The sequence below is a fragment of the Moschus berezovskii genome, chromosome 2, assembly GCF_049115385.1.
Source record: "Moschus berezovskii isolate FMDL1 chromosome 2, NW_MosBer_1.0, whole genome shotgun sequence".
Classification (NCBI taxonomy): domain Eukaryota; kingdom Metazoa; phylum Chordata; class Mammalia; order Artiodactyla; family Moschidae; genus Moschus; species Moschus berezovskii.
Genome location: NC_142461.1, coordinates 8,214,125 through 8,355,233, shown reverse-complemented (window position 1 = coordinate 8,355,233; position 141,109 = coordinate 8,214,125). Strand labels below are relative to the sequence as shown.

Genomic DNA, 141,109 nt, shown 5'->3' with positions numbered 1-141,109 from the left:
ACCAACCTAGAAACCATATTAAAAAGCAGAGACATTACTTTATCAACAAAGGTCTGTTTTGCCAAAGCTATGGTTTTTCCAGTAGTCATGTATGGACTATAAAGAAAGCTGAGCACCGAAGAATTGATGCTTTTGAACTGCGGTGTTGGAGAAGACTTGAGAGTTCCTTGGACTGCACAGAGATCCACCCAGGCCATCTTAAAGGAAATCAGTCCTGAATATTCATTGCAAGGACTGATGCTGAAGCTGAAACTTCAATCCTTTGGCCTTCTTTGATGAGAAGAACTGACTCACTGGAAAAGACCCTGATGCTGGGAAAGATTGTAGGAGGGAGGAGAAGGGGATAACAGAGGATGAGATGGTTGGATGGCATCACCAACGCGATGGACATGAGTTTGAGTAAACTCCGGGAGCTGGTGATGGACAGGGAGCCCTGGTGTGCTGTGGTCCATGAGGTCGCAAGGAGTCAGACATGACTGAGTGACCGAAGTGAACTGATGGGGCCAGATGCCATGATCTTAGTTTTTTGAATGTTGAGTTTTAAGCCAGCTTCTTCACTCTCCTTTTTCACTTTCATCAAGAGGTTCTTTAGTTCTTCTTCGCTTTCTGCCATAAAGGTGGTGTCATCTGCATATCTGAGGTTATTGATATTTCTCCCTGTAATCTTGATTCCAGCTTGTGCTTCATCCAGCTTGGTATTTCACATACCCTGGTATATATGCAGAGTACATATCTGCATATAAGTTAAATAAGCAAGGTGACAGCATACAGCCTTGACATATTCCTTTCCCAATTTGGAACCGGTCTGTTGTTCCATGTCTGATTCTAACTGTTGCTTCTTGACCTGCATACAGATTTCTCAGGAGGCAAGTAAGGTGGTCTGGTATTCCAATCTCTTAAAGAATTTGGTGACAACTTCTGGAGGAAAATTAAGTAGGGAGGAAAGAAGGAAAGCTTTTTGGGAAGGTGGTGGAATCCCTCGAGATGACTTTTGAGCAGAAAGCTGAAGGAGAGGAGGAAGTGAACTATCGGGATGTCTGAGGGAAGAGTGTTTAAGAAGGGGGAACAGAGAGTGCAAAGGCTCTGAGGCAAGTCTCATTGATCCATCTCGCTCAACTTTGAGTGGTAAACCACCATCGTACCCCTTTCATCCTGGAGTGTGAAGTCAAGGACGTCTGGCTCTACGTGAGTGATCACACCATTGTGGCTATCTGGGTCATCAAGATTTTTTTGCACAGAAAAACTATACAAAAAGGATATTCCTCCTCTCCTTCAGCTTTCTGCTCAAAAGTCATCTCAGGGGATTCCACCTCCCTCCCCAAAAGCTCCCCATCCTTCCTCCCTACTTAGCCTTCCTCCAGAAGTTGTCACCACCTTGCACACAATATATTTTAGTTATATATTATAGTGACTTATTTTGCTCGGTGTCTTTCCCCCTTGTCTGGAATACAAGCTTCACGAGGACAGGGAGCTTTCTCTGCTTTGTTTGCTATTGTGATCCTGACACCTGAAACATAGGAGCACAGAAGATGCTTGATAAATATTTGTTAAGTGAATGAATGAATAATAACTGGCTCATGGGAAGTACTTAAACCACAGCACCCAGCACTGAATACTTAATTGATGATACTTTCTGTCATGGTGATTGTCGTCATCATTAATGGGGGATGCAGCTGAAAGGGGTTGGGTCTGGCCTTTGGGATGGTGGGACACCCGCCTCCTACAGGAGCCTTCAAGTCCACTCTAATCCAAGCTGACTGCACTCGCTCAGATCTGCAGTGGTTATCATGTGGGGAAGTTGAATAAGTCCTAGACTTGGAATCTGCCAGTTTGGGCTTCACTTCCCAGCTCCTCTGTTCTTGGCTGGGAGGCTATGCACACAATTATGTCCTGTCTCTGAGTCCCAGCTTCCTAACAGTCAATGGGGAGAATATGAGTGGCTATCCAATAAGATGATGTGGGCCTCAAAGTGATGGGCCGTCCATGGTGTTGGGTGCACAGCTGGCCACGGCTGTGGTCCCTGGGACTTAGGCACACACATTCTCTGCTCTGTTTTGTGGGCCAGCCTGCTTCATTTGTTGAACTGTAAGTTCCCGGAGGGACCAGAACCTGATCCTCTTTGTCCCTTGCCTTCCCAATAGCCTGAGGTTGAAGTTGAAGCTCCAGTACTTTGGCTACCTCACGCAAAGAGCCAGCACATTGGAAAAGACCCTGATGCTAGGAAAGATTGAGGGCAGGAGGAGAAGGGGGTGACAGAGGATGAGATGGGTGGATAGTGTCACTGACTCAATGGACATGAGTTTGAGCAAACTCCAAGAAATAGTGAAAGACTGGGAAGGCTGGCGAGCTGCAGTCCATGAAGAGTGGTGTCAGAGTCAGACACGATTTAACAACTACTGGCCTGCACCTGTCATGTGGAGATGCATCCCATTGGCTGATGGATTGACACTATCCTGACTGTGCTTTTGGGTACCTGACAGTTACAGCCACCAGGGGGCGCCCTGGCTATGTGCACAAAGGGCTCCCCCGGGCTGGTAACTTTTAACTTCTGCTATTCCCTTCACAGATAAGCAAAGGCTTGGTCCATACCCGAACCTGCCAGCTATTTCTACCATTCTGGTGGAGAAAGAGACCAGGAGACTCGGATTCCCAGCCTGGCTTTGCTGTTCACATGCTGTGTGATCTTGGGGGAAAAAACCTCTCCCTCTTTGGACCTCAGTTTCCTCAGCTGTCAAATTAAGAATACCAGCCATGGTATCCCATTACATTGTGGGACCCAGAGTGTGTCTCAACTTGCTGTTAGTCGATAACTCTGTTCGTGCCGGCCACAAAGTATTTCCTCCTTTTCCTCCTAATTCCTTCTTCCTGATGCCTGGAGCTAGGTCTTGCCTTATTATACATGCTGCCCTCTATTGGCTGGCAAGAGAACTACAGCTTCAGGGACCACCCTCAAGTGTGGTTCAGGGGAAGGGTTGGAGGCCAGTGATTTCCTTAACGAACATTTATTGAACTCCTTCTGCACACCAGGCCTAATGCTAGATCCTGCGAACACAGCAGTGAAAACAGCACGGCCTGTGCCTTCAAAGAGATCACAAGCATTGCAGGGTTTGCACATCTGGGGTTGGGGAGAGAGGGGTTCTTCGGCCTGCTCCTTACTTCTCTGATCTGACACTGGAGTGCAGTGGCTAAGAGCATGGATTCAAATCTGGTGCAATGATGCCTGGGTTAAAATCTTGGCTTTGTCATTTACTAGGCGTCTGACCTTGGACTTCCTCAGTGCCTTTGTTTCCCCATGTACAAAGGAAAATAAAAATACTACTCATTTCATAGAGTTGCTGATAGGGTTGAAGTAGTCATACCTCTAAAGTCCTGAGAACAGTGCCCACTCAGTGCTGGATAGGTGCCAGCTACAATAATAATGAAAACATATTTGTGGAAAGATGAAAGGAACAGCATCCAGTCTTAATTGGATAAGAGCTTGCCTGCATGAGCTATCTCTAAGCAAGTCTCTTATGAGGGTCAGGGCAGTTGAGTGCATCTTGCAGTGGGCATTTTCAGTTCAGAATGGCCCCGCTCACCTTAGAGCATGAGGCCTGAGCTGGGCATCCCAGTTGCCACCAGCAGAGGCAGGGTGACGGCGGAAACGGTGTCTGACGCCATCTGTAAGGGCAATCCCGTGCTGATGGCGATGCTGAGGCGGTGGTGCTGATGGTGGTGCTGACAGCGGCTCTGTTAGCCACACTGAAGATGGGGGCGGCGGTGCTGACGGCGACGGTGATACTGGTGACGCTGGCAGGAGCTCTGGGGCTTGGCACAGGGGACCTGACCTAGCTTTCTCTTCTCCAAATCTCCTCAGTTCAGTCCAGTTCAGTCGGTCAGTCGTGTCCGACTCTGCGACCCCATGAATCACAGCACGCCGGGCCTACCTGTCCATCACCAACTCCCAGAGTCCACCCAGATCCAGGTCCATCATGTCGGTGATGCCATCCAACCATCTCATCCTCTGTCATCCCCTTCTCCTCCTGCCCTCAGTCTTTCCCAGAATCAGGGTCTTTTCAAATGAGTTACCTCTTCGCATCAGGTGGCCAAAGGATTGAAGTTTCAGCTTCAACATCAGTCCCTCCAATGAACACCCAGGATTGATCTCCTTTAGAATGGACTGGTTGGATCTCTTTGCAGTCCAAGGGACTCTCAAGAGTCTTCTCCAACACCACAATTCAAATGCATCGATTCTTCAGCGCTCAGCTTTCTTCACAGTCCAATGCTCACATCCATACATGACCTCAGCCACCCTCAAAGTCCCGGGACAAGGAGATGGGATACAGATCCCCTCAGAACTTCCTGGGGGCTATTTTTGAGCCCAAAAAAAGCAGTCATAATCGAAGCACTAAGTAACCCCCTCAGCCTTCCTGTAAGGGTGGTGAGACAATTCGTGTCTCTCGGCTTCAGGTTCTCCCTGTGAAATGGGAAAGGGGAGGAACGCACACTGATTCTGAAGTTAAAATTTTGCTTTGAAGACTTAATGAAATCTGGACCCACCTCTCGGGAAATGCAGACACACACATGCAACCAAAGCTCCACACACACTGACACACAACCACACACACAAAAGAACCACACATACATTCAACCGCATGCACATAACCACAAGTCTCTGAGCGATCTGGGAGTTTCCAGCTCTTCTCAGGTCCACAGACCCCGGTTCTATCCCCTGGATGGGCTGTTCTCTAACTGTCTGTCAGCCCTGTCATCTAGGACTCCCTGGTCTGAGGCCCTCTCTTCTAAAGCCCAAGCCAGGCCTGGTGGCCTGTGCCAGGTGGCACCAGGGAGGCCTGGTGAGGATGGGCTGCCCCTGTCTGATCCAGCCTGCCCATTCCTCTGGCCCCTACCAGAAAGGCAGCTTGCGCTTGCAGTCCTAGGCGTGTCCTCTTGGCCTATAGGAGAGGAGGAGTTGGTGGGTGGAGCCGCGAGCTGAGGGGTGGGTGTCAGAGGTGATATGTCTCTGGCTACTGATGTAGGCAAAGTGAGTTTTTCACACTCGGCCCCACCAGGAACATGGCCTCCGGTGGTGACTCAGTGGACTCAGGGAAAGAGATTTGCATTTGCCGCTGTTGGTGGTACAGTGGTGAGCATAGCTGCCTTTGAAGCAGTTGACCCAGGTTCGATTCCTGGCCAGTGCAACTTGCATGGGCTTCCCTAATGGCTCAGTGGTAAAGTCTTCCTGCCAATGTAGGAGACGTGGGTTCAATCCCTGGGTCAGGCAGGTACTCTGGAGAAGGAAATAGCAACCCACTCCTGGGGTTTCCTGCCTGGGAAATCCTACGGACATAGAAGCCTGGTGGGCTCTATAGTCCATGGGCTCGGAAGAGTCAGATATCACTTAAGAGACTGAACAACCACCACCAGGCAGCTTTCTGTGGCTCAGAGCGTTCATTAGACTTAGAGCCTCAGGTCGGGGGCAGCAAAGAGAACAACGAGCCATGAGATCTGGGTTCCACTCTGATTCCACCTTGGCTAAAAAGCCATTCATGGTCACAGCCTATTACAGTTTGCAACACATCCCCATGAGAATCGTCATAGGTGAGCCCCACCGGAACCCTGGCAAGTTCAGCTTGCTCCCTCACTGCAAAAAAAGGCTCAGAAAGGCTGATCGACTGGACCAAGGTCCCATCGCACGGGAGGCCTTGAACCCAGTCCTGGCTCCCAATCCAAGGCTCTTTCCAAAACCTCAGAACCCTTGCTATACCTGACTGTAGAAATGGGAGCAACCTCCTTCCCTCTCCAGATAATGGACCCGGGGAGCCCTGGGAGCCTTCTCAGCCCTGAGCTTTTAGGACTGTCCGTTTTCATTCTCTGAGGTAGCAGGTAGGGGGATTATCGCCCCATTTCACAGATGGGGAACAGGTCCAGACGGGGAAGCCACTTGGCCAAGGCCGAGGAAGTGGCAGAGGTGGGACGAGAAACCTGGTCTGCAGACCCCCAGCCACAGAGCCCGGGGCCCCAGGCCGAGCTGAGTTGCTAAGAATAAAGCCGGCTCCCAGAACAGACCAAGAACAGGGACTTTTGGGCCCAGCTGTTTCCCAAGTGTGAGCTCAGGCAGGGCCGGCTTGCTGGGGGGGCGGGGGGTGGGAAGGGGCGACCACTTCCTGCTCGGGCTGGCGCGGTCCCCGTGAGGTGGTCATCAGAGGCCGACCACTTCCCGGTCTGGGCCGCCTTCCCCTTTCTGAGCCTGGGAGGGGATGGGCGGCCCGGCGAGGCGCCCCTTGCGTGCTGCGGCCTGGACGGCGTCTGGCCTCTTTTCATTTCCCCCGCTCGCCGCGTCCCTCTCCACAGCCACCAACGGTCGGAAGTTGCGCAGGGCGGCCTTGCCCCGGCCCTGTATGTGCGGGGCCCTCGGGGGTGCTGTCCATGGAGGGGCTGCTGCGAGGCCTTCTCACTCCCCACTGAGTCTCACCAAGGGGGTTGGCGACCCCGGGTCACACCGCGAGTAAGTGGCAGAACCAGAGTTAGGACTCAGATGGGCCTGCCTCCAAAATCTCCATCCTTTGTCCGTTTAACGTTCCCAGGTAACCCCAGACAGAAGTCTGAGCCCGAAGGGGCTTGGACGTGAAAGGCACTGGAAGGCTCCCACCGGACACTGAGTCCTGAGGGCAGCGAGGGCATCTGTTTCTCCTCCCTGTTCTGTCCCAGAGCCCATCCCACGTGCCTGCTCTGGAGTAGGTCCCGGGGACACACAGAAAGACGAAAGGCAGCCCACAACCTGCTCCCAGCCAACTCCACAGATACGTGAGAGCCCTGGGTTTGGGGACACGGAACCGAGGGAGATGTGGTCCCCTACCCCTTACCCCATCATCCTTATCCAGACACAATGCTCCACATTTTTTGTTTTTAAGTTTTGTTTATTTTTTGGCTGTGCCTCATGGCATGCAGAATCCTAGTTCCCCGACCAGGGATCGAACCCGCGCCCCTCACAGTGGAAGCGCAGAGTCTCAACCACTGCACTGACTGGGAAGTCCCTGAAGACTTTTAAATACGCCTCAAGTCCCATGCAGGCGATCACAACAACCTATATGCATAGTCCTTCTAGCAGGGAAGCCAGAGGCTCATAGAGTCTCAGAGTGTTAAGGAGGCAGCCGACTGTAGGGATCCAGAGCGTGGAGCCAGATCGGGTCCCCTTCCAACCCCAGCACTTCCCAGCTGAGGGTGGCCTTGGGGAAATGACTTCACGCACCAGTTTCCTCACCTGCAAAATGGGAACAAAGCAGCGAAGAAGGCCTTAACTGGCCGCCATCCGATGGATTCTCTGGATTTATAGACGTTCTCCCTTCCTCTGAAAGGCAGACTAGTGAGTGTCATGACGTTCTGAATGTTCCAGGCTGGTGGCTTCTCTCCAATGCCATCAGCTCCTCTGGCTGGCTCAGGAAGGCCCGTCCTTGAATCTGTCCTTGAAGCTGCCAGTTGTGACTGTTAAACCCATGTAACGTGAGAGCGGGACAGAGTTGATGTGTCTCTGAAAACTAAGAAAGGGCCTCAGAAAGATCCAGCAGAGGAGAACTGTCCAAAGAAGAAGAGAAATGCTGAATTAAGTGTGGGCGAGACAATTATAAATTAGGACTTCCCTGGTGGCTCAGGTGGTAAAGTGTCTGCCTGCAGTGCAGGAGACCTGGGTTCCATCCCTGGGTCGGGAAGATCCCCTGGAGAAGGAAACGGTAACCCACCCCAGTACTGTTGCCTGGAAAATCCCATGGACAGAGGAGCCTGGTAGGCTACAGTCTATGGGGTTGCAAAGAGTCGGACATGACTGAGAGACTTCACAAGACAATTATAAAAGATCAGAGAAAACAATTGTTAAAATCCACCAGAAACTTATGTTGAATTAGGTGTAGGTTAAAACTTGGGGGATGTTATTAAAAATCCAGAAGAATTCTGCTTACAGATTGCTTGACAACCATCTCTAAGATATCTCACTCCATTTGAAAGAAACCCAGATGGGGACCATCAACTCTGCTTCACAGGATTGTTTTATGCAAGAAAAACGAGGTAGGACTCTAGCTGGAGGCTTTGGTCTCAAACAACCTTGGCCCTCCTGCAAAAGATCATCTAATAAATACAACGTGCACACATGTTATGTTTAATATAATGTCTATTTATGTATCGTAAGATGTCCTACTTTAAATATTCTCTTTTTTCTAGTAATAGACCACTAGTTTTGCTCTCATTGGATAGGAGATTTCTTCTATTAATAGTACTTACCTCATGGTGCGGATGTGAGGACTGAACGAGGTAACATATGCAAAGCATTTGGTGCAATGCCTGGTACACAGCAAATGTTCTGCAAATATCAGCTATTATAGTTATCTTCAAATCTAGGCCTCCACTTGGCAGATGAGCAAACTGAGGCTCAGGGGACAAGGGAACTTGCACACAGTCACAAAGTAAACGGGTTGCATGCAGATCAAAGCCTACAAATGGATCCTTGAATCCCAATCTGATTCCTGAATTCCCTGGGGCCTCTCCCTAGTCCCGAATCTCAGAGGGCTAATGCTTCCCAGAGGAAGAGCGGAGGGCAGGCGGCAGCCGGCAGGAAGAGCCCAGACAGAAGGTGGGGCTTTGGGCACCTCTCAAGAGCAGGCCCCCCCACCCTGACCTCCCACCACCCACCCCACTCCGGGGGATGCAAGAGTTCTCCCTCTAGTTACATCTACGTTAATTGCTAAGTTTATCATCTCAGTGGCCCCTCTGTGTTCCTTCACAGATCCTGTGTATTTTTATCTCAAAGAGCTTCATTCATGTCTTTAATTATTTGTCTCCTCGGCTGTCTCCACCAGCAGACTGGGAGTCCCCGGGGAGAGGGCACCAGCTCTGATTCATCTCTAACCCCGAGCCCAGCCCAGTGCCTGGCACCAAGGGGCCACTTTACAGATGTTTGCTGAACAGACGATCAACTGAACAAATGTTAAGTAACAGGGCGCCCCGGATCTCTTGCTGACTTCCTGGCTCGGGAAGTAGCAGAGACCTGGAAGACACGGCCTCGGTCTGCTCCCCTCTGGCTCCTTTTTCTCCTCTTCCATCCCTCCAGCCTCCCCTTCCCAGGGAGTCCTGAGAGACATAGGTGGGGTAGGGTAGACGCTGGGAAACCCAGCCCGGGGGGCGAAGCTCTTCTCTTCAGGGATGGACGGGGTGTGGTGTGGGGCTTTGTCTTCTCTGAGTCACCTCCTTGGTGCCGTGGGGCTGACTCAGAAGGAGAGTGAGAAGGAGAACTTTGTCAGTCCTGGTTTCCACGGGTCCTGGGCCCGGCCGGGTGGGAGGAGGGGAGAGGCCTGGCACGGGAAGATGTTAGGATACATGGAGTGGACCTCTGATCTCCTCGGAAGCACCAAAGCCCCACACTCGGCTGCACCTGGAACCGAGGCTTAGAAGAGGCAGCTGGGTGTGATGGAGGGAGGAGTCGGTCCTGTCTTTATCTCCTCCCCTCCCTGAACCTCAGATCCTTCACCTTTAGCTAGAGGCTTAGACCCTGGACTCCTCCAGCCAGCTCCCAGCTGGGGGCCAGAGCTTTCCCCAAAGGCTGCTGGGCCTTCGAGAAAAGACCCACAACCAAGAACCGCCAGAGTCTGTGTTCCGACTACGTGCCGGGAGCTGGAAGATTGTCTGTTTACAGATCTCACCAAGTCCTCACGCCAGGCCCCTGGAGCCCCGTTTTGCAGATGAGGAGACTGAGGCTCACATAGTCAGTGATGCGACTCACGCGGTACCCTGAGCTAAAGGGGGAGCTGGACCCAGGATCTGCTGACCCACCGTTCTTGCCTCCTTGTCTACTACCCCCCGTTTCCCCCCAGCCACCCCACCCCAAGAGGCTCAGACTTGGGAGGCTGGCCACTGGTCCGTGTACCCTCCTGTGTGTAAAGCCAAGTGGCCACCTCACTGGGGAGCCCTCTGGCCATCTGCAGCCACCCAGACCACCTCTCCTCGAAACCCTCAAGCCCCAGTGTGTTAGACAGCTCTGGCTTAGGTATCCTTTTATTGTTTCTCTTTTGACCTCCTGTAGTGAATTTGGAGAATTTGCACATTTACACAGAAAAGAAAAAGGCAACTCATGCTTTATCCTCTTCAATATTAACGTTTGGGTGCACGGTTATTCCAGTATTAATTTTATGCACATGCACCCACACTTTTGTTTTTATGCGAACAGGATCAGTGGTCAACAGACATTTCCTGAACCCCCGCTGAAGGCGAGAGTTGTGCCGTCTTCCTGGTCCCCCTCCGTCTCTTCTTTTTGTCTCGACACGGGGTCCTGCCGGGCAGAGCAGAGCTCCCGTGGCGTTGCGGGTGTGGGAGAAGGAGGGCCCTAGGGGCATGGGGCTCTGCAGCTGAGTGGTTCCGAGCTTGAGCTTCAGTCTTGGTCTCTGGCTGTCGCTCAATGTCTCTGAGCCTTGGCTTCCCCGGAAGCGATCATCACGGCATCTGTCACGACACAGGTATGAGAGCTAAACAGGCAAATGCATGGAAAGCGTTCAGCGCCAAGTCAGCGCTTCTCTGTGGGTGGCGGGGCCTCTGGGCCGGGGGTGTCTCTCTTCCTGATGTCCTGAGGATCCAGATCGTGGGAGATACCTAATGACAATTCAGCGATTAAAATCTTGCCTGTTGGGCTTGAGGTCAGGGCCTGGAAAACCTTTTCACCACCCTGTAGTGTTTCCAGAAAACACAGGATCTGGCCCCAAGCATCTTCCTTCCCGCGGGTTGTGAATGTGGGTGTGATTCTCAACCGAAAACCAAAGCTGACTTCACAACTGAAGACCACCCGTCAGTCTCCCTCTGGGTGACAACCGCGACCCCTCTGGGTTTCACCCCTCCCCACCCCCAGACTCAGGTGGGGCATGCTTCTGTGGGTGACGTGGCGGGATTCAGGTGGGCCTACAGGTGCTCAGAGCACTTGGCAGCTGGCCGGCGCTCATTCAGTGAGCAAATCAGCCGGCTGGAGGGGTGGGTGCCGGGAAGAATTGGGGGGAAATTTTACCCTTTCTACCCAAACTTCAACCCCCAGTGCTCATCACAGAGCCTAGGGGTGCCCGCAGGACCCAGCAGGCTGCAGACCACCTCACGCCTCTGCTCAGAGCCCCTCTGTGACCCCTCCCCGGGCTCATTCCCTCTTAAGTATGCCAGCTGCTCTGTTTCCTGGAGAATTTACCAGGGCACCCCTGAATGTGCTCTGACCCCAAAGGATGGCTGGCTAGTGAAGGTCATTTTGGCATCAGGGAAAGATAATCTAGAGCAGCAGTCCCCAACCTTTTTGGCACCAGGGACCAGTTTCATGGAAGATAGGCTCATGGGGAGGGGGAGGAGGGGACGGTTTCAGAATGATTCAAGCACATTGCGTTTATTATGTACTTTATTTCTATTTTTATCATATCAGCTCCAGCTCAGATCATCAGGCATTTGATCCTGGAGGCTGGGGACCCCTGTGCTAGATATTCTGTTGTAGGCAACCAACTGTTCCACCTGCAGGTAGAGCCCGCCTCGGGGCATGTCAGAGCAACCCGTGTACTCAGCTGTTCCCAGCGCCCCAGGGTCTGGAGGCGCTGACACAGGACAAGCAGTAAGAATGGCGCTGAGGGCTCCGTGTGCCAAGAGTGCTGTGTGGTCCTGGACAGGTGGCTGAGCCGAAGGCCTGCAGGAGGCCCCCCCAACCCCTCGCCCTGTGATGGTCACAGCCATGAGGGCTGGGGGTACAGAGAGGGCAGAGGAAGGGTCCCAGATCAAGGCAGGGGGGCACCCAGAGACAAGCAGTGCGAAGCTGTGTGGACTTAGGAAGTGGTGTTGGCATTAACCAGAGAAAGTGAAGCAAGAGGAAGACAGTAATAATGATGATGATGATGATGATAATTTTCATGTGTTAAGGACAAGTGAGGAACTTTGCTCAGATTATCTCCTCTAATCTTCCCAGTGATCCCTCTTGTATGGCAGGCATCAAAGACAATGGAATCTGGAGTCAGAGAGCTGGGATTCAGATTCTGGCCCACCAAGCCTCATTCCCTCATTGCCCACAAGATTTAAGAAGAGCCCCTACCTTCTGGGTAGTTGGGCATGTCTGTGAGTGATCAGATGGCCCTGTGGCAGAAAGGAGAGGCTCAACTCGTGTGATTATTAGTTCTATGAATGCAGAGGTGGAGGCTCAGAGAGGCCAAGTCACTTGCCCAAGGCCACACAGCAAAGTGGCTGAGCCAAATTTCATCTCAGATCTTTGCGACTCAAAGTCACTCCTTCCTGAAACCTCCTGCCTCAGTGCCTCCTGTGTCTCTTCTGTTTCTTCAGGACAATGAAGTATTCAAATGACATATATTTTAGAGGAGAGAGGAGAGGAAATTGCTGGAAGTCACACAGTGAGTCTGCGGTCTGCCCAAGAATGGACCCTTGGAGGCAGACTCTCACGCCAGCACCTCCACCCACGGCTCTGCAGTACCTGATGGTGGGATGGCTCCCTTTCCGGACCCCTAACCTGCCCTGCCCTCACCTCCCTTGGGGCACAGGAAATGATGGCCACGATCCATTCCAAACCACAGGGGAAATTTTATGTCTGGGCTGGACTAGAATCCGGCCAGAGCCCCAGCTCAGACGTTCCCAGTCATATGCAAAGGGCGGGGGGTATGTAAGCAGGTGGGAGGGGGCATTACACTTCCACTCCTGTCTGACCTTGGGATTTCCCTGGCCTGGTGGCTCTGAATCAGGCGGGCTTCCGAGCTGCGGACAGAGGCCCCTGACCTCACCTGCACGGACCATCTGGAGGTCATGCCCAAGCCAGGCCTTGGTCAGCTCAGCTCCAGCCTCAGATCAGAGGCAGTGCTAGGCAGAGCAGATGGATCTCCCCTGCTGACTCAGCCCAAACTTTCTGTGTGATCTTGGATGAGTCCCTTGTCCCCACTGACCCCAAATCCACTGTCTCAAATCCTCCCTGAACTGCCCTTCAGGAATTCACAGGGAACTTTCTTCTGCCCCTAAAAGACCCAGCCTCCTGAACCCAACACGGAGAGAAGAGCTGGGGTTAATTACCTGTGGCTTCTCCATCGAGCAGGTGCTTCTGGCTTCTCTTCTGTTCGCCCTCTGGGCTGGCGTGAGGCAGTGAGCCCTCCAAGGAGAAATCTTGGCTCTACACACTGCAAAGGGCTGGGAAAGAACTGCAGATGGCTCCTCCTTAGGTGGGTCCAGGGGGCAGCTCTTGGCCCTGCTGTGGCCTAACGGAGCCCTGGCACTAGGCTCTGGCCTGGCCTCTCCAGGCCTTTCCTAGGGGCTGCTTGGGTAGCAGTGGGCAATGCCCAGGGCCCCTGGTGCTGGAAGGACTGAATCTTAAGGCAAAAGTTTGGTTGAAGCTGGACCCAGACCTGAGCAGCCCCAGACAGACCAGAGCTGACCTCTGGGGCCCTCAATAAATCCTTTTTTATTCCCCCTGGTGATAGTGAGGGAACCACGAGTTCAGACACCTGGATTCAGGACTCTGCTCTGGACTGGCCTCCTTGAGGCGGAGGGGAGGAGTGGGCACCTGCCATGAGTCCCTTGCTCTTGATGGGCCACAGCCTTTTTCTCTGTGCCACGGAGAGACCCCCATGATTCTGAAGCCAGGGTGGGGAGTTGGGAATGGATGGAGTGGGGGCCTGAGTTTGAGTCAGTTTGTGCCTTTCTGAGTGAGGTGGGCCTCTGTGGCCTCAGGGAAGACAGCTCTCTGAGTTTCAGCAGCCTGGTGGGCAGGGGCAGGCGGTGGGCACTGGAGGGCACAGTCTTCTGCCCATCTCTGCTGAGCCTAAATGGCCAACTCTCACCTCTCAACTCTCACCTTCAAGCTCGGCCTCCATTTGGGGTAACAGAGCTGCGAAGACCTTGGCGAGAAGCAGCCTGTCCTGGCCACATGCCATCCCCTCCTGCGCCCCCCGTGAGACCCACCAGCTAAGAGAGCTCTGGGGGGTGGTGGAGGCCAGGTGGCTTCAAAGATGCAGGAAACTGAGGCCCAAGCGAGTGAGGCCAGCCTTCCCCAGCCCTCAGGCCCTGTTTCATACTCCCCCTCCCCATCTTTCCTCTCTCCCCCTCCAGGAGCATCTGAGGGATGGCGTGGATCTCACCCAGGTGAAGAGACCTGCGTCTGGGGCTTCGAGTCCTGGTGCCTCCGCTGTCAAGTTTCCAGACTTCCCTGGCCACCCCCTCCCGCATGTTCTCGTCTGGGCTCCGGGCAGGGTGTAAGGGTGAGCGGGGAGAGGGCAGACCCCAATGTCCAGGATGGCCTCGCTCTCCTCCCCACCCCCCTGGCCTGTGCTGGGGCCCAGGCCTCTCTCCCACCGTCCTCCCGCACTCTGCCTGCGGAGTCCCTCCTGGGAGTGCTCCTGGGGCCTCCACGGGCCCAGGCTGCCTCCCACGAGGCTAGCAAGGCAACCAGGAGAACCTGGGAAGGAGACAACAGAGATGCTGGGCGGTGGGCCCCCAAGTCCCCTGCCCCCGCGGGGGTATTCACAGCATTTGATGCCAAAGGGAACGTCTGCGTCTGGGATCAGGGAAGGCTCTTGCTGGCCCTCTGCACCGTTCCTACCTGGTGGGCGGTGGTCATGGCTTCTTCTATGGTTCGTCTTCCTTTCCTCCCCTGCTCCCTGCTGGTGGGGCTGTGCATGATGATCACAGCCGCGCCCCTCCTGGTGGGGCTGCTGTGACGATGCCCCCTTCCATGAGCACAGAGAGGGCCCCTTTGCTGGCACAGCCACTCCTGTGGTCAGATAAGCTGCCCCCCTGGCATGGCTGCTGGGTCTGGGTCTGAGGCCACAGCTTTCTGTGTTCGTGGCAGTACCCAGGGCACCCGCCAGACATCACCAGACTGGAACTGCTGCCCCTTCCACCAAGGCAGTTCAGATCCATCCCTCAGGGGCCCCCAGCCCCCTCCATTTTCCGGGAATCCAAGACTGTGTGCTCCCTTCTGCCCTGGAACTTCTCTCTGTCCCCAACCCTACCTGTGCTGAGCACCATCAGCCCGGGCAACCTCTGGGCCCCCAAGGACAGAGCTGAGCACTCCTCTCTCATGGGACCTCAGCTGCTGCCAGAGTGGGCATACAGGACACCCTCCTTCCCTCTTACTCCCCACGAAGCTCCAGGGTCGTAGTAAGCAAATAGCCAGGGGTTCCAGTTCCACAACTACGGAGGACTGGCCACCTGCTGTCCATGGAAAGTGGTCCTCTGCCTGACCACTCTGGGACCCCCTGTCACCCCTAAACCCTCCCTGAGCAGCAGGTCCCAGGGCCTGCCTTTCCCAGAGGTCACCAAAGGCAAGAGGGGAAGCTCCTGGAAAACTTTCCGAGTGACTGCTGCTCCACATTTCTCCCAGCCTCTGGCTGCCTTGGTGGCACTTATTCAGTCCACAGCCTTGGAAACCTACCATGTGCCAGGTACTGTGCTCGCCTGGGGTTGCAGCCATGAGGGGCCAGACTCATCCCTACCCTGAGGACAGTCACGGTCTGGACAGGGACCCAGGCAGAAAATTGTGCAAACCATGATTTAAGCAATTATGATGAACATGCAGAGTGTGAGGGCATTGTGAGGGCATGTAACAGAGCCAATCCTGGAAGGCTCCAGGAGGAAGTGACCTTCAAGCTCAGGTCTCAAGTTTGAGGAGGATAGGGTCAGGTAAGTAAGTGGTGGTGGTGGGGGGGCAGTGCCCAGGCAGAGGAAAACTGCAAAGGTTCTGAGCAGAAGGGGCATGTTCTTCAAAGCTCCTGGAGTCCAAATCCTTTTTTTTTTTTTTTTTTAACATTTATTGATTTATTTGGCTGTGTCGGGTCTAAGTTGTGGCACACGGGCTCCAGAGTGTACGGGTTGTTCAGTCATTTCTCTACAGCGTGTGAGATCTTAGTTCCCCGACTGGGGATTGAACCCACATCCCCTGCATTGAAAGGCGGATTCTTAACCAGTGGACCACCGGGGAAGTCCCCAGAATCCAACTCTTCAGCAGCCACCAGGTGCCAAGCTCCTGAGACAGGCTGGCCCAGCGTTAACGGCTCAGGTTCTGGGGCCACATCATGTAGGTTTGAATCTCACTTTGCACTTACTAGATGTGAGACAACGCGGAAATAACTCGACTCCCTGTGCCTCAGTTTCTTCCTCTGTAAAACAAGATAATACTATTGACAGTAAAGGACTTCCTGGAGTTGTTGGGAAAATTAAATGCAATCACCCAGGTAACCGAAGCACCCGATAAACATTAGCAATGCTCCCTAACCATAAACCCTGTCCATGGAGCACCTGCTGTGTGTCAGACACCGTGCTCCAGGTTTTGCAGTTAATCTTCCCGCAGGTTGCAAGCTTGGACTCACTGCCCCATTTCAGAGATGAGAAGACTGAGGGCAGAGGCCCGAGCCACTAAGGGGGAGACTGGTTGAGGTTTTGGAGGGCTCGGGGGCAGCTTCTGGGAGGAGGTGGTGGCTGTGATGAGTCTGGAGGATGGGCACCCTCCCAGCCAGGCAGCCCCCCAACCGTAGCTGAGCATTTCAGCCCTTGGGCTTCCTGAGTCTGGTGACAATGGGACAAAGGGGCAGCTCAGGGCACTTCCAGGACCTTCCAGGAGTCCCAGCGAGGGAAGGCCCCACCGGGCCAGGTTCTCAGACCAGAGAGCCTCGAGCGAGCGCCAAACAACAAAAAGGCTTTTCTCACTCGGGATGAGTCACCAGACCGAGAGAGCAGACGCCTGGTCCCCGTGCTGAAGAAGACGAAACCACACATCTGAAGAAGTTTCCCACGGCCACCACTTGCTTTAAATAGCTGCAGAGGAGGGGGGCAGGGAGGTCGGGAGGCAGGGTTCTCCTGCCCTCGGGCCCAGGGCTGGGGTCTTCACCCCTCCACTCCGCGGGACCCTGGCCCAAAGCGCCCCCTCCCACCCCGCACCCCAAGACTGGTGGTTGCTGGGAACTCGAGGGCTCACGGGCACCAGGGGAACCCAGCAGAGGTCCAGAGCTCGTGGTGGGACGGTGGGGTGGTGGTGGTGGGGGAACAGTGGACAGACAGACAGCTGGAGAGACATCCCGCCAGGCAACGGGTGTCGGGGTACAGGCCCGGGAAGGGGGAAGTTGACCTCCCCCTGCACCCCGGTGCAGCCTCCCGGCCCCCAGTCAAGCTTCCTTGCAGGTCACCTGACTCCCCCCTTGCGCTCCAGCTGCCCCCCCGCCGCCCGCCCGGTTCGTGACTGAGCCCCGGGCGGCGTTTCCGGAGGCAGGCCTGGAGCCGGGGCTGCTGACGCACTTGCCGCCCCCCCGAGCCGGGCCGGGTGAGAAGAGCGAGCCCCCCCATCCCCCTTTCCCGTAAGTGAGCTCACCCCCCAGGCCTCGCAGGAATTCTAAGAAGTGGAAACCTCTGCACCTGCTCCTCGCCCACCATCTCGGCCTCCCCACGCTGGGGGAGGGGGGTGGGGGGTCCTTCTTCCTCTCCGGCTAGGCGCTCAGGCCCAGGCTGGGGGCTCAGGGGCAGACCAAGATTTCTCCCCCACTTAGGTTAGGAAGGACGCCGAGATCAGGGTAGCTCAGGGCGCCCCCTTGGCTTGGGCTCGTTTTTCAGAAGATAAAGGGGGGAAATCCAGAGAGGCCTGGGCAGTCCGTCTGAGTCCCTCCCAGACTGGGAGGAACATCTCCTCCTGGTGTTCAGACGGCTCTTGTGGGCCAGCAGTGGCTCAGGAGGAGTCAGCTGTTAGAGACTAGCAGAATCAAGGCCCAGAGAGGGCAGTGACTCAGCCATGGTCACACAGCAGGCCCGTGGAGCCCTCAGCTACACCCCTCTGGGGGCCCACAACCCTGGGCAGCCCACTGATAATACCATCACACATTTATTGCGCATCCTTTGGAGGGACCCAGGATGAACTAAGACGACATCCAGCTAGAATCACAAGCTTAACAACTAGCAGTCAGAGGGGCCTAGGGCCAGGGGTTCTCAGTGCTGGCTTCTCAGCCAGAGCTCTAGGCTTTGCAAAAATACAGATTCTAGGCCTCTAGCCCTGAGACTACGAATCAGCGGATTGGGAACGTGCCCAGGAATCTGCATTTTATAAGATTCCTCTAATTGATCAGATGGCGGAGAGGCTCTGGAACAGATTGCGAGTGGCTTCAGGGCAGGTGTGCCCTGGAGGGTGACTTGCAAGGGTTTCTAATGGGAAGCTCGGGTGAGGCTACAGCCTTCCCCTCCTGCACCAACCTCGCCCTGCACACGGGGTCCACCCCAAGGGATCCCAGAAATGATGCATCACTGAGTCAGGAGCTGAATGAAAGGATGTCGCCCACACCTTCCTCTTGCAGGGAAAAGTGGGGGCCAGTATCTGAGCCCCAAATGTCTGCTCACTCTTGTCCTAATACTCAGGAAGCTTGGTTTTCTCTGGCCTGGTGGCACCTCTCTAGGGAATTTGGAAAGCAACTAGAAGCTCACAGGCTGGACTTCCTGGTGGTTAGGGGCTGGCCTGCCAGCCCATCCCACCCTTGTGCCTGCACTATGTCCAGCCAGGGTCAGGGAGGAGCCCTTGGCCGATCGGAGGGTCTGAGGCAGCTGGAGCCCTCAGGTGAGCAGGAATTGTTTTGGTCCGGCACACGGGGCCCACCTTCTAAGGCCACCGGTCTTCTCAGGGGCTCTGTGTCTTCCTCTGTACAATGGGCGAAATAATTTCTTCCAGCAGGAACAGACGGAGTGGGGAGAGAGTGGCTGGTTGAAAGCCCACAGTGTGGCTAATAGCAGTGGCTGGCTGGGCGGGGGGGCCCCCCTGCAGGCCCAGATGCCCCCCCGAGTGGGGCGTGTCCCGACCGCCTCTCTGGTCTGTATGGAGGTCACGGTGAGGAAGCAGAGGGCCCCTTCAACCTCCCCAAGGCCTTCCTCGGGCAGGCCACACCCCCTCCAGACTTCTATTTCCTTCGGGCAGATACCCCAACTCCACAAGGTCATTGTGAGGATTAAACGAACACAGTCACCTGACCGTGTGAATCGTGATCCTTACTTCAATCGATTTGTTTCTCAGTAGCCTGTGAGTTCCAGAAGTGGGGGCTGGTCTCTGCATCCAGGGCCTGTCACAGCACCTGCAGCATGGTGGCTGACCCGCTTGTGTTGGCAGAGGGAATAACGGGTTAGAGAGAGCTGCCTTCTCTCGGCACGCGTGTGTGTGCCCATGAGTGTGTCCATGTGTGTGGGCCTGCATGCTCACTCCTGTGTGTGGGTTTGAGCCATTGTGGAAATGTGGGTCTGTGCATGGGCCTGTCTGGGTCTAGGTTTTGCATACGGGTCTAGCGTGTGTGTATTTGCATGTATGTCTTAGCCTGTGTGCCTGGAGGCATGGGCCCATGTGTACGAGTGTGCTCAGCCCACAGGTGTCCAGGCCTTCTGTGGTTTGTTCTTTGTGTGGGGGGTGGGGGTGGGTGGGTGCCCCTTACTCTCCTGATCTCACCCTTCCCCTGAGACTCCAAGTAATGAGCCCACCTGGGAGAGCTAGACTATGCAAAACTGAGGCCAGGCCTGGGGAAGCCCCTGGAGAGCGGCCCCTGGGGACCGGCTAGGCCTTCGCGCCCCTCCCCAGCCCCCCTGACAGCCCCCCTCCCGCGCTCCCCACCCCCACCACCCGCATAGAACAAACAGCTTGTCCCCTCCAGAGTCCTGTGAGCCTCCCCTCCCGGGCCTTCACACTGTCAGGAGCCAGGTGCCTAGATTCCCCTGCCTCCCCAGCCCCACCCTGCCTGCTCTCTGCCCCCTGCCTTGATACCATGCCTAGCATCTCTCCCCTTCCTCTGTGAGACCCCCTTTCACTTCTGCACCTCCCTGAGCTGCTGTTGCGAGCTGTACCAGGCACCAGGTATTTGGCACTTTACCAACAGAGAAGTCTGGTGAGCGATGGAAGCTCAGAAAAGTTAAGGAACTTGTCCAGAGTCGCACAGCAAGCACCTGAGCATCGGATATGAACCAGACTCCATATCCAGATGTCTTACCCACTAGGCCACACTGCTGTCACACTTCAAGTCGCCCATAAATGGCCAAGCCTTGCGGGGCTGACCTTGTGAACCTCCCCTCTCCAAAAGGGGCATCAGGGGCTGGGCACCATCTCATACACTCACTGCTAAAGAGATGGAGGCCTCGGACTCAGGAAAGGGCTCATCTTCTCAATGGCAGAACAGTGGTCCATCCCGGGCTCTGGGTCTGAGCCACACTGGGCCTAGAAACTTCTGTGCTCACCCCAGTCAGGCCAACTTGAAGCCCCGCAAGTCTTCACGTTGCCTGGTGGTCCCCACGGAAAGGTCAGAATCCCCTTTAGCAGGGTGATTATTCTTCCTCCAGATCATGCTTCCATTTGGCAAGGGGGTGTGCACTGGAGGAGCCATGTGGCTTCGATTTAAATCTCACCCTGGAAAAACAATGGTTTGGATTAAGGGGAGAAACAGTTGGTGAAAAGTCATGAAAAGAAAGGAGGGCAGAAGCAGGGCCCTTGTAGCAAAAATGAGCCCCAAACTTTTAAACACTCATTCCAGAGGTTTCTCAAAGCCTGCCATCCAGCCATGACCTCCCACGCCAGCACACTCCTGCCCCTTCAGTAGCTGGGCGGGCGACACTGTGTGTGTGGGGGCGGGTGTCCCCCGGCCCCTCTCTCCCCTCTTACAGAGGAGGAAACTGAGGCTCGGAGAGGGTGACAATGGATTCTGGTGGCTTCCATGCAGAGAAGAATAAAGGTGGGGGGAACACGGGGCTCTGGTGCTCCCACTGTGCTGGCAAAGAGCTTGCCCTCTTTAGGCCTTCTTCCCCCGAGAAAGGGATGGAAAGGGCCTCATCACGAGCTGAGTAAAGCCCAGGCAGCCCACACAGAGGCAGCCTGTTCGGCTCTCACCTGTTGACCCTTTCCATTTGCCAGACTCTGAGTCAAAAGCTTCTCACACATCTCCTCCACGAGTCTTCCCAGGACCCCAAAACCCCCATTTCACAGATGAGCAGATTGAGGCTCTGAGAGGGTAAGAAATTGCCTGAGGTTCCCCCCGCCACCCCCAGCTAGGATGTGGTGATTGTGTCTTGAGGCCAGGTCTTTGCGGCCCTGAGGGCTGTTTCTAACCACTGGGCTGTGAGACTGAGGCCAGGAAGTTAAGAGTAGAGGGAGTCAGACTAGGGAAGTGAGAGCTGGGAAAAGTCTGGGAGCAGGCCCACAAGAGCATTTTGTGTCTCCTGAATCACCAACCTTTAGCGTTGGGAAGGCCTCAAAGATTATCTATGCCTCCCTGGGGAATAGTAGGGCGGAGTCGAAATTGAGGCCAAGGAAGACGGGACACATCCAGGGTCACACAGGGGTTGGTGCAGGGCCCAGTTACAACCTCGTCTCCCGAGGGCCAGCCGGTGGCTTTGTGGCGTGTATCCAAGCTGTCCTGAAGACGTGTGGATGGCCTTCACCTTTGGGGATGATGCCCCTGGCCCAGCTGGCCGTCTCACGGGGAGAGCGGCCTATGCTTTTCCAGAACTCACAACTACATCTCTGACATGGCTGCTTGGGGTCAGGATGCTGTGGCTGTGGTTATGGGTCCATCTGAGACCAGGGTCAGAGCATGGTGTGTGGCCAGCCCTGGTGTGTCAGTAATCCAGGCTTGGTCTGTGGCTGGGGTCAAGGCTGAGGAGTCCTAGGCAATGAATACTGGAGTGGGTAGCTGTTCCCTTCTCCAGGGGATCTTCCCAACCCAGGGGTTGAACCCAGGCCTCCCACATTGCAGGCGGATTCTTTACCAGCGGAGCCACCAGGGAAACCCATGAATTGACTCCGGAAGACCAAATGGACTTCAAGCCCTAAAAGAACAGGGTTACTCACTGGAAAAGACTCTGATGCTGGGAGGGATTGGGGGCAGGAGGAGAAGGGGACGACAGAGAACGAGATGGCTGGATGGCATCACCGACTTGATGGACATGAGTTTGGGTAAACTCCGGGAGTTGTGATGGACAGGGAGGCCTGGCGTGCTGTGGTTCATGGGGTCGCAAAGAGTCGGACATGACTGAGCGGCTGAACTGAACTGAACTGAACTGATGGCACAGTGGCAGGAGCTGTGCTGCGCTGAGGTAGCGGTAGGAAGCCGGGCTCTGGAGTCTATAGGGGCAGGAGATGGGGGCTCTCCATCCCATGCTGCTCCCCTTCGCACCCACTGCCGCCTGGCTCCAGTTGTGTGAAGATGGTGGAAGCACCTGGCAACCCCCCTCCCACCCTTTTCCTCTGAGAAGATGCAGCAATCAGGCCGTTCCCTCTCCTGACTTGCCTCCTATCGGACCGGAAGAACCACTGCCCCTCAGTTCTGGGGTTACCTGGGCTCAGAGCCTAATCTTGGCCCCCATGATGGGGACAAGAACCATCTGGAGGCTGGGAGAAGGGCAGTTCTGCTGGACTAGGTGTGGGGATGCTGAGCAATGGATTGTCAAGGGCATTGTTCCAGTTCAGGATGTCCCTGAACTATTCCTGTTACTGGACACTCAAGCCATATGAGGTTGAGCCAAATACCCCCATTTTATGGATGGGTAAGTGGAATGCTCAAGGTCACCAGCTGGCAGGGATGGAGCTGGGTTCATCAGACTGGCCAGCTCTGAGCCTGGGCCATACCCACTCCACACGTGGCCTCACCAGCTCCTTGGATCATCCTGGGCCCCGGGGGGCACCCCCAGCTGAACAGGCCAGGATGAGGCATCACCTGACCTGCCTTCTCAGGATCACAGGAGAAATGGTTTTCCCTGGAGGCGGGGAGAAAACCTCGGCTGATACAATCTGCTAATCTATCCCCCTCAGGTTTTGATGTCTGGAGTCCCCCATACCAAGGCAATGATGATAATAATAAATTGACTGGCACTTCTTGAGGGCTTCGTATGTATGGGGTACTATTCAAAGAAATTCCAAGCATTCACTCAGTTTATCCTTCCAGCAACCCCATGAGGTAGGAACTATTATTAATCCTATTTTTAAAAGTCAGCTTTAGTTTTTAGAACAGTTTCAAATTTACAGAAAAATTGAGAGGCTAGTGCAGAGTTCCCATGTACCCTACACATAAGGTCTGTTTCCCTATTATTAACATCTGACATTCATCTGGTGCCTTTGCTACAATTAACAAATTGATATTATTAATTAATGTCCATACTTTATTCAGATTTCTGTCATTTTTGCCTGCTGTCCTTTTTCTTTTGCAGGATCCCACCTAGGATACCGTATTATATTTAGTTGTACTGTTTCCCGAGGCTTCTCTTGGTTCTGACAGATTTTCAGACTTTCCTCTTTTTTTTTTTTAATGTTCCTGACAGTTTCAAGAAGTTCTGGTCAGGTATTTTGTAGAATGTCCCTCTGTTGGAATTTCTCTAATGTTTCCCTCACGATTAGACTGGCGTTACCGAATCTGGGAAGGAAGGCCATCAGGTAAAGTGCCATTTTCATCACATCATATAAAGGGCACATAGTATCCATATGGCTTATCACTGCTGATGTTGATCTTGATCACTAGCTGAGATAGCATTTGTCAGGTTTCTCTGCCGTAAATTTATTCTCCCCACTCTTAAACCTTTCCCTTTCCATACTCCCCTTGGAAGGAAGTCATTAACCTATTTTACAGTTGCAGAAACGGGCCCAGAGAAGGTAAGTAATTTGCCTCATGTCACACCAAAGGGCAGAGCCAGGATTTGAACCCTTGTAGTTTGGCTCCTGATCCCAATGCTTCCAACTGTACCGACCAGAGTTCTTGGCCTTCTCCAATCAATAAAAATTGACTAGGGGCCAGACAAGAAATGCAGGCAAGGCTTTATCGGGGCCACTGCCACAGCGGGGAACCGAGAACAAACGAGCTCCCTTGTTTGCTCACTTCCCAAGCCTGTTCCTTATACAGGGTAAGGGTAGAAGTGTGTCCAGGGGTCAAACTGGAGGGGTGGCTTAGGTGCTTTGCTCACCCAGTAGGTGGTGTGTGTGCAGGAGGCAAGGTTTTTCTCCCAACACTGTTTTTGCTCCAGGCTCCTCAAAAAGTGTGGCAGTTGGAGTTTTTGGTCTCTTTGTATCCTTTGGATCCAGAATTGGCCCCCACGGTGCATGCACACAGTTATTTTTAGTCCCATGCAGTTTCTTTGAATTTTGTTGCTCCAGGAGAGATGCGTCCAGGTGCAGGCATTGCAGCAAAGGGTCCCAGATCCCAGCCTGTCTCACAACCACTTGCCATAAACTTCCAAGAGCCTAGTGAGTACCGATCCCATGGTTTTAGCAAAGCAGGACAGAGTGGGGCAAAGTGTGGAGACTTGGGGCCACATGGCCTGAGTGTTAGGCTGTATCCTGCCGTTGAGACTCTGAGCAAGTCACCTCACATCACAGGGGCTGACATGTAGGGTCAGTCAACAAACAGGGGCCTTAAAGTCTCAGCTCCAGGCTGCAGATCCAGGCGATGGCACACAGCCAGGACAGGAGAAGCCAGCCTGAGCCTCCAAGCAGCGTCTCACGAGAAGGTACCCCGCCACCCCGTTCTGCGTGGGGACAGTTGGTAGCGCTGGCCTTGACTTTGCCAAAAGGATTGGGATCAGATTCAGGTGTTGCTCACAACCTTTGTCTGCTTATGACGACCACACCCTCTGAAGACAGTGAGAAAACAGTCCCCAAGAACTGAGTAGGAACCACCCTCTCCCCATTTTACAGAGCAGGAAACTGAGGCTTCAGGCTAGGAAGGGACTTGGCCAGCACCATCCAGTGAGGTGCAAGCACGTGCCTGGCCCGAGAGGTGCCTCATGATAACAACAGGCGCTACCTTTGCCTGAGTAAAGCCCCCGCCAAGCCCCCGCCAAGCCCCCGCGTGTCTAGTCTCATCTAATTCTGTCAGGGCCGTCTGACCACCAGCCTCATCTTGTCGGAGGTGCCACTGTTGGAGGTCAGTTTAAGGTGACACTCACTCTTCCAGCAACTGAAAGAGATCACAGTCCAGGTTCGATGCATGAGACAGGGTGCTTCAGGGCCGGTACCCTGGGATGACCCTGAGAGATGGGATGGGGAGGGAGGTGGGAGGAGGATTCAGGATGGGGGACACTTGTACACCCATGGCTGGTTCATGTCAATGTATGGCAAAAACCGCTACAATATTGTAAAGTAATGAGCCTTCGATTAAAACAAATTAATTAATTTAAAAAAAATGAAAGAGGTGAGACTTGAGCCTGGCAGCCAGGCACCAAGCCATGTATCCCCACGGTGCTGTGTCCCCATGTGTCCCCAGCCTCACTCCCAGCGGCCCAGGCCAGGGGACCCCCAGGGTGTGGCAGCCTCATGCCCAGCCCACCTCGTCCCACATCTTTGCAGAAGTCTGGCCCCTCTTGGTTCCACAAGGGACATTGTTCCCTTTACCCTCCAGCCTGTTGCACGAGGGGTAAGAGGAAGACAAAACCACAGACGCAGGCGAAGTGACCCCACACCTGCCACCATTTCCCCTGGTGGATTTTTCCTCTGCCTCTGAATTCAGAGGAACCAGCCAAACAGGAGAAGAAATTAGGCTGGGGGTGAAGCAGTTGTGGCCAGGGGTGGGTGTGGGAGATGGGGGTGGGCAGTACACGATCAACCAACTGCAAGCAGTTCATTTAGCATCAGCCTTGAACAGTGGGCTTCCCTGGTGGCTCAGTGGTAAAGAATCTGCTTGCTAATGCAAGAGACATAGGTTCAGTCCCTGGTCCAGGAAGATCCCACATGCCATGGAGCAACTAAGCCCCATCGCCATAACTACTGAGCCTGTGCTCTAGAGCCTGGGAGCCGCAACTCCTGAACCCATGTGCCTAGAACCCATGCTCCACAACAAAGAAGCCATAGCAATGAGAAGCCAGCACACTGCAACTAGAGAGTAGTCCCTGCTCGCCACAGCTAGAGAAAAGCCCATGCCGCAACGAAGACCAAGCACAGCCAAAAACAAATAGATAAAATTAAAAAAAAAAAAAACAAAAACAGCCTTCAGCAGAGTCAGAATCCTGCTGGGTTGAGGGAAGCCAAAACTCAGTTCTGGAGCCACTGCTTTGCCGTGTGGCCCTGGACAACTGGCTTGGCTTCTCTGCCTTCATTATCCCACCTCTAAAATGAGAAGCTTGGATTCATCAGTGAGGCTCAACTCTGGCTGCACTCAGGGCCCTTTAAAACATACATTTCAGTAAGGTTTTGGGGTAGGCACCTTTTAAACCCACCCCAGGTGATTCAACTGGGCAGGCAGAATGGAGGTTCCACTGCCGGGTTGTGTGTGGGGCCCTCGGGCTCTGACATTACCCACCCACTACCCCACAGCCATCCAAAAAGTAGAACTCCCGTGGTCCCCTTTCCACAGAGAAGAAGCTGAGACACAGAGGGTGGAGTAGGTTTCCCAAAGTCACAGAGCTATGAAGGAACAGAGTCCAGACTGCACACGTGAACAGCTGTGCCTGAAGACCACAGGGGAAGGGACCTGCATAAATTCAAGAGGGCTCTGGATTAAGCACCAGGACTTTCCAGCCTGCTGCCTGGAATCTAACCCCAGCTCTGTCACTTACTGCCTGTGTGACCTAGGGCAACTTACTCAACCTCTCTGTGTGCTTCGGTTTCCCCGTCAATGAAATGGAAATGGAAACTGAACACACAGGGCTTATGGGGGTTGCTGGTGATGCTTCATTTGTACAGCAGCATGGTGCAGAATCAGCCCCATGTAAGCTGTGATCGTTATGATCATCTTACCTGTGCTGATGGGATGCACCCAGCTGTGAGCAGTGGTTACTCTGGGAGTGGGCTGGCAGGATTTCCACCTAGTACTCACCACACTTCAGTAGCATTTTGCTTTTTTTTTTTCTCAATGAGCATTTAACCTCTATTGTGATATACAGCCTTTTTTAAATAAAGAAAACCTTGGGCTGAGCTGAGGTGTGAGTAGGCGTCAAGAGGTCTCTTGTGGCAAGTTGCTTTCTTTAGACAAATAGAAGAGGGGAGCATTTGATTGTACTTCATAGAACCTGAGTCATGGCTCGTGGGTGTGCGAGAGGCCAAGGCATTTCCATCAGCTTGAACAAGAATCGGTTTCACCCCCACCGCATGCTCAGGGCTGCAGGAGGAACACTAGACCGACAGCCCCAAGATCTAGGATTAGCCTGACATTCTGCCATCGCTTGTGATGAAGCCTTTATTTCTTTGCTCAGTATATTCTCCCCAGTGCCTTCTCAGTGCCAGGCCCAGGGGCTTGCCAGTCCTGGCACGAGTCCTGGGGAACAAAATATAGGACAAGGCAGAGGTTGTCATCAGACTTCTGTGACCAGCAGTCCACCAGGGGAGGCCAGCACTATCAGATCACCCCACCAGCAAATGTTTAGTGGCCATCTAATGTGTGCTGGGGGAGAGGCGGGGGACAGGGGCTCTGAGAGCCTCGATGGGGGCCGGCAATGGTCAAGGTGAGGAGGAGATGAAGGATGCATTGCAGGGAGAGAGGACAGCATAAACAAAGTCCAGGTAGAGCAAAGGAACATAGTGAGCCTCAGCGAGGGAAAATGTGCCTAGAGAGAACAGGGCAAAGGGGAGCTTGGTATGAGATAAGAGGGGATGGAGGCAGAACCTGGCCGTACAGGAGGTCATGGTGGGAATCTGGCCTTCATCCCCCAAAGCCACAGGCTATGAAAGGAAACCAGGGAAGAGTCATGAAGGTCTTACCTAGTAAGATTCCCCCAAAGCCTGGGGAGAAGAGATTAGGTGGAGGGTCAGAGTGGACACCTTCCTCTAGCTGCATAGTCATGGGTGCAGAGCAGCATCAGTAAATGGCTTTTCTTCCATAAACTTGTCAACTCATGGAGAAAAAATTTAGACCAGTCATTTTTTATTTAATAGTTTCTTTTCCTGAATACAAAATATGTACTCTATAGTGCAGAACCATGGGGAATGATCAAATATAAAGTGCTACCATGGGAATGAGGGGCTTAGCTTACTTCCTGAGTTTTTCATCAAATGGAGAGCCAGGTGTATAGGATGTGGCTGTGTGTGTGTGCTCAGTCGCTCAGTCCTGTCTGACTCTTTGCAAACCCATGGACTGTAGCCAGCCAGGCTCCTCTGTCCATGGAATTTTCCAGGCAAGAATGCTGGAGTGGGTTGCCATTTCCTCCTCCAGGGGATCTTCCCGACCCAGGGATTGAACCCACACTCTTGCATCTCCTGGGATGGGTTCTTTACCACTGAGCCACGTAGGAAGCCCATAAGGATAAAGAAGAGTTCCTCAACCTGTTCTAGGGGCTGTTAAGCTGCTAAGATTTCTGGGTTCCTGGATGAGTAGCGAGTTCCTCATTCCTGGTAGTATGTAAGCTGTCAGAGTATATGTTTTAAAAAAGAAGTATGACTCTTATTCAAATATAGATTGAACATACATCAAAAGTTTGTTTAACTCGTGAATGAGAAAACCAGTATGGCAGTCATGCTGATTCAAGGGAGAACAAGAGGAAGACAGTTACAGGATACTGTAGAAAGAACATTGGGATAAAATAGCTCAGTTAAATACAAAACTGGTTAATGTCCCAAAGGACCAAAAATCTGTAACCTTTGTGTGTTTCCTACTAGAGAGAAATCTATCAGTTAACGTATAACTTCTAAAGTCATGTCTTTTAGTAGCATGTGCCAATTGGTCAAAGTTTAATCCTCCAGATAATACCCTTGGTGGGTCAGTTATACAGTGCTCCAACATGTCATTGAAAAGACACATTGGTCTCTATTTTCCTGTTTCCAGGTTTCAGATAATTTTTCTTACGAAGCTGTGCAAATGGCCCCAGTGAAAGGCTTCAGGGGTGTTCTGGTGGCAAAGGGTTGGTTGGCATATTAGTTTTTATGATATAAAATATTACCCAAAACTTTGTGGCTTAAAGCAGTCAACTTTTATTATGTTGCAATTTCTATGGGTCAGGAATGGGAGAGCGGCTCAGCTGGCATTTCTGCTTCAGGGTCTCTCATGAGGTTGCAATCATATGTCAGATTGGGCTGCATTGACCTGAAGGCTTGACTGGGGCTGGAAGATCTCCTCCCAAGATGACTCAATCACATGACTGGCAAATTCGTGCAGGCTTTTGGCAGGGCTTCTCATGTGGGTCTCTCCATGGTTGCTTGAGTATCCTCATAATATGGCGGCCAGCTTTGCTCAGTGATCCCAGAGAGTTAAAACAGAAGTTCAGTTCAGTTCATGACTCTTTGCGACCCCATGGATTGTAGCATGCCAGGCCTCCCTGTCCATCACCAACTCCTGGAGTTTACTCAAACTCAAGTCCATTGAGTCGGTGATGCTATCCAATTGTCTCATCCTCTGTTGTCCCCTTCTCCTCCCGCCTTCAATCTTTCCCAGCATCAGGATCTTTTCCAGTGAGTCAGTTCTTCGCATCAGGTGGCCAAAGTATTGGAGTTTCAGCTTTAGCATCAGTCCTTCCAATGATATTCAGGACTGATTTCCTTTAGGATAGATTGGCTGGATCTCCTTGCAGTCCAAGGGACTCTCAAGAGTCTTCTCCAACACCACAGTTCAAAAGCATCAATTCTTCGGCAGCAATGTCTTTTATGAGCAAGGCTCAGCAGTCATACTCCATCATTTCTCCAATAGTCTATTGGCTACACAAGTCATCCCTGCCTAGTGTGGCTGGGGACTTCACAAAGGAGTGAATATCAGAAGGTGAGGATCACTGGGGCCATCTTGGAAACTGTATCCACAGCTGGAAGCCTTTAGGGCTATTTCAGCCAGAGGCTGAGGTTAGTGGGGGTAGCAAGCAGAAGTTACCTTCAGCTGTCCCACTGCCCTTGACACTTCCTATTTGGCTCCTTAAAGATGCTACCCAGCCAAGGTCATGGGGTAGGTGAGTCTGCACCAAAGTCTGTCTTTGCAGTACCTGATGCATCTTCAGAACAAAAACTGCTCTTCCCATCCCAGAATCTCAGCCCAGAACCAAACCTCACTCTGGAAGAGCTAGACTGATCAATCAGTCACACCTTAGTATGAATTAGTAGAAGTAGAAAAAAAGATTTGGGATGGGAGTTGGTGGGAAGCAGAGACAAAGAAAAGTAAGCCAAGCAGGGCACCTGGTGGGATTCCCCAGCAGGGAACAGCCTTTCTGGAGAGGACCAGAGGGGACCATCTTGGGGGGAGCATTAGAAAGGGGATACCTTGGGCAGTGCAAGCATGGGAAGCTTAAGTGGGTCAGTGATTGGGGAACTTGGGATGGGAGCTGGGGCCCACTGCTCAGGGCCATCTGGGGGTTGCTTAGTGCCCAGGTGAGGGCATCAGGAGAGGGAAGGAGGCATACAGGGAGAAAGCGCACAGCAAAGAGAAACTTCCGACCTTGGTGGGCGGACACATGCTGGCAATTAGGACGTGATGGGCTGGCTGCCCGCCGAGGTGTCTGGTTGAGGGGTGGTCCACTGCCCCCTAGTGACCTGCAGTTGGGCCACCCCAGGCCCCTCGGAAAGCTCCCGTGTAGAAGTGGAGCAGGAAGAAGAATCTGTACTCTGCACAGTGGGCTGGCAGGGACCCAGGAAATGGTGACCAACCAAAAGGCTGCATTCCTAGGGGGTCTTCCAGGCATCAGGCCCATCAATACAGGCCCGCCCAAAGCTTCCAAGCGAGGGAGCTGGGACGAAGAGCCCCGAGCCCAGGGTCCAGTCTTGGCCCTGTCCTCGGCTGCATCAAGCTGAGACCTCCGGCAGACTCCTCCCCGTTTGCTACTCAGTTCCCTTCTGTGGGAAAGGATGGGGCACCATGATGGTGGAGCCAGCTCAGGGGGCTACCCCAAGGGTTGGCCTCTTCCCTGGCCAGGCTGGGGGGCTGCCAGGCCTCCTCCTTCCTCTCTTCCCAGGCCGGTCCTCACTGAATAAGGAGGTGGGCAAACAGGAATGGGGACAATGATTCCCAGGGGCCCCATGGCCCGCTGATGCCCAGGATCTGATCGGGGGTGGGCAACTTCTGGGGGAGGTGAGAGGCAAATCCAGCTGGGATTTGAGGTCTGTGAAACTGTCCTAGAGGCGTTTATGCAAGGAAGAAGGGGAAGGAGGCTGCCAGTTTAGGGGGTAATTATTTTGCAAAACTTTACGAAGTTTCGGAAAATCTTGTTTCCCCCTTCATTGAAACCATTGTTTTTCAAGGGAAATTGAATTAGAAGGTGGTGGCTGCTGGAGGGGTCTGGAGAGGGAAGAGTAAGCCACATGTTTTTCTAACTAACTGGGCGTCTGTCCTGTGCCAGCAATTCCAGAAGCTCCTCAACTCTGCATCTAGGACCACCAGGACTGCGGCCAGGGCTGGGAGAGAGGCCCCAGCAGCTCTGGGGACAGTGGCAAGGCTGGCAGTGCCCCTACATCAGTCCCCTTCATCTGGGCTGGGAGGGCAGTGGGCTTGAGCTGAGACGTGGGGTCAAGCCCCTGTTGCTGGGATGGAAGCCTGAGAGAGGCTTTTGCAGAAAGCCAAGTGGCCTTGTACAAGTCTTCTTGTCTCTTCGCAACCAGTAACAGCAATCAGACGGCGAGATAGGACAAAAGCTCTTCAGAAGGTGTAAAGTGCGGCTGTCCTCACTGCAATTAGCATCCCCATCATGACTGTGCTGAGAGATGGTTAACCAGTGCCATCCCTTAGGTCAAGTCCAGAGACTGGCTGGGGTGATTTGGAGTTGAAAGGGAGTTCAGTGAGAGAGTGCAGGGATTGACTGTTGATGCCTGTTACGGACGCAGATGGGGAAGTGACATTACGTGTGTCGGGGATTTGCCTTCTCTAATCCAGCCCAACTCCCTCAATCTTCTGATAAAGAAGCTGAACTCTAAAGAAGCAAAAGGGCGTTTCAAAAGGCGACCCTTGTGGCTTCCCAGGCTTATTGCCACGTGGTCACTCAAAAATCTTCGGTGACTCCTGCTGCCTAAAGAATAAAGTGACTCGCTCTGAGCTGCTTCCAAGCACACTTTCCAAATGTTATTTCCCTCCCCAGGACTGTGTTCCAGCTGAGCGAGACCCTGCAGGACCCCATCTCACCCACCAGCCGGGCTTTGTCTCTGTGGCCCCTGTACCTGTAGCGCCCTTCCCATGTCCCACCGACCAGTTCTCTCTCTCAGCCCAGCCCTCACAGCCCTCCCTCTCTATCTTTCCTCCTGGTCCTGGTCAGACTTTATATTTTACCAATATTCCCGAACGTTCTCTTCACTGCTGAGTTGTCAGCTCCTGAAACCGAGCAGGTTGGCTACAATTTTTTCCTCTCCCCGTTCCTCACACAGGGCCAGGCACACAGACCCTCAGCAAATACTCAGTGAGCAAATGAAATGAATGGCTAACCTCACAGCAGGAGGCGGTGGCCTCCTTACACCGGGCGCTGAACCCTTGACTCCCGGATCTGAGTTCCTGTGGAAATCTGGCTCTCCCATGTCAGCTTTCTCTTGGCTTTCCCAGGCCAGATAAGCTTCTTTTTCCTCCCGCCCTTGCTCCCTCCCACTCACCCACCCATCCTCCTTAGACAGGAGGACCCCATTCAAGGCTGGCCTGATCTAGACTAATGCCTAGAGGTGTGACACTGCCCCTTCCCGCCACTGCCATGAAGAAAATCTGAAGCCCCAACCTGAAACTCCATCATCTCCCCAGGCCCTGGGCTCAGCCCGTCTCTCTCCTCTGATGACCCTTTATCCCTAAGCGTGAAGGAACCCAGTGCAGAGAAAGAGCCCTGATGGGAGAGGCTGAGTCATATGCTCTGACTGCCTGACCTTGGACAAGTCCCTTCCCCTTCCTGGGCCTCACCTGCACAGGAAACCAAAGGACCTTCCAACTCTCCTGTGCTTCCCTGGTGGCTCAGTAGTCAAGAATCTGCCTGCTAGTGCCTGCCACTGCAGGAGACGTGAGTTCGATCCCAGGGTCGGGAAGATCTCCTGGAGGAGGGCATGGCAACCCACTCCAGTAGTCTTGCCTGGAGAATCCCTGGCTGGCTATCATCCATGGGGTTGCAAAGAGCTGGACACGACTGAGCAACTGAATAGCAACAGAACCAGCTCTAACAGATGAGGCCCATTTGTGCCTCTCAGCAAAGTGGGGGGACTGGGATTATGGGAGTGGAGAAGGGACCCCACTCTGTCTTGTCCTGAGAGTCTGGCTTTTTGCCCTGGTCTTTGAGCCCCCTTCTCCAGCGCCCTGTGACTCAGACTCCAGGGAGGCTGTGGCTCACGGGCCCGACTGTCCCAAAGGCCTTCCTGGGCCAAAGTGATGGTGAGCTGGAAACCGGAAGACAGATCCTCTTTCTCTATACATTTGGCAAACCGAAATAACTTATTTGCTGGGAGGTAGGGGTGAGAAGCTGATCGCCGAAGAATTGATGCTTTTGAACTGTGGTGCTGGAGAAGACTCTTGAGAGTCCCTTGGACTGCAAGGAGATCCAACCAGTCCATTTTAAAGGAGATCAATCCTGGGTGTTCATTGGAAGGACTGATGCTAAAGCTGAAACTGCAATACTTTGGCCACCTCATGCGACGAGTTGACTCACTGGAAAAGACTCTGATGCTGGGAAAGGTTGGGGGCGGGAGGAGAAGGGGACAACAGAGAATGAGATGGCTGGATGGCATCACCGACTCAATGGACATGAGTTTGAGTGAACTCCGGGAGTTGGTGATGGACAGGGAGGCCTGGCGTGCTGTGATTCATGGGGTCGCAGAGAGTCGGACACGACTGAGCGACTGAACTGAACTGAACTGAGGGGTGAGGTGGAGAGGGTAGGGAGGTGTGACTTTGATTAGAGACATTAACCTTAGTGTTTTAAGTTTTATATATATATAACTTTTGTAAATTATATATGTAAGTATATATATATATATATATATATACTAATTTACATTGAAAAAATACATTTCTGCCAAGAAAGGGAGGCTCCAGGAGAGAGGGAGGAAGGGGAGGGAGGGGTGAGGGGAGGGGAGAGGATAGCCAGACTCTGACGACTGGGGCATCTCCAAGCACTTTGGAGCCACACGCAGGCGTCCTGACTAGGTACTCAAGCCCTGCTTCACCTCCCAGTCCTCCCCCTCACTCCTCCCCTAGGCTCCAGAAAGTAGGCTCCAGCCTCTGGCCCTTTGCTCCTGTAGTTTCCCCACATAGCCTGTCCTCCCTCCTGGCTCAGCCTTGCTGTTTCTGGGAGATGCAGGACAGGGTGAGAGATTCAGGCTCTGGGCTTTGAAAAGATTAGGTTCCAGCCCTTCCTCTGCCACTTTCCGGCAAGTGATCTCACCTCTCTGAGCCCAATTCCCTATCTGAAAGGGGAAGTAATAGTAATAGCATCCACCAGGTTTGAGATTTCAACACTCTCAAATACTTAGAAGTGGGTCTGGTATGTGTTAAGTGTTTGAGTTGTTAGCTATTAAAAAATGATAAGGTCCATAAATGCCCCGCTGACAGCCTGCCTTTGCTGACTACTCAGCAGGCAGCAGGTTCTCAGCAAATGTCTACCACTGGTGAGGCTCCAGGTGGGGAGAGCAGTGGAAGGGCTGGGCAACATTTCATCAAAGCCCCAGCCCCTTGGCTGGCCTCACCCACAACTGATCCCAGACAATCTTGTACTGTTTGATTTTGGAACCACGTGAGTATGTCACTAATTGCCCCAGTTGCTACTGCTGCATAACAAATTACCCTAAAATGCAATGGCTTAAAGCAGCATTTTTTTTTTTTTCCTTTCGCTCATGAGGTTGTGGTCAGGAAGCGTTTGGCTGGGCATCTCTGGCTTGGGGTCTCTGATGCAGCTGTAGTCAGGTGTGGGCTGGGCTTCATTCATCTGAGGACTTGACGGGGCTGGACATCCAAGCTGGCTCACTCCCATCCAGCTGGCTACCCATGCTGGGTCTCGACTGGGGGCTCAGCCATGCTGGCAACTGGAACACCTACATGTGGCCTAGCATGGTGACCTCAAGATAGTCAGATGTGTTCCACCGAAGCTGACTTCTTAAGCAGCAGGGTCCCAAGAGAAGCAGGAAGAAACTGCATGGCCTTTTACGACCTAACACTGAAGGCTCATCATGTCACTTTCATCAGATTCTGTCGATGGAAGCAGACACAGATCCACCCAGATTCAAGGGGAGGGGGGTATAAAGCCCACCTCTTGATGATACGAGTGTCAAAGAATTTAGGCTACTTTCTAATTTGCCACGCTGAATTTTTTAAATTTAATTTAATTGTTAAAAAATTTAGAAAAAACTTATATCCCCACACTAAACAGAAAACCAGCATCAAAAATAAATGTAAGGAAACTGCAACTGCAAAAGTAATTGCAAACATAAATATAAGGAAAGTAAAAACATTATATTACTCTCCTATTGCTGTTTACTAAATATACCAGCTTAACTCAATCAAAATTTATTATCTCACAGTTCCTGTAGGTCACAGCCCAGGCACAGGTTAGTTGGATTCCCCTGTTCAAGGTGTTGGCAGAAATGGGGCTCAGGCTCCTCTTTCAAACACACTGGTGGTGGCAGAATTCAGTTCGTCGTAGCTGTGGGGCTGTCTGCTTTCTTGCTAGTGGTCAGCCAGGACGGCTCTTAGTTCCTTGCCATGTGGCCTTCCATATGCAGTTCACCAGTGGCTGTTTGCTGTCACCCAGGTCAGCAGAAGTCACTTCTTGGCACTTTACCTTCTTTGAAAGTCTCCTCTGATTAGGCCCACCCAAGATAAACTTCCTTTGATGAGCTCACATGCATAGATTCTGCTCACACTCAAGGAGATGAGAGTACACACGGAATGGATAGGAATCTTGGGGGCCCTCTGAGAAAGCCGTCTACCACAAAGATTCTGAAACTCCAGCTGGATACTACGGTGTGTGGAAACCTCTGACTCTGAGACCCTCTGTCTGGATGGGAGACTGTCAAGAACAAGAGTGTTAAAGACCCCCCAGCACCTGACTGATGGGAATCAGAGGTGCCAATGAGAATAGAAAAGGGCATTCCTGGCTCACTCTGGAGTCAGTGCCCATCAACAAGCACCAGAAACAACTCAGAGACCAGATAGCACTTGGGCCTTTCCAGCGACTGAATTCTGTGACTTTGGGGCTTCCCTCGTGGCTCAGGGGGAAAGAATCTGCCCACGAGTAGAGGAGACTCGAATTCAATCCCTAATCCAGGAGGATCCCACACGCTGCAGGGCAGCTCAGCCCGTGTGCCACAACTATTGAGTCTCTGCTCTAGAGCCTGGGAACCTCAACCCGTGAGCCCACGAGCCACAACTACTGAAGCTCGGTGCCCGGGAGCCTGTGCTCTGCAACAAAAGAAGCCACTGCAGTAGGAAACCTGAGCAATGAAGAGTAGCCCCCGCTTGCTGCCACTGGAGAAAAGCCCACGCAGCAACAAAGACCCAGCACAGCCAAAAATAAAGTGTAAAAAATGATTTAAAAAAAAATTCTGTGACCTTGACCATCAATCTCTGCTCTGTCCTTTGTGGCTACATGACCTTGGGCTGCTCATGGTGAGCCTAGGATTTGAGAATGGGCTCTGTAAACTGTCAAGTGCTGGGCTAGTGCATGGGGATGTTATTCTTCATCCTGCCTCCTGAGCTAAGCCAAGCTGGACTTTGTAACTCCTCTGGGTACCCACACGGGTTGGGCAGACTGGAGTTGGGCTCCCAATCCATCCTCATGGCATTAAATAGCTTTCAGTGTTCCTGGTGCTGGGGGTGGCTTGGAAGGGGTCGGGCTGTGCCATCTCAGGGGTCTGACAAGAGATGCACTTGGGGATCCTCCCTAGGGATAATCATCCTAATTGCTCTCCAAGGCTTGTGTTATAGGGGTGCACCGACCAGTATTTGCTCTTTTCACAGTTATTTCATGTATTTTAGGGTGGAAAGTGTAAGTGTTAGTTGCTCAATCATGTCCGACTCTTTGCCACCCCATGGACTATAGCCTGCCAGGCTCCTCTGTCCATGGAATTCTCCAGACCAGAATACTGGAGTGGGTAGCCATTCCCTTCTCCGGGAGATCTTCCCAACCCAGCGATCAAACCTGGGTCTCCTGCATTGCAGGAAAAGTCTCTACCTAATTAAACCTGTGATTCCACAGACAAGATTTCTTAGGATGAAGTTAAATCTATTAAAGTAAAAACAATGAATATATTTTTTAAAACACACGAAGTAAGGAATATTATGTGCAATATGAGTTTAGAGTAAGAAACGTCTTAAAGTTGTTACTGGAATGACTGAAATTTGGAAAAAAAAAAAGCATGTTTGGGAGGACAGCTCACCACAGAGCGGGGTGTGGCTCTGTTTCTTCCTGAGTCATCAAGCCAAAAGTCAGGGAGTTGAAGTCGGGTCCCTGCCACCAGGCCGAGTTCAGGATGCTCGTCTCTCACAATGGCAGGGGCACCAAAGCAGAGAGCATCTCTGCAGACCGAGCTGCCTGGCTGGACCCGGCAGGAGGGTGGCTCTGCTATGTCCCATCAGGCTAACCGGTGTGTAGTCTGCGGCCTTCCTAACCCGGACCAAAGGGTGACCTGGGCTGAGGCTGCTGCCCATGGGTGCCAACTTCCTGCTGAGGAAGAACCGGAGGGCTCCTGAGTCTGATTTCCGGTGGCCAGGGAGGGGACATGGAGGGAAAGCTTGTGGCCGGGGTGGAGGGGGTCCAGGGAGGGGCGGATGGAAGACAGGCCGGGCAGGGAAAACCCAGGCAGGAAACATGGTCAACCAGCAGGACTTCACCTTGGGGATAGAGAAACCAGCATCAGCGGGGAGTAAATAAACCCACCCTGTCCTGTCTGAGCCTTTGCGGAGAGGCTGGCCTTGTCTCCGCGTGGGCACGGCAGGCAGCGGCCATCGCCGAGTGGAGGGAGGGAGAGCCAGGGCGGATGCTCTGGGATCTTGTGTGGCCGCTTCAAGGAGCCGGAGGACAAGCCCACAGCCCCATCCCGATCCAGGGACCACGAGGGCTCAGAGCCGGGTCTCTGCTGAAAAAACAGGCCTCTGTCTGTTGTTGGGGAGCACTTGCGGGGAAGGGCAGGATGGAAAAGGAAAGCGGAGGGAGTTTGCACCCCAAGCATCCTCAGAGATGTAATAACAGAGTATGACACCCATTGGGCACTGATTGTGTGCAGACCCTTCACAGCGTTAGCTCATGGGTGCCTCCTGACTCCCCAGGGAGAGAGACACTCTCATACCCACTTTACAGATGTGGAAACCGAGGCCCAGAGAAGCGGAAAAACTTGCCCAAGTTTACACCTGAGGAAGCAGGGAAGTGGCCAGGCCCTGCCGATATCACCCTCAAGAGCCAAAGTGCATTTTTACATCGAGAAAACATGTCCTTCCTATGAACGTAACTGACCGAGATGAGCTCACACTCACATAACCGTTCTGTAATCGGCCTTTTCCCTCGGTGTGCTGAGAACCTCTTGACACCTTATGACCTCCATCCTGACGTTTCTCAAGACTGAGAAAACCTAGGTCTGGACTGGTTGGTCCCAGTCCCGGGCTGGGCATGATGGAGGAAGGGGGTGACAGGGAAAGAAGACAAGCAAGCCTCCAGGATGTGCAGACGGTGGAGCCTGGCACCTGGTGGAATGTCTGCAGCGGACACCTGGCCCGTCTGTGCCAGGCCCTGAGCTGGACAGCGGGTGCGGACACAGACCTGATGAGCCCTGAATCTGGGGCACTCTCTCTGGTCGGGACACGAGCGGGGAGTCAAATCCAGGGCAATGAGAAGACAGGCCCGGAGCCCTCAGAGCATCTGACAACTAACCGGCAGGGCAGCGCTCCGCTGTGCGGGCCAGACGATGGCGTGGTGAGCCTGAGGAGGGACAGTTCTCTCAGGAGGGACCTGTCAGAGAGGCTTCACGGAGGAGTGGGACCTGGGCACCTTGGGAGGATGCGCCAGGCCCAGAGCCCAGAAATGATGGTGTGAAGGTCGCAGGAGGAAGGAGTCTGGGAAGCAAACTGAGGCAGTTGGTCACCCTGGAGCAGAGCTACTCGGCGTCAGCACTACCAATCTTTGGGACCAGCTCTTTTTCATTGGGAGGGGCTGTCCTGCACCCTGAGGGACGTTTATAAGCATCCCTGGCTCCTGCCCACTCATTGTGACCCTCTAGCTGTGACAACCGAAAACGTCTCTAGACATTTGCAAACATTTCCCACGAGAAGCACAGTCACCCGGGGCCTGAGAAGCATCACCTCTGAGGGAAAGAGAGGCTGAGAGACGAAGGCACTTCTCCAAGGCCACACAGCAGTAAATAGCAAGTCTAGGGCTGCTTGAATTGCAAACACATGGGCTTTCCATTGGGCCATGTGGCTGCTCCTGGTGTGGGGAATCGGGACCTCTGGACGGGGCCCTTGCTTTGCGTCTCACGTGCTGTGTGTTTCAGACAAGGCACCCCGCAACTCTGGGCCCCAGTTTCCTCATCTCTCAATCTGACAACCTCTGAGGCCCCCAGATGCTCTGATGTTTAGATGCTCTGCCTTCCCAAGGGACCAGGGGAGGGTCAGCTCCGCTGGCATGAGTGGGAAGTGGGGTGAACGGCCAGAGGCGGAGAAGCAGCTGGGGGCAGGGTGGTTAGCGGGAGCTGAGCGTCAGGCCCTGCTGTCTGGGTGTCTGGGTTTGGTCACCCTCGTGTGTCTGTCTGCCCACAGGCATATCTCACTGGGATGTGGGAGGGCTCTTAGCTGCTCACAGTGGGCGTGTTCAAAGAAGAACAGAGGGGATGGAGCAGGGGGAGTGAGAAAACGGGTCTGCAGGGTCGCTCAGCCTTTCGGGAAGCCTAAATTTGTCTTCATAGCTATCACCAACTCTCCTTCCTTTGACTCCTGCCTGCCAGTGCTTTGCGCTTAGTGCTCAAGAAATAGTTGGGCTTTTTTTTTCCTTTATGAATGAATGAATGAACTCCAGCCCATTTCCCACCACAGCCGTGTGGGAACCAGTTCCAGGCACCCTGAGCCCTCCCAGGCCTGTAGTTTAACCATCACCCCCGCCTGGTGAGTTAGCCATCATCAACCAAGGCTCCTGCCTCCCTGTGGTTCTTCTTGGTCTCACCCTCCTCTGCCAGGGCCTGGCACACGCTGAGTGTGTCCCATATAGGGAGGAGATGCTCCCCGCCACGGGGTCAATCTCCAGCTCCCTGGTAGGCAGCACCTAGCGTGTAAGACTGGCAAGGAGGGGCTCGGAGCCCCCCTGCTCCGCACCTCTCCTGCCCCCAACGCTGCGGTTTGCTCACAGAGGAAGCAGCAGCTGGGCCTGAACACGAGGCCTAGAGGCGTGCTTGTTGGGGCCGTGTGGAAAGTTACAGCCGCCACCACTGAGGTCTTTGAAGACCAAACTGTTTGTGTTCCCCACAGCTATTTGTGGCCAAGGCGCCCCCCTCCACCCCACCCCCTACCCCAGCCGTGCTGGCTCAGAGCTGGAGACTGAGCAGAACTCAGAGCGCTGTGGCTAGACCCCAGCCAGCTGGGACCCCAGCCAGACCAGGTCAGGCTACAACCCAGCCCACCTCGCCAGTCTAGCCCAAGCCAGACAAGCCAAGCAACCCAACCTATCTAAGCCAGCCCAGTTCTAGAAACCCAAGTGACCCATCCCATCCCACTAGCTTTACCCAACTAACCTTGCCTGCACCAACCCAAACCAATCACCCAACCAACTAACCCAAGCCAAGTAATGAGCTCAACCCATGTAACCAAGCCTAATTCTGTCAACCAGACCAACTTAAGTAGCCCTGCCCCACCCATATAATCCAGTTTATTCAATGAGTTAGGCCAACTCAATCCACCCATCCCAACTCAAGCAATTCAACTTGTTATGGACTGAATGTTTGTGTCCCCTCTAAATTCACATGTCAATGCCTAAATCCCCAACATGGTGGCATTTGGAGGTGGGGCCTTTGGAGGTAATGCCGTCATGAATGTGGTGCCCTCATGATGGAATTAGTGCCCTTATAAAGGGATGAAGAGACCAGAGCTTTCTCTCTACCTTGTGAGGATATAAAAAGAAAATGCCCACTTGTAAACCAGGAAGAGGGCTTTTGCCAAGAACTTAACTTTGCCGGCACCTTGATCTTAGGCTTCCAGCCTCAGACCTATAAGAAAAAAATGTTTGTTGTTTAAACCATCCAGTCTATGGCAATCTGTTTTAGCAACCACAGCTGAGTAAGACTCTACTCAGTAGCCCAATATAGCTGGCCTAGCTGAATCCAACTAACCAGCCAAATCCAACTAAACCAGCCCAAACCAACCCAACTTACCCAACCCATATGAACTGACCCAAGCAAAACCAAGCCAATAGCCCAGCTCAACTAGCTTAAACCAACTCAATTTACCCATGCCAAGCCACCTCAGGTCTCTCAGTCCCAAGTAATCCAACACAATTCAACTAAATGGCTGTTTCCCCAAACCAGTCCTGCCCAATGAAACCAATCCCACTCTATTAACTGGCCCCATCCAACTAACTCAGTTTATTCCAACTAGGCCCAGATAACCCAGCCTTGCCTAGCCTGACTAGCACACCTAACTCAACTTAATTCAACTAGTCTAGGATAAATCCTCCCAATCCACGTCTTTCCTGTTTAACCAGTCCAGGTCCAAAAAGACTACCCATGCTCTTCCTCCAAAGGGCACCCCAGCCCAGTTCTATCCAACAAGTTGCTATTAAGAAGCTACTCTTTAGGCTTCTCCGGTAGCTCAGTGGTAAGTAATCCACCTGCCAATGCAGGAGACATGGGTTCGATCCCTGATCTGGGAAGATCCCACGTGCTGCGGAGCAGCTAAGTCTGTGCCCCACAACTATTGAGCCCGTGCTCTAGAACCCAAAGTCCCAATAGCCGAGCCCACATGCTACAACTACTGCAGCCTGTGCACCCTAGAGCCCGTGCTCCACAAGCAAAGCCTGCTCGCTGCAGCTAGAGAGGAGCCCCGCTCACCACAATTAGAGAAAAGCCTGCACAGCAATGAAGACCCAGCCCAGCCAAAAATAAATACACAAAGTTATTTTTTTTTAAAAAAAAAAAAGAAGAAGCAACTTTTCTTCAGAATTAAACAAGTCCCTGACGACAGGATGAGAAGAGACTAGGTCCTGTCCTCAGGGCCCTCATGGTCTCCCAGAATTTGGGAGGCAGCCTCTATAACATGGAGGGATCCCCTGTTGTGAGTTCAGTTCAGTTCAGTCGCTCAGTTGTGTCGGACTCTTTGCAACCCCACAAATTGCAGCATGCCAGGCTTCCCTGTCCTTCACCGACTCCCGGAGCTTGCTCAAACTCATGTCCATCGCATCGGTGATGCCATCTAACATCTCATCCTCTCTTGTCCCCCTCTCCTCCTGCCTTTAATCTTTCCCAGCATCAGGGTCTTTTCCAATGAGTCAGTTCTTCGCATCGGGTGGCCAAAGTATTGGAGCTTCGGCATCAGTCCTTCCAGTGAATACTCAGGACTGTTCTCCTTTAGGATGGAGTGGTCAGATCTCCTTGCAGTCCAAGGGACTCTCAAGAGTCTTCTCCAGCACCACAGTTCAGAAGCCCCTGTTGTGAGGCTGCCTCAAATCTGACCCAGACCTGCAACATGGGAGAGGCCATAGCCAGAGCCACGGGGGTTCTGAACACCAGGTACCACGGCCGACACGACCTACGTACGGGTCCTGGAGAACCGGTAGGGTGGACAGAAGGAGAAGGGAGGGAAAGGCAAGAGCAAATGCCCAGAGGTGGGAAAGCCCTATCTGACAAGCGGGATCAGTGTATTATGGCTAGAGAGCCGGGGGAATGGTGGGGAGTGTGAGGGGTGGTGGATGAGAACAGAAGGGAGGGGTGGATAGAGAGCATAGAGCCCCGATCGGACTTCTATGTCTTGCGCAATAAGGAGCCAAGGAGAAGAACAGGGTCTGAGCAGACACATGTTTTTGAGGTCCCCTTCCCGGGGGTCACCTGATGCCCCACCCTCATAGAGAAGCAAAGACCCAGGACGCACTCCCTGACCGCAGGGGAGGCTACACCTTGGGAGACAGGTACAGGCCCCGGGGATGGGGTGGGGTGGGAGGTGGGGGTAAGTATCATGAGGCCTTTTGAAGGGAACTTGTCAGGAGAAGGTAGGAGTGGGGAAAGAAATTGACACTGGGATGGCAGGGGTCAGGCTCTGAAATGGACCAGTTATGGACTGACAAGGACTCCCTGGCTAGCGCCGCGTGCCCAGACACTCGGGGATGTTGTCACCAGCACAGGGAGCACAGAGCTGACCATCCGTACTGATGACTGATGTGAACTTCTCCTTTGGCCCCTGGGAAACTGAGGCCCAGAGACGGACAGAAACTCGCCCAAGGCTACACAGTAGGTCAATGTCAGAGCAAGGGCTAGAACCAGATTGATGATCCCAGCCCAGAGCTGTCAAACACACACCACCAGGCTATTCTTCAGGTTCAAAGTAATGGGCTAGAGTGGAGCAGCAATGAGTTGAAGCACCAAAAAAGTATCAAGGTTATCCCTGAACCTGGAAGGTGTCTCCTGGGCTAAGTCTTTTCCTCCTCACAGGCTGGGGCTTCTCAGCATGCTCTGAAGTCTGGCCACGCCAGCTGACCTCCAAGCAAAGTGTTTCCGAAAGTCAAGGGGAAATATTTCCTGGCTCCAAACCCTCTGCCCTCATCTGCTAGGCTGAGTCCGAGCGATTTCAGATTTGGAGAATAACAGCTGTTTTCCCTGTGCGGATAGGACGGATCAATAGAAATAGCCCAGTCTTTGCCAGGCCAGAGAGGTTTGCATGGCGGGTGGGCAGTGGACCTATACCAACCCAAGACCTTGGAATCCCACCTGCCCCAGCCGTCTGGGGAGAGGCCAGGGATATTAAGGGAGAGAGGCCAGGAAATATATACATACACAACCTGCTGTTTCTGAGTTCCCAGAGACAGGAACAGGCTTTGGGGATGGGAAGAATGGACCACATTGGGCAGGAGGCAGAGAAGTGCTAAGAGCCCAGAAGGTGGAAAGCATGTGGAGCAACTTCTTTGAGAATGAATCTCATTGATAGAGGAAAAGTGAGGCTCAGAGAGGAGCCAAGACCTCAGGGTCATAGGTGAGTGAGGTCAGAGCTGGGATTCCCAGATCTGGGACATGGCCTATTCTGCCTCCTCGAAACCAGAACCAACCAGGAAGCTAGAGAGAGTTCAAGAGCCATTACCCTTGCTCCACAAAGACACATACCCCCTGGCTCAGCACAGGTGCTACAGTGAGTAGTTTAAGCACGAGGATCATGAATCAGACACTTGAGCTCATATCGCAGCTCTCCACAAATTGGCTGCGTGAGCTTTTGGTGACTCAGTTTTCCTACCTGTAAAATGGAAATAATAGCATTTTTCTCAGCTGTGAAGCATTCAGAGCAGCACTGGGAACATAGCCAGGGCTCAGTAAATGTTCGCAGTTTTCTTTCCCAGCACTTGACAATTAATGGTTGAGTGAATAAATGAGGACCTTCTCCAAGATCACAGAGGGAGTCAGCTGCAAAACCAGCACCAGACTTCTGCAGAATGAGTAGAAAAATGCTGAGAAGAGGCAAGGGGAGCACGCCCACACTTGCCTGGGACAGTGCCGGTCACATGACAAGAGCCTGTCCTCTTCCTGAAGTCAGGGTTGGGCTCTCATTGACCCATCTTGGGTCACATGCCCAGCCACAAACCAATCAGGAAATCTCTTTTTGGCCCGGTCTGGGTCACGTGTTGGCCCCAGAGATGGGGGCGTGGCCACCAGAACAGCGGGAACTGGACCTCAGGGGGTGATGTGGCCCAGAGAGGTTACCCACTCACGTCCAGAGCTCGTGGAATCTGAGCAACCAGGAAGAGAAAGAGTAATACCGCCATCATTTCCAAGCACTGCCAACGGGGGTGCGCACACCCAGCCTGTCAGGTGGGGACTGTCATCACCCCATGTAGCAAGTGAGGACACTGGGGCAGCACTGAGTCGTTAAGAGCCTCTGAAGGCTGATGCCTGGGAGGAAAATATATGGCGCTTGTCTTTATCAGGGACCTCCTCAAATTTAACTGAGGAGTGTCACAATGTTCTCCTGTCAAATGGCTGTTCAGTTCAGTTCAGTTCAGTTCAGTTGCTCAGTCGTGTCCGACTCTCCACGACCCCATGAATCACAGCACACCAGGCCTCCCTGTCCATCACCAACTCCCGGAGTTCACTCAAACTCATGTCCATCGAGTCCGTGATGCCATCCAGCCATCTCATTCTCTGTCGTCCCCTTCTCCTCCCGCCCCCAACCTTTCCCAGCATCAGAGTCTTTTCCAGTGAGTCAACTCATCGCATGAGGTGGCCAAAGTATTGCAGTTTCAGCTTTAGCATCAGTCCTTCCAATGAACACCCAGGATCGATCTCCTTTAGAATGGACTGGTTGGATCTCCTTGCAGTCCAAGGGACTCTCAAGAGTCTTCTCCAACACCACAGTTCAAAAGCATCAGTTCTTCGGCGATCAGCTTTCTTCACAGTCCAACTCTCACATCCATACATGACCACGGGAAAAACCATAGCCTTGACTAGACGGACCTTTGTTGGCAAAGTAATGTCTCTGCTTTTTAATATACTGTCTAGGTTGGTCATAACTTTCCTTCCAAGGAGTAAGCGTCTTTTAATTTCATGGCTGCAATCAGCACCTGCAGTGATTTTGGAGCCCCAAAAAATAAAGTCTGACACTGTTTCCACTGTTTCTGCATCTATTTCCCATGAAGTGATGGGACCAGATGCCATGATCTTTGTTTTCTGAATGTTGAGCTTCAAGCCAACCTTTTCACTCTCCTCTTTCACTTTCATCAAGAGGCTTTTGAGTTCCTCTTCACTTTCTGCCATAAGGGTAGTGTCATCTGCATATCTGAGGTTATTGATATTTCTCCTGGCAATCTTGATTCCAGCTTGTGCTTCTTCCAGCCCAGCGTTCCTCATGATGTACTCTGCATATAAGTTAAATAAGCAAAGTGACAATATACAGTCTTAGGAATGTAAAAATCAACAGTAATAATAGCTTGCCTTAATTAAGCACTTACTATATGCTGGACATGGCTTTAAGCATTTTTCATGTATCAACTCGTTTAACCTAGGTAATATTCCTATGTGGTAGGTCCTGTCATAAACTCCCCTTTACAGATTTGGAAATTGAGGTGTGAATAGGTTAAGTAACCTGCCTAAGGTCCTCTAGCCAATTATCAGATGTTTCAAGAGAATTTCAATTAACCATGGTTTTGCCATATACAGGGTGGAGATTTCAGTTAGTATCTATAGAGAACACCTCCCTTCCGCTTCCTCCCCACTGGACAAAATAACGAATGTTACCTCAGCACCACCTACTTGCCAGGCATCTTTCTGGGTATATGACCTCCATTTAGTCTCTCACTGGCAAGAGTCATCCCCATTTTACAGATGAGGACACTGAGGCTTGGAGAGGCAGAGTGTTGTGTGCCCCCAGGTCATACCCACACCAGAAATAGCTGAATAGAGTTTGGACTGGCCAGGGCCCCTTCTTGCTCTCTGGTGAGGATCTTGATAAATGGGGCACAACGCGGTGTGCAGTGGGATGTCCCCTGCCCATCCCGGCTCTCTCCCAGCACATGGCCCATAAATCTGTCTTCCAAAAGTATGGGAGTGGCCTGGGTGCCCCAGGGGCTGCTCTGTCTGAGGCCTGATTCCCGGTGGCCCCATTGGCGTTGGCTCCTCCAGGACCACAGCCTGACCCTTGTTTTGCTCAGAAAGCCCACACATCACTTCACACAGGAAATTCAACCTGGCCTTCTCACGTCCTGTTCTCAAGAACAGGGGAAAAAAACCTGTAAAGTGAGTCTCTGTGTTGTTTTTTCAGCCAACTTTGAAAAGTTTCCTGAGAGGGAGGGAGAGTCAAGAGAAGGAGAGAGAGAGAAAGCTGCAGGTAGAAAGGGGAAGGGAAACGTGTCAGAAGGACCAAGAATCAGAAAGGAAGAGAGATGGAGCAGAGGGGGCTTCTGAGAGGAGCCCACGATGGGAAAGCATCAGATGGCACCAGCAGGTGACAGAGAGAAGCAGAGTAGGCGAAGGGAGCCAGAGGGACTGAGAGCAGCACAGGGGAAATCTGAGCCTGGGAAGGATCCCTACGCCCACCTCCAGGGCCACCCTCAGCGGCACCCCAGCTCCACCAGCCTGTGCTCCCACCTCCCACTCGTTCAGGGAAGTGAAAGGGGGCCTCCTCTGAGGGTAAGACGGACCTTTAGATGTGCACTGGAGCCAGCTGCTGCTGGTTGCTAGGAGCTCGCTGGAGGCAGCTGTGAAACCCTTGGGAATTTCGTAGGTCAGTTGTTGGTAACTTGGAATTGACCTTGGTGGGAGTAGTTACACCATAGAAGTTGGCCAGTGCTACAAATCAAGGCTTGCTTTTTTTTTTTTTGAAAGCCAGAACACAACTGCCTGGAGTCCAGTCCATCCATGTCTCTTAACAGCTGTGTGACTGCGGTCTTGTCACTGTCTAATCCTCTTCTCTTCCTGTGCAATTAGAAGACTGATACCCACCTCCCAGGGCTGTTGGGAAAATAAACTGAGAGTCTGTGGGAAGCACACAGCAGACGCCTAGCTTATGCCCCTTCTTCCCTTGGAGAGCTCGGGACCCTGTTTCTCGTCACGCTCTTCACTTCCCGTTTACGTCTGAGGCGCCCCTGCTAGAGGAAGATGGATTTAAGCCTTCCCATCATTCAGTAGAAAAGTATTCCTCTTCCTGGTAGGGGAGGACACTGGTATGTTTCGGGTCTTGAGTCATTTTAATTCAGTAGGTATGAAGCCACATGCCAGCAAGGGCGTGGGAAGGGAATGGGGAGGCTAGAGAAAAAGATGGAGATGAAGATGTATTTCCTAGAATTACAGAAAGAAGAGATGAGGTGGCATATCCCAAAATGACTGGTGCTCAGAAATCCATGACATGTGGCTTTGAAACATGGAAATCAGGGGAGGCTCCCGAGGAAGGTCACATTTGAGCAGGGCTGTCCTTCCTTCCTCCCTTCACTCCTCATTCCCCCTTTCATCACTTGATTATAATTTATTTGTTCATCATTCGTTATTCAGCCAGCATTTCCTGCCCACCTGCCCAGCTGAGGTGATGTGAGGACACAGGAGAACAAGTCAGGGAGACAGGCCCACAAGTGGCCCACTTCAGTGAGTCGTGGTCCCTTTTGCAGGCTGGCCAGATCGCAACACGTGCAGATGGTCAGGTGGTCATTCCAGGAAGGGGGAATGGCATGAGCAAAGGCCCAGAGGCTGGATTGGGTGGAGCATGCTCAGAAGCAGTGAGGAGCCTGAGTGGCTGGAGAGGTGAGACGGGCCGGAGAGCAGGAAAGAGAAGTCAGGCCCTTGAATGCCTGAGACAGGACCTTTTTGCTTCATAGGGTAGGACCGTTTCCAAGGACTGACAGCCTAAAGCAAGGAGGAGCGGGGAGGAGGGTCCCCAGAGACCCCGGTCTCTAACACCAGCACTGCCTTCCAGATAGCCCTGTTCCACGAGCCAGCCTTCCTCTACAGAGCTAGGCAGTTGCAGTGGACACTGTGTTTGGGGCACCCCCAGCATCTGTCCTGTCTTCCTTTGAAAACACTATCTGGATTTTCTTGGGAGGAACCACCCACCCTCCCTGCTCCCTCCTTGGGGTTCTGCATCATCTGATCACAAGTGAGATAAGGCCGCTTTTCTGCCCCAGATCCTCCAGGGGCTTCCACCACCCTGGAAAGGTGAGATAAAGTCCTCCTAGTGGGCTTCAGGCCCTACGAGCCTGGCCTGTGTACCTTCACACTCCTCTCCCCTCACTCCCCTGCTCCATTCACACTGGTTTCTTCATTTGTCCTGGGAGCACGCCAAGCCTGCTCTCACCTCAGGACCTTTGCATGTGCTGTTCCTCTGCCTGGAATGTTCCTCCTCTGGGCCACGGTGTGGCTCACTCACTCACTCACTTCATGTAGGCCTGTCCTCAGATGTCCCCTCGTCAGAGAGGCCTTTCCTGGCGCCGTGTGACTCTCAGTCCTCTTACCTTGCATGTTGCTTCTTTCTTAGAGCTCCTTGCCGTCTGACATGTTCCATCTTTGTGCTTTGTGGTTTATTGTCTCTCTGACTTCTTCAGGCCTGGCCGGTGAGAGCACTGGATCCAAGTGCATCTAGCCCTTGGTTTAAAGGCGAGCACATGATCCAAACCAGGCCAGTGAGAACCTGTCTTGGGATTTGCCTAGATCTATGGAAAGGAGAAGGAAACGGTAACCCACTCCAGTATTCTTGCCTGGAGAATCCCATGGACGGAGAAGCCTGGTAGGCTACAGTCCACGGGGTCGCATAGAGTCGGACGCAACTGAGCGACGGAACAGAACGGAACGGATGGAAAGGAGAGCTCTTTTCCTGGGACTGCTTAACTGAAGAAATGTAAAATTGTGGTTACTGAAGGCCACAGAAACTAAGAGGAAATGGGTGCCTGAAAATGAGGCCAAGACCGAGGATAGCATTATGGGGAGCTGCAGAAGAAGGAGAGAGACCTTATCCTGATAATGCTGTTTGAGCTTCTGGATCCAGCCATGCCTGAATCCATAGCTTCTTGGAATTTTCAGTTATATGGGCCAATCATTAGACCAGTCTGAGAGAAATTTCCATAGTATGGAACCGTAGAAGTCCTTACCAATTCAGCTCAGTCCTGGCCATCCCACTGTGAGAAGCTTTTATCTACTGAACCACAATCAGAAGAAAGCTTCAGGGATAGCAGGGGTTTCTTGAAACCATATCATTTGAGGAACTGTTGAAGGCAGTGTAGCCTGGTGGCAAAAAAACCACAGGATTTAGAGTCAGAGCAGGCTTCCTACTCTGTCCTGTATCGGTTGGGTGACCTTAAGAAACCCCTTCACATCTCAAGGCTCACAATGGGAGTGCCCACCTCAGGGACAAGGGCAGGAGATAACATGAGTAGTATCCATGGCTGGGCGTCTGGCGAGCAGCTGATAGGAGAGCTGGCTTAGAGGCCTGGAGGCTTTGGTGTGGGTGAGGGGCTAGCACAGTGCTGGACTGGGCAGAGAGGGACAGGGGGTGGAGACAGCGTGAGGGCAGACCTGTGACAACTGAGTGAGCAGACTCCAGCTCAACATAAAAGGGAAGTTTCACCTGGTCAGGACTAGCCAAATGCCATGGGCTGTCTTGATAGGTAATGAATTCCCTGTCACTGGAGGCACGTAACCATTTGCAAATGGTGTAGAACTGGCTCAAGCATTGGGCAGAGGCAGACACTAAAGTCTCCTGAGTTCCATGGAGTGTAGGGAGGCATCATGAGCCAGTTCCCTGGAGATTTCAGTTTCAGCCAAACTGCTTCCCAGGGGACTAGTCAAAGCCTGACTCCACCCCCAAAGCTGTTCAGATGAAACCCTAGGCTTTATCACATCCGTGTGCTTTTTCTTCAAATCTGCAGTTTCCAGTTCAGAGTGATTCCATCCCCTGGATGTACCTCAAGGCAGGGAACAAACAAACATGTAGGCGCCATCCTCAGACCACAGAAAGGAGGGTTACCTGGTCCCCTGGCTGGAGTCTCAGCAGTTGACTCAGGACAAGTCACATGACCTAAGCAGGCCAATGTGTGGCAACCCCAGAACTTTTGCTGGAATTATTTGAAAAGCAGTCCTCCATTTCTACAGTTCGCTAAGCTTAGACAGTAACTTAGAACATAAGGCAGCTTTCTTTGTGCCTCATGAGGAAAGCCTGCTCAAGAATGAAGTCAACACAGAGGAAAATAGAACAGAGAGAGATTCTAAGGAAGAGGTCTGCTCTGCTGAGCCCGGAAGGTCCACAGTTTGCAGAGGGAGACCTGTGGGAGAGCTGATGTGGCAGCTCCAGTCTGGAGGTCTATCTGCTGTCCTCCTCCTCCGGGGAAGTCAGTGTTTTTTTCTCTTAAGGTCATCCACTGATTGGATGCGGCCCACCCACATTAGGGAGGACAGTCTGCTTTACTCAAAGGTTTAAATGTTAACCTCATCTAAAAATACCTTCCCAGCAACATTTAGAGTGGTGCTTGATCAAATATCTAGATACCAGCACCTCGCCAAGTTGGCACACAATATTAACCATCACAGTTGGGTTCCTGTCACTTGTAATAGGGCTTTCCTAGTAGCTCAGCTGGTAAGAATGTGTCTGCAATGCAGGAGACCCTGATTCGATTCCTGGGTTGGGAAGATCCCCTGGAGAAGGGAAAGGCTACCCACTCCAGTATTCTGGCCTAGAGAATTCCATGGACCGTATAGTCCATAGGGTCACAAAGAGTCGGACTTGACTGAATGACTTTCACTTTCACTTGTAATAACCAAGGGAGTTCTGACTAGAAGCAGGGGAATGGACCAGGTGACCTTTCTGTCTTTTTCTGGCTCAGGGATTCCACCTGAAACAGAGGCAATAGAGTGTTTTATAAAGAGCTCTGGATTAAGTGTCAGAGCTGAGCACAAATATCTTTTGTAGTCAGAAAAGACATAAGAAAGAGTAGGTTGAAATGAAAGTCAGTGTGAAAGCGTCTGAATGCTCCTCTCTGCTTTCTCCCAAACTCTATTTGATGGAAGATGTTCCAGCTGGAAAGATAAAGTGTAGAGTAGAAACACCCGGATTGCGCAGTCTCGACGCTGATACTTCCTGGCCGTGTGACTCTGGGGTGCTCCCTAGCCTCTCTGAACCACAGTTTCCTAACACGGAAATGTTGGCAGCAGTACTGACATCACCACTTTATGTAACTTTCAGGAGGTTGATTTTGTGAGTTGTAAGGCTGCATGTCGTAGGTGCCTAATATATGTCAGCAAAACCTGAAAGGGTAGAAAATCCAGTGAATGCCTTCACTGATGCCCATGCCATACACCACACTGTGCCAGACGCTTAGGGGGCAGCAGAAGCAGAAGCTAACATCTTGGCTCCAAGAAGCACAGAAGAACAGAAGCATCAGGTTGGCAGCTGGAAGCTTCCTGTGGGAGGGGCACTAAAGTCGGGTCATGAAGGGTGAGCAGGATTAAGACAGTGGCAGAAGGAAGGGAGGGACTTCCAGGAGGAAAAAATCCCTGTGAACAATGATCTGAATTTTTTAGGTGCAAAGCATACCCTATCCTGGCAGTGCAAGATGCGTAATTAAAAGCAGCAAGAAGGTTACTCGGAAGGCCTCAAACTCTAGGCTGTGGAGTGGGGAGATGTTATGGTGGGCCCCAGGGAGCCATGGGAGATTGTAGAGCAGGAGAGGACCAGGCATTTTGCCTCCCCTGGGGCTGCAATGGAGCTGAGGAATCCACCCCAGCCTGGGCTCCAGGAGTGCGTGGCCTCTGCCCGTGCCCTCCCCAGGTTTCCCAGAGGCCCAGCTGAACAGTGAGAACCACCGAGGGAAGCAGACAGCAGCTGGCTCGTCTGACACCTCGACCACATACAAGACAAGAGGCTTATCTGATGTGCCTTAATGTGCAGAGTTGACAGAGCAGGCAAGGGAAGTGTCTTGATTTCTCTCTTGCTTCTGGTTGCTCTTCTTTGGAAATGTTGCTGTAGGGGCTGGAGTTGGGGACTGGAGTGGGGGTGGGTGTGCGTCCTGGACTGTCATTATCAGGCCACCAGGAGCTGCAGGGCCCAGAATGACACCGAGGCCAGGCCCCTGGTGCCAGTGTAGTCGCTGGCCCTGCGAGGCTGGGACGAGCTTCCTCTGTCTCTCCTGCACCTGAAGTCCCACCGTCTCAGCTGCCACCCTGCTGGCTGAAAGCCTGCTCTGTCTACTCACCAGGACGCAGGGGAGGAAGGTGGCCCTGTGGTCCAGGCCTCAGAGGGAAGGCCTTCGGGTTGTTTTCTGGGAGTGGGTTCTGACGGGGGAAGGAAGGAAAGCATAGAGATGCTAAAGGTTGGGGACAGGACGCATCAGGCAGGGTAAGGGACAGATGGGGACCCTGGGACTTCCGAAGCCCGTCTCTGCCACCTTTGGCCCAGAGCTCCCATGCGGGTCACTCACGCCTCCTATTCCTCCACATCCCGTCCCCACCACACCAGACCTTGCCACGGAGCCCCCAGGTCCCCCAGGCCATGGTTCACCTTAGGGAGTCTCTTTCCACCTCCCACCTGCTCAGAACTTGACTCTTTCCAGAGTGCGCCACCTCTCTGCAGCCCTCCAGGAGAGCCTGCTCCTCCCTCGTTTCCCCACTGTCCAGGCTGCTTCCGGATGCTGCCCCAAAGAGTCCCCGCCTCGCCTCCCGTGGAAGCTCCTGCTCCTCTGGGCCACTCACCTCTTCACTTGTACCCTTGCTACAGTCCCCTGGCCACACCTCTGCCACCCTTCTAGCCCCAGGCCCCCGAAGGCCGTTTTCCTCTTTGCTCCAAGTCTGGAGCAAAGAGTGAATTGATGGATGGATGAAGGAATCGATGTGGCATCTGCTGCCTCCACTGAGCCCCTCACCCGAATGCGCCCCGTCAGACGCCTCCACTGAGCCCCTCACCCGAATGCGCCCCGTCAGACGCCTCCACTGAGCCCCTCACCCGAATGCGCCCCGTCAGACGCCTCCACTGAGCCCCTCACCCGAATGCGCCCCGTCAGACGCCTCCACTGAGCCCCTCACCCGAATGCGCCCCGTCAGATGCCGACCGCAGCCAGGAAATGAAAAGGCGCTCGCTCCTTGGAAGGAAAGTTATAACCAACCTAGACAGCATAGTAAAAAGCAGAGACATTACTTTGCCAACCAAGGTCCATCTGTCAAGGCTATGGTTTTCCCGTGGTCATGTATGGATGTGAGAGTTGGACTGTGAAGAAAGCTGATCGCCGAAGAATTGATGCTTTTGAACTGTGGTGTTGGAGAAGACACTTGAGAGTCCCTTGGACTGCAAGGAGATCCAACCAGTCCATTCTAGAGGAGATCGATCCTGGGTGTTCATTGGAAGGACTGATGCTAAAGCTGAAACTGCAATACTTTGGCCACCTCATGCGATGAGTTGACTCACTGGAAAAGAGTCTGATGCTAGGAGGGATTGGGGGCGGGAGGAGAAGGGGACGACAGAGAATGAGATGGCTGGATGGCATCACGGACTCGATGGACATGAGTTTGAGTGAACTCCGGGAGTTGGTGATGGACAGGGAGGCCTGGCGTGCTGTGATTCATGGGGTCGCAGAGTCGGACACGACTGAGCGACTGAACTGAACTGAACTGAATCACCAACACCTTCCTCCTAACCGAATCCACGGTCACGTCTCAGTTTCCCTCTGCTCCATTCCCTCCCATCCATGACACCTTCCTTCCAGACCCTGGCCTGGACCCCCTCAACCTTCCCAGTCAGCTGCCTGAGCTCCCCTGTCCCCTGCCCCACATCCTTCCAGCTGGTGCGTCCCAGCTTCCTGCCCTCCATTTGGATCTCTTCATACCCATTCTTCCGTGGCCCTGGGTGGGCAGCTGAGGCCCCCATTCCTTTTGGGCTCCAGAGTGATACCTCGACCTGCCTGCTGGACACCTTCTCCAGGAGACCTGCTCAGACATGGCAGGACCAGCCTGGACCCCTCGCAACTCAGGACCTCCCAGGTTCTGCCCCGTGTTCCACCCTATGCCCTCCCACTAGACAGGTTCCAGCCCAGTGTTCCTCACCACCAGCCAGCCAGCTTCCAGACTACAATGCCAGAGCCACACTTGGCTCATTCTAACCAGCATCCTAAGTGCCTCTTGAATCCATCTCTCCCCTTTCTCGTCACTTCCATTGTCTTGTTTCAAGCCTTGGTACTCAAGCCCAGACATCACCAAAGCCTGGATACCTCCCCATGTAACTCTTCCCAAATCAGCCTCTCTGCTCCCACTCGGTTCCCGGCATGGCTCCGCATGGCCTGCCCAGGACTCAGGGCAAACGCTGTGGCAAGACATGCCGGCTGTCCCTTTTGAATCTCCTCTGCTGCTTTGAGACCTATGTGGGTAGGACTGATGATCAGATACAGAGTTCCCAGTTAAATCTGAATTTTGGATAAATCGGAGTCATTTTTTAGTGTATCTCAGGCCATATTTTGCCACCTGCATTTTTATTTGCCAAGTCTGGCAACCCAAGGTCCAGAGCCACTGGCCACCAGTGGTCTTGACCACAGACTGGCTCAGTTGACCCTCGGCATGTGGAGCCGACCTTGTGCGGGGGGAAGGCGGGGAGCCAGCTGCCTTCTTACCGTTGCTCTGCACAACTCCGTTTGGCTGCTGCTGTGGCCTGGAATACATTGCTGTTGTTCAGTCGCTCAGCCACGTCCGACTCTTTGAGACCATGGCCTGCAGCACGCCAGTCCTCCCTGTCCTTCCCATCTCCCAGAGCTTGCTCAAACCCATGTCCACTAAGTCGGTGACGCCATCCAACCATCTCCTCCTCTGTGCCCACCTTTTCCTCCTGCCCTCGGTCTTTCCCAGCATCAGGGACTTCTCCGATGAACATGCCCTTCACCTCAGGTGGGATACAGTTCTCTGGGCTCAATGCCCGTGACTCATCCCTCGTTTCCTTGAGGAGGGGGTCTCCGCTCCTTTGTCGCCCGCTGAGAGATCCCGACGACCCACTTGGGCCAGCCCCTCCCTCTCTCTTTGCCCCTGTTCCTGCTTCGTTTTCGTCATCTCACGGGCTCACCCAGCACGATGCCCGCTTACCTGTTTGCTGTTCCTGGCCGTCTGTCTCCTCGCCAAGGACCCAGCTTCAGGGGGACAGAGATCTTTTTCTGCTCGCTGTGAGTCTTAGCATTGAGACTCATGCCTGGCACACAGTAGGTGCTCAATGAACACCTGTGAGTGGAACGAAGCAATGCAGCCTCCTGCCACTTCAGCTCTCTGCCCCAGGGAGCCACACACGAGGTGTCCCCGGCTCCCTAAAATGAAGGGCGCATCGGAAACCAGAGGGGACTCTTCAAACATTGGTGCAGGGCTCTTTGGAGAGCTGTCACATGGGAGTGGGTGGAAGTGGCTGCAGACCTGGGAATCTGTGCTGTGACAATCCCCAGATGCACGTGGGCCACAGACCTTGCCCCCCAGAGACCCACATCATCGAGCTCCTTCCCACAGGCACCCCTCTGGCACTGCAGAGCCTACCATGAAGCACGGCCATCCTCCAGGACACCCAAAGGGCGAGCCTTCCCCAGTCACAGCTCCATCTGTGACACGGGCCAGCGGGCACAGGAGAGAGGGGGAATCTTACCCTTTATTTGGGCCCTGGGCTCCTTTGGGAATTTTATGAAAAGGAGGGACTGGAAACTACATATCTGACATGATTTTGTGTGTGGTTTCAGAGTCCCGAGTTCCCCCGAAGCTTGTATACTCAGGGGAAGAATGCCTGCTGTGGATTCATGAAAATTCAGCTATGGTAATGACATCTGGGGAGAAGAAAGAAAAAAAGGAGAGAGAAATAGACAGACTCTGACTCAAGAGAGAGACACACACCAAACTACTGATGGTGTTTAATTTTAAGTAAGAGGTGTGGGGTGATTATTACATTTTTTTTCCCCTTTGGTCTTCCCAAGGGTTCAGCATTGCACATGTGTGGCTTTTGTAACTAGGGAGGGAGATGACTAACCACAGGGAGAGGAGGAAGGCAGGAGGGAGGGGTTGGCCCCAGGGTGGGGGCAGGGCAGGCAGGCAGGTGGGAGGCTCCGGGGGCAGAGCCCGGCTCCACTCAGGGCTGTGGAGCAGTCCCTCACCTGCAGGGTCAGGGAATTGCCTGGCTTGAGCCTCAGTTTTCCATCCATTAAATGGTGACAAAGGTGACCTTAGCCAACAGGTGCGGGTGACGATGGAGCAGTAGGGGCGGGGAGCGTGTAAAAGGTGGCCTATGGAGCATCCAGCAAACAGAGCTGAACCCCCAGTCAGCTCCCCTCCTGCCCTCCCCCTACCCCGAGGCAGCTTCAGGCTCTTTGATCTATTTCCTCGAAAGAGGGAACTTGAACATCCACCCATGAGGGGCAGGGTGGGTAGGAGCTGGGGTTGGGGGCAGGCAACTTCCCCTAAGCTCCTCCAGATTCTTGGAGGGCCCCTTCCCCCATGCCAGGGACAAGACCATTTTTTGAGGGTCCTTGGTCCTCTGAAGGGCCACAGGCCAAGGGAGGGGCCTCCTGGGGTGGGCTGATGGGCAAACCTGAGCCTGTGGGGCTGACCGCTGGGGCCAAGGGGACTTGCTGAAACACCTGCCAACTGGTTGCCCCAAATCCAGTTCCCCGATGCCCTCCTGACCCTCAGTTGGGAGTACAAGTTCAGAGAGGTGGAGGTGTTCGCCCTGGATGCACAGCAGCAGGTGGCAGAGCTGCAAATTTAACCCAAGACCTTTCCATCTGCCGCCTTGACGGGTGCTGTTGTCACCCCCATTTATAGACACAAGAGTCATATCTTGTGCTGTGGAGCAAATGGCAGAAGGGGTGTGAACCCAGTATGGGTGGCCTGGCTGGCAAGCCCGTGCCTTTCCACGTGCGAAACTCACTTTAGTTCGGCTGAGAGCCGTGCACTGAGCAACACACGATAGGTGGCAAGCCCCAGGTAAGCATTTTGGAAGCAGGGGCCCAGTCGTGTTTCACGCACAAGGTGTGTGCTGTTGGCCCCTGGACAGAGCACCAAGCCGCCAGCCCAGGATTCCAGCAAAGAGGGGTCTCGGCTACATGTTAGTTTTCTAGGTCTGCCGAAACAAACCATCACAAACTGGGCAGCTTGAAACAGCAGAAACTTGTTCTTTCACAGTTCTGAGGGCCAGAAGTCCCAAATTGGGGTGTGGGCAGGGCAAAGTGCTCCCTCCTGAGGCTCTCAAGGACAGTCCCACTTTGGCCTCGTCCAGCTTCCGGTGGGGCCAACGTTCCTTGACTTGCGGCTGCATCCCTCCGGTCCCTGCCTCCTCTTTTCCAAGTGGCCTCCCTTTGCCTCAGAGACACGTGAGATGGCACCTAGGGCCCACTGGATAAACCCAAGTAACCTCAGCTCAGAATCTGTAATTTAATCACACCTGTTACCAAATAGGGGCGGGCTTCCCTGGTAGCTCAGCTGGTAAAGAATTTGCCTGCAATGCAGGAGACCCCGGTTCGATTCCTGGGGCGGGAAGATCCGCTGGAGAAGGGATAGGCTACCCACTCCAGTATTCTTGGGCTTCCCTTGTGGCTCAGCTGGTGAAGAATCCGCCTGCAATGTGGGAGACCTGGGTTTAGTCCTGGGTTGCCATAACAAGTTTCCCAGGTGGATCAGTGATAAAGAATTTTCTTGCCAAAGCAGGAGCTTCAGGAGACAATCCCTGGGTCGGGAAGATCCCCTGGAGTAGGAAATGGCACCCCGGTTCACAATATTCTTGCCTGGAAAATACCATGGACAGAGGAGCCTGGCGGGCTACAGTCCATGGGTTCACAAAGAGCTGGACACGACTGAGCACGCATGATTGTTACCATACAAGGTCATGTTCTCTTTTTGCCATATAAAGTAACCTCCACAGTTTCCGGAGACTCTTTTGGGGAGTCACCACTCAACCCATGACAGGCAGGCAGGCCTAGGGTGAGGTGTTGGGGCAGGCTGTCCCCTTCTCCAAAAATATGGGGCTGTCCAGGGAGACCCCTCATGGAGGATTTTAGTCGGGGGACAGGTTCAGAGGAACAGCCTTATCTCAGGGAGGTAGGGACAGGGGCCGCAGGGCTAACCTTAACAGGAAGCCACCACATGGGGTGCGGGGAGGGAGGGAGGGTGAAAGGTCACCCCGTCCTTCTGTCCTTGGTGACAGGGGCTGCAGCCTGCATGCGTGTGTGTACACACAGCCCCAGTCCCCCTTCAACTAATTCTCTAGAGAAAACCTAAAACGTGCACATCTGACCGTGTTACACCCCTGCCCCAAGACTTACCAACACTCTCTTCATCTCTGGTTGCCTTGACATCCTTCCAGAGCTGTCCCCGCCTACCTGTTCAGCCTCCCCTCTCCCTGCGCCTACAGTCTTTGTCTGGGGCTCCTGGGTCAGGCTGGCCCCTTGCCCCGCTCTGGTCCCCGGCCAGTGCTGTGCCCTCTACCTAGCCTGCTCCTCGCAGACCTCACCCCTACCCACGGGTCACCACGGCTCCTGACTCTGTAAAGTGTCACTTCACCCATGGCTAGAATGAAGTAATTATTTGTGAAGTTACTTGTCGAATGTCGATTTCCCCCTTCAGCCTCTCGTCCCGTGAGCGGGGAGATCACGCCTGCTGTGTTAACCACTGGGTGCTCAGCGCCCAGCATAGCGCGTGACGCGTGGTAAGTGTGCAACACACAACTGTTGAGTAAATGACGTGAACGTCGAGCCCAGCGGCCCAAGCTTGCTCTTCTTCCGTATTTCAGAAAAGGAGGGCCCTTCATTCAATCCCTTGTTTGGTCACGCGATCATGAATTCGTTCGTCAAACATCCTGTTGCTTGCTTCTGGGATCTGGAGACATACTTCCTGTTTTTGCAAACTCACAGAGGGTGGAGGGGGCCAGATATAGGAATGACAGCAGCTAGAAATACGGAGCGAGCAAGGAGGTTGGATGACGGAGCAGTTTCGTGGAGGCGTGAGCTTTCTACGGACAAGAAGCAAGGGCTGGGGGCAGGCAGGCCTCTCGGGAGAGATTATAGGAGGGGCAGAGTCGTGGAGATGTGAGGACACCACACCTAGCCTGGAAGGAAGATGGAGGAAAGAGCAGGGGTTTTCCTGCAGAAAATGGGAAGTTGTTGAAAGTATAGGCAGAGTTCTGGCTGATTCACCACCTACCTGGCTGATAGATGGAGGATGAGCTGCCATCCCACTGGACAAGAAGCAGCACAAGGATTATTTTGAAGGTGAATAGCATATTAAAAAGCAGAGACATTATTTGCCAACAAAGGTCCGTCTAGTCAAAGCTATGGTTTTTCCAGTAGTCACGTAGAGTTGTTAGAGTTGGACTATAAAGAAATCTGAGGGCCGAAGAATTGATGCTTTTGAACTGTGGTGCTGGAGAAGACTTTTGAGAGTCCCATGGAGAAGGAAATGGCAGCCCAGGACAGCGGAGCCTGGTAGGCTACCGTCCATGGGGTGGCAAAGAGTCGGACACGACTGTGTGACTTCACTTGGACAGCAAGGAGATCAAACCAGTCCATCCTAAAGGAAATCAGTCCTGAATGTTCATTGGAAGGACCGATGCTGAAGCTGAAGCTCCAATACTTTGGCCACCTGATGTGACGAGCTGACTCATTGGAAAAGACCCTGATGCTGGGAAAGATTGAAGGCAGGAGAAGGGGACGACAGAGGATGAGGTGGTTGGATGGCATCACCGACTCGATTGACATGAGTCTGAGCAAGCTCCAGGAGTTGGTGAAGGACAGGGAGGCCTGGCGTGCTGCAGTCCACGGGGTCGCAAAGAGTCGGACACGACTGAGCGAGTGAACTGAAATTCAACAGTCAGACAGAAGAGTGATACAGGACCTGGCCTGGGGACAGGGTAGGTGACTGTGCCACTCACAGAAGAAGGACAGTAGGTTCTCAAGAAGTCACTTTGGGAGCTGCAGCATTTGCGTCGTCTGTGGAAACTTCGGGTGGACTACCTGGGAGATGGTTGGCAAGCTCCCTGTGTATTGGTTTCTCTCCATTCCCCCCGCTCAGGTCTCATTACCTTTCCCTGCCCCTGCTCTGTGCACCTGGAGGCAGCCATCTGTGACCTGCTTGCTTGTTTTTGTGCTCCCTGACCTCCCTGCTGGGTTTAGCCAGAGGGAGGCGATTCTGGAGGGGGCTTCTTCCTCACCTGGCCTGCCATGGTTTGGGCAGTGTCTGTATTCCTTCTGTGAGGCACCTCCTTTCCCAGAGCTATCGGGTATTGGGTTCCCGAGCCATCTCCCCGGCCTGTCCCCTCATCCCAGTGGTTTCCCATTGCTTTCCCTTGCCGCTAGAGTCTGGAAGCATCAGCATACCTTACTGGCTCCCTCATCCTGCCCTACCTCCACAAAGCTCTGTTGCCTTAAACACTCCTCAGTCAAGCCTTTGGGGCATACCACCTGTTTCCTGCAGGATCCTGACTGATGGACCCTTGCGGGGACATTAGTTTCTGGGCTCTTCATTCTGTTTCATTGGCCTAATCGTCTCGTGCTAGTACCTCTCTGACTTGATGACTTTAACGTATCCTAGGTCCTGATATCAAGCAGGATGAGCCTTCTTACTTCCCTCTTACAGAACTGTCTTGTATTTTCCTGGCCACTTATATTCCACATGAGCTTCAGGAACAGTTTGTCAAGTTTTGTGGAAAAATCCTAGAATTGCTAATATAATTTATAAATGAATTTCAGGAAGAACTCACTGTTATTTTTAAAATTTTATTTATTTTTAATTGAAAGACAATTGCTTTACAGAATTTTGTTGTTCTCTGTCAAACCTCAACATGAAGAACTCACATTTTCTAAAGTTGAGTCCTCCCAAACACAAACAAGATAGATCTGGAATCCTTATTTCAATCAAAATCTTCTCCACAGTCTAGAAAACAGAGGAGTGAGTTGAAGGCCTGTGTTTACCTCTACTTCCCAGGTGTGGAGTGCTGTTGTTGGCTCAGTGATTGGCGCTGGTGTATTTTTTTATTTGAGGGGTTATTTTAGGTTATCTGACTACAAGGTCAGAGAGAACAAGAGAAAAGATAATAGTAGCAAAGTGTAGGAACCTGGAAAGCATCTGTGGGGCAAGCCACTGACTTGGCAGACCTGAGTGGCCTAAATCCCCACAGACATGCCGTGGGAAAGCAGAAAGCAGCTCCATTTCTTACACAGCAAAACTGCCAAAGACTCAGGGATTGGGTACAGGAGAAACATCCAGAAATGTGGGTGGGGAAGGAACTGAGAACAGAAGGAATGTTTGAAAGTCTGCAGGAGGACTTCCCCTGTAGTCCAGTGGTTAAGAATCCGCCTTGCAAAGCAGGGGACACGGGTTCAATACCTGGTCACATGGGTTCGATCCCTGGTCGGGAAACTAAGATCCCACAGGCCACAGAGCAACTAAGCCCACGTACTGTCAACTATGAAGTCCAAGCACTCTGGGGCCCGTGTGCCACAACTGAAGTCCATGCACTACAATGAAGATCCCAAGTCCTGCAGCTAACACCTGATGTGGCCAAATAAATAAGTAATAAATAGATCAGTTCAGTTCAGTCGCTCAGTCGTGTTCGACTGTTTGCGACACCATGAATCACAGCACGCCAGGCCTCCCTGTCCATCACCAACTCCCGGAGTTCACTCAAAAATTTCATGGCTGCAATCAGCATAATAAATAGATAGATAAGGAAAATCTATAGGAATCAATTAAACCCCCAGATTCTCTCTCCTATCTCAGTAGGATACTTGAGGTTTATTTTTTGGAAAGAAAAAAAGCAGAGGCTCTCTAGACAGGCAGGGACCGACCACATAAAAGGCAGGGGCTATGGCATAAAAAATGAAGGATCAAGAGAATGTTACATGTTTGCATTTACAACCCTCTTGCCCCCAAACACTGGCAGTCAGTCAAGTACCTTCTAAGCACATTAGGAGAGTCTACCCCTAGGAATCCGAGCAGACGAGGGTGAAAGATCTAAAGATACTGGCCAAGAGAATGATCTAGTCCGACCCCTCTGTGAAGTCCAGAGTCAGATTGTCATCTCACACAATTGCTTTCCTTATAAATAGGGCAGACAGCCAAGAGTCATCAGCCGTAGGAAGAAAGCCTCTACCAAGAAAGATGAGACAAAATAAAATGGAAAAATAAAGCAACTCAAAAGAAACACACTAGGCAGGGAGATGAAATATGTTTTTAGGTCTATCATTAATATCTTCAGAGGGATAAGAGAAGGTACTGCATCTATGCAATAAGAATAGACAGGAAATGTAATAATTAGAAAATCAAAAAGTACAAATTCAAATTACTATAACAAAAATTAGAATAGAGACATGGAAAGATAAAGATGAAGATATCTCCCCCTGAAAGACTACAAAAACACAAGAAAATAGAAAATAGGAGAGGATAGAATTTTAGAATTTATGAAAATCTTAAATTATTTCGAACTTCGGAAGCCTCAGCAGAAAGACAGAACCGTGAAAAAGAAAAAATGATCAAAGAAATAATTCATGAAAACTGCCCAGGACTGATCACGATAAAAGTCTAAGTCATAGGATCAATGGAATGTCCAGAACAATGGGGGGAAATAGAACCATACAAAGGCATGTAATTGTGGAATCTTAGGACATTTGGGACAAAGACTATCATCAAAACTTTCAGAGAGAAAAAATAATAAGCTATTTTCAAGAGATTAAGAATCAAAATGTCCTTAGACTCATCAGTAGCAGCAGAAGAAGCAAGAAGACAATGGAGAGATACCTTTGAAGAGAGAAAATTATTTTAACTATGATTTCTATGCCCAGCCAGACTACCCATGATGTATGACTAATGACATAATCAAATGCTCACAAATAAACTTACCTCTTATGCACCCTTTCTTAGGAAGCTACTAGTAGATGTGCTCCGTGAAAACAAGGACGTGAACAGAGAGAGAGGATGGATCCAGAAAGCAGAGCCTCCGGTGGAAAAGGGGGCAAAGAGAACTCTAGGAAACAGTGTAGAAAGCTCTCTGATTGGTAACTGAGCAGCAGACCTGGAAATCAGCCAGTCCAGACTTGAGCAGATTAGGGGATTCCAGAAGAGAGGACTCCATAAATGAATAGATACTATTGAATTTCATAATAGGAGATGTGGACAATTAGTGGAGAGTTTAGGAATACATCTGTGGTAAGCACACAGAAAGTTATGCAAATGAAAAGCTAAACAAATTATAACTCCAGGGAAAACAAAAGGCTATGCAATCAAGGAAATGTGATCACAGCATATTATATGACCCAGCTGGGAAAGCATGTACCCAGCTGAAAAAAGGAAATGCTAACAGACGGCTCATCTAACCAAAATAACTACTATCCTAGAAGGATAGAAATGGTGCATGGTAAGAAGTTCAGGTGAAAGGAGCTAAACCCTCTTCCATGGGGAAATGGAATGTAGGTAATGTCTAAAACTGAAGAATCTCGATGAGCTTGGTGAACATGTTACTGAGAGAAACAGAAAAAAAGTGAAAGTGTTAGTCACTCAATCGTGTTCGATTCTTTGCAATCCCATGGGCTGTAGCCCGCCAGGCTCCTCCGTCCATGGAATTCTCGAATTCTCCAGGCAACAACACTGGAGTGGGTAGCCATTCCACTCTCCAGGGAATCCTCCCAAATGAGGGACTGAACCCACATTGCAGGCAGACTCTTACCTGTCTGAGCCACTGGAGAAGCCCCGTAGAGAAACAGGGTAAGTACTAAAAGCTGAATGTGTTTTTCTGTGAGGAATGGTGACCAGTGCCTTATAGAAGTACTTGACTGTTTAAGTCACTTCGAGGGGAAAAATTTTTAGATAAAAATTAATAAACAAAGCAGACTTCTTCAGCCAAAGTGATGGAGAAGAGGCTCTCCTTCCATCCAGCCTACCCCCTGGCACCACCTTCCTCAAGAGCACCCTGAGGCACTGACCCTCAGGGCTTTCAACACTTTAAAAATCAAGATCCAAGGGGATTGCTCTGGTGGTCCAGTGGTTAAGCCTCCGCACTCCCAATGCAGGGCACGCAGGTTTGATCCCTGGTCAGGGAGCTAGATCCCACACGCCGCAACTAAGACCTCGCACAGCCAAATAAATAACACATTTTTTTTAAAATGTCCAAAATGCTGAAGCATGGCTAGGGGAAGTTCAAGCTCTGGGATAGGCAGGGAGTGATTCTGTGCCACATCGACTTTGTCAATTAAATTATGTCTCAATTAAAAGATGCTTGATCCTCTAAAGAAAAGCTATGCTTAACTTAGACAGGGTGTTTAAAAGCAGAGACATCACTTTGCCCACAAAGGTCCGCCGAGTCAAGGCTATGGTTTTTCCAGTAGTCATGTATGGATGTGAGAGATGGACCATAAAGAAGGCTGAATGTCAAAGAACTGGTGCTTTTGAACTGTGGTGTTGGAGAAGACTCTCGACAGTCCCTTGGACTGCAAGGGGATCAAACCAGTCCATCCTAAAGGAAATCAATCCTGAATATTCATCGGAAGGACTGATGCTGAAGCTCTGATACTTTGGCCAACTGATGTGAAGAGCCGACTCATTGGAAAAGACCCTGATGCTGGGAAAGATTGAAGGCAGGAGGAGACGGGGATGACAGAGGATGAGATGGTTGGATGGCATCACCTGCTTCAATGGACAGGAGTTTGAGCAAACTCTGGAGTTGGTGATGGACAGGGAGGCCAGGCGTGCTGCAGTCCATGGGGTCGCAAAGGGTCAGACACTGAACAGCAGTGCTACTGTGCCAAAGCATCACTTTCCTGATGTCATGACAGCTCACAAGGGTCGAGAGGATACTGAGGAAGATGCCTTTGAAATATGAAAGCCTTATCTCCCGGAGCCAAGAGTTGCTTTAGAAATCACACACCCACCCCAGAGAGGTCCCCTAAAGCACAGATTGGACATTTTCGGGTCTTGAGTGACCTTTGTCCAGAGGAGTGACAAGAATTATTGGAGGGTCATTATCTCTAGGATAACCCTCAACGAAGGAGAGACGGGAGTAGGTAGATACATACTCCAGCTCCCTGGCCTCTGGCGAAGCAGTTCTGCGTGGGTTCCACCCACTTCCTCAGAGGGTTCCCAGAGGGGAGGAGCTCCAGGGATCAGAGCAGCAAACTGCTGCTCCTGCACCCCGTATGGGCTGCCTTCCCTTCCCTGTGCCCCTTCCCTGATCCCTCACTCCTGCTTCCTGGTGCCAGCCCCCGAATAAACTGCTTACACTTACTCCCTAGGTTCAAGGTCTGTCTTTGCAGGAACCCCGAAACTAAGATAAGGCTTCCCAGGCGGCACTGGTGGTGAAGAACCTGCCTGCCAGTGCAAGAGACAGAGACATGGGTTTGATCTCCGGGTCAGGAAGATCCCCGGAGGAGGAGGGCAGGGCAACCCACGCCAGTATTCTTGCCTGGAGAATCCCATGGACAGAGGAGCCTGGTGGGCTAAAGTCCATGGGGTTGCAAAGAGTCAGACACGACTGAAGTGACTTAGCACACACGCACTCAAACTAAGACAGTGATCTCACTCCTACCTTTTACATACAGGGAGGAATGACCCTGAGAGGGGAAAAGAACTTGTTTGATTTCACACAGCAAATTACTCGCAGAACCTTGCATTGTGGAAAGAAAATCTGGCCGCAAGTCAGGTGGTGTCGCTTTTTGGCCTTGGCTGTGTGACCTAGTGGAGAAGGCGACGGCACCCCACTCCAGTACTCTTGCCTGAAAAATCCCATGGACGGAAGAGCCTGGTAGGCTGGTCCATGGGGTCGTGAAGAGTCGGACACGACTGAAGCAACTTAGCAGCAGCAGCAGCAGTGTCGTCTAGGGCAAGTTCCTGCCCCTCTCCGAGCCTGTAGCCTCCCTGGCCAGGACGTTCTCCTCACCCTAGGCAGCCCCTCTTCCTCCTACAACGCTGCCACTTACATGCAGATGCCCAGAGCATCCTATTTAAAGTCAAGAAAATGCACGCGCACAGTGAGGAGGAAGCCACAGCCCTGGATGGTAGCTAATTCTTTAATTTCCTTGAGGGCAGCAGAAATTCCTGGGATACTAGATCGGTGGCATATGAAATGCCTCACCATTTCCCAACCACATAATGACACCCCCCCTTCCTTTTGCCTGGGTCAGCAAATTTGCTGGCAGGCACACCCCTGCAAACGGGGTCATTTGATTGAAGGAGAGAGAGAGAAAAGGAGGGAGATGCGGGAGGGGGGGTCATTAAGACCAAATCATTTTTTAAAAATTGCAGCCCTATCCAGACTCCTCTGAGGGCCCAAACTCCTCAGAGAAAGCAGCAGGGATTTGGGGGGTGGTATTTGGAGGTGGGAATGGGAAGCTGGCAGCAAAGCTTAGCAAAGCCTTTAGGAATTCCAGCAGATGAGGCTTACCACCACAGCCTAACTCTGCAAACTCAGGTGGGTCCCTTTTCTTGTTGGAGCCTCAGCTTCCTCAGGAAGATGGGAGATTCTAGTACCTCCAGCCCCTGCGCCCCCCAGCACACCCAAACACCGCTTGTTGGAAGAGTAAACTGAGGCCGTGGGAGCTGCACCCCGGAAGCTCAGGGGCTGGGGTATGGGTCTGAGCCAGAAGCCCTGAGTCGGCCGCCTTGGGTAGATCCTGGCCTCACTGTCTGCTGTCCAGGTGATTTTGAGCTCATTCGTTTGTTTCCCTGAGCTTCGGTTTCCTCAGCGGTAACAAGAGACCAACGGCTGATACAATAGACTATCAAATCCCGGCTCCATCCATCTTGAGTCAGACTTGGGCAAGTCGCTTAAGCTGCCTGAGTTTCAGTCTCCTTGTCTGTGAGGATGAGCTCATTTACCTGAGGCTCTTGGGAGAGTGCTTGGCCTGTGGGAGGTGCTAGTTTATGATTACTGTTATTATTATTATTTTCGGGTTTGTGGGGAGAAAACACTGGGTGTGGGGAGGTGGCCTGGACCCACGCGAGCCTTCCCTGAACAGGAGAAGAAGGAGCCCTGAGCCAGAGTCTGCAGCGTGTGGCCCTGGGGGCGGGGGGCGGGGGACACCCTTCTTGGCTGCCCTCCTGCCCCACCGCCACCCCTGTGAAGGGTGCCCACCTCCGGCAGGGTTTGTGGTCACATGAAGCCAGTCCCTCCGCAGGTCGAAGCCCCTGGCAGAGCTCTTTGATGCTAAAAATAGATTATTCCACCGAAAAAAAAAAACCCAGAGAAAAAGATTGTTTTATGAGCCAAAAGGGGCTACAGCTTGGGGTTTTCTTGCTTCCTCTGAGGGGCCTGGGACTCTGAGGGAAGAAGCGTGTTATGTGCAAGGCTTTCCAGCTCTCAAATGAACACAGCCTGGGAGCCTGGTTTCAGGTGGCCCTTGACTGGAGTCGGCCTTCAGAACCCAGGAGAGTCAGGGCTGCTGGAAGCAGGGCCTTGGTTGGACTGGGCAGGAGGCAGGGCTCTGCCAGGGGGCCACCAAGGACCCTGGGGAAGTGGTGAGTCAGCCACACGCCCCCTCCTACCGCCCAGTTCTGCCCTCCCGCCGACCCCATACACAACACCTGTAAGCATTGCCGCCCAGGCTGTTAGACCATCAGCCACAGAACAGCTTACCCCAGACAAGGGCCTACGTGTATTCTTCCCCGGGGCGGTCCCTCCTCACCTGCCCGCCCTGGGAGGAGAAAAAGGCTTCTGACCCCCGTCTCACAGGTGAGGGTACTGAAGCTGGGAGAGGGCCACCCGACAGCAGCACAGCCGGGGGCAGAGCCGGCGCCTGAGCCTCTCCTGATGGCCTCCCTGGGGCGGGGACTTGAGGGGGACAAGGGGAGTCAAGAGGGGCCCTGGGGGTGGCTGGACGTGGCGGCAGCAGGCCTTACCACGCCTGAGACTGCAGGTGAGGCCCTTCGCCTCTGCCAGCCTCAGTTTCCCCATCTCGGCTGTGTCTGCCTGGGGTGTTCGTGTGCTGGGGGCAGTGGGACAGGGGACCTGGGGGTTGTGATTTTAAGCAGTGAGGAAACTTGGTCCAGAGAGAGAGGCAGCAAGCCCATCCAGGGGGCAGCTGATCAACCCAGCCTGGGCTGGGCGGCTCCGTGACTCCTCCACCCACTTCTCTCTGCCTCTTTTGACAGAGAGCTTGTGGCTGAAATATATCCAAGCCCAGAAGTGTGCTAGGGGTGGAATTCCAGGCGGAAGGAAAAGCCACTGCGTGGAGCTACGGAAGTCCCTGGTGAAGCAGATGCTGAGAGAAAAGATGGTTACAGGATTGTCCTCAGTACCCCCAAGCCTCTGCAGCTCCACGGGATGGCAGCGAGGGTCCGGCAAAGGGAGGCCGGCCTGCAGAAGGGGGCTGAGGCCAGAAGGTGGAGGAGAGGGCAGGGGGGAGTTCTGAAGGGGGCACCCTGAGCAGTTTTCTGAAACAAACACAGGAAAGAGAGAAGCTGGGGGCGGGCCGGAGAGAAGCCCAGAAAGCAGATGGTGGGCAGGTTGGGTTTGATCCTGCTTCTTCCACCTGCAAACTGGGTGCCTTTGGGCGGGTCTCCTAGCCTCTCTGACTGCCCCCAAGAAATGGCCGAAAGACCACTTTGCATGGTGGGCTGTCCTGAGAGCCCACCACTGGAGATTCTGTGCATAAAGCTCTCATCATGTGCATCCCACCTGGTAGGTTCTTAGCTAATAATCCTTGGTCTGGGTATCCTGGCCCCTGGGTAGGCGGCATGCTTGCAGGACTCATCTGCTACCCTGATCTCATGATAGATCAGGGGGTGGTGACCTGGCTGGTGGAGAGGGGAAGATGGAAATAGGGGTGGGGACATCTTATCTGGACGTCTCTGTGCTCAGCTCTGACGGCGGAGCCCCCTGGGCAGCCTGCGTGCTAGCGTGCTTCGTCGCTTCAGTCGTGTCCGACTCTTTGACCCTGTAGACTGTAGCCCGCCAGTTTCCTCTGTCCATGGGATTCTCCAGGCAAAAGTGCTAGAGTGGGCTGCCATTTCCTTTTCCAGGGGATTTTCCTGACCCAGGGATTAAACCTGCGTCTCCTGCATTACAGGTGGAGTCTTTACCTGCTGAGCCATTGGGGAAGCCTGCAGTAGATCTCAAATATCATTCCAGCACCTTCCTTGGGCCCAGCAATGTGATTGACTGCTGGAAAGTTGGAGTTTGAACTTGAAGACCAGTGCCCACCTCAAATCTGCCAGCTATTCTCTCCAAGTTGGCTCTGCTGACCCCTAGAGATTAAAATATGGGGTTAATCCCTGGGATTAGTCTTTTCCTCATCAGAAAAGTGAAGAGAGACACACGTATCCCACAGGTGGTTGGGAGGGTCCAGTGGGCTGAGAAGTGTGCCATCTTTGTAAAGTTCACGGACAGGCCTGGAAGCCAATGCTTGTGATTCCCTAGTCACAGTCACCCAAAACCCCAGTGAAAACATCGGCTATACATCAGGTTAAGAAAACGAAGTTTGTCACCATTCACAGCAGGTGTTTTCTTAACTGACCCTGATGTAAATGTCCCATGGAGCTCACGGGTAATTCTGGGCTAATATACCAGTGGATATGTGACTGGGTGGCAGGTCCCTCACTGGGACCCACGCCTTCTGGCCCCACCAGCCCACTGAGCTGTCAGCTTGCCAAACATCTGTTGGCTTTGTTCCCATACCCGTTTGTTCCATTGGGTTTCCATGGTTACAGAACTCCGGGGCGACCATGCCAGTTTGGGGCCACTTTGCCTTCAGCTCTATCTACTCCCTCTCCTGTCTGGCTCTATAACGCAGAGGTCTGATGTCACTAAGTCAGCCTGCTCCAGCTCCATTCAGCCATCGGGAAGCACCAGAAGGAGATGGAAGGAGGGGAGAGAGGGAGAAGTTTCTTTCCTCTTTGTCTCAAGGGCCTCTCCGTGGCGGCGGGGTCTCCTCTGTGGCTCCAGGAAATGCGAGCCTGGCCCACCATGCTCCTGCTTCCACTGGGGGCATGGGGACGCCACTCCTCCTTGTGTCCCTCAGGTGGCGGTGGCTTCTTGCTGTTGGGGCTCCTCCCCACCTCTGTTTGTCTTCTCAGCTCTTCCATCACCTGGGTTTCCAATAATCCCTGAACTAAGGTCCTTCCCTCGGTTTCCATCCCTCTAAGTGGCCTCTGTTTTCGTTGTTGGACCCTCACTAGCGGTGATGTGATGTTACGGGTGGTGTGAGGCAAAGCGGGGCTGTCTGTTTCTATGAAAACTTTCCAAGGTTGGATACCTTGGAAAGATTCAGTGAAGGCAAGTTGCTAAAAAATAAGCTGAAGTAAGTGTGGGTGACACATTGTGAAAGATTGGGCAAGAGGGTGGGTGCTAATCGCTTCATAAGCATCTTTACATTTGTGTTCCACATTAAAGAGGACAGACCTGGACATCGCAGGAGACTCCTTCTGGGTTGATTTAAGACAGAAGAACAAGAGGGAGGCCATTTGGTACACATTGAGAAGCTTAAACATAAAATAAAGGAGGATCACTATTTATTTTCAATGATTTCCTTCTTCAACCAAAATTTTAGATTAAATGGTTCAGAGGCGTCTATGGTATCAGATTTTTTTTTTAAGTGGGGAACAAGAGGACATCCGACTGCTCACTACATACCAAGAGGGTGCATGGTCAGAAGCGGCAGCAGTGGAAGTCCTGGGAACTGGGCACCTACCACGTGCTGGGCATGCTCACAGTATGTTTTTCACTTAATCCTCTTTGCAATTTAAGTGGGTCCCATCTCACAGGCAAGGAAGCAGGCTCAAAGGAAAAAGCCTTTTGCCCATGATCTCACAGCTCGTAAGGACCAAAGGCAGGCTTCAGAAAGGTTCTTCCCTGGGCAGCCTTCAGAGGTTCGTGCAAAGTCTGGTGCACGCTTCTGAAAGGGCACATGGAGATTATAAGCCTCTTGAGGGAGAAACCAAGCTTGTCACCCAGTAGGCCTTTGCTGCATGGTCCCAGGAAGGCCTCACAGATGTCCCCCCACGGGCCCCCCTCCTCCCTGGGTCTGAACTCAGCTTCCCAGGAAGGGGGAGTCCCTCAGAGTGACCAAGTCATAGGTGTTATGGGGGAGCCCACTCTTACATGTGGAAAAAACAGCCAAGTGCGTAGGGTGGTACGTTAGAAACTTGAGGCGGCGTTGGCAGAGTGGAAACAGCCCCTGGGCTGGGAAGCAAGGGGCCCGGGTTCCACTGACTCACTGGTGAGTTCAGAGTGTGTCTCTGCCCCTCTGGGGGCCTCAGTTTCCATTCTGTTAAAGGGGGGTCTTTCCAGTTGTTTTCATCTCTGATCAGTTTCACAACATGGCAGACTCCAAAACACTCCAAATTTAGCCAGGAGGCCAAGGCCCCTTGGCGGGCTGTGCCACTGACCTACCCCCATCCCTACCCCCTAGCCCTGCCCAGTCCAGGCCAGCCGATGAGTTTCCATCAGGGCTATCCTCCTATGTGACCGTGATGGCTCTTTTCCTGCACTTACTCATAACAGAGCTCAAATTGCATCACCCAGACTCAGGCGAGGAAACCAGCCTTCACGGTGTCCTCACCTAGTTGCCTGTCCCCCAAGAAATGTGTTATCCCCATTCTACAGGGAAGGAAACTGAAGCCCAGCGGAGGGTGGTGACTCGGCCCCCGGCATCGCAGCTGGGGTTCAGCAGAGCTGGACTAGAGGTTGAATCTGACCTCAGAGCCCTGCGCCTTTCACTTAAACCTGCTTCCTCCCTGGAGAAGTTAGAACCCCCACCCCCACCAACTTGCCACTAGGGAACAGAAGGCAGAGCTTTCAGGAGGCGAGACATAGACAGCGAATGTCCAAGGGCATCCCACTCCCAGGCAGCCCAGTGAGGCGGGGAGCAGAAGCAAGTCTCCCCGGGACCTGGGACAAGCTCCTCCTCCCCCGGATGCCCCTTCTCCACTGTGTTAGCCTACAGAGATGACGGGGCCTGGGCCCAAGCTTGGGCTCCCTGGGAGAGACCGGGTGGTGGGGCCCGGGCTGCAGAGGGCTCTTGGGAGCCTCGGGATTTGGCCCTGGAGTGTCGTGGCTGGTGAGCCAGAGGCTGACATTCCAGTCTCACTCAGAATACTGTGTGGCCTCGCACGAGCTGACTTCAATGTCTTGGGCCTCAGTGGTCTCGCCCATGAAATGGGAGAGTAGTAGAGCTTTCCAGGGAAATGGTGGCGCTTCTCCCCCTCCCCCAAAGCCTGGCCTGACTTCTGGGAAAACATGGGATGTGAGGTGGAATCTTCCTCCACATCTCTTCTTCCTCTGAGCTCCTCTGGGGTTGAAGGACTCAAAAACAAGGGCTGACGAAGGGCACCGGGAGCCGGCGGCGGGGGGTGGGCGGGTATGGAGGTGGGAGGGCTGGAGGCAGTGGGGACGGGAGAGCAAGAGGAAAGGCCCAGAGTCAGGCAAGTCTAGGCACACGAGGCCGGAACAGAGAGCCCCATAGAGATGCACAGGTGGGCAAAGTGAGCGACGGGCCTTGAGTGACTGGGTGCCGGCCTCAGACCCCAAGCTCTGCACAAGGCCCCTTGGCAAGGCCGTGCCCCCTGGGAAGCCCTTTCTGGAGGCCCACGGGCTCCAGTGAGGGCGCTGGTGACGCCCCTTTGTGTATTTCCCGTGGTGCCTGATCCCAGCCCCCATAAAATCTCCCTGAAGTATCACCCAGCCACACGCATGGACACCTCTCTGGGACTGAATTGGTGGTGGCCAGGTGACAGCCACCCACAGCCCAGGGTGGGGGTGCCTGGAGGGATCCGGGCTCCTGGGGCTCCCTGCTACCCGGGCCCACACTGGCCTTCATTAAAAAGGAGTCTCCCACAGTATCCAAACCACTGCCTGGCCACTCCTGCTCCAGCCGCTTTCAGTTCTGCTTTGGGGCCGCGTGCTGAGGCCAGCCCCACAAATAAAAGCCATCCTTTTTTTTTTTCTCTCTCTTTCTCTTTTTTTTTTTTTCTTAAAAGGGAGCGAGGCAGCCACAAGATCTTCTAAGAGGCTGTGACATCATGGCCCAGGTGACTGCCGCCCAGCCAATGGGCCCAGGCCGCGAGCTGGCTTCTTGCATCCTGTGAGCTGAGGTTGGGTTGACACCGTGAAGGCCTGGTCCCTCAACCACAGAACCACAAGGCCAGGCCCTCGGCCGCCTTTGGGGGGCCCTGTGCCGGAGCTGGTTGGCTCCCGGTCCTCCCACCCCCAGCCGCCCTCGCACCCACTGAGCTGAGCTCTGACGGGGCGAGCCTCATTCATTCATTCCCGTGGCGCTTAGTGCTGGGCTGACTCTGCTCTCACTGCCCCGCGACTCCCGCCCTGGCTGCCGAAGGCCCCTTCCCGCCATCTAATGATACACTCTGCATACGCTTCTGTTGAAAATTTGTGGCGAGACATTCCTGTGGGACCGGGAATCCAAATTCTTGGGTACAAACAGAAACTTACTTTCCTTGGGGATTTTTTTCCTCTCTCGCTCACACACACACTCTCGCGTTCTTTCCTTTTTTCTTTTTCATAGCAGTGGGTGGGGGTGGGGGGGCGAAAGCGACAAAACGCCAAAGAAAAATACAAACAAAAAGCAACACCCCCCCACTTTTATTTTCAAAAGTAGCTAGGAAAAAATAAAACAACAGCCAACCAAGTTCATCCCAACCCAATCCCCAGAAGGACTGAAACCTCGCCTTCCTCAGAGCGGGGCATGGCATCTAACAGCATCTTCGATTCCTTCCCGACCTACTCGCAGACCTTCATCCGCGGTGAGTAATGAGCGCCCTTTCGGGTGGGGAGCTGGGGCCAGGCCCTGGACCGCGACCCTCCACTGCCAGCCATGGCTGCCTTCAAGGGCCCGGGGTTGGTTACCTAAATCTGCTGGCTTCTGAAAGCCGGAGGTGGGAACTGGGCTTGGTGGCCTCTGTGGTCTCCCGGAGTGGGACATCTTTGTGGACTTTTATCCTCAGCTGGTGGGGACCGTTCGTGGTGGGGGTCATGGATACCACGAGACCTCAAGACCTCAAAGAACAGAGCTCTGAGGGTCGTGAGATGGAGAGGACACGGGGGTGTCCCTGTGACCCCATGGGTATGCTTCCTGCCTCCCCCGTGGGGCTCCGGGGCCCTGCAACCCTAGTTCCTGACCCTCCTGGGGTACTCAGACCTTCTACCTGTGCTCAGGTAGATACTCAGATTCTCCCATCCCCCAGGGCCCCAGCCGGCTTCCACCCAGAGCCGTGGAGAGGGGACATGGCTTACATTGGCGGACTCAGAGACCTTCCCAAGGACCTTCCCCTAACTCTGCATTTTCCAAGGAACCCCTGGGATTAGGGAAGCAGAGGGAGAAAGGGGTCCAGACTTTTGTTGGAACGTATGCAACTCTGGGTGGCCCTGAGCCTGGATCAGAGTGAGGGAAGCAGGCCTCGGGAAGGTTTGTGGATTTGGTCATGGGGAGAAAACAGTTGTTTCTATTTATGGCCTAGAGGGACCCAGAGGTCTAAGTTATGCCCCTCAAAAAGGATTTAGTTCCCAGATCCCCCACTGGGAACCTCTGATTGAGGCTAGAACTCAAGGGGAGACTGTTCCTGCCTCTGTCTGGCCCTTCGAGGTGACATGCCTGGGCCTCAGACGACACTTTGTTGCCTTCCCCCTCACTAGTGGGAGCCCAGATGGGGCTGTGGCACCTGAGATCGGGGGTCAAGAGACCGTGAGGCCAAGGTCAGTGGTTACCCTGCTGGGCAGCCTTAGACAAGTTACCTAACTTCTCTGTGCCTCAAATGAAGGCCCCTCTGGCTGTGACACTCTGATTGCCTGAGGCTGGGAATGGCCTGGGTGTGACGGCAGGGCCTCGGGGTTGTACACGGGGACGACTTCTCCTCTGGAATAGAGGGATGGAGTGGAAGCCAGAACTCCGGGGCCTGGGGGCCTGGCCCTGCCTTTGCTCTGCTGAGGTGGTCAGCTGAGATGCAGTAGCCGGTCTGACTGTCCATCTGCCCATCTGCCTGTCCCACTGTGGACTGACTCCAAGCCAGTCCTTGGGCAGCCAGCTCTGTGCAGGGACCGAGGCACGTTTGGGCACTTATTGTTCAAAGGTTTCTGCACGGGCTTGTCTGAGGGCTCGACCCTCTCCCTCCTCCCTGGAGAGGGGCTGAGGCAGGCTGTGTGGCTGCAGACAGGGGGCTGAGTCGGGGAGAAGCTGGTTGTGGGGGGCTGCCGTCCCCCTGGTGGAGGCGCTCCCGTCAAACCTGCTTGTGGCCAGTGACCAGCAACAGCCTGGGTCTGGGAGCCGAGCGCCGTGGGCTCCTTCCTTCCAGTGGCTCCTATTATAACGCTGCTCCCTTTGTAGTCCTGCGAGCTAATTAAAGGCAGTGCTGTGGCAAGAAAATAGGAGTTTATAAAAACCATTTGCTGGGTCTTTGTAATCTGTACTTCTCCCTCCGTGAGCAAGATGGAGAAACGTTGAGCTCAAAACAAAGGAAATTTAGGAGCTGGGACTAAAGGGCCACCCACCTAGGGTGGGCTCCTGAGAGATGGTAAAGGTGACCCGGAGGGATAGGGAGGGGACTGCTGGTGGCTTTGGGCTGGCTGTGTGCACAGAGATAGGAGGCTGCCGGGCAGAGCGCGCTGATCCCTGGGGGGTGATCTGGTAAGCTAGGGTGGGAGGTGGTGCTCAGTCTGCTTTCTGAAGCTTTCCCTGAAGTTCCGTGTCCTGTCCACACCATCTGGCCCCCTCTCTCTTGCCTAGTTCTGTCCCCCCCCACCCATTTCCCACTCACTTAGGAGGATCTCTGCCTCCCAAACTTTGTCTCTGGAGGTTTCCCAATTCTGTCCCCAGAGAGATCCAACCCCGGGGTCCTGCAGCGCTCACTCCATGCTAATCCACGCAGGGTCCTTGACCTGCCGGGGACCTTTGTGGACTCTCAGGGAGTCTATGGACTCATCAAAATCGTATTTTTAAATGCATAAAACAAAATACAAAGAACTATAAAAAAAAAAAACAACCTCAACTCTATAGAAACACGGTCTTCAAACTATAAAAAAAAGCCAGTGTGTGACACTGTGACTACGGGTCTCTCAGTGGAGACGGTAAGGGCTGTGATGCAACGGGGATGGGCGTACACAGTGCTTATTTCAGGAGAATCGTGACAGCCCTAAGGAGACTGAAGGATGTCTGCGATTTCCATGGGTGACAAAGTCACTGTGGAAAAAAGATGCTAAACTTTAGCTAGAGGTCAGTGAAAGGAAAAACATCATGTGTTTCCTGCCTGAGTCCATGGAGGCCATGAATTCAGGCCTACGGTCCTAGCTCCTTAGCCGGAAGTGGTAGAGCAAGCGGGTCTCAGGACATCACCACCTCTTGAGAGGTTTTTCAAGTTGGGTTCCAGATTCCAGAACTCCTTTCAGTTGTCTGCGATGAAGAGGTTTGGGGAGAGCCTGGCGTGCGTGCATGCATGCCGGCCAGGCTGCGCTATCTATGGGATTCTCCAGGCAAGAATACTGGCATGGGTTGCCACTTCCTCCTCCAGGAGATCTTCCCGACTCAGGGATCGAACCTGGGTCTCCTGTGTCCCCTGCAGTGGCAGACAGACTCTTTACCACTGAGCCGCCTGGGAGGATGGGGAGAGCGTGGAGAGGCATTTGATCCCCACCTGAGTTAGAGGGTGAGGAGGGGACGAGAAGAGGCGATGCTTACCGCACAGAGCTGGCAGGCTGACGGCAGAATCCCAGGCACTGAGAGGGTGAAGGGGGCCCCTGGGGTGCGATTCTCCGCCTTCTCCCGTCTCTTCCCCCGAGGACTCTCCCAGGCAGAAGGGGTATGAATTCTCTCTTTGACAAATGGGGATGCTGAGGCCTAAGAACACACTGCATGACTATGGGCAAGTCCTGCCCAGTCTGTGGGCCTTGGGGTCCCCACCGGACAAACGGGGCTATGGCTCGGGAATGCCCGAGGGCCTGTCCACAGCCCTTGGAGGGCCAGCACCTTCATTCTGGATCTGCCCATGAGGCCTATCTCTGCACCCACTGGGGTGTCCTCTTGCAGCAGGCCCCCCTCATAGCACCCCCAAAATGCACCCTCCCCAGGACACTAGGGAGGGCACCCCTCCAGGGAGGGAACTGGAGGAAATGGGTCTGAACTGGGGTGCAGGAATCGCAGGGAGGTTAAGGTTTTCCCTGACTCAGTAATTTCACATAAGCTCATCAAGGAGGAGGAGATGATGAGATTCAAACTGGGTTCTGGAATCAGACACTCCAGGCTCAGGTCCTGCCTCTGCCCTTCAGAGCAGCATAGCCTGAGGCAAGTTGCTTCACCTCTCCGTACCTGTTTCCCCATCTGTAAAATGGGAGCGATGATTACACCAACCTCATGGACTCTGGAGAGAATTAAACAAGCAGGGTACCTGGCACAGAGTAAGCGCCTGCTAAACATCTTCATTTTTCAAATTATCTTGAGCCTGGCCTTGTGCCAGGAGCTCAGCTGCAAGGGTGACTAGGTCAGGCTCTCTACCCTTGAAGAAGTCACAGTCTGGTGTAGAAAGAGACGGGTGAACTGAAAATTGCACCGGAGTGGGATAAATGTTAGAAGGGACTAAGAACAAGAGGGCTGGGGGATCAGAGAGGGTGACTGGCCAGACAGTTCTCCTGGAGCTGGGCCTTGCAGGCTGAGGAGGTGATCAACAGGGAGAGGATGTCCCAGGCAGAGGGTTAGGTGGGGGGAAGCAGGAAAGGATGTGATGATGCCGGGCGCCTCCTGGGATGGCTAGGGGGTGCCATGCGGGGTGAGCTGCTGGGAGGGGACTAGGATGGGCCTGTCTGGCTGGGGTTCTCCGAGCAGTGGTGGGCAGCTGGCCAGCAGCTGTGCCCCTGAAATCACCTGGAAGGAATGGGAAACGGCCTCTCAGATGCGCGAGGCAGGCCTGTGCAGAGGCAGGGGGTGAACAGAATGGCCCCGGGCAGAGTCTGACTCATAAGTCACAGACGGTGGGGCAGCTGCCGGGACCAGAGAGGTCACTCACCATGTCCTTTGCTCAGCTCTCGGCAGTGGGCAAATAACAGGGGCCTCTCCCGAGCCCTGGGCACCCCACGATGGTTGGTCACCCCGAGCAGCACGCCCTTGGTGGTTTCCCCTCCCCCCACAGCCCCGGGAGATGGAGGGACTGGCCGCTGGCCACCCACACCCACTCCAGCGCTTGCCTGGCGCCACCTCTGCGGAGCCCCTTTGGCGGCGGCTTCTGCACACGCCTGTCTCCCCAGACCACCCTGCCTGTCCAAAGTACCCCCCAGGCAGGAAGGGCATTCCTGGGAGTCCCCCCACTGGCCACAGGGTCTGGACGGGCATGAGGCGGCCCCACACAGTGGGACTGTGTGTCCAGGCCTCGCCCGTGCCCACGACGGCGGCCGGCGGCCCCCAGCGGCCCACTGGTCACATAGAGAGCCCATTGACACCCCAGCTTAGAGGTGGCCGCATCAAAGCTGAGGCCTCCTCGGCTACCTGGGGGGTTGGGGGGGTAGCTCTTGGCGGAAATGGGGGCCAGGAGTTGGATGCCCCCAAGCAACAGGGCCTGACCTTCCAGAAGGCTCTGAGAGCAGGAAGGCAGTGGCATCCCCCACCCACCCCACCCCATCCTCACCTGAGAGCCAGTCTGGACACCTTCATCAGTGGGGAGACTGGAGTCTGGGCTCAGGGTTCAGGGGGCAGAAGGATGCTGGTCCTCCGGCTATCTCCTAGGGATGCCTCATCTACAGATCCTTCTTCAAACCCACCAAGTAGGGGGTGCCCCAATGGCAGCTAAGAAACCTCACCCAGACCTCAAGATTGAACTCACATATCCCATCTCGCCAGCAGTATTCCTCAGAACCCTGCGACCATCAGGGACACTTGGCCTCCTGGGAACTTCAGACCCAGGCTGGCCTGGGCCTCAGTAACTCCCGCCTTGGTGCCCAGTAGCCTGCCTTACTTTCTGGAAGTTAGGGGAACAGGAGGAGGTGGGAAGGGAGGGTTTTACCCTCTCAGTGCATTTGGAGCCCGAGTCTTCCATCCCACCCTCCTTGAAACAGCACCTCCTGGAGGTGGGAGCCAGGTTGGGAGCGAGACTGTCCTACCTGGAGACACGGCAAGAAGCAAGAACAGTGAGTGAATTCAGGGGAAACGCTGAAGCTGGCGGGCAGAGAGCCTCCGCCTCGATTTACAGATGGGGAAACTGAGGTCCTGAGAAGTGTGTGGTCTTGTGTGAGGCCGGGACACAGCAGGAACACCGACTTTCCCCAGCCACCTGGGGACCAACCTCACATAGCTCAGGAGTCAGGCCAGGCTGAATCTGTTAGGTTAGATGGGTGACCCAACTCGGGACTTCAGCTCTTTGAGTCTATTCCCTCCTCTGTAAGATGGGGCTAGAGTGGCTGCAAGAGAGAAGGCAACCTTGACCTGAAGGCCTGAATGGCACTCGGTCTATAGTGAGCACTCACGCAGCACGGCCACCTCCTCGAAACTCTCCGCCCTGTGCCCCGCCCTGCTCTCTAACTTGCCCCCCGGCGGACATTCCCATGTCTTACCCCACAACTGTCTCTAACACTGACCCCTGGTGTTAATGCTGGAGAGAAAAGCACGGGGAGCCTCAGGCCCCTCGCCAGTGGCTCCGAGAGACGTGGATGGAGAAGAGCCAACATGAAACGCAGTGAGTCACAAGCCCAGGCGGCAGCTAGGTCCCGCCACTTCCTTGCTTTGTGGCTGCGGGCGAAGTGTGGCCTCTCTGAACTCAGTTTTCTCATCTGTACAATGGGAAGAACAAATGGTAGCCACCTTAAGGCATGCCGGATGGGTTAATGAGCTCATATATATTACATGCTTAATACAGGGCTTGGCGCAGAGGCGAGACCTCCCCAATTATGGAAATTATGACTATTTAGTGTGCGTCTGCCTCCAATGCGGGAGACCCGGGTTCGATCCCTGGGTCGGGAAGATCCCCTGGAGAAGGAAACGGTAACCCACTCCAGTATTCTTGCCTGGAGAATCCCATGGACGGAGAAGCCTGGTAGGCTACAGTCCACGGGGTCGCATAGAGTCGGACACGACAGTGACGGAACGGAACGGAGTGTTCCTGTTCCTCCTGGGCAAGAGTCTGACTCTGAACTGGATGGGGAAGGTGAGAAACCCACCTCTCTCTTCTCAAGGCCCAGTCTAAAGACCTCCCCTTCTGGGGAGGCTTCCTGGGTTCCCCCGCTTCTCTCCAGGCCTCAGGAGTGCCCTGCTCCTGCCCACACTACCCCCTACCCTCCTCCTGGCAACGGGGGTGCTCCTGGGAGCAGGCTGGGCTTAGAGGAGGGAGGAGGGGAGGTGTGAAAGAACCAATGAATGGATGGACCAACACAGACCCTCGGGAGGGTTCCAGCTTCTCGCCTTACTTCCTCTTCACCGTCTGGCTTGTTCTTTGAAACAACGCTTGCTGGTGGGAGTCTGAGTTCTCATGTCCAATCGGCACAGCCGTGTGAAGGTTTAGGTTCCTCTTTGGGGTTTTCTTTTGCGTCTGGGAAAAGTGTTTTTGGCAAAAGGTTCAGACTTACATGTGGGCGGAGAGGGCGGATGCCCATAACTTATGATTTGCTGAGGTGACCGAAGTGAGCCCCCATGCCGGAACATCCAACTGAAATTCCACCACTGCGTTTGGCCCCTCTGGGGTGAAGGGTTGCCCACTGGGCTCTTTTAGAATGCAAGGTGATCTCAGGGATCTGCTCACCTTTGTAAAGAGGTGAATGCTGGCTGGGTGTAGAGCAAGTGGAAGACATACGGGAAGGAAACTTAGGGCGTGCAAATGAACGGGGTGAAAGGAAGGGGGATGGGGGGAGAAGGGAGGTCCATTTTGGTCATGCCCCTGCCTCAGACTCAACTCGCCCAGGTGCCCTGTGGCTAAAGGCAAACACACCATTATGGCCCCAAGAAGTGGCCCCCCAAGGACTTTCCTTCCACCCTCCTTGCCCCCCATGGAGGGAGCCTCCCACCCACAACTCTGACCAGCAAGATGCAACAGGGACAAGATGGTTGGAGCAAGGAGCCCCGTGTCCTAGGAAGCAGGGGCTCACGGCATTGAGCCTGGTTCTCCCCTATAGAGCAGCCATGTCCCTTCCCAGAGGGCCGAGGACACCACCCATGGAAGCAAGTCCACCTTAGAAAAAAGACTGGAAGGAAAACACAAAAATGCTGTAGTTTGTGCTCCATGACGCAATGATAGTGGGGAGTGTTTAATTCTAATTCTTTTGATGATTGTCGGTTTTCCAAACTTTTTAAAATTTTCATGTATCTATTTTTGGCCGTGCTGGATCTTGTTGCTGTGAGTAGGCTTTCTCTAGTTGCGGCAAGCAGGAGCTATTCTCTAGTTATGGTGTGCAGGCTTCTCACTGCGGTGGCTTCTCTCGTTGCAGAGCACGGGTTCTAGGGCGAGTGGGCTTCAGTAGCTGCAACACGTGGGCTCAGTAGCTGTGGTTCTTGGGCTCTGGGACACAGGATCAATGGTCGTGGCGCACGGGCTTGGTTGCTCTGGGGCATGTGAGATCTTCCCGGATCATGCATCGAACCCATGTCTCCTGAATTGGCAGGAGGATTCATTACCACTGAGCCACCAGGGATGCCTGGTTTTCCAAAGTTTTAAACACTGAACATGTATTACTTATAAATTTAGGGGGGGAAACTTCAGTTTTTCAAAACACAGAAGAGGAAGGGGCAGCCCTGCCCTGCTAGGAGCAGGTGAACTGGGCCCCCTGTCCGTCGGGGTTGCAGCGTGGAGTTGGCCTGCTCCCGCCCAGCCAAGACCCCACCAGCCACCCCTGGTCTCTTCTTCTTCCCACGCCCCTGTGCCTGTCCCCTTCCTGCCGGGCTCTCTCCCATCTGGCAGTGGAGCGAGGGTCTGCCCTGGGCTGGGCAGAGCCATACACACAGCAGGTGCTCAGGAAATGCTAGCGACCAGTACTGTGGTCCCAGTCTGAAGACAGGTTCCCTGGGAAGGGTTGATTTCCCTGGATTCTCCCATTCCCAGTGCCCAGGACCTGGGCGCGATGTGGGCCAGCTGGTGCTATTCAATGGACATTTACTGAGTGCCATCTGCATGCCAAACACTGTGCTGGGCACTGAGGATTCAGGAGCGGACCAGACAGACAAAGCTGCCTGCCCTCCTGGAGCCCGCTGATGTATGGGAAGAGTTTTTCTCAGGAAAATGCCCCAGTGAGAAAGGCCAGCACCTCTTTGGCTGATGCCCTTCCTATCGATATAGAATCTCAGCCTCCTGGGATTTCTGTAAATGTTCCCATTACCCCACTGAATCCTCATCACAGCTCCGTGTGCTGGGCACCTCTACCTTCATTGCAGCGATGAACAAACAGAGGACGACTGACAGGTGATGGGCTGAAACGAACATTTCCTAGAAGAAAGACCTAAGGAAAGGAGAGGGAGCCATGTTTGTTCATGACTTGCTGTGTGCCAGGCACTGTGGGAGCTCCCGTTTTAGTTAGTTAATCTCTAATCCATGTAGTAGGTGCGATCGATGTCACCCCCATTTTACAGATGAAGAAACTGAGGCCCAGCAAAGGGAAGTAACTAACCCAATGTCATGCAGCTAGTAACCAGCAAAGCCGAAATTCACATCAGAATCTGTCTGATATCAAAGCGAACCCAACAAAAGTGTCCTTTCTACCTGGCAGACATTTCTTCTTTAAGGTCTCAGCTCACCACCTCCATGGAGGCCTCCCTGATTCCTCCAAGGTGATTCATGTTCTCTTCTGTGCTACTAGAGTACCTTCAGGCCCTTCTCACATACTTCCAGGCTTCCCGGAAAGGATAGCATCTGGGATAGACAGATCTTGGAAAGGAGGAACATTGGTGTTCCAGGCACCAATAAATGGCATCAGCAAAGGTATGGCAGAAGGACCTTGTAGAGACACTTGCTTAGAGATGAGAGGGCCTGGGGGTCCTGCAGCGATGTGGAGGGAGAAGACGCTGGAAGGAAGGTGAGCCAAGCCTAGAGGCTGGGCATGGTCTTCAAGGCAATGGGGTCCAGGCAGAACTCGAGCGAAGCAGTGATGTGGGGCAAGGCATCCCGTGCTGCACTGGGCTGCTGTCTCTGAAATAGGCCAGTGTAGACGTGAGCCTTGAGCTCCTGTGTGAGTCGAGACCACAGGGGCCCTCCCGCACCCACTTGTAAGTCCTATTTTTATCACTCTCTAGACACACATCTCAGTAACTAAAGCAAACTTGTGCTCAGGCACGTAGAGCGCGCCATGGATGGGCTCATCTGTGGTCTGACGAGGACAAGTCGATGGTTCAGAGCAGCCAAAACGAGATCCATTCCGGGGAGAATCCCGGCACCGGTGCCCACAGAACAGCTTGCAGGGCACAGTGCAAAAGGAGACTGCAGGGCCCCTTGTTCTAAACCATCAAGAATTTCAGGGTGGCAGAACACAGAGCATCAAACCAAGAGCGGGGCTCTTCTTCTTTTTTTAAAAATATTTATTTATTTATTTTTGGCTACATTGGGTCTCAGATGTGGTGTGCAGGCTCAGTGGTTGTGGGTACAACCAGCTTAGTTGCCCCGAGGCGTGTGGGATCTTAGTTCCCCGACCAGGGTTCGAACCCGAGTCCCTTGCACTGGAAGGCAGATTCTTAACCACTGGACCACCCAGTGGGAAGTCCCAGTGGGGGCTCTTCTAAGTAAGGGACCCTGTGTGCCTGCTTGGCCTGCATTGCTGTGAAGCTGATCCTGCCTAGAACAGCCCTGAGAGGGAGGGACCCTGGGCTGAAAATGAACCTCTGTCTGCTTTGCTTTCTGCGCTTCATTCCTTTGACTTGTGCAGGCTTCCATTCTTCACGCGTCCACAAATTTAAATATAATAACAAATGAAGCCTTAGGTAAGCACATCCCTTGAAGATTTTAGAACGAGCAAGAACTTTAGGGAAAACATGAATTCACCAAATGCCCACCCCTCTTGCATTTTAGCTTGGAGATCACCTGAAGGACCTAGGAAATGTAAAGATAAACTCTGTAATCTCAACACCCAGAGAAAATCGCTATCGTTCAGCGTATTTCGGTCTAGACTCTTTTCCCCTGTGTCTGGTTTTTGCCTCTAGAGGGTTGTTCCCTTTATGGGTGAGGCCGTACTTATGATATATCCAGGAACTTCGCCAAATACACCAATAATCAGTTATGCATATATATTGGGATATGTCTTGCAAGAGTCTAGAGTGATGTTATTCAATAGAACTTTCTGCGATGATAAAAACGTTCTATCTCTACTGCCTGGCACTGTGGCCACTCACTGCGTGTGAATATTGAATGCTTGGAACGGACTGGCCTGGGTCCACAATGAGTCTGAATAAAGGACTGAATTTTTAATATTATTTTATCTTAATGATTTTTATTTAAATAGCACATGTTGGACCATCCAGACCTAGAAGAATATGTGCCCAACTGTCAAACCACATTATCTCTTGAGGTGAGGTTATGAAGTTTTTCATTTTCCAACTCAAAATGTTTGAAAAGTCTTATACTCACCCATCATGAACTGCTTTTTGTAAGCAGAAGAAAGCTGCTGAAGATTTAAGTTTGTAATGTATTCAGTGCTATGGTGGGGAGGCTTTAGATTTTTAAAAGCATATCACCAGGGAAGATCGATCCTGGAAGAAGGAGATCTATTTTTATTTTTCCTATCAATGTGCAGGAGAAAGAATGTGGGATTTAGAATCAGAAGCTGTGGGTTTGCCTCTGTATCTGCCACTTACTGGCTGTGTGGCCATTTAACCTCCAAGAACCTCAATTTCCTCATCTGTGAGATGGGGATATTGATGCTACTGACCTTGTCAGGATGCTGTGGGGACTGAATCAGACAGTGATGATGAGAACGCAGGGGACAAGCTGAGCAGTGGAAGCAAGTTACTGGAGATGATTTCCGTAGAGGTGGAACCACTCACTCATCTCTGTGGGGGGCACTGCTCACATCTCTGCCATTTCCTAGAAACCAGGAAATGAGGGGAACGTCTCCCGACGTGTGTTCGGCAGATGTCATCAGGTGCCGAGCAGAAATGAAGGGGGCTCATAAAAAGGAACAAAATAATGCCACTTGCAGCATCATGGATGGGGGCAGAGGTTGTCGTACAGAGTAGAGTAAGTCAGAGAAAGATAAATATCGGATCATATCGCTCACACGTGACTCTAGAAAAACGGTACAGTAAGTTATTTGCAAAGCAGAAAGACAGTCACAGATGTAGAAAACAAACTTAAGGCTACCAAGGCGGGGGAGGGGGGAATGAACTGGAAGATTCAGATTGGCAGGTATACACTACTAAACACAACGGTTGACTGATGAGAGCCTACTGCATAGGGAACTCTGCTCAGGGCTCTGTGGTGACCTAAATGGGAAGCGAAGGAAACTAAAAAAGAGTGTGTATATATATATATATATATATCTGATTCACTTTGCTCTACAGCAGAAACTAGCATAGCACTGTAAAGCAACTATACTCCAATAAAAATCAATCTAAAAAGAAAAAGAAATAAAGGGGACTCTGTGACCAAATAAGACAGAGAATAACTGTACTCCAGTGCTCCACCGAGGGTTTTGTGGAGGACTTTTCAGCCTTTGATATGCTAACAAACATTGGCTTCTCGAAGGAGCTGGTGTGCTGAGAGTCCACTTAGGGAAAAGTTGCTCTCGGGACAGCTATTAAATCCATTGAGCTGCAGGTGCTGTGGGAGCAGAGAGTTACCTTCTCGAGGACCTAGGAAATTACGTGAAACTTGACAAGGAAATTTGCCGGATCCTAAATACAAAAGAGAAAGTACAAAATTGGAATCAATAAATGCATAATTGTCCAGAGTACTGGAGTAGGTAGCCTTTCCCTTCTTCAGGCATAATTGTCCAGAAAATATAAATTATGACAACTCTTAAAGAGTCATATTAATATCCAACACTTGCATGACTCTTACTATATGCCAGGCAGTAAGTGCTTTGCTCTCTTAATCCTTGAAAGTGAAAGTGAAGTCGCTCAGTCGTGTCCAACTCTTTGCCACCCCATGGACTGTGGCCCACCAGGCTCCTCCGTCCATGGAATTTTCCAGGCGAGAGTACTGGAGTGGGTTGCCATTTCTTTCTTCAGGGGATCTTCCCGACCTAAGGATAGAACTGGGTCTCCCACATTGTGGGCAGACGCTTTACTATCTGAGCCACCAGGGAAGCCCCTCTTAATCCTCACAACCCTACAAAATAAATACTAGTATTAAGCCCATTTTATGCATGAGATGACTGAAGCCCAGAGACATTAAACCGCCTGCCCAAGATCACTCAGCTGAGGCTCAAAACTGCCTCTGGAGCCTGTGCACCTCACCATAGCACCTTGAGTTGTTAACAACTGAGGTTTTCCCAGATAAAGGAACATCCCTCGGCTTCCACTGGCCTCCTTCCTGGGAAAGGCTGGTGGCACTTCCATAAGCCTAGCCAATCAGAATCAGCTTTGCTACTTTCTTGCTGGGTGAGTCATTACCTTTGCTGGGTTACAGTTTCCTCATCTGAGAAATGGACCAGCGGTCATTTGAGGACCCAGATGGGGAGGTTTGTAAAACACAGCACGTGGTCTATGGAGAAAGCACTCGATGGATGGTGGTCTTCTCCTTCATCAGTGCATAGTTGGGGAAACTGAGGCACGGAGTGGTGGGAGCCCGGGGGTGGGGGAGGTTGAGCCGAAGCTGAGCTCAGAGAGCACTCCAAGAGCCAAGCCAAAGTCTGATGGCTAACCCAGGTCCACCCATGGCGCAAGCAAAGGGCTGCTTTCCCATTTGGCAGGGAGAAACCCTGTTCCCCTCTCATAAGAGCACTCTGAGCCCTTCGGTGGGGGCCTCTCCCCCCGGGCTCCTCTCCCTGGAGTCCCTCCCACCTGGTGCAGGCTCTGTGTGACCCAGCACTGTGCCCCAAGCCTCCTGCCTAGGCATCTTGCAGCAGTCCTCTGGAATTTTCTATTTGGGTCCCCCACGTAGGGTAAGCAGCACACACAGACATGCTTCTACCCCAGTTCATGGACCCCCTTGCCAGTCCAGGGGAATACTCCTCTGCCCCAAGTCACCTCTGAAATTGTGGGCTCAGTACTTGTTGTCACTGCTAACTCTGAAACCCCAAGCGGTTGGTATTTTTGTCCCCATTTAGCAGAAGAGGAAAGTAAGGCCCAGAGAAGTGAAGTCACTTGCCTAAGTTCACATCACGTGTAGCAGGTGGAGCTGGGGTTGAATGCCAGGCTCTGCTCCCCACTGCCACGGGATCCCCTACGGGCACAGCCCAGGACACAAAAGGCAGCTCCTGAGTACACATGCTGGACACACACCCCACACTCCCCCCGGCACCCCTGCATGTCAGGGGCTTTGTTGCTGGGGTGGAAGTTGAATGACTGAGCTGGGTCCCTCCCTCAGGCAGGGCCAGCTTCATGGGCTGTAACCCGTGGGATGGCGCAGCGCTCCAGATTCGGAAGGTCCCTACACTTGTGTGTCATGCTCCACAGTTGCCTATTGACATTCTTAATAACTTTATCCTTGTCTAAAAGGGGCTGCCTGGGGGTACACGCCAGCTCAGACTCCAGGGTGGCCCCATGCTGTGAGTGGAGGCTTGCCATTCAGCCAAGGCAAGATGGAAGCTGGGCTTCTCTGCCCCCTGCCCCAGGTTGGGGGGGCTTGGCCCAGAGTGGTGGCCCTGGGGTGTTGGGTGGGCTCCTGAGGGTCTCCCTGCCTGAGCAGACAATGGGATGGGTGAAGCAGGCACCTGGCCTTGCCTTTGGACACATCGTGGCCCTCCTGGATAAGCTCACAGAGGCGAGGCCCCTGCTGATGGGGGGAGGCAGTCAGTGACACTGGGCTGGGGACCAAGCTGTGGTCAGGGATGGGGCTCAGTCTGTGACCATCTGGGGCTCTGATTAGGGCCTGTCTTGTTCACAGCCAGGTTCCCAATGGTGAGCTAGATTTGATTCCTAGGAGGGCTCAGGAAATACCTCTGGAGGAATGAATCAGTGAACACAGTTTCCCCAGGGGAGCCAAGCCCTGGATCCCAACCCTGCGATGATCGGCACTTTCAAATTAGCCAGCCCTGGGTCTGAATCCTAGCTCTGCTACTTACTCCCCATGGGATATATTTAACTTCCCTTTCACACAGTTTCCTCATCTGGACAAGGAGGAAAATAACAGTTCAGAGAATTAACCAAGATAATATTTCAAGTGCTTAGCTCTGCCCGCACCCCCAGTGAAATGCTCAGGGTGTGAGAACTAAGATGATTATATTAAAAAGCTCTGCCAACTCCTTCCTCCTCAAAGATGTATGGTATTTACTCTGATGCTAAGATTTCCAGTTTTAACATTTTTTAGGTGATTTTTCTGTATTTCTCCAAGGTTTTCATTGCACTCATATTACTTGTATCATGGGGACAGGGGTGTGTTATATAAGGCACTCAATTAATGTTGCTCAGACAGTAAAGAATCTGCCTGCGATGCAGAAGACTTGGGTTCAATCCCTGGGTCTGGAAGATCCTCTGGAGAAGGGACTGCAACCCACTCCAGCATTCTTACCTAGAGAATTCCATGGACTGAGGATCTTGGTGGGTTACACAGTCCATGGTGCTGCAAAGAGTTGGACACCACTGAGCGACTTCCCCAGTTGCTCAGTGGGAAAGACTCTGCCTGCCAATGCAGGAGACGCATGTTCAATCCCTGGGTCAGGAAGATCCCCTGGAGGAGGGCCTGGCAACCCACTCCAGTATTCTTGCCTGGAGAATCCCATGGACAGAGGAGCCTGGCGGGCTACAGTCCACGGGGTCACAAAGAGTCAGACACAACTGAGCAATTTGAGCACGAGCGACCAACCCAATTAATGCTATTTATTAACAGTATTGTTTGAAACAGACAATAAGAAGGAGGGGGCGGGAGGAGAAGGGGACGACGGAGAATGAGATGGCTGGATGGCATCACCGACTCTGTGGACATGAGTTTGAGTGAACTCCGGGAGTTGGTGATGGACAGGGAGGCCTGGCGTGCTGTGATTCATGGGGTCGCGGAGAGTCGGACACGACTGAGCGACTGAACTGAACTGAACTGAACTGAAGTCAGAGTCAGCTCCCTGCAAGCATTCACTGGGGTCCCAGATCCTGGGGGCCCTGATGGCATTTGGGGGCTGTGCCTTCACCCACATGCACCCCTCCCTCACAAGTAACCCTCTCCCACAGATGCCGCTGTTCTCCGAGATCCATCCCCAACGGGCACACCTTCCTCACACGTACCCCCTCCCTCATTTGTGCCCCTCCCTACCTGCACTCCTGCCCTTCAGGCACCCCCCCACACACCCACATGCCTCCCACCTTCAGGTTACCCCAGCTCCAGTCCAGGGCTCTGGGTAGGAGCTGTGGGTGTGGTCGGGCCACCGTCACAAGCTGCCCCAGTTCAGCAGCCAAAATCCGGTCCCCCCTCTATGTTAGGCCCCTGGGCTGTGTGCCCACCAACCCCCATGCTCCCCCCACCCCCACTCACAGAGGCAAACACACATCAGAGGCTGCACCCACTGTGACAGACACCCGACTTTTCAGGAACCCCTGCCTGCAGGGACTCGGGGACATCTGGTGGTGTGGTCTGAGGGAGACCGCAGGGGAAGCAGCTTTGCCCCTACCAAGTCTGGTCCCTGCTTCTCGGGCCAGGAAGTTCATCTTCTTCCTGATGCGGGGGGCATCCCCAGACACCTGCCACTGGGCCGTGTCCATGTGGCTGATGCTTCGAGAGGGATAAGGCCTTTAGGAAACCCAGGTCAGATGGGCCAGAGTGGAGGCCCTAGCTCAGAAGGAGGTTCTCCAGCTGGGAGATGCTTCAGAGATGCCCAGAAGGGACCTTACAAGTGGGGAAACGGGCCATGCAGGAAGGCCCCGCCCTGGGTCACCCCAGAAAGGTAGAGGCAGAGGAGGTGGAAGCACATGGCAGAGAGGCAGTGAGGAAGGCAGGCCCGGTCCAACCCCTCTGGGCTTTGGTTTCCCCTCCTATCTCATGGGGACCACGCGGGGACCTTCCAGATCCAGCAGCCTTTGGAAGGCTCCAGGGAGCTCCAGGTGAAGTCCACTTAGCTCCCTGGCTGCTGCAGGAGAAGAGGATGCAAATAGGAGGGGTCCCCAGGGACCTGGGTTAACCCCCACCGAGCTCATTTTTGGCCTCTTCTTCCTGTGGGGTTGGTTAAAAAATAGCCTCCCATCTGCCGGGGCTGGAGGGGGGAGGTTCCATCTGGGCCTGTCAGGTCCCCCCAGCCTGACCTAGGACAGAGACTTGCCTACTCCAATCCCCCGAGGACCAGGCTTGGCTGCCTATGATGACGTGGCCTGTCTGACAAAGTTCTCTCTCCCTTTGACTCAGCGCTGAGTTATCACCACTGCTGGGCTCAGAGAGGCCACACGCCCAGGAGGCTGTCCTCTGAGTCCCTGCTCTCCCATATCACAGATGGAGAGGGTGAGGGCACACGCATGCGCCAGGACAGGGGGCAGGATCTGGCCCACCCAGCTTGTAGACCAAAGCTCCCTCCTGGCTTCCCAGTTATGCTGGGACAGTGCCCCATCAGACAGCTAGAAGGGGCAGTGGCGCTGGGTCTTTGCAGCCCCAGATTACAAGGCTCACAGCTCTTTTGGGCAGAACCAGTGGTCTACAGGGGTGCAGCCTCTGCAGGGTGAGGCAGAAGAGTCAGCTTTATACTGAGTCAGGCCAACCGGAGCTGAACCCCAGATGCCCTGTTTCCTTGCTCTGTGACTTCCACAAGCCACTTAGTTCTTAGGCCCTCGGGGATCTCATCTGTAAGATGGGAGACAGTCATCCCAACCGCTAAGGAGAACTGTAGGGGTGCACAGGAAAGCACAGGGCCTGCTGCGTGAATTCAGTCACTGAGTTATTAACACGCCTGATGGACACGCAGGCCTGGGCCCGGGAGCACCCTCAGAGATGCCTCAGGCTGCTGCATTTGGAACCCAGTGTCTGAGATGGAAGTCATGAGCCTTAGGCCATAACGTGGGCAAGTAGCTGAGTGCATGAGTATCTTCAGCCTGGATGGAACCAGAGAGGCCTTGGATGCAGATGGGGCCGCTCCTCCGAGGAGGTCAAACGATCCCCAGGGTTTCCTGCCAAGGCCAGTGGTAGGCGTGGGGCTGGGGAGCAGGGGGCAGGCGGTGTTGAGGGCACAACAGCGTCCACGTGGGCTTCCCAGTCTTGGAACACTCCCCAAGGGAGGACCCAGGAACACGCCTACGGCGTCCACACCGGGGTATTCCAGGCAGTGTTCTCTTCATAACTGAAATCTGGAAACACCCCCAAGGGCGGACCACAAGGGAGCACCCTGGTGGTCCAGCCAGAGATGGGAGTCTGTCCACACTCTTACCCCCACCATGCCCAGTCAGCGCAGGCACGTCCCCCACAGTTGAGGAGAGGATTAATAACATGAGGAAATGCACACTGCAGCTTGGTGAGTTTCAAAACCAGGTTCAAAACAGGGAATATAGGTTCCCACCGTCAGAAAAGAAAGAGGGAGGAGAGAAGAAATTAAATCTATACATACAGTGAGAATACCAGAAGGCCGAAAACCAAAATATTAACAATTGTTCTGGGTGGCAGGATTATGGATGGTTTTAATTTTCTTGTGCATAATTTCATTATTTTCCAATTTTTCTTTAATGAGAGTGTATTATCCTTCTAATTAGAAAAAAATGTGCTTTGCTTCCAGAGATGGGGGTGTAGAGGTTAGAGATTGTTCTTCCCCTTTCACAGACTCTAAAACTGAGGCCCAGAGTGAGACAGATGTGCGCTCATTGAGTCATTCATTTGTCCTCAAATGCTCCCAGAAAGCCCTCTAGAGGAAGGCTCAGTTCTAAGTTCCTGGGCCAAAGAGCTGAAAGTACTCAGCTCTGTCCTCAGGGTGGTCACAGTCTGGGAGAGTAAAGACACAAAAGCAAGTCCTTATAATGCATTCAGAGGAGGGGACAAGTCCTGCTGGGAGCATCAGAGACAGTCTCACAATGAAAGGGAATTAGGACCAGGCTTTGATGTATGAGAAAGGGTTCTGCAGTCAGAGAAAAGCAGGAAGCCACCCCTCACAAAGCACCATGGGCTGTTAGAGAGAAAGAATCTGCTATGTGTGGGAAGGTGTATCAGGAGATAAAGCTAGAATGTTCTGTGAGGGAATTCAAGGGCCCTGAATTGCTTGGCTCTGCAGGCTGTGTGACTGAAAAAGTTCCTGAACCTCCAGGGCCTCAGTTTCCTCATCTGTAAAATGGGCTAATGACCTCATTGGGTTTCTGCAAGAACTAACTAAATTAGCAATTGTAAGGCACTCAGAATGATTTTTGGTTTACAGGAAGGGTAATGATGCTAGGAGGGATTGGGGGTGGGAGGAGACGGGGACGACAGAGAATGAGATGGCTGGATGGCATCACCGACTCGATGGACATGAGTTTGAGTGAACTCCAGGAGTTGGTGATAGACAGGGAAGCTGGCATGCTATGATTCATGGGGTCGCAAAGAGTCGGACACGACTGAGCGACTGAACTGAACTGAACTGAATGAAACTGTTTGCTTTCATGATTGGTTGTTATATACCCTGCATGCATTCTGGAAGCCAAAAGGATTTTTAATTTAAAATTTAACATTTGTTCATTCATGTATTTATTTCAGTCATTCAACAGATACTTATTGAGATCCTAGTATGACCCTCAGCCTTTTTTTAATCACTGGGAATAGAGTTACCAGACAAAATACAGGATACCCAAGTCCGTCGAATTTCAGATAAACAATGAATGATTGCACTTGCTGGGACAAGTTTATACTGAAAAAGTGTTTCTTGTTTATCTGAAATTCAATTTAACTGAGTATTCTGTATTTTTATTTGCTAAATCTGGCAAGTCTAACTGGGGATGTGAAACCAAAGGGAAAAAGATTTGCTGTAACAAAGCACCGCCAATGCAGTAGTTTAAAGCAACAGACATTTATTATCATACAAATCTGGGGGTCAGAAAGCCTGCATGAGTTTCACTAAGAGTAAGGTGTTGGCAGGGTTGTGCTTCTTTCTGGGGCTCCGGGAGAATGAGAACCCACTTCCTCATCTTGCCCAGCTTCTAAAAGCCATCTGCTTTCCTTGACTAGTGACCCTCTCCTGCTTCACGGCCAGCAGTGCTGGGCCAAGTCTTTCTCATGCCATCATCTCTCTGGTTCCCCAGTTTTCCAGATCAAATCTCCTGCTGACTGTCCTCTTCTGCCTCCCTCTTCCACTTGTAGGGACCCTTGTGATGTATTGGGCCCATCAGATAATCCAGAATAATCTCCTCGTGTCAAAGTCCTAAACCTTCACCATATCTACAAAGTTCCTTTTGCCACATGAAGTAATGTATTCAGTTTCAGGGGCTGGCATATGGGCATCTTTGGGGGCCATTACTCTGCCTGCTGCTGGGGCTCCAAGCAGGCCTTTCACTGGGGTGTCAGGGACCTGACTGAGGTGGGGAGTTGAGCCATGTGGACTGAATGGAAAGACTTTCCAGGCAGAGGGAACAGCATGTGCAAAGGCACTGTGGTGGGGACATGACTGTGTTTGAGGACCAGCGAAAAGGCCAGTATGGCTGGAGTGGGATGAGGGAAGGGGAGAGTGGAAAGAGATGGCAGACAGATGGAAGGTGGGCGTGGTCATGAAGAACCCTACAGGGCTGACTGGAAAGGCAGAATCAGTGATGCCCCTCTCCACTCCCTGCCCTCATCTGCCTTCAACCCCTGCCCCCAAGACCATCCTGTTCTGCTAACACCGACTCATACCAAAGGCCAAACTGCCCTCCGAGGTACTGCAAGCTGAGAAGGAAAAGGGGCTCCAATGAATTAGACTTAAGGATCTTCAAGGTCTTCCCAACACTGTGTGTGTTCAGTTGCGTCTGACTCTCCGCGACCCCATCGACTGTACCCCACCAGGCTCCTCTGCCCATGGGATTTCCCAGGCAAGGATACTGGAATGGGTTGCCATTTCCTCCTGCAGGGGATCTTCTCAACCCAGGGATCGAACCCTCATCTCTGTGTCTCCTGCACTGGCAGGCAGATTCTTGACCACTTGCGCCACCTGGAATTCCTTCCTATGTTGACCGGCTGTGATTCCCATACTCTAAGACCCTTTCTCTGATTCTAGGGATCTTATATTCCAGGACAAAAGCCTCGTAATAGTGTGACCTTAGGCAGGTTACTGAACCCTGCTGAACCTCAGTCTCCCTGCCTGAAAGTGGGGTGATCATAGAACCCAGCCTCCTGGGCAGAGGGATGATGCCAGGAGTTAAACTGTACCAAGTGCTCAGGACTGTGCCTGGCACAGAGTGAGCACTTAAAAACTGTGCGTCCCGGTGACAAAGATTCTGACATTCTTGGAGTCTCGGAGCCTGGAGTCCGAGACCCTGTCGCCAGGAGCCTGACACTGGCCAGCTGTGGGATTCCAAGTCCCCCCCTACACACACACTGCCAGCATGCCCCTAACGCCCTGGCCTCCCCCACGTGCTGGGTGGCAGGCCTACCCCACACCACATGAGAGACCATTCCCCCAGGGTGTCCCCACACCTGGGAAAACCGGCAGCCTGCCCGGCGCTGGCCCCGCCCGGTGGCTGGAACACCGGGCAAGATCAATGGAGCCCGGCTGGGCTCCCAGGCCCGGCACCTTGTTCCAATCAGGGCCGGGCGCCTTCCGCTCGGGACCCCCGCTTGGGGAGAGCGCCCAGCACCGCCCCTCCCAGGCCCTGCCCAGCGGCCCACGTTTCCAGCCCCATGACCCCTGAGGAGCTGTGCCCAGGGCCGGACTCCGCTCTGGCTGCTGCCTGCCTGGACTTGGAGGTTTTAGAACATGCTGGACGGTGGGGGCTGGCCCGAGGCGCACCAGGTTGGGGACGGGCTTGAAGGAGTCCTGCGTGAGCCCCTCCCAGCTCCAGCTCAGTTTCTTCAGTGGCAGGTTGGGCTACTTAGATTCACGCCCCACGTGCCTCTCCCACGTGTGGGAGAAGCAAAAAGGGAGACGCGAGATTCAGAGTCATGGACACTCCCGGTGCAGAACAGGCGGGAGAAGGCAGATGGGAGCAGTGGGTTCCCGCGCGCCGCGGGCCCTCACATCAGTCCCCGCTCCCTTCCTCCATCCTGAGTCCTTCAGCCTCAGGTCTTGGCTCAGATGTCACCTCCTCCAAGAGACTTTCACTGACAGCCACCCCACCCCATCTAGGGAATTAGTGACCCACCCACTAGGCTTCTCAGCTGGCGCGGGTGGTAAAGAAAATCCACCTGCCAGAGCAGGAGACATAAGAGACGTGGGTTCAATCCCTGGGTCGGGAAGATCCCCGGGAGGAGCGCATGGCAACCCACTCCAGTATTCTTGCCTGGAGAATCCCATGGACACAGGAGCCTGGCGGGCTGCATTCCATGGGGTCACACAGAGTCAGACAGGACTGCAGTGACTGAGCACGCACGCACAGCATCACTCTGGCCTCACCCCGTTCATCCACCCCTGCTGGCCTTTTGCTCCTGGGGGTCATCTGTGGAGCCCAGGCCACAGCTCTGTCTTGCGTCTCTGGTATCTGTGCTCTCTGTAGGCCAGGCAGGGCGGCTCAGGTTGCCAAGGTTCAAAAGCTCAGCTCTGACCTTCACCCAGGGTGTGAACCGAAGCCAGTTATTAACCTTTCTGTGTCTCAGTTTTCCTAGTGGCATAATGGAAGTAACAGTAAGGTTGCCTAACACACAAGGTGGGCTTCCTAGGCAGCACTAGTGGTAAAGAACCCACCTGCCAATGAAGAAGACGCAGAGGCCCAGGTTCAATCCCTGGGTCGGGAAGATCCTCTGGAGGACAGCAGGGCAACCCACTCCAATATCCTTGCCTGGAGAATCCCGTGGACAGAGGAGCCGAGCGGGCTACAGTCCATGGGATCTCAAAGAGTCTGACACAACTGAAGCAACTTAGCACTTGTGCATGCAACACATAAGGTGGCTGTAAGGATAAATGATATGATATAAGTAAAGTGTGAATAGCATTAGTTATTGTAAAAGAGGGGCCGGGCCCCTGGGATGAGGCTGCTGCATACAGCAATGCACAATTTCAGCATCAACAGACCTTGGTTCAAATCCCAGCTCCACCCCTTCCTAACTGTCTCCAGGAGACTTATTCAATGCACTTCAGTCCCTCACCTGTAAAGAATGCCCAATGACAGGTACCTGGAGGGCTACTGGTAAGGTCTAATGAGCTCGGTAGGGACCATGCTTAGCAGGGGCTACTGCTGCTGCTGTTAAGTTGCTTCAGTCGTGTCCGACTCTGTGCGACCCCATAGATGGCAGCCCACCAGGCTCCCCTGTCCCTGGGATTCTCCAGGCAAGAACACTGGAGTGGGTTGCCATTTCCTTCTCCAATGCATGAAAGTGAAAAGTGAAAGTGAAGTCGCTCAGTCGTATCCGATCCTCAGCGATCCTATGGACTGCAGCCTTCCAGGCTCCTCCATCCATGGGATTTTCCAGGCAAGAGTTTAGCAGGGGCTAGATACACTGAAATTCTTAGCATGGTGGGGTTGTCACAATAAGGATGGCTTCAAGTCCACCAGATGATTCAGCTGAGTGAGCTAGTAGACAGGACAATCTGGTTGAAAGAGTGATTTCGCCAAGAATAAACATGTCCCAATTTTGTTTTCGTTTTTTTTTTTTTTTTGCAGTGATTTTTTTTTAATTTTTTATGGAATCTTTTTTTTTTAAATTTTACAATATTATATTGGTTGTTTTTGCCATACATTGACATGAATCCGCCCCGGGTGTACATGAGTTCCCCCTCTTGAACCCCCCTCCCACATCCCTCCTCCCTTTATCCTCCCTGTGGGTCATCCCCGCACACCAGCCCCGAGCATCCTGTAACAGGCATCGACCCTGAACTGGTGATTCGTTTCACATATGACAACATAAACATGTTTCAATGCCATTCTCCCAAATCATCCCACCCTCACCCTCTCCCACAGAGTCCCAAAGACTGTTCTATACATCTGTGTCTCTTTTCCTGTCTCATATACAGGGTTATCATTTGTATCTTTCTAAATTCCATATATATGTGTTAGTATACTGTATTGGTGTTTTTCTTTCTGGCTTACTTCACTCTGTATAATAGGCTCCAGTTTCATCCACCTCATTAGAACTGATTCAAATGCATTCTTTTTAATGGCTGAGTAATACTCCATTGTGTATATGTACCAAAGCTTTCTTATCCATTAGTCTGCAGATGGACATCTAGGTTGCTTCCATGTCCTGGCTATTATAAACAGTGCTGCGATGAACATTGGAGTACATGTGTCTCTTTCAATTCTGGTTTCCTCGGTGTGTATGCCCAGGAGTGCGATTGCTGGATCATATGGCAGTTCTATTTCCAGTTTTTTGAGGAATCTCCACACTGTTCTCCATAGTGGCTGTACTAGTTTGCATTCCCACCAACAGTGTAAGAGGGTTCCCTTCTCTCCACACCCTCTCCAGCATTTATTGCATGTAGACTTTTGGATAGCAGCCATTCTAACATGTCCCAATTTTGATGCAACATGGATAATTCTGCAACTCTATGCAAATTTAAGAATTTTTGTCTATTCTTTTTTCAGAAGTTTCAGGGAGGAAGAGCTTTATAAATATTTTTTATCTCTTGCTTTTCTTTACTGCATAATATAGTAACAGGGAGTATATATAAATATTATTTAAGTTATAATAATAAAATAGAGACCCATAAACCTACCACCCATCTTTTTAAAAACCCCACTAAGTGGGCCTTAGGGCTCCCACCAACACCCCCTCCCCAATCACATCCCTCCTTCTCCTTTCCTGCTGCCATGATCAGATGGAGGACCCACTCTCCTGGTGTTTGTGCTAACCATCATCTTGTTCACACACTTTTTGCTTTCAATGTCATTGTCCATTTATGAGTAGATACTTTGGAATAAACTGAAAGGCAGAAATGAAGGATGTGAGCCATTGAACTACTAAAGTTTACTTGTGGGGAAACCACGGAAGATGGTCGTGCACGTGTGCTCAGTCATGTCTGACTCTTTGCAACCCCCGCTGGACTGTAGCCAGCCAGGCTCATCTGTCCATGGAATTTTTCAGGCAATAATATTGGAGCAAGTAGGGATCTTCCCAACCCAGGGATCAAGCCTGTGTCTTTTGCATCTCCTGCACTGGCAGGCGATTTCTTTACCACTGTGCCACCTGAGAAGATGGTCAATTCTCCCTAATTTACAGATGAGGAGACTGAGGCTTGAGAAGGCCCAAGGTCACACATTAGCAGGTAAAAACGCCAGGGTGAGAACTCAGAGTTGGTAGGCACTGTGTCACTAACTGTCAGGTCACAAATGAAACTTTGGTTTCATCCTCTCATTTCTTCAATAAGTGCTTACTATGAGCCAAGCTAGGCTGGACATTGGCACCTGGTCCAGCTTCCAGTCCCATCCAACACATATTCCCACCACAATATCCTGACCTCAGCTTGAATACCTCCCACAATGGGGAACTCTCTAGCTCCCGAGGAATGTCTCATTCTGGGAAGGAGGTTAGCACATTCTGGGGATGTGTCTGAAAGCTCTGGGCTCACAAACCACCTAGAGAGTCAATGCCCCTCGACTAAGAACAAATAGAAACTTCCACAGCCAGGCCTCAACTCCTCCCAGTGCCTCAGAGTTGGGTCCAGCTGCCTGTGTGACCTTGAACAAGTCCCTGACCTTGCCTGGGCTTCAGTGCTCCCAGTTGCAGATTAACATGGATTCTAGAACACTGAAGACGGACAGTCCTCCTGGGGATCAAGTGTGTGCCAATGCATTTCTCTCCCTGATGGGGTTTGTTGGAGGCCCAGAGAGGGAAGGAACTTGCCTGGGGACACCAGCAAGGAATAAGGGGCTAGAGCCAGGTCATAAGTCATGACCACAGTTAGGCTCCATTCAGCCGCAACTTTCCGAATCATGGAGTATGGGTCTGAGTTTATCGAGGTGCAAGGCACAACTGCTTCCCCAACCGACGAGGGCAGCAGAGGAAGACTGGGGCATGAAAGAGTGGAGGAGGCCAGTCACAAAGAAGGGCTTCCAGACGTTTAAAACGGAGAACTGGGGCCAGGACTCCCACTGCATCCCAGGCCAGACTTAAGGCAATGACCCACATAGAAGACCTAATAAACTTAAAAGTGGAACAAACAGCTATAAAACTGGGACACCCGCCCCCACCAAGTCGTAAGGGTCTAGGCCCAAGTCCATTGCTACCCAGCCTGGGAGAGAGGGCCCCACTCGCCACTGACTGGGTATGACCATGAGTCCCTTCACTGGTCTGGCCTCAGTTTCCCTTCTGTTTTGGGAGAATAAAAAAACCTGCCCATGTGTAATACCATCCCCACTGGGTGTGGTGAACTTAAAAGACTGCAGAAAGGGGAGTGGTTCAGACGCTGGCTTTGGCGTCAGAGGGACCTGATTCCCGAACTAGGCTTCCTGGCTGCATGCAAACCTCTCTGAGCCTCAGTTTTCCACATGTGCCGAATTCAGAAAGTTGTTCTGAAGTTCATCTCAGACAATGCAGGTGCTCAGAAAACACTCTCCCTAGGCCTGGACCCATGGAAGGGGCCAGGAGACCTGTGGCAATTGGCTGATGGGAGGACCTGTGGGCAGGACCGGTCATATCATTGCAAAATGAAAAAACAGGCCCCTTGTTCAAAAAGTAATGAAGAAATGTCAAGGCAGGGATGGCAGAGCAGGAAGCCAAGGGCAAGGCCCTTCTGTGCGACTGCACGGCTCACGGGCCCGGGAAGCTGGCCCCGTCTGTGGGGACATCTGGCGTGGCTCAGACTTGGTTCAGGTTGAGGGGCTGAGACCCTGACACCCCAGCTTCCACCAACACGCGGAGGGCCAATCCCTCTCCCCGGGCCTGCAGCTGGGATCACGACCACTGGGCCCTGCCATACTTGGTGGCCGTCGGAGGCGGCATGAAAGACCAACTGTTCTCCACCTCGTCCTACCCCGTTTTTATCTCATGCCATGCATACAGCACATAGTTGATTTCTTTCCGCAAAGGGCTGTGCTTTTTTTTTTTTTTTTCTTTTCCAAGGGCGACGCTGGAAAGCCATGTGGCTTTTATTGCTGGCAGGAATGTCTGAGGCGTTCCTCCACCACCACATGAAATGGAGCCGTAATCTTCATCTGCGTAAGGCCAAAGCCCCCGGTCTCCTCAGAGCCATCGGCCTCTGAGATTAATTAAGGCTTCACAAGGACTGACAGTCATTAGAACCTTTTTGGGGAGGTGGAAAATCCCTAATGGGACTGGCTGGGCCCGGGAGCCACTGGGTGGGCGGGGAGCGGGGCGCAGTGGGGGGGGGGGGCAGGAGGGCCTGCCGCGGAGAGGAAACTGCCCTGGACCAGAGTCAGTGGGGGGCGGTGGGAGGGGGTCCAAGGCTCTGCTCTTGGCCTAGGCTGTGACCTTGATCGAGACCCTTCCCCTCCCCAGGCCTTCGTTCTGCCCCTTGATAAATGGGAGATTTGGATATGCTATCTCAGAACCCTGTGGAGTCTGACATTATAAAATCCTGAATCCTGCCCACAATTCTCATGCCAGGATTCTAATTCTATTCCATGACTGTAACTTCAAGCATCTGATTCTGGTCCATGAGAACAGAGTGTGGTAGTCAGGAACGTGGGCTCTGCAGCCAGTATGCCTGGTTGGAATCTGAGCTCCACAGTCTCCCAGCTGTGTGTCCTTGGGCAACTTAGCTGGCCTCTCTGTCTTTGGTTTTCTCACCTGTAAAAGGGGGTGATAACTGTACCTCTCCCATAAAAGTACTGGGAGGCACAAATGAACTTAACTGCCATCAGTAATGATGAATAATGTTCAGAAATTTAATCATGTGGTTGCAATCCTATCCCCCAAATTGGTTTGGAATACCGATTTCTTGGAATCCCATTCTTGCCACCTGCTTAAGGTTTGGAGACATGTTGAACCTGGAAACTCTCCTATCTTTCTTCTACTCTGCAAGAGGAAACAGCCACTCAGAGAGTCCTTTCCCTCCCTGACTGCCAGAGCTGAAGCCCCATGCTGGGACTAGTGGAAGGCCATGCTCTTCCCAGAAGCCCTCTTGGGCTGCAAGATACCGGACTCTCCCCTGCCCCCAACAGAAGAGTCCTCTGATTTGATGGGTCCAATAGCGGGTCGCTTGGCCCCATTGCTGTGGATGGAGGAAGGCCCTGTGACCAGCCAGCAGAACGGAGACAGAGCCCAGCTCTGCACCAAGAAGTCATGTTAGAAGAAGGGCCTTTGAAGCACTTCCCTGGTAGTCTAGTGGTTAGGACTTGGCAGTGGCCCCGGGTTCAATCCCTGGTCAGGGAACTAAGATCTCACAAAAACAACAACAAAGAAGGGCCCTCAAGACCTTCTTGTTTGAACCTCTCAGGTTCTGAGACCCAGAGGAAATAAGTTATTTACTGTCTGAACCTCAACTTCCCCACCTGTAAAATGGAGAAGACAAAATCTCAACCCTGCGGAAACATCATGAGGGTTACTGATAACTGAGGTAGCACCCCCAGCACACAGCAGGAGTCTAATCAATTAGGGTAATTATTCATCATAGACCAAAGAGCTCTGCCAGAATTATTTCTGCTTTATAGATGACCATGGGCTAGTGGGAAGCTCAGCACTAAAGAATCTGCCTGCCAGTGCAAGAAACAGGGGTTTAATCCCCAGGTCGGGAAGATCCCCTGGAGGAGGGCATGACAACCCACTTCAGTATTCTCGAAGGGAGAATCCCCACGGACAGAGGAGACTGGCAGGCTGCAGTCCATGGGGTCGCAAAGATTTGGACATGATTGAGAGACTGAACACACACACATTTTAATATATAATACATATGTAGCATATACGGGGGCTTCCCTGGTGGCTCAGTGGTAAAGAATCCGCCTGCAATGCAAGAGATGTGGGTTCGATCCTTGGGTCAGGAAGATCCCCTGGAACAGGAAATGGCAACCCACTTCGGTGTTCTTGCCTGTGAAACCCCATGGACAGAGGAGCCTGGCAGGCTACAATCCATGGGGTCACAAGAGTTGGACACGACTGAGCTACCCCCACCACCATATAGCATATATGTTAATAATAAAACTTACACGTGTAAATGCATGTATCTGAAATAAGGATGCAGACAAGCCCTAGTTTAATTAGCAACAACTGCTTTCTTACTCTTGCACATAGAACAACTGATGGTATATCTGATAGGTGAAGCAACCCCTTCAGGTTGTGAGATGGAAGAATCAAAACAACCTCCGTTCACAGCAGAGGAGACGGAGGCAAAGTGAGGCACGGGAACGTCCCTCCTGGAGTTCCAGGGCACGAGGCATGAAACAGGGTCCCCATGGGTCCCTCTGGAGTGAAGTGTGGAAGCCAGGCTGGGAGAAATCATCAGCTTCTGGCTGACAGTCCTCTGTTATTCACTGGACTAGGGCTCCTGGGAGAGACGCTTCGAATAAAGGGAAAAACCACTCCTGGGGAGGGAGAGGGGGCTGAGGCAAGTTTCAAGTTAGGAAAGTGTCTGCCTGTGGGGAGGTACGGGGCGGGACTGGTGGGTTTCCCGAAGGAGGGTCTGGGAGTCCGGGGGAAGGTGAGTCCTCAAGATCAAGGCATGGGCAGTCCTCTGGTGGTGGCTGAAAACCCTCCTGCAAGCTGCCTCTGCCTGGAGGCAGGTCGCAGACAGTCCTTAGCTCCCCCAGGGACCTCCCCCGCTCCCAGGAAAACCAGGGACCAGGCTCTGACTCCGGCAAACTTTAAATGTGAGGACTGGATATTTCACAAACGGAAAATGTGAGGCCCAGAGAGGGGAAGGGACTTGCCAAAGGCCCTGGACAAGGGGTGATCAGGACTTATGTTTGAGCATAACAGTACCAGCTCGCATGGATGGAGCACCACCTACGTGCCAGGCGTGTGCCAAGCACTTCACGCATGATTCTAAGAGACCACTGTTATTACTCCCACTTCACAGAAGAAACAGATGAGGCGGAGAGTTTTAAGCAATTTACCCCAGATCATGGTAGGTGGTGGAAAAATTCAGGCAGGGGAACCGCAGACCCAAGCTCCTTCCGCAGCCACTGGACCTCTTAGAAGGTTTTCCAGAGCTTTCACCCCTCCCCAGGCACTGGGGCTCCCTGGGAATCAGACTCGCTCTCAGAAGCCCTCTGGTGGGAGGGGAGACACTTGCAGGCACCTCACTACCAGGAAAGCAGCTGAAGCGCCCTCCTAAACGCCCTCCAGCAGCAGGAGGGGGCGCCCAACATGGGATCATTCTGACTCCCTCCCCCTGGTGCAAGGAGTGTCTCCCAGAACCCAGACTCTGCGAGGCCCCAGGTTCTATTTCTGTTTACCCAGCTCTGGGCCAAGGTAGGTCCAGACCTCCTGGCTTCCTCTCCCTGTTGCAGACAACCTGGCATGCCCTTAGATGGGGGCTGTTCAACAGTGGCTGTCATGGGTCCCAGAGAAGAAGAAGGGATCCCTGTCCCCACAACATGGGGAAGGGAGAGATATCTGTGGGCCCCAGGGGTGGGGAGTAGATTTCCAATTGAAGCTGTCTTTTGAAAATGGGGAGAGAAGGGGTGGGGAGAGGAGAGAGTTGTGATGCTAGGTCTGTCAGTCTGGGGTGGGGACAAAAATGGGTGGGTCTTAGGCTGAAATTGGGACCGAGCTGGTCTGCTCCTTTGCGTGTGCTCCTCCTCCCGGGTTCCCCGAGAACAGGACAAGACTGTGCATGTCTACCAGAGAGAACGTTCTGCAGGGAGTCAGAGGGTGCCAGAACCCTCCGGGCTCTGAGATAAGGCACAGAGAGTCCACGTCCATGGGGGGCGGGGAGGGCAGCCTTCGATCTACCACAGAGCCACTGATTTGTCCGCTACGTGGCCACACAGATGGTGAGGAATTGGACGGGAGGTCTCTCCAGGAAGGGCGGCTTGTAGGAGCCGGCCAGTGGCGCCTGGTGCACATGTGTGCCCAGAACCTCTGCGGTTGGCAGAGTGCAGGCGTCAACTAGCGGTGGGTCCCGGGACTGCTCCTTGCCCCGCGGCCCCGGAGACCTCCAGCTGGGGACCCAATCGTCTACAAACCCAGGTTCTCTGGTTCTGGCGCCCACCAGCAGCGAGCGCCTTTCTCTTGGGCTGGAGCCGTGCGGGCCCTTTGGCCGGGTGCCAGGCCCCACAGGAGTCCTATCCTCAGGAAACCCATTTGTAAACCGGCCGTAGGACGAGAGGGAGAAATCAAGCGGAGAGACCAGGAAGGGGACGGCTGCAAACCAAAACCACTCAACAAATCGAATTTACAAACCCCAGATGCAGCAGGTCCTGACCCCAAAGCCGCTCCAGGGCAGCACAGAGTCACCCGCCCTTCCTGGCCCCGGGCTCTACCTGGACAGGACAAGGTGGGCCTTTGCAGCGGTAGCTCCCAGAGGCCGGAGGCCCCAAGGCCCCGTTCCTCGATTTCCTCCAGTTCTGCAGGGCGTGCCAGCACTTCCCAGAGTATGCAGGCCCCTCCCGCGGTCTGCTACTCCGACGTGCAGGCTCTATGAAAAGGTCCAACGGGGTACCTTCCTTGTCCCCGCTCTCTAAATGGTCTGAGGGGGACTGGCTCTGACAGGGCTGGGGATCAGCTCTCCAGGTGGTAGAGGTTGGGTCTGGGCCGGTCCATCCTAGACCCGATACGGGCGGGGCTTGATTTCGTTTGGCAAAGACTAAGTGGCCCGCGGTGGGTCAGATCCAGGGCGAGATCTTGCTGCTGCCTTCGGATCCTATGCATCTCCGCTCCCGAGGCTTGGAATCCGTCGTTTTGCACCTGTCCAAGGCCGGAAACAACGAATATCCAACCCGATCTCCAAAACGGCGGGCAGACTCGGCACGCGTTCGTTTCCCAGACTCTAGGGCGTCCATCTGGGGCGATAATCCAGAGCGAATGGGGGCTTTATCTTTCTAGTCCTCCTCCTCTGTGTAGCCTGTCCCCAGGCCCGCTATCCCGGCGTAAGAGGCTGGAGAGGGGTTCGTTTGCCTGTATTGCCTCCGGGAGCGGTTGGGCCACGCGGTCGGGAGAGGGGAGAAGGAGCGAGGACCCCGGGCCGGCGAGCAGAAAGTACCCCGGCAGAGCTATCTGAGTTCCTGCCGCAGGGCCGAGCGCACTGCCCGGGGAGACGTGGGCTTGGACCCGCGTGGGCCAGTTTGCATCCACCGGGTGGGTGAGAATTCCCTGCTTTGGAAGCCGGGGCCCTTAGTCTTTGCAGCCTTTCCCGCGCGTTCTCTGCACGGTTTCCTTCTCATCACGAACTCTGGTCCTCTCCTACGAAGCAGGACGGCGTTTACACGCCCGCGGCGGGGGTTAGGGGAGCGATGAGGGGGTGGAAACGCTCGCGTTTTTCAGGCACCGTCGTGTTTTTCAAAGAGCCATAGGCCGACGACGCAGCGAGGCCTGCGCGATCCTGAAAGTCATTTTTGGAGGGGAGAGCGGAGAGGAATGGCGTTACTCGCCCCCACGCCGATGCGGGCACGGAGGAGACACCCTTCTCTCTGGCCCCGGGCCGGGAGGAAACTTGCGCAGGGCTCGGTGCTGCAGAGGCCTCTAGCTGGTGAGCGTCATCTCGTGTGCGGTGGAGGTTCTGGGGTCAAAATAATTTGCGGGACAGGTAGGGGCAGGGGAAAAGCACTCTGGGGCCGCTACCCGCTCAGTGTTACCGGCCTTGAGGGACCCCCCCCGCAGTCCCCATCTGGGGGATGGGGGGTGCAAGCTTCACAGGCCGAAAGCAGCTGGAGCTGGGGAGGCCTGGCTGCCGGAGGCCGGGAAGGGCGCCCGAAGAAGCCGGGCGGGGAGGGGGGGGCAGCGGCTGGAAGGACTAGACGTTTTAAACAAATTCTCAGCCTCGGCTCCAGCTCCCCAGAACTCTGGAGGAGCCCAGGGCTGTCGCGCAGGGAGTCGCGGGGGGCGCCCTCCCCGGGCGGAGCCTTCCGCCCCTCCCCGTGGGGCGGCTTTCGGCGGCCCCCGTTCCTCCCGGGCGAGCGCAGCCGAGGTGCCCGCGATGGGGGCTCCCATTGGCTGCGCGACGCGTCGCTCGGGCCGGCCCCGCCCTCGCGGGCCCCCGGGGGTACTAACCCCGCGCGGGCGGCGGCGGCGGCGGCGCGGCCACTCGGTTCTCGAGGATTTTGTTCTGGGGCTGCGGCCGCCCAGTCGGTGGGGCGGCCGCGAGCGGGCGGCGGGCTGCGGGCGGCGGGCGGGCGGCGGCCCCGCCGCAGCCGGAGCGAGGCCGCCGGGACCGCCGCGAGGAGCGGCCGCACGCGGGGCCGCGCTACACGCCCAAGATGCGGGGCTAGCGGGCCGGGCCAGCGGCGCGGCCGTCGGCGGGGCGGGGAGGCCTCGCGGCGGGCGGCCCCGGGCGCCGCCCCCCGCCACCCCACCCCACCCCACGCCCCGGCGACCTGAGGCCCCAGCCCGGCCGCTTCTGCTTTCCCGCTTCTCGCAGCGGCGGCAGCAGCGGCGGCGGCGGAGGAGAGGCGCCCGCGCCGGCCGCCCCCGGGGGAGCCGAGCCGCCGCCGCCGCCCGCCCGGCGCCCTGACGGCCGCTGTTATGCGTATTCCTGTAGACCCGAGCACCAGCCGCCGCTTCACACCTCCCTCCACGGCCTTCCCCTGCGGCGGCGGCGGCGGCGGCGGCGGCGGCAAGATGGGCGAGAACAGCGGCGCGCTGACGGCGCAGGCGGCCGTGGGCCCCGGCGGGCGCGCCCGGCCCGAGGTGCGCTCGATGGTGGACGTGCTGGCGGACCACGCGGGCGAGCTCGTGCGCACAGACAGCCCCAACTTCCTCTGCTCCGTACTGCCCTCGCACTGGCGCTGCAACAAGACGCTGCCCGTCGCCTTCAAGGTGAGTGCGGGGGTGGCCCCCCACCCCCGGGCGGGAGGACACCGGCCCGGCAGCTCCGGGCGTCTCCGCTGCCGGAGCCAAAGCCCCGGAAAAGGGAGGGGAAGGGAGGCGCCCGAGAGACCCCCGCAGTGAGAGCCCAGCCGCCGGGCCCCCCGGAGCTTTTGCGCGCTCCACCCGGGGACTTGGGCGTACACTCCAGAATGCACCCGGCACGGATGACTTTTTAAGGGTTTTGCCACCTTCGGTCTTGGGGTGGTGGGGAAGGGGGGCCCTGCGGAGAGACCGTTGATGCGGAAACGGGCGGATGGGGTTTCGCTCTTCCCCAGCCCGGATCCCTCGGATACAGCCCTGCGGGCAGCGAGCGGGGCAGAGAGGAGCCCTGGGACCCGGGCGAGGACCCCAGAGGCGGGGTGCGGAGGGTGGGAGAGGGCCTCCCCTCCCCTGCCCACACCCCTCCTCCTGCACGGCTCTCAGAAAACACTTCCTGCTCACACCGTCAACCCCTGGCTTCTGAAAGTTTATATCGGGAGGCTCCAGGCCGGGATGGGGGGCCCTGAACCCTAAACGATTGCTGGCCGGGATCCCGAATGTCAGACCGAGATGGGGGCGGGGAGGGTGCGCTCCCACCCCTGGCAGCCCCTGGTAGCCATCCCGAGGAGCTTTTTTCTCTTTGCTGGGGAGTAGGCGACTGTTTCATTTTTATTTTTTTAAGGGGGCAGCGAGATGAAACGAAAACGCCTTGGTTTTCCCCTAAACCTCTCACAGCTGCCGTGAGAAAGGGCAACGCAGGAAGGGCCAGCGGCTGGGGGTGGCGGGTGCCCGAGGTGGCTGGAAACAGCGGCTCCTGGCAGCCGAGGCCGTCTTCGGTCCCATTAAGACGACTCCAAATTGGAAAAAGGGATGAGTGGCTCTTTGAGGTCTCCCGGGTGACATCTTAAAATACAAGTGGGGAAAATCTCCCGGGGAGGAGGGGGAGGGGGGAGGCCCGTGTGACTTTAATCCTCAGATCGGAGGTTTTACTGTCACTTGGAGCTTAAAAGGAATCTTTGAAATTAAAAGAAGACAGGATGTTGACAGGAAATCTGGCCTTTTTAATCAGACCCCAAACATTTTCTCCTTGAAATTTTTACCATCTGGATCCCTAGTCCCTGCACGCGGTGGCCACGTTTAAATGGCTGTGACTGCCTTTGCAGTCTGATTTCCTTTGCAAAAGGCATCTGTCTTTCCACACTCCTTGGGGCCGGGGGTGGGGAAGACTGTATTAGGGGATCATCTCCACCTTCATTTTGAAATTCCCCAGCAGGTGCATCCTCCTGCTATCAGAAGCCCCTCTCTCACTTTAAAGGGGGTTTCTGGGCAGCCCCTCTCAAAACAGCAGTTTGTTTTGCGTTTTGCATTTTCCCTGCATAACGAATTCAGGCTCTGCAGAGGCAGATAAACTGGGCCTGGGCCGCATTTCGGGGCCCCATTTCATACCCCAAAGGGCTCTTGCATTAATTGAATGTGGGGGAGCAGTCCCCTTATTGTTGATATTATTCTCACTCAGAGACTCGGTTGCTAGGAGCGTGTTGATTCCTCTTTTTCTCAAGCCGAAGGGAAGAGAGGAACTGCACCCCAGGACATAGTTCTGTGCTCATTCCCTGCTTTCACTTAGGTTTCATTGCATTGAAAGGATCAGTTCTTCAGGACGTGACTTAACCAGTTGATGTAGGATTTGGGTGTGGAAAGTAGAGATTTTTGCCTTCTGATTTTTGTGATATTGGGGGTGGGGGCGCAAGTGTCTATTGTTTTTAAGCCTCTTCTCCACCCCTGCATTTGAAAAATCCGCATTGCGCCTGGGCCGCGTAGGGGAGCTGCTGACCCTGCCCCACCCCTTCTTCCGCTGGCCTCCCCTACCTGCCTAAGCTGTCCCCCTGCCCCCTTACCCTCAGGTAGTGGCGCTGGGGGACGTGCCAGATGGAACGGTGGTGACAGTGATGGCGGGCAACGACGAGAACTACTCGGCTGAGCTGCGCAACGCCTCGGCTGTCATGAAGAACCAGGTGGCCAGGTTCAACGACCTCCGCTTCGTGGGCCGCAGTGGGCGAGGTGAGCGGAAGGGTGACTTTGGCGATGGCAGAGGCGCAGGGAAGGAAGCTGAGAACGGGGCTTTGGGGTTCTTGCGGAAGCCCTCTAAACAGGTCTCCAGGCCCAGCTCTGTCGAAAACAGCAGTTTGGAACCCCTTAAGGTGTTTCAGACCCTTTTGAGGACATGGAGAAAGTTAGGATCCTTAGCCAGAAAAGACACAAATTTCTTCCCGTTTCTGAGGTTTACTAACTTGTGAAGCCTTCCGCGTCTCCCTTCTTTCCCGATTAAGCACTTCAGTCTCACAAAAGATGCTGGGAGATCACGGACCAACAAGCTCAAAATGGGGCTTCTTGGGTCTTTTACGGCGCAGCGCGTTACTTAGCAGCTGGTTTAGACAAATCCTTGGTCTTTGGGGCCTCGAACACCCCAACCACTCTCTCCACTGGGGTGGAGTCTCCCCCACACTTTGAGGCTGCCTCTCCCCAGCTGTGGTCTCCCGAAGCCACAGTTTCGCCAGCCCCTTTGAACCTTAAGGTGGTTTAGAAAAGAAAAAAAACGAATGCAGTGCAGGATGCTGGGTGCTGGAAAGCAGAGCTTGAAGGCTGCCATCTCCTACTCTAGAAACAAGGTGGTGTGCCACCCTACCTATCTGATCTTCCTCGGGCATTATGAGGGAAGGCAGGACCAGACGCCACTGTGGCTGCCGCCAGGGGCTGTTGAGTGGGAGACGGCTGGGACCTGAAACCCCATCCTCACTTCTGGGTTGAGAAATCCTAGAACCCCGGCTGGGGTGAAATGGAGACTTGAGGGCTTACTGGCCCTTTAAGACCAGGCTGCGGAAAAGCGAAAGGCGGGGAGTGTCCTTCCCAGGCAACCAGCCGACCCCTCCAGCTTGTTAAGAAAGCTAGCTAGGTTCCCTCTGCTTCCAGTCTACACAGAGGCTGAGGCAGAATTGTACTTTTCATCACCAATAAACAAGACCTTCTTAAGGTTTTAGTTCCCTCTGAGCCGCCAGCCCAGCTCGGAAACAGGCATCTGGGCACCATTTTTTCCTCTCCAGCCGTTCAATGTATACATACAAATGTCAAACATATTTTGACTTTTCAGCATTAATTAAAACCAGGGCATTATTTGCATGTAATAACTGTTTACTTGTTACTTTTTTATGAAACTGAAATAGTTTACATTCTTTCAAACATTTCCTGTTCCTGTTGGCTCCCTTCCCCACGCACAGATTTCTTTCAAACGTTGCCCTTAACTGGTTGCAGGTTGATGGATGGAAAATGTTTGCTTTTATGAATTAAGCTTTCATTGCTGCTCCTAATTAGTCTCCAAGCCCCCTTTGTCATTCCCAATCTCTCAAGCCTTTTGCAACTTAATCCCAGCCCCAGCCCCTAGTGGAGAGTCGCTCGCCACTGGTTGGTGGGGGGCTCGCTCGGATGCGGTTGGATGTGGTTGGATCTCGGGCGGTGGCCGGGTCCACCAGTGGCAGTGGAGGGCCCCCTGGAGCTGCAGCAGAAGGGGCGGTCAGTGCTGGGAGCCCAGCGAAGCGTCAGGAGTGGGTCCCCCTACTCCCTCTCCTGGAAAATGACGAGTTGGTTATTCTGTGTGTTCCTGAGACCTCACCTGGCCGTCCCACCACTGATCATGATTTCTTGGTAGTATTTGTACCCACAGACCTGCACCCACCCCGCAAGGCCCACAGAAAGGAGCTAGGTTTCCAAAGCATCGTTCAGCCGCGGGCTCTTGGAGCAGGCACTGCGGAGGGAGGCTGGGATCCTGGCTCTGGGAGGTGCAGGAGGCTGAGTGTACAAACTCCATTCTCTCTCCAGTCTCAGTGGTGCTAGGAGGCAGAAGAGGCCTGAGAGGGAGTTCTGATGCCCGTGGAACTTGATGAGACTTTCAGGCCTTGGAGGCTCATCAGACAGGCAGGGCTCTGCCGCCAGCCAACACGGTTCTGGTCCCAGCTCTGCCGGTGACCCGCCGGCTGACGCTGGGCAAATGGCTTACTAACCTCTGTGTGTCTCCGTAGTTCCCTCAATCTGTAAAATGGGGCAGTACTCGTACCTACCTTGTGGGATCTCTGTGAGCATTAAGGAAACTGGTACGAGTGTATCCAGTGTATCGTTTGGCACCTGCTGAGAACGGGGTACAGGTTAGAGATTGTGTTACTTCAAGTGCCTGGGACTGAAGGAGACCTTTGAAGTCCCTTTGAGTGGTGACAGTCGCTGATTCTATGATTATGGTGTGGTCTGGGCGGGGGTGGGGGAAACCCAGAATATGTGAATTATTGAGTGGGAGAAGTGGAGGCGGCTGGCTTGAGGAGGGAGGACACCGGGGTCCTGTGGCATGCAGCCACACCTCTGCTGCGCCCAGCCTGCCCATTGGGAAATTCCCTCCCAGGAACACATCGGTGGTTGACACAGACAGTTTGGGCCACGTTAGGAGTCAGGACAGCCTGGGGTTTGGGACTCCAAGCCTTTCCCTGGCTCTCTGACTTCTGCCAGAACTTAAGAAGCCAGGTGGAAACTTCTGTTCGTCTCCTTGCTTTTTATCCCTTGATCCTGCCTTAATTCTAAGAAAGAGATTTCTGTGCAAGACATATACGCAGAACTACCACAGAGCTCTCATGATAAGCCTGAAAGTGTAAACCAAGAGAAGAAAGGGAAGGAAACCAAGTCATTCTCCTGCAGTGATTAGGGCTGATGTCCCCGCCCTGCCACATGCAGCACCCCTTCTTACAAAAGATTTTTGCAACATGCCCTCTACCGTCCTACCGGTTGAAATGTGCACGATATCATCATAATCTATCCACCTGCGTGCATTCTCAAAATCGATATAATTCCATAACTCTAATTTTAGAGAAAAAGGAAACGTAACTTATCACAATGTATCTATTTGAATATGTAAATGTTGGGGCAAGCCGACAGACACTGTGGGGTGGATGGATGCTTGCACCTCTAGCGGAAGCCCTGTGACCCCCGACCCGACAGGCCAGGTGTACGTGACTCAAAGTCTGAGTGTGGCGCCGTCGCCAGGGACACAGTTTGCTGACGCTGTGAGAAATTTTTGGCAAAACTCTGAGCAAAATTTTTTTGAAACAATTAAGAACTATCTTCTCTCCTGGAAAATTCAATAGATATTAAAAGAGTGCAGAAACTTCTGTTTTATGTAAAACTGAGTTAAGCTTATGTCTCAGAGACTCTCTGTAAGCTGGTTTTCACACAGAAAGAGTAAATAAGCCATTGCCCTGTGCAGCACTAGACATTTGTGTCTCCCCTACCCACCCCATCCCTCCTCTTGAGGACCATGCACCATAAACTCCCAAAATGGCCCCTAGTCAAAGCTGTGGTTTTTCCAGTGGTCATGTATGGATGTGAGAGTTGGACTATAAAGAAAGCTGAGCGCTGAAGAATTGATGCTTTTGAACTGTGGTGTTGGAGAAGACCCTCGAGAGTCCCTTAGGCTGCAAGGAGATTCAGTCAGTCCATCCTAAAGGAAATCAGTCCTGAATATTCATTGGAAGGACTGATACTAAAGCTGAAACTCCAATATTTTGGCCACCTGATGGGAGACTCATTGGAAAAGACCCTGATGCTGGGAAAGATTGAAGGTAGGAGAGAAGGGGACGACAGAGGATGAGATGGTTGGATGGCATCACTGACTCAATGGACGTGAGTCTGAGTAAACTCCAGGAGTTGGTGATGAACAGGGAGGCCTGGCGTGCTGCAGTCCCTAGGGTCGCAAAGAGTTGGACACTACTGACCGACTGAACTGAACTAAACTGAGGAGGGGGCCACTGGCCTAGGTGAAGATGAAAAGAACTGAACCGTCATGAATTGGTTAAAAAGAAACCTCAGTGTGTGGAGAGAAATTTGGAATGTGATCGTGGGCACAGGCTTAGGGGGACCACTGGTGGGGGAGGAGTAGATGGCTTCTTGGTCGACCCTGAACAAATCCAGAGGCCCCCAGAGATGAGTCCTCCCCCTGTCCATGAAGCCCCAGGGGTGGGGACTTGTTCCACAGGAACCCAGGCCTAGAGGGACAGAGCCTTGCCCAGGACCACACTGGCAGACCCCACCACTTGCTGCTCCATCCAGCAACTGAAACCCAGGTCCTCTGGCAAAGTCTGGGGGCCGTTCTCAGCCCCACAGAGCAGCAATTTCCAGACTAGGACTCTCCCCTCCCACTTCCAGGGCCGCCTGCCTACAGTCCAGGAATTGCACCTTGAAGTGAGCCTGGGATTCCTGCACAAAGTCCTCTCAGCTTCCTGCCCTTAAGAGACGGCTGGATGGGTTTGCTGCCAGGCACAGAGAGAGGCGAGGGGCGCTCTGGGAGATGGTTTCCCCCACCTCTGGTTCGCCGGGGTGGGGGGCCCAGCCTCCTGCAGCACCTGACACCTGACCCCTCCCACTCCGGCTCCCAGGTCCCGGTTCCTCCCTTCCTCCCTCCTCCCTCCTTCCTCTCTGTGGGTACCTGGGAAGGGTGGTGTCAGGCCTGGAAACTGGGAGGAAGCTGTTGAAATGGGCTGGTGACCTCAGGGCTGGCCTGTGGTTTGCTACCTAGTGAGGTAGAGTTTCTCACACCCAAGGAGTAGATGCTTAGGGTCGTTGTGGTGGGACAGGCTCCAGTAAGTGCTAACCTTTCTGGGTTCTGCTTGGTTATCCTGGGACCTGGCCAGCTCATTGCCCTGCTGTGAGCCTCAGTTTTTTCATCTGTAAAATGGGAGCAGTAACCTCAGCCCTTAATTCATTTCACAAACATTTATTGGGCACGTGCTTTGTGCCAGATGCTGTCCTAGGGGCTGGGGACAGAGCAATGAAGAAGACAAATATTCGGCCCCCACAGAGCGTATTATCTACTTGTTGTTCAGTCGCTCAGTTGTGTCTGGCTCTTTACGACCCCATGGACTGCAGCACGCCAGGCTTCCCTGTCCTTCACTATCTCCCAGAGTTTGCTCCTGTCCATTGAGTTGATGATGCCTTTCAACCATCTCATCTAGTAGAGGGAGACAAAATTAAATAAACAAGTAGATGGATGATTATCAGTAAAAAGCCCTAGGAGGAAATTCAAGCCTAGCAAGTGGAAGTGGGAAGGTCTATGATGCTTCAGAGTGAGCTTCTTAACCTTTCATCGCTCCAGGAACCCCTTTAACAGTCTCAGAATAGTGTTTTTCAACCTAGATGGGTGGGATGGAGCGGGAGGTAGGAGGGAAGGTCAAGAGGGAGGGGGTATATGTATACCTACGGCTGATTCATGTTGATGTATGGCAGACATTTATACAATATTGCAAAGCAATTATCCTCGAATTAAAAATAAATTTTTTAGATAGTGGACCTTGAAAAAAAAAGAATGAAATGAAATAAAATGCAAAGGATGGTGATGAAAGCCAATTATATTAAAACATAGTTAGCAAGACATTTTTTTAAATGTGATAAATATGCTGTCTTGTTAGCATGTTAAATAGCAAGATCTAGCAGTGGGTTTGATGACGACTGTGACTTTGAAGTTGTGACGAGCACAAAAGATACTTAAAGAAATCTGCACCGTCTGTAACGTGATACGTTAATATCTGTGACGTCTGTTGGCGACAAGGTCACGGAGACTGCTGTCATGCCTCTGTGATTTGTTGCCTACGTTCATCCTTCAGAGAGATGCTACATTTCAGGTGGAGGCTAGGGAAGATACAGTTGTTGTCCTTTTCTTGTTTTTTTTTCTATTGCACTTCTCAAGCCCGCTCAATTCTAAGAGGCGTGCCAGGATAAAAATGCCTCCTTTAGATGAAGTGACCCGGGAGGGCCTCCCTGGGAGGGTGACTTTTCAGTGATGACCTGAAGGAAGTGAGGTTAAAAACAGAGGGCCTCAGTGATCTGGTGAGTGCAGGGACCCCGCAGCCCAGCGGCTCTGGGCTGGCCACCTGAACCACACCAGGGAGGTGATGGGAGGTTCAGAAGCCCAGGGGCCTCTGGAGAGTGCCTGACTGGTTGGGGAGAGGCTCCAGCAGGGAACGGACCTCAGAATGAGAGGAAGCAGTAGTGGGTGAAAGGGTCCCTGGGAAGGGGTGGCCGGAGAGCCTGAGGCCAAGAGACTTTCTGCACACTCTGTTTCCAGAAGCCATGGAAAGTGCCCCTGTGGTCTGAGAGTGAGGGGCCAGGCTGGTTTCTCTGGCCCAGAACGCCAGGTCAGATGCAGGTGCATTTCCATCCCTGCCTCCAGCTGCCCGTTCTGGAAAATTCCTCCAGAGAGGCCCCTCTCTGCCCCAGTTTGAGTCACACCTCAATTTAAACCACTACCCTTTCCCTGCTCCCTCATACACACACACACACACTCACAGACACACACACACACACACACACACACACACACACACACACACACACACACACACACTGACTCCCAGGCTCTTGGTATGGCCCCAGCAGCCTGACTGGTTTTCTTTTTTTCTTTTCTTTTTATCCGAGTATCTTTGCTTTTAGGGGCTTTCCTGGTTGTGACTCGTGGGGTCGCAAAGAGTCAGACAGGACTGAGCGACTGAACTGAACTGGTGACTCAGACAGTAAAGAATCTGCCTGCAATGCAGGAGACCCGGGTTCGATCCCTGGATGGGGAAGATCCCCTGGAGAAGAGAATGGCCACCCACTCCAGTATTCTTGCCTGAGAGATCCCGTGGACGGGGAGCCTGGTGGGCTGCAGTCCATGGCATCACGAAGAGTCAGACAGGGCTGAGCGACTAACACGCACGTAACTGCTTTACTCGCTGTATTAGTTCCTGCTGTGGGGCAGAGGGAGTCAGCCACGTGTGTGCGTGTAGCCCCTCTCTTTTCTTTTTGGCTTTCCTTTCCGTTTAGGTCACTGCGGAGCGCTGAGCAGGGCCCCCTGTCTGTGCAGCAGGGTCTCCTCATTCCGCTTTCTGTCTCACGCGCAGTGGTGTGTATATGCCGGTCGTCATCTCCCAGTCCATCCCCCCACTCTTCCCCTGTGGTGTCCATACGTGTGTTCTCTTTGTCTGTGTCTCTGTGTCTGCTTTGCAGATAGGTTCACCTGCATCATTTTACTAGATTTCACATATATGTGCTAATACATGCTATTTGTTTTCCTCTTTCTGACTTCCTTCGGTCTGTGTGACAGTCTCTAGGTCCATCCATGTCTCTGCAAAAGGCACAGTTTTGTTCCTTTTTATGGCTGTCTTCTTTTGCTCTGGGTTGTCCTGTTTCTGGGGCTGGAATTTTCACTCCCATCACTGAATCGTCAAGTACCAGCCATGCTAAGCTAGCTATTGGTTCCTCCCCGCAACCCACACCCCTCAAACTTTTGTCTCCCACCTGTGAAGTGGGAGTATGGAATCGGGTCTGCCTGTCCTGGATGGGTGTTGAGAGTGCGAGGACAGCTCTGGGGGATGCAGGTGCACAGAGCCATCGGCCCCTGCCCTTGGGGAGTCCCCAGGCCCATAACTGGGGACCGGAGGTAGGGGTGCTCAGAGGCAGAGCAGAAGGAGGCCAGTGTGACTTGGGGATCAGCGATCCTCGCGCACCCCCCCACCTTCCAACCTCATATATCGTGGAGACTTTGATGGTAATAGAGAGCAGGGCAGGAAAGGAGACTCCCAACTTCAGAAAAGGTGCTGGGAAAATCGGGTTGCCCTTTGAGGAAAAACCTTTACCTTCTACCAGGCCAACCAGTAAATCCCTAGAAGAATCAAAGAACAACGTAGGAGGTAGAGAGGATGATATTGATCGAAAGCACCCTTTATCTGCTTGTTCCACGGGGAAACCTCCCCAAACATGAAAAGACAGGAGCAGTCACAAATCAAGAGGTAGAACTGAAAATGCAAATCAGCTCAGAGTCAGAAAGCGAAATGTAAGGGCCAGTGAAGTGGGAAACCGATTGCCACAAACAGGACAAGGAAAGTGTTAAGAAGCTTGCTAGAGAGTGGTGTGTGTGTGTGTGTTTGAAAGCATTAAAACCTTAAAACTCTGGAAGACCGTTGGATGAGGACAGATGATAAACATATAAAACGTTTCCTTCTCACTAATAATAGAACAAAGGTGTTGAAGTTAAGAGCGTTACAGAGATCTCCCGCCTTGATAGACTTGGTCATGAAGATGCTGACATCACAGTAGACCCGGCCCCACGCTGATCAGCACGCTTCTCTCTGGAGAGTCATCTCACTGGAGAGATCAGTGCCCCTGAACCCATCTCAGCCCTCTGATGCGATGAAATCACTCACCACTGCCTGGAGTCTAGTCTCAGGAAATAAGCAGAGGTGTAGACAAAGATTTTTATAAACAGAAGGTCATTTTCCTTTTATTTTAAACGGTAACACAAAAATCATGATTTTTAAAGTTTTTTTTTCCCTCCTCAGGAATTTTGAATGGAGACTTTGGGGCCAAATGTCTATGTAAAAATAGAACAAAGTTCTGGAAATAACAGTTGTGTCTACAAGCGAAATGTCTGTAGCTCCCAAATCAGTCCTTTTTCAAGCCCCAGTTGCGTACGCCAGTGAGAAATGAGCAGCAGCATAAATACCCAAGATAAGGAGACGGATGAATAAAAGATGAGGCTTCCACGAGTGGGAGTATTCTGCAGCCACTAAAAATGAAGTTTACGAACACTTTTCAATGACATAAGCGCTTATGATGTGATGTTAAGGGGACAGAAAAATAGAAGAGGGTATGGAAATATTTACTTCAGTGTCATTTTTACAACTGTGTAAAAACATACACTCTCCCGAAAAGGATTGCAGGAGAGAACACTCAAATGTTAATAGTGTTTCTCTCTGGCTAGTGGAACTGTGGGTGATTTCTTCTTTTTTTATATTTTCTGTATTCTCAAAATTTTCTCTAAAGGTTATTAATTATTTTCAGGAAAAAACATGTACCTATCCTAACTCCCGGGAGAAGGCAATGGCAACCCACTCCAGTACTCTTGCCTGGAAAATCCCGTGGGTGGAGGAGCCTGGTAGGCTGTAGTCCATGGGGTCGCGAAGAGTCGGACACGACTGAGCGACTTCACTTTCACTTTTATGCATTGGAGAAGGAAATGGCAGCCCACTCCAGTGTTCTTGCCTGGAGAATCCCAGGGATGGGGGAGCCTGGTGGGCTGCCGTCTATGGGGTCGCACAGAGTCGGACACGACTGAAGTGACTTAGCAGCAGCAGCAGCAGCATCCTAACTCCCCACCCCAAAATCCTGAGAGTCTCTGAGGAATAGCACAAAGGCTGAAAAACAGGGAAGAAATAAGCCAGGGTGGCCAGAACACAGGGTATGGGGAATGTGATCAAATGGGTACCAGACCTCCAGGGGGCCTTGAATGCCGAGCCCAGCAGCTTGAATTTCACCCAGATCTCTCTCTTCTGCCCCGGGGGTCAAAGGAGAGAGACCCGGCCCTTCTGGAAGATGAGGCCTTCAGGCTATTGTGAATAGCTTCCTGGTGCCAACCTCCTGCCTTTATTCCCCCCCCCCAGGTAAGAGTTTCACGCTGACCATCACCGTGTTCACCAACCCCACGCAAGTGGCCACCTACCATCGCGCCATCAAAGTGACTGTGGACGGACCCCGGGAGCCAAGACGTAAGTGCCAAAGCCACTGAGCCGGCTGGGTTGGGGAGGAGGACCCCGTGGGGTCACCAGGGTCAGGCAGATGTTACTGGATCCCTGGAGCCGTGGGGAATGCAGTCCTCCCACTCCACCCTGCACCCCAGCCTCCCTGCCCTGTGTGCCGGTGCTTAGCCTGGGGCTTAGGAAGCCAGGCTGCAGAGGGGAGGTGATGGAATCAACTTGACCCCCACCCTGCCACCCCGAGGGTTGACTGCCCACTGAGGGGTCGATGGGGGAATGTGGAGAAGAAAGGATGGAAGAGACTGCAGAGAGGGAGGTGTGTGTTTGGGGTGGAGATGGGGCAAGGTGGGCTTGACTGCACCCCAGCTTCCTCTGCCAGTGTGGAAGGGAGGGAGCACACGAGACAGGTGCTGCCCAGGGTGTGGGGTCACATCCCCTTCTTGGAAACCCTTCCTTTGAATCTCAGTGTGTGACTTAAGTCTCACAGAGCCCAGACAGTCTGACCCCAGGACCCACCTCTTGAGATCAGGAATGCAGATCTGATTCCGCAAATGTTCTCTGCAGGGAGCAGGGCATCCATGCATTTTAGCATCAAAGAGGGTTTCTGTTTCTTTGCTTCTGCCTGCTGGATGACTGAGAGTTTCAGATTCAGATTAGGGAAACCGGAGGGGCAGCCGCCACCATGGGCCAGAGACCTGTGCTTCCTGAATGAATGAAGCAAAGAAGCAGCCGGTCATCTCTGCACTGGGCTGCTTCCGGAGCGCAGAGCGGAGCTCTTATGTGAACTGGCCCCGACCTATGGCAGGATCGATGTTTTGAGAGTTGCCGTGTCCTTCTCTTTGTTGCTATGGCCCTATACAGTTTAGAAAACCCTCTCACATTTCTTGTCTCATGGGATTCTGAACCAGAGGGTCACTGGGTTCCCAGGAGGAGGAATCCAGCCCTAGGGATGTTGAGAACCTGGCCAGGGCCTCACACTGTCTTAGGTGTAGGGAGGTGCCCTGGTAGCTTTCAGTTCCAATTCCAGGCCTGAATGGGCCTGAGGAAGGAGGCTGGGAAGGGGCTATGGCTGTGCAAGGGCAACATCAGTGAGGACCACCCAGGCCTGGCCCTGGGCCACTCCCCCTTTCTGGGAATCAGGCCTGGCCCCCCGATCTATCTAGCCCACACCAGCACCTGGCTACCAGGAAAGGGCTCAGAGCTGGTCTTGCAGCCCTGGAAGTGTTTCCCTGCAGGCTTCTCAAGGCCACCTCCTCCAACCCCCGCCCCTCCGCCCACCCAGGCTCCTGATCATCAGGCCCAAGTTATTCACCTCCCAGCTGGCACCTGCCCTGGCCAAATCCCTGCTGATTGCTTCCTTCGGGGATTAGATGTGGACGGGCCCATGGCTGTGGCCTGGGCTTTGTGACCCAAGAGAAGTCTTGTCTCCTTTTCGGTCTTGGATTTGTCATCTGTGAACCGGGTCAGTGACCCCCAACGTCTCCAGACGGTGATGGCTGGGAAGCCCTTGTGATCCACAGGTGCACGGTACGAGAGCAGATTCTGACCTGGCTTGCCTGGCCAGGGGACCTTGGGGCAGTCCTTGACCTCTCTGCACCTCGGCTGCCTCCTCCAGGAAGTGGGATGATACCTCCCAGCCTGCTGGCCAGTGATGGCATGTGGATAGTACCTGGCTGTAGCAGAGGGAGGGTCCTTGTGAGTCTCTGGATCCCTGGTGTCTGTTAATCCTTGTTGTCTGGCTTCCCCATACTCCCACCACCACCACCACCATTGGTTGATGGTTGAACCTTTCTGGTCAGCAGCAAGGTGGCTGCTGAGAAACCCAGGTCATAGTAATAGAGGTATTGAGTCTCTGATGAAGGAGGTGCTATCTTAGTAAGTCTCCAGGGGCCGAATCAGGATGATTGGGAGCCACGGTTGGGCTCAGCATGATGCTGAGCACTGAGGAACCACTGCATAAAGCGGTGAGCTTCCATGCATAGAGGCAGGCGGTCAGGGGACTGGGAGCTTGGTGGGAAGGCTTCCAGGATCCAGCCAATGCCTGGATCCCTCAGATTCCGGAAGGGTCCAATGCCCGGACCCTCTGTGTTCAGCCCTGACCAGCCCAGAGCTGCCCACCGTCCCCGACTGACGCCACTGGATGAGGGAGGAGGCTCAGCTCTCTGCCCTTGAGCCCCCAGTCGAGTCCTTGTCTGCTCATCTCTCCCTAGGTCTCCCACACCTGAGACAGCCCCTTCCTGTGGTAAGCTGGTCAGGACAGGGATGGCATAGTTGGAGGCAGCAAGAGGAAGGGAACGAAGCTGGGCTCTGAACGACCCTGGAGTCAGAAGCAAGTCAGTGTGGGCCAGATCAGTGGTTTTAAAGCAGTTCCTTGAAACAAAATCTTGGTTGTTGTTCAGACATAAGTCATATCCAACTCTTCGCAACCCCATGGACTGCAGCACACGCCAGGCTTCCCTGTCCTTCACTGTCTCCAGGAGTTTGCTCAGACTCATGTCCATTGAGTTGGTGATGCCATCCAACCGTCTTGTCCTCTGCCACCCTCTGATCTTAGCAGAAGCTCATTTATAGAAAAGGGCGGATGTGGGAGGTGGCCCGCCTGGCCCTCAGGGTGGGTCTCCCCAGCACCCCTGTTTCCAACTCTAACCTGGCCTACACTTTGCCACCTTTGGACGCCGCCGCTGCCTCTCTCAGCTTCCATTTCCCCTCCTGTAAGTGGTCAGAGGCCGACTCAGCTGCGTTCGGTCAGCGAGCACTCCCTGGGTGCCAGGCCCTTTGCAGTCTCTCTCTTTTTGTCGGGGTGCCGCACTGTGCGCCACATAGGATCTCAGTTCCCAGACCACGGATCAAACCTGCGCCCCCCTGCAGTGGAAGTGTCTTAACCACTGGACTGCCAGAGAAGTCCCCCAGAGTCTCTTAATTGATCCTCGACTACCCCAGGAGGAGACAGGCCGGCAGACTAAGCTGCTTGCCCCAGGGTGAGCTTCGGTACATCCTTGGGGCTCCAGCCTGGGGCTCAGGGAAGCCAGGGCCACGTGGAAGGGGCTTCCAAGCCCAGTGTGCTCATCTGTAAGGTGGAGATGGCATTAGCTTGTGCTGTGGGGAGCTGTGAGCGTTGCATTAGTCTGTGGCTGACTGGCTCTCAAGACTCTCCTGATGGATGTTCGCCGGGTTTTCTCCTGCTTTGGGACCACACACCCCCGCCGCCCCGCCAACCCCATGTGAGGGCTGAGCCTTTTGTGGGGAGGAATGGGAGTCGAGGTTGGTCCTGGGAGCCGGGGCGCGGGCGCCGTGCGGCTCCCCGAGGCCCAGCTGTGGGTTCTGTGGCCAGGTCGTTCCCCTCTGCTGCCCTACAGAGCGTGCCCAGTCTGCAGCCAGGTGGCCGGCTGGGTTTGAAGGCTGGTTGGTGGCTTCCTGCCCGTGTGGCCTTGGTTTCCGAGGTTCTCAGGGCTGGTGTCCCTGAGAGTCACCAGGGGCTGGTTAAGAAGCCGGTGGAGCAGGATCCTGAAACACGGTGGCAGGCAGGGTCGTGCTCGAGCGGGCCTGGGCTGGACCACAGCTTGGGAACCACTCACCCTGTCTCCCAGGCTCGGTAGTGTACCTGGGAGGTCTTCCTTGGTGGCTCAGGCCATAAAGAATCCGCCTGCAATGCAGGAGACCCGGGTTCGATCCCTGGATCAGGAAGGTCCACTGGAGAAGGAAACAGCTACCCACTCTAGTAATCTTGCCTGGGAAATCCCAAGGACAGAGGAGCCTGGCGGGCTACAGTCCATGGGGTCGCAAAGCGTGGGACACGACTGAGCAAGTAACACACACTTGGGAGGGTGGGGCACAGGTTCCTCATTGAGGCACGGGCCCATCTTGCCTGTGGGGGATGGGGGGGGTCAGGTCTTTTCTTCCCCCAAATATCCATGGGATAATTTCAACTAATACTACTTTCCTGGGGCCCGACCGTGTATCAGGCATTGTTCTGGAAACTGAGGAGGCTGCACTGAAGCCAACAGAGCAGGTTTTGGCCCTCCCGGGTCTCACACACTCGGGTGGGGAGAGATGCTAAGTCAAGCTGCTATCACTGCGGCCGTGAAGCCCGGATCTAAAGTGTGACAAGGACCCCTCCACCTTCCTCTTTGCTTACCTTACTCTGGCCGCCCTGCCCTGCTGACCCGTCATTGAAGTAGGCAGCTTCACGGTCTGGCCTCTTGGCCTTTGCCCTGCTGTTCCCTCTACCTGGGCATGCCTGTCCTGACACCCCTAGACGCACAGACATCCCCGTTCCCCTAACCTTCCTGGCTTTCGTTTTACTTGTCACCTTCTAAGATGCTCTATAGCCCACTCATTGATTTCACCTATTTTTCATTTTCCCTGGTTACTGTCTGTGCCCCCGCCACCGCAGGGGTGGGGGGTGGTCCTTCACTTTGCCAGACATTGGTGTAGACCCTGGAACACAGACGTGAGCACGTCGTGGGTGTTCAGTAGATACTTGTTGAATGGATAAACGAGGTAAAACAAATGATTTAGCTAGTTAGATTTCTGGTAGTGAGAAGTCCAGTGGAGAAAACCGAAGCTGGGGGAGGGGCGGAGTGAGCAGGGCTGGGTCCCACAGGGAAGTGTCACCTTCTGAAGAGGTGATGTTGGAGCAGAGGCCCGAAGGAGGTGAGCGGATAGCCACGGGGGCGGCTGGGAGCTGGAGACAGCATAGGCAAGCCAAGTGACCCTGAGCCGGCCGCCAACCTCAGGTCGCCACGGTTCCATCCTCCACTCCAGGTGTGGGCACTGGAGGGGTGCCCAGGATGCCCACCTCCAGGGAGTGCACCCAGCAGGCAGGAAGGGGTTAACCTCAGACCTCCTGTGCTCCACCCCCCCCCATCAGGGTCCCAGCTCCCAGTTCCCACCCATCCACCCCCAGGGAGTGCGCCCAGCAGGTCGGAAGGGGTTAACCTCAGACCTCCGGGGCTCCCCCCTAATCAGGCCCAGGCCGCTGGAAGCCCCAGTTGTGGCCCCTCGCCCACCCGCCCGCTTCTGTGCCCAGCCGCCGACCGGCTTTCATCTGCTCACAGGGGGCCAATTCACAGCGGACCACCCCAGGCCGAGCACCCGCCTGCGATGCCGCGCGGCTGTTAAGAGCCGGGTGTAAATCTCCTGACAGGCCACAGAGCGGGCCTCAGGCCCGGGTGCCCCACCCGTGCAGCCGGGCAGACAGTGGCCGCTGTGTCTGAGCTGTGGCCGCACCAGGCCCGGGCCGGGTGGCCGACGAGGTGGCCGAGAGGCTTCAGATGGCAGAAGGGCCCTGTGGCTGGGGCCCACACTGTCGCCCGCAGACCGCGCCTCTCCCACGGCCCCACCCAGCGCTGCTGCTCCTGGCTCCCAGCTCCGGTTGGCCTGCTGCCCTCCTCGCCCCCTCCATGGCAGGACACGGAGCTGGCCTCCTGCCAGTCCAGCCTCGCTGCCAAGGAGCCCAGCTGTCCTCTCTCTCGGAGGTCTCGGGAAGCCAACACCTTAGCAGCTGAGCTCCATGCACCCTGCTCACCCTTCCGGGTTTGCCCTTCGCCATGTGCCTCCACTTTCCCATGTGGAAAATGGGTGTGATGGTAGCAGCCTCCCAGAGGATCATCATCGCCCTTGGAGATGATACGTGTGGCCTGCCTAGCACAGTGCGCGGCCCATTGAAAATGTCTGTTCATGTGGTTGCCACGCTTGTCCCAGGGGGCTTGTGTTAGGCCAGGGTGAAGGCAGGGGGATGGCCCTGATGGCCCCTGGGTTTCCCCCTGGAAGCACCAGGTCCCTGGCAGTCCCTGAGGACCCGTGTCATCCCAGGGACGAGCGATGCCTGGGAGTAGAGAGAAGGGAGGCCCCTCCACCCCTGCTGGAACCCAGCCTGGTTCTCAGACTTCTGCTGCTGTGAACCCCGGGTGAGTCACCTGTCCGGGATCCAGTGTTCATCCCCCAACTCTGATCCTTCTCACACACCTGTGAGGCTGCATGCATACACCTCCCCCCAACACTTCCCCCCACCCCTGACTAGATCATTGAAGAGGAGCTGTGAATCTTGAGGGCCAAGACCAGGCCGGGTGTTTCATTCTCCCCAGCCTGTCTGCACCCTCAGGAGTTAAGAGTGTGAGCTCTGTTTCACAGATGACACACCAGAGGCCCAGAAGAGAGAGTGACCTGCCCCAGTCACCAGTGGATGAGAGCTACCTGGGACAGGCCCCGGGTCACTGGGCCCTGGAGGCTCACACACGAGGTCAGAGCCCTGATCGAGGTGACTTCGGAGGGGCCCTCAGTGAGTTGAGCCCAGCTGCTTGCAGGGGGTCAGGCCGCCAGGTCCAGATGGCAAGGAGGGTCGCCCTCCCCCAGTGTCCCATCCTCCCTCTGTTCGGAAACACTTGGGGCCCCTCCTCTGGCTCAGCCTCATCCCAGGGCTTAGACAGTATGATAACCACTCGACAGGTGTGGAAACCGAGGCCCAGAGGGAGGAGAGGGACTTGGGGGTTAGAGCAGGGTGTGAGTTTAGAAGGTTGGACCGGGCTTCAGAGCAGGGCGGGGCTCCTGCTGGGGTCCACTGAGACCATCTCATCTTCCCTTTCCCGGGCCCATCCTCCTGCACCTGCAGAGAGCAGCACTGGGCCCTGGGCCTAGGCTGGGCCCTAACAGCCAACCGTTTGGATCCCCCCTGACTGTGCAAACCCAGGCTCCTTCCCTACAGAGTGGGCTCCAGGAAGGCAAGATGGCCAGGTGCCTCTGTGTGACCTTGAGCATGTCACTGGCCTTCTCTGAGCCTCAGTTTCTTCACCTGTGTACTAGGGACAGTGGTGGACACCTCCCCCCTCCCTAGCCCCTGCCACGGGGATGACGCGGGTGAAACAAGGCAGAGTGTGGCAGCTGCTGAGACCCTGCAGCGGAGAAAGCGCTCAGTGAGCATCCGCTGCCGTTTTCCTTTCCCTTCCTGCTAGCTGCTGCTCGTAGCCTTGCGGAGGAGCTGTGGGGCTCCATGCTAGGAGAAGGGGGCTTCCTAGAGGAGCCTGGGGGCTCTTGGACTGAGCCCCAAAGGACAGGAAGACTCCTGACAGGGGCTGTACCTGAGCTGCTGCCCTGAAGTGTGTGAGGCAGAGACTAGAGAAACCCCGCAAACAGCAGCGGAAGGAGCAGACGGAGGGGCCCCGAGCCAGCGACCCCTGCCTCCCTTCCTTCTGGGGCCGCTTCCTGGCCAGTGGCTAGTTTTTGGAGTCTAAAGTCAGGGACTTTCGAAGCTGGAGGGGCCTCGGGGAGCACTGTGTACAGAGGGGAAACTGAGTCCCAGTGTGAAGGCGCTGGACCCCTGGTGACCCGGTGAACTGGGCCAGGGCTCCCCGCCCCCAGCTCTCACTGTGGGCGGCGGAATGAAAGAGGTCTATTCTGAAGGCCCATCTTCTTTCCTCGGGCGCAGGGAGTTCCGTTCTGCTCCCAGTGTGAAGGCTGGGGCCCGTGGCTCTGAGACTCTCTGGCGCCCTGGCCCCATGGAGCCGCCTGGGGACCCCTTCGCCCCTCCCAGGCTTTGACTTGGGGGTTCCACAGCAACACGGAAGCGGTTCCCCCACGTGCTGTGAAAACTCCTCTCCAGGAAGTCTGCCCTCCGCCAAAGTAGGGTAGCATGTGGTTGGAGCATGTGCTCCAGGGCCACATTACCTGCTTTATATCCCAGACCAGTCACTCAGCGTAGGGTTCATCTTGAAGCCTCAGTGGCCCCATCTGTACAATGGAGACGAAAGGGAAGTGTCCAGAGAAGGAGCACTGGACTTGGGGTCAGGGGTCTGGGTGCTGGCGCTGGCTCTGCTAGCCTGGCTTTGTGTCCCAGACAGGACTCGCCGTCCTGGCCTCAGTGTCCCTGTCTCCAAGTGGAGAGGACAATCCTGACTCCTTCGGTGTGAGCTGGGGTAGAAGTGACCACACAGTGGACAGTGACCTGGGAGGGTGGAGAGCATCCGAGACCTTGTTTGGTCGGCGCCGCGACCCACAAGGGCTCCGTGTGGCCCTCCCACTGTGGCTTGGGTGGGGGAAAGGGGTGTGACTTGAGCGCGGCTGCGGGCTGTCCTTGAACCCAGGCGGGCTGTGAACCCCACCCTCCTTCCGTCGGCCCGCAGGCATCTCTGTAAACACTCTGTGCTCAGTGTGACTCAGAAACAGGACTCTATCCGCCGGCGACAATAACAGCAAGGCCTGAGGTTTTGCACTAGCTTTTGTGCAGCCCCATTGGCTCACTTCAAGCTTGTGGTTGACTAAGACACCCGGATCCTTTGCACCCGAGCTGCTGTCAGGTCAGTCTGCGGTCTCCACATCTATCCAGCCGGCTTCCTGCCTGTAGAGATTGTTCTGAATGCATTCATGATCCAGCTAATCCACATCACCCTGCCGTCTCCAGTGGCCGCAGCAGCCAGGGCAAGAGCGCTGGCCTGCCAGGACCAAGGCTGAGCCCTGTGGCACTCCCTTAGAGACCCTGTCCCCAGGGCTGTCCATTAGTCGGTCCCCGATGGCTCATGTTAGACAGCCAACCAGAAAATGAAACCTCAGACTTGGAGGCTGCAAACTGGCAACCCCTGAGCAGGACACTTTCTGCCAAGTGGGTTATTTTGTCGTCGTCATTGTTGTTTTCAGTCTGCCAGGCTTCCCTGGTGGCTCAGCTGGTTACGAATCCACCTGCAATGCAGGAGACCCCGGTTTGAGTCCTGGGGCGGTAAGATCTCCTAGAGAAGGGAACAGCTCTACCCACTGCAGTATTCGGGCCTGGAGAATGCCATGGACTGTATATAGTCCGCGGGGTTGCACAGAGCCAGACATGACGGAGTGACTCTCACGTTTCAGTATTTGGGTTAATCGCCGACATATATAATATGGGAGATTTCACAGAAAAGCAGGTTTATGGCTTCTGGGAAACTGGAAACTGGCAACACTGGGCCCACCGCCATCGGGGCGCCAGTCAGCTGGGCTGGATGGCAACTGCCGCTTCTACAAGGCCCCCCTCTCCAGTCTGCCTCAGTCCCTACCCATCCCATCTGCCTCATTATGAGACTTGCCTGGTCCTCTTAGGCATCTGAGTTTGCAGCCTCAGCTCCAGCCAAACTCACCCCAGCCCACGTTTTTCCTGTTTCCAGGGGTCCTGGGAGGCAATAGTGGCACCTGGCTGGTGTCACGTGGGCTCATTTTGGCTGTCATGTGTGCCATGGGCCTGGACCTGGGCCCTCCTTGGAGGAGAAATTGGGTTCCCTGGTTCTTGGTGGCTTGCTGAGCCCACTATGGCCCCCAGGACAACCGGTTCCATTCCTCAGGGCTCTCAGATGCCTATGTGAGCTGGTGTCAGGGGTGTGGAGCCAGCCTGGGGGTCTGTGGGTACCAGAATCCATTGCATCCTCATTTTGAAAATCAGGAATCAGGCCCATTATGCAGCCTCCAGCTCTGTCCCCTCGTTCCCAGCAGCAGTGAAGAGCCCCGTCGCACTTTCCCAGGCCCCCGGTGGGGGCCATGTTCGGAGACGGTTGTCTTCTTTCTCTGTCAAGCTAGAAAATTCCTCATGTCACTGCACACCCAGGACTCAGGCAAGCCTTCTCTTCTCCCCCAGCCCATTCCCCACACTTCTTTTCCAAGAATCCCAGGTCTGGAAAATCCTCCCCACTTCCTCGCTGTGTGACCTCAGGCAAGCCTCTTTACCTCTCTGAGCCGCAGCTGTGTTGTCTTATAGAAAGAGGACCAGGCCAGCCTACCTGCCTCAGCAGGAACGAGGGACACGCATGGGCTCAGTGAGGCCACTCAGGCCCCACTCATGGCTCCTCACCATGCCCCAGGGTGGGCTCCCGAGGTTTTGCGGAAACTGTGGTTTCTCTGAGGTGGGAGTACTGTCTCCATTTATCAGATAAGGAAATTGAGGGGCCCCCACCCAGGTGGGGAGAAGGCAATGGCAAGCCACTCCAGTACTCTTGCCTAGAAAACCCCATGGATGGAGGAGCCTGGTGGGCTGCAGTCCGTGGGGTCGCTAAGGGTCAGACATGACTGAGCGACTTCACTTTCACTTTTCACTTTCACACATTGGAGAAGGAAATGGCAACCCACTCCAGTGTTCTTGCCTGGAGAATCCCAGGGAAGGGGGAGCCTGGTGGGCTTCCGTCTATGGGGTCACACAGAGTCAGACATGACTGAAGTGACTTAGCAGCAGTAGCAGCACCCAGGTGGGCTATGGAAGAGCAAGTTACAGAATGATACAACCAGGCTGAGACCATTCAAGAAAGTTCCATGAAAAACTTGCTCTGTATTTTCCATGCACATGAAACCCTAAAAAAGGCCTGGAAAGAAAGACCTCCAAATTGATCACTTGGGGATTTCTGGGCAGGATTCAGGGTGGGTCAGAGGAGCCGTTAGCCTTACCTATAATGCTTTTCTTTTTGTAGATGTTCACGTGTTGCTTGTGAAATTTTTTGTAAAATGAGTAACTGAAAAAGTTGTGCATGTGTGTGTGTGAGGGGGTGGTCCCTGTAAGCCTGATGTCATTCAAGAAGGGTTGAGGGTGGCCTTAACTGGCTGCTTAAAGGCAGCGGCACGGCCATCTTGACCCTGCCAGCTCCTCCAGGGTCTTGGAGATGAGGCTGGCGTCCTTCTTGTGTGGTAATGGCAGAAGAATCCTGGAAAATGCTGGTGGTTTCTCCAAGCTCAATGCCCCAAGCAGGTGCACTGATCCCCCTGTCCCCAGCTTCTGGACAAAGATGGAAGTCTGGCCCCTCACACAGTGCCCACAGCACTTGCTGGCATCCTGGTGAATTTCCCCTCCTGTCTGAGGCCCAGAGGGGAAAAGGCATGTGCTGGGGGTTCCCAGGTAGCTCTGGACTGGAGGAGCCAGCATTCCCATTCTGGGCCTTGTCCCATCCCTCTTGCCGATGGAAATGCTGGGGGCGGGGGCAGGGAATGCAGGGGACAGAGAGTGGTACCATCCCTGGGTTCTCTCCCTGCCTCCCACAGAGCCTGCCTGAGCCCCTGTGCATGCCTGTTGCCTCAGATTTCCCTTCTGCCAAAAAGTAACATAGGGTCTTCCCTGGTGGTCCAGTGGCTAAGACTCCACACTCGCAATGCAGGGGCCAGAGTTTGATCCCTAGTCAGGGAACTAGGTCCCATATGCCCCAGCTAAGACCCGACACAGCCAAATAAATAAGTAAAAGTAAATACTTTTTTTGAAAGTGTAACACAGAGGTATAGGTCTCGGGCTTTGAGTTGAACTCCCAAGTTCAGATCCTGACTCCACAACTCTCTGGCTGTGTGGCCTGGAAGCTCTCCGAGCCTCAGCTGTGGCATCAGAAGGTCAGGGTAAGATCATGGCAGCCGCAGGGCGGCCTGTACTGACTGCTCTCTGTTCAGAAAAGAGATTGCTGACGGCCTGTGGGTTCTCCCTGCAGAGGCCTAAGGTTAGATCGCACGGAGAACTTCCCAACGGAGCGAGGCGTTTCTGCCTACCCCACCCCCACCCCGAGACTCTCGAGGATGAGCTGCTCACGGGCTCCATGTTCTGCAGGGCATCGGCAGAAGCTGGAGGACCAGACCAAGGCGTTCCCCGACCGCTTCGGGGACCTGGAACGTCTGCGCATGCGGGTGACGCCCAGTACACCCAGCCCCCGGAGCTCGCTCAGCACCACCAGCCACTTCGGCAGCCAGGCCCAGACCCCCATCCAAGGTATGTCACCCAGCAGGGACTGTGGCGGAGGAGGTGGGTGGGGGCCTGGGCGTGGTCCCTCTGCTTCAGGCCGGAAGCTCATCGGAAGGTCCTTGACTGCATCGCCCTCGTCTTAGGATGGAGCACAGGTGCCCACTTGCTCTGGCACTCCTCCCGCTCTGAGGGCCTGCTCGGCCCGGTCCTGGGCTCAGCCCTTCCTTCTTCACTCAGCAAATAGATACTGCCACCCTCCCTGTGCCGTCACAGTGCCCGGCCTCAAGGATCAATGTGAATAGGCAGACACAGTCCCTTCCCTGCCCCTCCAGGATCTCCCTGTCCCCTGCGGGAAATAGCCATTGGTCCCCCAGCGTGCCTGTTGGAGTTGGACAGGACCTGCCCCAAGAGCCTGAGACAGACACCTGTCTCCCGACAACATGGTGGGCCCCCAAACCTCACCTTTCTCATCTGAAAGCAAGGTGGTTGGTGGATGCCTCTGCCCGGTCCTGGGGTGATGTTCAGATGATCTCACTGTGCTCAGACAAACTTTGTCAAGTGAGGTTGTAGCCCTGGAGGGACACCGAACTTTCACCTAAGAAAGGTCCCCACCGACCCAGAGACTTCCCAGACAGGGAGGAGGAGGAGGGCGGGCTCTGGGCGGAGGCACGGGATGGAGTCTCTCCTCCGTGACCGGATGGATGCGGCAGGCACGTGGGATCCCTGGTCTCAGGCGGACCGTCCAGGTGTATGGGGCCTGGCGCGCAGCAGGGGCTCCGTGGATGGTTGGATGATGAATATTGCTCTCCAGTTTCTCTTGACCAGTAGGATGGGGTGCAGGGGGCTGAGTGCACGGCTGACCCTCAAGCGAGGCGGGGACGAAGCACGCTCATCCCCAGCGCTGGACCGGGGTGGGTGGGCCGGCTGCCGTCAGGCGCCGCGGGTGTGCATCCTTTCTGGGCCCTCTGGGACCTGGTTGAATCCCGTTTGGCAGATGCGTGAACTGAGGCTTCAGAGGTGAAGGGCCACCCTTGGGTCACACAGACCATCACTGGCCAGATTCAAAAGTCCACAGCACTGCCCTTGGGAGCCCTCCTGTACTTCTGAGGGCCTGGTGGGTCCCTACTGGGTCTCTCTGTTAAGGGAGGCCCTGCCCTCAGCCCTGGCCATGTGTGCCAGGCATGATGCCACATTGAAGCACTTGATGAAGCCCCCTGGCATGAAGAGAAATTTCCTCCCTTCTGGCCTGGGGAGCTGGGCCTTGGCCCTGCTGAGCCCCAAAGGTGGGGAGGGGTCCCCCCACCCCTGTCCTGCAGCTCTGGGCCAGAGGCTGTCCACTTTTGAGACACTCAGCAACTCTTGAGCCTGGGTGGAGGGGTTGGAGCTCAGGAGGCAGGGGGAGGTCTTCTGGGCTCGTACCCACCCCTACCCAGAAGCTGTCTGTGTTTCTGTCACCCTCCGGCCGTCCTTTGTGCAGGTAAAGTGGTCTAAGATATCAGGCCTTCTGCCATTGGTGGAGCTGGGGCCCAGCCAGGGGCCCCTGGACCCCAGCAGGTGGGCACAGACTGGTGTCCCAGCCAGTGGCTCCCAAGGAAGGAGAACCACACTTTCCAGCTATATGGACATGGCTTGGGAAGCAGTACCTGACGGAGTCTGAGACAGACCTGCTCACCCCTGTCTGGTCCCAGAGGGCCAGGTCTGTCCCAGCAGCAGGCAGAGGCCCTGCCTCCCCAGAGCCTGGGATGAGAGGAGGTCGGGCCTGTGTGGGACACCGGCTGACCTCACCCCACCCCTTTGGAGTGAGAGGAAGGGCTCCCGACACCCAAGACCAGGGAAGGAACCTGACCTTTGTAGTCGGATAGACCTGGCTAGGAGTTCTGGCTCTGCCAGGCGCTGGCTGTGTGATCTCAGGCAAGTTACTTCCCCTCTCTGAGCCTCGGTTTTCTCATCTCTAAAGTGGGAAGAAGGAGGTATCTGTCTTTCTTCCCCACAGAGAGGGTGTTGGCAGAGCCAGGCTTGGAGAGTCTCTCTTTCTGACCCTCCCCTCCTGGTGGGACAGATCTCTGCCTTCAGACTCCATCCTGAGGGTCCTCTTCAGGGCACCCTCACCACCACTCCTCTTGGTTCCTATTAACAGCTTTGACCCCCCAACTTTGGTCATTGGCAAGCAGTGTTGAGGCCCCAACCCTCCCATACCCCAGCCCCCAGCCCCCTGGCTGCGGCCGCCCACAATGGGGGCTTCTCACAGCTCAAAGGCCTCATTCAGCCACCATGCAGCAGCTGGGGCAATTTGAAGAAGAAAATAAACATTTCCTTCCAGTGTTGGGATTGGCTGCTCGACAGCGGCCTGGCCAGCTCGGGTTTCCTGGGGCTACTGGGCTGGAGGGGGTGAGGGTTGGGTGGGGGGCAGGAGCTGAGGGGTGCTGAGGGCAGATGCCCCCCCCACCACCCTGCCCTGGGAGGGAGACGGGAGGGGATGGTGGCAGATCCAGGCAGGCCTGCCCGCAGCCCTCAGGACCCTCCGAGGGCCACACACACCCAGGCCCACCCGGCACAGCCCCTGTGTTTCCCAGACTGTGATCCTGTCACAGCATCCTGGGGTCCCTGTTTGGGCTCCCTTTGTTTTGAAAAAAGTCTTCCTTATCATAGGGGCAGCACTCACTTCCCTGTGCTCAGAGCAAGCTGTTAGCCTCATGCTCGGCTCTTCTGGGGGTGCCAGGCAATGCCCACAAGACTTTTCCCCCAGGGTTTGGAGGTGAGGACAGGAGCCAGGCTCCCCTGACCCCCTAGGCTTCGGGGCAGCACTGACCAGTCAAGGGATCTGTTAGGGAGGGTACCAGGTGTGCCAGAAGACCCCAGTCTCCCGGACCCTCACCCCACACACTCTTCCCAACCTGGAGCCTGGGTGCAACGTCGCATTCTGGTCCACGTCCAGGACCAGAGCCTGCTGCTGAGAAACAACCCCCAGCTGAGCCGGGGAGACCCCAAAGCCCAGAGAGGTTTCAGGTGTTATCTGAGGCCACACAGCGCCTCAGGCAGATCTGGGAAAGCAAAACCTCAGAGCACCTGCAGCTCTTATCCCAGCTGCGCCTCAGGCCCTGCAAGCAGTGCCCACCTGCAGCTGGCCAGGGGAAGGGCTGGACACCTCCTGAGTCCTCTCTGGCCCCTAGTTTTTGGTGGACAAAGGGCTTGGGGACAGACTGACTTCTCAGTGGAACAGCTGCTGGGAGCTCACCTGCCCCCCGCCCCCGGAGTCACCCCTGTGGCCAGGGTACAAGGAGGGACCAGGGTCAGGGGCTCATCTTTGTCAGGCCCCAAATGGGCCGGTTTTCCTGGGTTCCAAGAATGGGAGGTGTCACAGCCACAGCGGCTGCACAGGCCCTCATCAAGCTCCTGCGCTGTGCCCAGTGTCAGCACTTTGCATGTATTAAATCCCTAGGGTCTGTTATCATCTCCATTTTTCGTGTGGGACAACCCGATGCATAGAGAGGTTAAGTGACTTGCCCAGGGACACACAGCTAGTCAGTGTCAGAACTAAGCTCTGTATCTGAGCTTGGAGACGGTACAGTTGACTTCCAGTGTGCTGCCTCAGAGATGGGACAGCTACCCCTCGGGCACGTGTAAGTGCTCAGGACCAAGAACCCCAGGATTCTGTGCCAGGTCCAAGCTGCTTTGTGACCCTTCGGCAACTGCCTCACCCTCTCTGAGTCTCAGGTTTCCTACTAAGGGATTTGGACTCGTTCCTGAAGCCTCTTGGGAAGTTGAGGGTTTGGGAGTCTGTGATTACAAAAGGTGAGGCAGAGGCTCGGATACCCTCGTCTTGGAGCCAGACCCTTGGGGGAGTCAGGGCAGGGCCTAGGCTGGACACTGGGTCTCTCTGCAATGAGGGCAGAGTCCAGGCCACCAGACCCCTCTACGTGCCATCTCACTTTGTTGTGGAGGCAGGTGAGGGTGGCATCTCACCCTCATCTGGCCATCAGGCAGCTCCAGCCTGCGGGCAGCCCTGGAGATGACAGGCCCAGGGTGAGGGCAGGTGGCAGGGAAGGACAGAGCCGCTGTGGACGCAGCTCCCTCAGATGTAGGCCAGACGGCTCCTGTAGCCTCTCTGAGTCCCGCTGAGCAGAGAGGTGAGGTGGACGCACGCACACGGTTGCGTCCCAGTGGGAGCAGAAAGCAGAGAGCCCCTGACAAGTTCCAGTCCCTTCCGTGCAGCATAGGAGAAGCCGTCTTTCTCTCTCCACCTCTTCCGTTTATCTGCAAAAAACAGGGCTAACTCCTTATCGCGCAGGACCACCAGAGACCCTCTTCACACCCAAGGTCTTCCCAGCTCTTGCTTAACCCAGAGGGAGAGAGGGAGGCAGGAGCTGCTGGGCCAGGCTGCTGGGTGGCCGGTGCTAGCTCAGTCCTTGGGGTCCCCGACACCAACAGTCCAGCTGGGGGCCCAGCTTCACCCCCTCGCTGGGCCTCTGCGTGGCCAGGCTGTGACGAGGACTCCGGGAGGAGAGAGACAACCCCTCCCTGTCCTCTCCCTGTCCCGGTGGGTGACCTCGCCCGCCCCGGCCACCTGCGGCCCAGACTCCTGCTCTCACCTGTCCCCAGGTGGGGGCTGGATGTGGAGTCTGCAGGCTCCAGCCCCTGAGCAGCCCAGAAGGGTCAGAGCAGAGCCAGATCTAGAACCCAGGGGGTCCTCCACACAGACCTATGAACCAGAGCCTGAGATCCTTTTTTTCTTTCTTTCTTTAAAAATTAGCTTATTTTTAAATTTTTGCCTGCACTGGGTCTTCGTTGCTACCTGTGGAATTTCTCCAGTTGTGGCAAGTGAGGGCTGCTCTTCCTTGTGGGGCGCAGGCTTCTTACGGCAGTGGCTTCTCTGTTGGCAGAGCATGGGCTTGGTAGCCGTGGCTCGACGGCTCAGTAGCCTTGCTCATGCAAGATCTTCCCAGACCAGGGGTCGAACCCGCGTCCCCTGCCCTGGCACGCGGATTCTTAACCCCTGGACCAACCAGGGGTTGGTCGCCCAAGGTCATTCTTGAAGAAGAGTCCCCGGGCGGGACGAGGGCGGGGGGCGTCGGCCTGCGACTGACCAGTTCTCCTTGCTGTCCCCCCACTTCCACCAGGCACCTCGGAACTGAACCCTTTCTCCGACCCCCGCCAGTTCGACCGCTCCTTCCTGCCACCCCTCACGGAGAGCCGCTTCCCCGACCCCCGGATGCATTACCCGGGGGCCATGTCAGCCGCCTTCCCGTACAGCGCCACGCCCTCGGGCACCAGCATCAGCAGCCTCAGCGTGGCCAGCATGCCCGCCACCGGCCGCTTCCACCACACCTACCTCCCGCCGCCCTACCCGGGAGCCCCGCAGAACCAGAGCGGGCCCTTCCAGGCCAACCCGTCTCCCTACCACCTCTACTACGGCGCGTCCTCGGGCTCCTACCAGTTCTCCATGGTGGCCGGGGGCGGCGGCGGCGGCAGCAGCGCGGGCGACCGCTCCCCAACCCGCATGCTGGCCTCCTGCACCAGCAGCGCCGCCTCGGTCGCCACCGGCAACCTCATGAACCCCAGCCTGGGCGGCCAGAGTGATGGCGTGGAGGCCGACGGCAGCCACAGCAACTCGCCCACCGCGCTGAGCACGCCCGGCCGCATGGACGAGGCCGTGTGGCGGCCCTACTGACCGCCTGCGGCGGAGTGGACGGCTCTCGCCGGCGGCGCGCGGCGGTGGGGATCCCCCAAGAACCATCCAGACAAGCGCGGCGGGCCCAGCTCGAAGGCTCAGGGCACCAACTGGACTTAACACTCCGGGGCAGTCGTGGGCCCCAGATGGGTCCACCATCCTGGGGTGCGGCCCCGGAGCTGATGGCCGGCTCTAAGAGCATCTCATCCCGGAACCACGTCTTTGTATAGAGGGGTGGGGACCTTCCCCAGGACCCTGCCCCCAGCCCAGATCCTGGTCATCTCATCCCACGTCCCTGTGGGAGAAGTCCCCTCCTGCCACCCGCCCCCTGCCCAGGGTGACCTGGTTGTCCCCAGCTACGCCCACTGCTGTCAGGGGCCCAGGCCCCCTGGACAGAGACCATCTCTTTCCCAAAGAGGTGGTATTTGCCCACATGGTTTGCGCTCTTATCCACGGAACCTAGAAAGACCTCCTCTCACCATCTTCCTCAGAGACCCCTCACCCTGTGGGCGCAGCCCTTCCCTCCACGTTTATAAGTTGAGTCCAACCGGAAGGTTCCCGCAGCCCTGAAAGGGGGGCTTCCTCGTGGTACGGACGAGGAAGGACCCCCTCCGGAGGCCCCGGGGAGCCACCGGCAGAGATGAAAAGAGAACACCCCAGGCCCGCCCCACCCCTGCCCGGAGCCCTGCTCCCCGTGGGGCCCCAGAGCAGGCTGGCCTGTCACCAGGGCAGGCGCCTGCAGACGGGTCCTCCGTGCACTGTACCGATGCAAGTCATTCGCTCTCTCTTCTCGGTTGGGACTGGGAAGGGGCCCTCTTCCCCTCGGCTGGTCTCCGTGTTGGCATTTTTGGAGAGAGCAGCAGGACCATACAGGCCCAGCAGAAAACCTTGGGGTGAGGGGTCATCATGGGGTCAGATGTCAGCCTCCCTGTCCTACCTAGGTCCAGCCAAGCTGCACACACCCCTGACCCCCAGCCTCCTGAGAAGGCCCGGTCAGACCTCCCAACCTGTCACATACAACCCTCCATCTTGAAACAGTCTGCTCCCAAAGCAGTCTTGAACAACAGCAAAAAAAAAAAAAAAAAACAGTTGTCAAAGCTGATTTTAGAAAAAGTTTCTCAAACATTTTCAGACACCCAGTCCCTTACAGGAGAAGGCCCCATGATACTGAATGATACTCCCCCCACCCCCTCGAGGATGTGGAGTTGTTAGCCGTCCTCCCCCAAAACTTCCTCAAGATGTCCCATTCTTTGAGCAGCATCCCACCAGCTGCCACCAAAGGGTAACCCTTCTGTGGAACAAAGGAGGCGCTGGTGAAAGGCTGGAATCCAGTCTGGGGCGCTCAGGCGTTTACTCAAAAGTGTGTGAGCTGGGGCACGGCAGCTGAGTGATGGCAGATCACAGGAGCTGTGAAGGGCTTGACAACCTCAGCCCCCGCTCTGTTCATGGGAAGTGCTACAGTTTGCAGATGGGAAGACAGTCCTGGCCCCCAGGTTCAGGCACGTCCGAGTGTTCTGGTTCTAGAAAGGCATAAGAAACCCACGCCTGAGGTTTCTGTTTTTTAATTCTAGAAGGGCAGAAGTGGAAAAGGACAAGAAAACTCTTAGAAGCATTGGGCAGCATGTGGATTTAGTCACTGTTTTCGGCCCCATCTGTGGAGGTGGGAATCTCCTCCACAAAGTGCCCCTTGGTGGTTGTCTCTGTAACAGCCCTTGGCCAGCCCGTCACCCCAGCCTGCAGCAACCGCCAGAGAAGCACACGGGACACACGCTCGGGCAGGTTAGGAAGTCCTTCTGGTGGTGCTACTCAACCCCTCGCTGCAGTTTGTCTTCTGGAAAAAAAGCACGTCTCCTCCCTTCAAAACAGCTGCTGGGGGATTCACCGACTCCCTCAGGCGGGGTGCAGGTTCTGGGGGTGGCAGGCTCCCCACTCCTCCTCAGGAAGCAGCTACGAATTCACTGCCCTGGTGTCTTTGTTCCCTGTGGCTGTAGACGGGCCCCAGGGGGAGGCACCCTTGGGTCCCCAGGGCCCAGCACTTTGTAGCCCCTCCCCAGATGACTACCCGCTTCCTGATATCCAAGCCCTGGTGGGGGCGGGGTCCGGAAAATAAATTGACCCCTCGTCCCCTGCCCAGTCCCCAACTAAAAGTGATGGCAGCCGTGCTGAGTCTGCTTTTCAGTGCCCATGGTGGGTGCAGACAGCTTGGGCTGGTAAAAATGGGTCCTTCCAAGGCTGCTTTAAAGTCATACGAGGCAAACACACTGACTCGGAAAGCACAATGGATCAAGGGGTTTGGGCACCATGTTACTGTAAGCCTATTGGTGATGGGTACAGATTGGTTGTGACATATTGTCATGCTGAGGTGTCCATACCTGCTATACGCATACCTTCCGTAAAACCGTCCCAGGGCTGGGAAGAGGGTGGGGGAGGGATGGAACTTGCTTTGCACTATAATTTGCTTGGTGTGTTTGTTTTTAATGCACAACTTGCTTGTACAGTAAACCGTCTTCTATACTATTTAACTGTAACGTGGAATTGTGACTGATTTGTTACAATAATAGCACTCTGAGATGTGTCAGAGGATCCCAGTGCCAGACCTCCAGGGTTGTTGTGTTGGGTTGGGGGTGGAGGGGTGGGAGAGGATGGACCCCTCCGACCATGGCCAAGGAGGAAGAAGGCAGGGCCAGGACTACCTCGCTGTCTCGGAGACCGCCCCCCCCCCGTCCCCTGCAGCGCCCTGGCCTCCCTGCATCCAGCTCCATCAGGAATGGCCACCCTGGACAAGGACAGCTGGCGAGGCCTCTTCCTGGTGTGGCTGGAACACCAGGGAAACTGATGTCTGCAGGTGCCAACATCCCTCCTCCCCTCACAGGCAACCCTTGACTTTTAACGAGTCCACAGGACAAACAGAGCACCTCCTCCAGCTCGTCCCCCAGGCCCTGAGTTAGGAAGGGGCCGAGACGGGTAGATTGTGAAGATGCCTTGGTGAGAGCCCCTCGCTGGGAACTGTCTGCTGCAACACTCAACAAGCTGGCAGCAATCAGAAGTGCAAGGCAGGCAACGCCAGCAGCTCCCGCAGCGTGCAGATGAGGGGACCGAGGTGCAAAGAGGGAGTGTCATCGGGCTCCGCCTCTCCGCAGAGTTGTTTGTGGTCAATGGTGGGGCCCGTGGGTGTGACGGTGTGGGGACCCGGCTGGGCTGCCTCCCTCCCCACCCCACCAGCGAGGAGGCCTGGCCCACCGTGCCTGTCCAGCTGGGACTTGTGGAGGGGAAATTTCATAAAACAGACCTTATTTTTGAGTGAAAAGACTTCAAAAGCTAATCCCAAGACTTTGCCTTGTTCACTTAGGTTGGTCTGCCCGAAACCCAACACCCAGCAGGAAGTTCCCCTTTCCCCAGCCAAACCCTGATCCCCGCCCCTCTGCCCTGCAGCACCCCTTCTGCCCCAGGGCCAGCCGAGTCTTCTCCGAGCAGGATTCCAGTCAGAGCGGCAGGCTGGCTCTGTGGGCGTGCTCTGAGTGACCTCTGCCTGGATGAACAGGACTGGTCCTGAAACAAACACTTTTTGTGGGCGCATTTTGGAGGGCTTCCCAGGTGGCGCTAGTGGTAAAAAAGCCTGCCTGCCAATGCGGGAGATGTAAGAGACCTGGGTTCGATTCCTGGGTTGGGAAGATCCCCTGGAGAAGGAAATGGCAACCCACTCCAGTACTCTTGCCTGGAGAATCCCCACGGACAGAGGAGCCCAGCCAGGCTACAGGGTCACAAAGAGCTGGATGCGACTCGGAAGTGACTTTGCAGGCTTGGAGAGGATGATGGAGATTCTGAGTGAGCCCCAGTTCAAGCTCCTTCCCGCCGGCCACACTTGGGTGCCACAGCTGAGAGAAAAGGAGGTGTGTCCTGCACAGCCCCTGACTCAGAGCTCCAGCGCCTTCACCCCAGAAGGCACAGACCGGCACACCCAGCTTCCCAGAGGGAAACGGAGGTCCAGAGAAGTCGAGGACTTGCCTGCGCTCACACAATTCTGGGGCTGTCGAGGCAAGCGCTGCAGTAACCACATCAGCCTGCAGGTGGCAGCAGACGGGGCGCGTGGACCTTCCCCTTCAGAGAAGGTGGAAAACGGACATGGCGTCAGTTATGGCCAGAATTCGGGTTAGGTATTAAGAAGAACTTCCTAACCTCAGGAGGGTCATCCCAGAAGGGCCTGGGAAATGTCTCGATATGGAAGAAGGGCTTTCTTTCCTTCCTGAGCTCTGTGGCCATGGGATGTCCCCGTCCCTCTCTGAGCCTCCCTTTTTATTCAGACATTACACAGGCACCTACTATGTGCCAGGTATGTAGCAGAACACAGGTCCCATGGTCCCTCGAGTCCCCACTTTGGGACAGAGGTTTACTTGGCTTGCCGGGAAGGTTGACGTCCCTGGCCCGGCAACTGCAGCCTACTTGCAGAGCCCTGGCCCAGGCCCCCCACCTTCTGCACCTCCCGGCCAGGGTAAGGCCTTTCTGTTCCAGAGTCTGTGAGCCCTGGAACCCTAGAATTCCATTTTGAGGCTCGAGGACTTAGTCCAGTTTGGACAGCGCCTACAAGCTCACCAGCCCCTGCCCAGCTGCACAGGCTTGTGTCCGGCCCGACCAGAGGCTGAGAGAGGTGGTCCAGGCCTTGGGACGCCCAGGGGTGGCCTGCTGGGCACCGGGCTGTGCTTGGCACCCCTGCTGAGGGATGAAGTGGCCCGAGACAGACTTCTAGCCTTCTGGGCTTCTGGCTTTGGAAAAGACTTGGACTTTCATTGTGAGAGATGGACGCCTTGGCAGGGGTCTCCAGGCCCGGGTTTGGGGGGAACTGTGAGGGTCAGAAGAGACTTGCAGTGAGGGGCTGCCTGGTGTGG

At 54.1% G+C, this 141,109-nt stretch overlaps 1 protein-coding gene and 1 non-coding gene across 4 annotated transcripts; both read left to right on the top strand.

Moving 5' to 3' along the window:
- Positions 1-5,107: 5,107 nt before the first annotated feature.
- TRNAQ-UUG (transfer RNA glutamine (anticodon UUG)) lies at positions 5,108-5,180 on the top strand. Its single transcript has one exon. It is a non-coding gene; the product is annotated as a tRNA-Gln (tRNA).
- Positions 5,181-73,698: 68,518 nt separating this feature from the next.
- Positions 73,699-138,751, top strand: RUNX3 (RUNX family transcription factor 3). Of its 3 annotated transcripts, XM_088843600.1 has the most exons (7): positions 73,699-73,790; positions 74,031-74,119; positions 107,001-107,278; positions 109,210-109,366; positions 118,810-118,914; positions 130,427-130,585; positions 135,676-138,751. In XM_088843600.1, exons 1-7 carry the CDS (start codon positions 73,714-73,716, stop codon positions 136,224-136,226), a joined length of 1,416 nt encoding a protein of 471 aa, XP_088699726.1. In that variant the 5' UTR covers positions 73,699-73,713; the 3' UTR covers positions 136,227-138,751. The 3 variants fall into 3 exon arrangements, with proteins under 3 accessions (XP_088699726.1, XP_088699722.1, XP_088699721.1); XM_088843596.1 differs by lacking the exon at positions 73,699-73,790 and having other exon boundaries at positions 73,932-74,119; XM_088843595.1 differs by lacking the exons at positions 73,699-73,790; positions 74,031-74,119 and adding an exon at positions 105,866-105,992.
- The last annotated feature ends 2,358 nt before the right edge of the window (positions 138,752-141,109 follow it).

What these genes read in the sequence shown, in the direction of transcription:
- RUNX3 (XM_088843600.1), top strand. Translation starts at nt 73,714, where the DNA reads ATGATACACTCTGCATACGCTTCTGTTGAAAATTTGTGGCGAGACATT. An exon ending in CCGGGAATCCAAATTCTTGG is followed by an intron (nt 73,791 to 74,030) that starts GTACAAACAGAA and finishes AATCCCCAGAAG; the next exon opens with GACTGAAACCTCGCCTTCCT. An exon ending in CTCGCAGACCTTCATCCGCG is followed by an intron (nt 74,120 to 107,000) that starts GTGAGTAATGAG and finishes GTATTCCTGTAG; the next exon opens with ACCCGAGCACCAGCCGCCGC.